The 136889-nt window shown below is 57.4% G+C and overlaps 5 protein-coding genes and 4 long non-coding RNA genes across 19 annotated transcripts in view; 4 read left to right on the forward strand and 5 right to left on the reverse strand.

Annotated features, from left to right (window-relative positions):
• Nucleotides 1-11190: 11190 nt before the first annotated feature.
• On the reverse strand, nt 11191-13019 carry LOC309850153. The gene is made up of 2 exons (XR_014304110.1): nt 11568-13019; nt 11191-11353 (listed from the first exon to the last, which is right to left on the reverse strand). It is a non-coding gene; the product is annotated as an uncharacterized lncRNA (long non-coding RNA).
• A 47-nt stretch (nt 13020-13066) lies between these two features.
• Nucleotides 13067-24966, reverse strand: LOC309850135 (uncharacterized protein; the record flags this gene model as incomplete). 5 transcript variants are annotated; one of them, XR_014304104.1, is made up of 5 exons in its annotated part: nt 13067-16332; nt 17997-18192; nt 20371-20651; nt 21473-21574; nt 23923-23977. XR_014304104.1 is itself a non-coding variant. In XM_082703670.1 (5 exons), one exon carries the CDS (start codon nt 24964-24966, stop codon nt 24127-24129), a length of 840 nt encoding a protein of 279 aa, XP_082559796.1. In that variant the 3' UTR covers nt 13067-16332; nt 16437-16614; nt 17997-18192; nt 20371-20651; nt 21473-24126. The 5 variants fall into 5 exon arrangements, 4 of the variants coding, with proteins under 4 accessions (XP_082559796.1, XP_082559797.1, XP_082559798.1 ...); XM_082703670.1 differs by adding an exon at nt 16437-16614 and having other exon boundaries at nt 21473-24966; XM_082703671.1 differs by adding an exon at nt 20996-21168 and having other exon boundaries at nt 21473-24966.
• On the forward strand, nt 24913-61705 carry ADAR (adenosine deaminase RNA specific). 5 transcript variants are annotated; one of them, XM_082703479.1, is made up of 15 exons: nt 24913-25086; nt 44829-46228; nt 47756-47939; nt 48267-48415; nt 48822-48966; nt 49065-49255; nt 55333-55555; nt 55732-55903; nt 56247-56340; nt 56663-56785; nt 56984-57117; nt 58503-58685; nt 58937-59049; nt 59335-59462; nt 59552-61705. In XM_082703479.1, exons 2-15 carry the CDS (start codon nt 45540-45542, stop codon nt 59787-59789), a joined length of 2766 nt encoding a protein of 921 aa, XP_082559605.1. In that variant the 5' UTR covers nt 24913-25086; nt 44829-45539; the 3' UTR covers nt 59790-61705. The 5 variants fall into 5 exon arrangements, with proteins under 5 accessions (XP_082559605.1, XP_082559606.1, XP_082559604.1 ...); XM_082703480.1 differs by having other exon boundaries at nt 24971-25086; nt 55333-55480; XM_082703478.1 differs by lacking the exon at nt 24913-25086 and adding an exon at nt 25449-25597.
• On the reverse strand, nt 60832-74084 carry CHRNB2 (cholinergic receptor nicotinic beta 2 subunit). Its single transcript, XM_082703616.1, has 6 exons — nt 73776-74084; nt 72276-72421; nt 72066-72110; nt 71551-71660; nt 69870-70770; nt 60832-66211 (listed from the first exon to the last, which is right to left on the reverse strand). The coding sequence occupies exons 1-6, from the start codon at nt 73837-73839 to the stop codon at nt 66041-66043; spliced, it is 1437 nt and encodes a 478-aa protein (XP_082559742.1). The 5' UTR covers nt 73840-74084; the 3' UTR covers nt 60832-66040.
• A 6648-nt stretch (nt 74085-80732) lies between these two features.
• On the forward strand, nt 80733-87946 carry UBE2Q1 (ubiquitin conjugating enzyme E2 Q1). Of its 2 annotated transcripts, XM_082703623.1 has the most exons (13): nt 80739-81225; nt 83373-83477; nt 83797-83901; nt 84293-84343; nt 85601-85741; nt 85844-85928; nt 86141-86201; nt 86296-86386; nt 86495-86553; nt 86636-86684; nt 86772-86867; nt 87011-87077; nt 87464-87946. In XM_082703623.1, exons 1-13 carry the CDS (start codon nt 80899-80901, stop codon nt 87493-87495), a joined length of 1269 nt encoding a protein of 422 aa, XP_082559749.1. In that variant the 5' UTR covers nt 80739-80898; the 3' UTR covers nt 87496-87946. The 2 variants fall into 2 exon arrangements, with proteins under 2 accessions (XP_082559748.1, XP_082559749.1); XM_082703622.1 differs by having other exon boundaries at nt 80733-81225; nt 86636-86867.
• Nucleotides 87947-89115: 1169 nt separating this feature from the next.
• On the reverse strand, nt 89116-91438 carry LOC309850162. Its single transcript, XR_014304121.1, has 2 exons — nt 89750-91438; nt 89116-89635 (listed from the first exon to the last, which is right to left on the reverse strand). It is a non-coding gene; the product is annotated as an uncharacterized lncRNA (long non-coding RNA).
• Nucleotides 91439-95331: 3893 nt separating this feature from the next.
• LOC309850151 lies at nt 95332-106944 on the reverse strand. The gene is made up of 2 exons (XR_014304106.1): nt 106067-106944; nt 95332-96675 (listed from the first exon to the last, which is right to left on the reverse strand). It is a non-coding gene; the product is annotated as an uncharacterized lncRNA (long non-coding RNA).
• A 13591-nt stretch (nt 106945-120535) lies between these two features.
• Nucleotides 120536-135721, forward strand: SHE (Src homology 2 domain containing E). Of its 2 annotated transcripts, XM_082703617.1 has the most exons (6): nt 120548-121291; nt 123746-123872; nt 130634-130918; nt 131785-131941; nt 132606-132725; nt 133939-135721. In XM_082703617.1, the coding sequence occupies exons 1-6, from the start codon at nt 120737-120739 to the stop codon at nt 134123-134125; spliced, it is 1431 nt and encodes a 476-aa protein (XP_082559743.1). In that variant the 5' UTR covers nt 120548-120736; the 3' UTR covers nt 134126-135721. The 2 variants fall into 2 exon arrangements, with proteins under 2 accessions (XP_082559744.1, XP_082559743.1); XM_082703618.1 differs by lacking the exons at nt 131785-131941; nt 133939-135721 and having other exon boundaries at nt 120536-121291.
• Nucleotides 135722-135898: 177 nt separating this feature from the next.
• Nucleotides 135899-136889, forward strand: part of LOC309850157 — a 1111-nt gene continuing 120 nt past the window's right edge. Inside the window, exons 1-2 of the long non-coding RNA XR_014304116.1 lie at nt 135899-136050; nt 136792-136889. The exon at nt 136792-136889 is cut by the window's right edge and continues 120 nt beyond it. This is a non-coding gene — a long non-coding RNA (uncharacterized lncRNA). The remainder of the gene's footprint in view (nt 136051-136791) is intronic.

The following is a 136889-nucleotide window of genomic DNA, read 5'->3' on the forward strand; positions in this document are numbered from 1 at the left end:
GTGACTCAAAAGTAAGGTAAATATCGGTAACCTGAGGATTTGATAATAAAAATTACAGAGTAATAGAAAGTTTATATTGAAATAAAGTTACGGGGTGACTGGCTGGCTCAGTGGGTGCGGCATGAGACTCTTGACTTCCGAGTTGTGAGTTTGAGGCCCACGCCAGGTGTTAAGAGTACTTAAAAATGAAAATCTTAAAAAAAGAGAGACAAAAGAACGTTTATGACTTACAGATTACCAGATGTTGAAAAAATGAGGAAAAATCAATTCAAAAGAAGGAAGAAAAAACACACACCAAAAAAAGTGGAAAAAAGCAACAGGACAAAACAAAATGGAATAAACATAACCAAATATTTCCATCATCATCGTGAAAGTATTGAATTAGGTGCTCCAAGCAAAAGGGGAAGATTATCAGACCAAGCATCGTAAATTAGTAAAATAAATGCCATTTACCAGGGACATATCTAAATCATAAGGAAAAATTTAAAGTGCAAATTTTTTACAGCAAGTATATTTTAACCAAAAGAAAGTGGGTAAAGCTATCTAAATGTCAGGGAGAGATAACATTTAACGTAAAAAGCACAGAGTTCACCATGAAAATGTAACAATTTGAAATTTATAAATTTATATAATACATTTAATCCCTTTGCTTCAAAATACATGAAAAAACATTTATGGAAATACAGCAAAACACAGACAAACATAATAGGAAATTTTAACACATCTCTGAGTAAGTAGTAGATACACAGAAAAATCTGAACGGACATAATTAATAACCTTAAAAGCTAGAGAACACACATTTTCCTAGTACATGGACCATGAATGAAAACTAACCACTCGCAGGACTGGTACCATGCAAACAGCACTCTGACTGCAAGGCGATACACACTAAAAACAGGAAAACAAAACTTCCTTTGGAAATTAAGAATCATAAGTAATTCCTAAATCAACGAATAAATCATAATGGAAAACTTAAAATATGTAAGCTAGAAATTTAATGAAAATACATCTCAAAACAAGTTGAAAGCAATTTTAAGAAAAGCAGAATGGGGGGCGCCTGGGTGGCTCAGTTGCTAAGTGTCTACCTTCGGCTCAGGTCATGATCTCAGGTCCTGGAATCGAGCCCCGCATCGGGCTCTCTGCTCAGCAGGGAGCCTGCTTCCTCCTCTGTCTCTCTGCCTGCCTCTCTGCCTACTTGTGATCTCTGTCTGTCAAATAAATAAATAAAATCTTAAATTTAAAAAAAAAAAAAGACTGCTCTCACAAAGCTCTAGTTATTAAGGTGACATGGTCTTTGAACAATGGGGCACAAGAGAGCCTACAAACAGCCTCATCCATTTATGGAAACTTGACTTACTAGAGGACTGGCCTTGCAAATCAGCGGGGAAACGGAGTTTTCAGTCAGCAGCATTGAAGCAATGATCACCTACATCCACACACAAAAATGAATTCCGGTTGGGTGAACAACATAAAAGTAAAGAAAATCTGTGACACTCGGAAGACAACGGAAACCATCGCTTAAACCCCAAACCCAGACCGTCGGGAGAATGACCGACAAGTCGGAACAAGAGTTCGTCTTACCCTTCACCCTTCCCTTCCATTTCCCTCAAGCGCGAAGACGGGCCGAGCTGGCGAGTCCGCGACCCCCGCGCCCCGAATCCACGGGGCAACCAGCGGAAGCAGGCCCGAGAACAGGAACGGGAATTTCACAAAAGAGGAATCAGGACAGGCCAGAGCCACGGAACGCTGGTCCGCTTAGCGGGTGACCAAGGACACGCAAGTGGGAGTCGCCGCTCGCCAGTCCACGCCCCCGGGGCGGACAGCGGCTGCGACAGGGCGGCTGCGTGGGAAGGGCTGGGCCCGGCTGGGGAAGGCTGACGGCCGAGCACTGTTTGTAAGACGCAGGGATGCCGGGGAGCTGAGCTGAAGGACAGCAGAGGGGCGGACGGAGGACCGTCCAGCGGCAGAAGCGCCCCAGGACGCGAGGGCAGAGCAGCCTTGCGGTGCGGAGTCGAGCACAGCTAACCTCGTGTGGCCACGGACTCGGGCGCTGCCCGGGAGCCCTCGGCCCCTGAACCTCTCCCAGGCTTCCGTCCGGGTAGGTAAGCGCCCGCACGCCCTTCCCCGAGGAGCGAGAGCCCGGCTGGGCCCGAGTCCTGGCCCCACTGGTTGAGGTGACTTGGGGGCTTCCTGGCTCCTACTCTGCGGGAGAAGGAGCTCCGTGCCGCCGTGTCCCCGTCTCTAAAACGGGGGGCGGGGGGTGGCAAGAGTGCTGTGGGGGGCGGCTGGCGGCGAAGACGGGACCCTTGGCAGCTGGGCCACACGGCCGCAGGCACGGGCCTCGCTGTGTCTCCTGCACCCCGGGGAGCCTCCCCCAACCTTCCCGCTGGGCCCAGAAGGCGCGGACTCCTCCCCCGTAGCTTCCCCTCTTCGGAGGGACGAGGGTGCCCTCCCCTCTGTCCCGCGCCTCACTCAGCGGAGTCACCAGCACGAGGTCCAGAGGGCTGGGAACCCCAGCAGGGCGTCCCCACGGCCCCACATGGAGCGCGGGGCTCACACAGCTCACGGGACAGCCGTCCACAAACCACCCCCCGTCCCGAGGTTAACACGGGGGATCCCGGCCTCGAAAGCACAGCCCCGACAGTCATGCCGTCCCCGGGAAGCAGGAGGGATGACAAATTGCCCCCAGCCTGCTCTCACAGCGCTCTGCCTGCCTCCTTCCCACAGGCGGGGATGCCCAGAGCCACGTCCCGGGGCCAGCAGCCCCCGCAGCTCCGGGCTCGTCCCCAGCGGGTGAGTCAGGCTGTCCTCACCGCCCTCTATGGGGTCAAGGCCCGGCCCAGAGACTGGTGTCCCCCGCCCCTGTCACGCCTCCCTGCCCCGCTCGGCGAAAACACCTTCTTCCTCCTGTTCCTTGAAGATGAAGTCAGCGAAATAACACTTCACAGTGCATCCAATTGTCAACATTCTACTCCTGCTCTCACCAGACGCGCTATGATGCTTGTGGCTAAATCAATTTATAAATCGCTATTTCCTTTCCCTGCTATGTTCGTCTCCTTCAACAGGCCAAAGTTCTTGGAATCCAAAAGCCAAGCTTCTAAATAAAGACCATCTACAGATCAAATCATGTCACCTCCCACAAGACAGTTCCCCAGGTGCTGTCCCCTGTCTGTGGGGAGCCCGACCCACGCCCCAGCCCCCCACCCCCCGTAGCTCCCTGGCTCACACTCTCACACACACACACACACACACACACACAACTCGGGCCTGTGAGCTTGAGTTAGTTCCCATGGGTTTGCACGCTCCCTCCCGCTGGAGCGCCCTTACCTACGTTTGGCCAAGAAAACCCCGCCATATCCTTCCAATCCCACTTTTGGAGGCACCCGGGTGGTTCAGTCGTTAAGCATCTGCCTTCAGCTCGGGTCATGATCCCCGAGTCCCCTGAGTCCTGCTCAGCAGGAACCTGCTTCTCCCTCTCCCACTCCCCCTGCTTGTGTTCCCTCTCTCGCTGTGTCTCTCTCTGTCACATAAATAATTAAATATAATCTTAAAAACAAAAACCAAAAACGAGACCCACTTTTGGTCTACACATCCCTCACTCTGATGACAGTGACTCCCTTACGCCCGCCTGCTTCCTAGCCCGGACGTCCGGATCTGCTGAGAGCTCTCCCAGGCTCTCGTCCCCGACCTCCGGAGTCAGAACCTCCCAGGGTTAGCACAAAGGGCCCCTCCTTCCCCCGCCCTGCAGGTGGACGGTTGAGAAGCCACGTGGAGCAGCGAGGGAGACCCCGGCCATGGACCCAGACACTGGATTCGGGGCCGGCTGGGCAGCAGACCGGCTGGCTGGCCTTGGGCAGTCTGCTCAGCGTCTCTGGGCCTCCGGAAACAGGTGGTGGTGCCTGCCTCGTGGGGATGCTGTGAGTTCCCAGTGGGTGAGTGTAGGACACGCGCCCGGGACAGAGTGAGTGCTCAGTAATGCTATGGCCCTGCGTCTCTCCGGCGCGCGCTTCCAGTAGACGTCACACGAGCCCGGAAAGGCCGGTGTTCCTGGTCCCCGCTCGCCGCAGACGAAGCCAGCCGGGGCTCGCGCCCAGGTCCGCCAGACCTCAGAGTCCGTGTCTGCTCCACGAGAGCCACACTGGGCTTTCTTCGGTTTTGCGGCCAGCGGGTTGCGTGGAGACAGCCTTCCCTGGGGGGGGGGGGCGCCTGACTCTGGGTGCCGAGTGACAGAAAGCCGGGTCCGTGTTGGGGCGTGTCTGTATCCCCAACGCCCAGCATGGTAAGCAAATATTGGCTGAAATACGACTTAGGCAAGGAAAGGCGGAGAGCAGGGTGACAGAGAGGCGGCCGGGCCGGGGTGTTAGAGTCCTCGAGCCGCTCCCGAGGCCGGGGTCCTGCGGTGAGCCGCCCCCCGCAAGCAGCACACAGGTGGGACCCCCGCCCGCCTGACCCCTGTGACCAGTGCAGTGGCACCCTGCTTTCACAGAGAAGAACGTGGAGGAGGAGGACCGTTGTGGCTCCCGATCCACCTGGCCTACCTGCATTTTGTATAGTTTATATATTCTGTGTGTATCTCTGACTGGTTTTTATGAAGGTCTCATTGACCTACAGCATCGTACTCGGACGTGCTCAGCCCAGCAATTCCGTATTTGCATACCATGTGACCTAACACAAGGCTGCTGAACAGCTGTCTCCACACAGCTGCGATCTGGTTCCTTGAGATGAGGACTTTCCCGATGGGCTCTCTGGGCAGCTCGGTCGAAGGCAAGGCGCCGGTACCAGCCTGAGCCACGGTGCTGGCCGTCCCACCCCCGGGGCTGCTTTGTTTTCTAACTGGGACTTTGTTTCCTTTGACTCTCCTTACCCGTCTCACTCACCCCAAAACCCCACCTCCGGTACCACCGATCTGTCCTCTGTGTCTCTGAGCTTGGGAGTTTGGGGTCCGGTTTTGTTCCGAGTCCGTGGAGAAGCGAGACCATGTGGTCTGGTCTTTCTCTGACTTGCTTCACTCAGCGTGATGTCCGCAGGGCCTGTCCGTGGGGTCCAAACGGCAGGACTTCCTTCTTTTTAATATCTGAACGATACTCCACTGTGTCCCTCGGGCTTTCCTTACCCAGCCGTCCGTCCGTCAGTGGCCATGTAGGTTGTCTCTGCGCCCGGGCTGTTACCAGCAGAGCCGCAGTGAACATGGGGCCGCTGTCTTGTCTGGGCGACACCACCGTTTCCTCTGGGTGACGCCCCGAAGCGTACAGGATCATAGGGTAATCCTCCGCCCCCCTAGGGTTGATTTATTATTTTAGAGAGCGCGTGAGAGCTCAGGGGAAGGGGCAGAGGGAGAGAATCCCAAGCTGACTCCCCGCGGAGCGCAGAACCCCATGCGGGGCTCGACCCACGACCCACGAATTCCCTGCCTCCACCTGGACCCGGAACCAGCCCCGGAGCCCTGCCTCCCCGAGCAGAGCCGCTGAGCTTGGGCTGCGGCCGACCAGTGGACGGCGGGTGCTCAGTCGACAGGCGAAGAAAACCTGGAGCCAAGACCACTGGCTGCTGTTGCAGCCCCTGAAAGCCATGGCTTCTGACCTCCAGATCAAGGAACATTTTCTCGTGCTGTTTTTGCTTTGTCTAGTAAAGCTTCTCAGTTTACGATCTTGCTTTATGGCATTCTATTCCTCCAAAGCCACCACGTTTCCCGTTTCCCGGCGAGCTCACAGTCCCTGGGAAGCCCAGTGCTTGGCCTGCGGCCCTCCTGGGGAGCTGGAGAGGCAGCGGCAGGCTGGGGGGCGGGGAGGTGATGCTCCTCCAGCGGAGGTGACTCCTCTGCTCTGGGGGCGACCGTGGGCGCAGACAGAGGCACTCATTTCCAAGTACTTAGTGGTGACTCTTTGCAAGGCGGAAGAGGAAACACTCAGAAACTTTCAGATCTGGGGCGGCTCTGGAAGTTCAGAACAAACAGGTTCTAACAACTGAGTTTCTCCCTGGAGAGGGCTCGCCCAGGTAGCTGGTGAGACCCCCCTGCTGGGGGCTGGGCAGCCATGCAGCTCCCTCTCTAGAAGTCCCCAGTGGCCCGCCTCTGCCCTGCCGTGACTATTAACAAGTCCTCTTCGGCTGCGTTCGAAAGCCCGGGTGAGCCTGCTGGGTCTGGACCAGACAGGTGAGGCCTGACTCCAGAGCAGGCACAGGAGCCAAGCCGGAGCCTGGCCACAGGGAGGAGGCCGCGGTCTCCAGCCCCAGCCAAGGTCGCCTGTCTCCACCCTCTTCCTCCACGTCCCCGCCCTTCCCACAAATACTCAGAATAAAATCCATCCCTGCCTCTGAGAAATCAGGTTTCATTTTTTGTATAAAATCGGGGTTGGGGGTGGGTGGAGGCGAGTTGCGCCTGGTAAGAAAGAGAGACCAGGTTCTCTAAGACAGGGGCCGACACACCAGGGCCTCAGCGGCTGGGGCCTGGAGCCGAGGCCTGAATGTGCTGACTCACTCCCGGAGAAAGCCGACCAGCTTCTAGTTTCTCATTTATTTCCATGGACAGACTGTGTCTTCTCTCTAAGGCCAGCTAATGGGTTTATAATTACTTACTTGTGCCTTATTTTCATGTCCCATTCTAGCTTCAAAGTTGGAGTTTGGTGATTAAAATACCTATAACATCGATATTTTGTTTCCAAAGACATTTTAATTTGAAATGAGTAGCGCAGAGCCTCATGTCCCTTCACGCACCAGCGCACCTGCTGTGGGCTCCGGCCGCCCCCTCCCTCCCTCGAGCTCCAGAGACTGGCAGATCGACTGCTAGGGATAAGCTCTTACAAATTAACCCTAACCCTTTTTCCTAGAAATCAGTGCAGTGGACAGAGAGGGGGCTTGCCGTCGGGCGGAGCAGGGTCTGAGCCCAGCCCCCCTTAGCTGGGTGTGGCGTTAGGCGAGTGGTGAACCCTCTGTGCCCGTTTGCAAAACAGACACAGTAACACCGACGGCAAAGGGCCGCTGAGGCCCAAACGTGGCGCACAGACCAGCGTCGGGGGCAGTGGGAACCCACTGAATGGCACATTCTCAGGCCCCATCCCAGACCCACTGAGTCAGAAGTGCTGGGGACGGGTCAGCACCGTGAGACTGAACCAGTGCCCTGGGGACCGTGATGCCGGCTCACCCATGACCAGCCCTGCTTTAAAGCACACGGCTCCGGTCATGATCCCAGGGTCCCGGGATCGAGTCCCGCATCGGGCTCCCTGCTCAGCGGGGGGTCTCCTTCTCCCTCTGCTCCTCCCCCTCTCGTGCTCTCTCTCTCTCTCATTCTCTCTCTTTCAAATAAATAAATAAAATCTTTTTTAAAAATTAAAATAAAAACAAAGCACACAGCATACAGCAAGTGCCCAGTCGCTGGACTCCTCCTTCCTCTCCAGTAACAATTCTGTCATCCAACGACGTGTGCGCGACGTGAGCTTCGGACTCCAGCCCGCTCGCTCAGCTTCAGCCCCTACAAACTCTAGCCCGGAGAGTCGCTCCGGAGTGGGTGCCACAGCCCAACGCCATCATGTCGTTCGCCCGGGAGCGGGGGGACGAGCGCGTGCACAGAGGACGCCGTGTGGCTTTACGGAGGCTCCTTCGCAGGACTACTTCAGTCCTCTCCGTTTCAGGGAGAAACAGGGTATTTCCCGACTCCGAGGCGGCCAGGCCCCTGGTGGGGAGGAAGCCTTGGCCAGATGCTGCCATCCTGTGGGCAGAAGCGAGACCGAGCCGTGACCGCCCGGCCGTGCACCCAGGGCTGCGGGGCCAGTCCCGTGCGTGGCCCGCGCGGGACCCCCGAGGGGCAGGTGCTCACCGCCCGGCACCGGAGAAGCGACTCATGGATAGGACCTACTCCCTAAGGGCGGCAGAGAATTTGCAGAACTACTACTCAAGTTTCGCAAAACAACAAATCACAGATTTTTAAAAATAAACTAAAAAATATTCAAGGCTTTGGTTTCTAATTAGTCTCCTACTGGAGCAGAGGCCGTGTGAGAAGCTGCTCTCGCTGGTGTCTGTTCGGGTTCCGCCGGGATCTTCCATTTTAACACGAAAGACCGTCCTCGGAGCACAGCGGTTCACTTACGCTCTGCACGTGCCTAATTCAGCCCTTGAGATCAGAGAAAGGTACTTCTCTACCCGCCGAAACCATCGCTGGAAAGAATGACGGAGCGTCAAGAGGATCTGGAGGCGCCTTGAACACCCCCGAGGCCAAATCTAGAAAAATGAGTGCATCGAAATAAGCAACAAAGGAGCAAATCACAACCCACTGAAAGACACAGGAAACACGAATCCAGGCTGATGTAAACCGTGCACAAACGGGACAGTTTGAGGAAGGGCCGGCTGCGCCCGTAGCTTCCCGGTACCGTCCCCAGAAGGCCATTCCGCAGACGGGGAAACGCAGACGCACCCCGCGACCCAGCGGTCCCACTCCCGAGTCAGCGTACGAGGGGAGCATCAGCACGTTCAAGAGAAGCGCGCACTCGCGTGGTCGCGGCCGCCTCATCCCCCACAGCCAAGGCGTGTGGCGCCCCAAGCCCCGCGGAGCAGCCGAGCAGAAGGCGGCGCACGTGCCCTGCAGCCGGAAAGCCGCCGGACGCACTGGGGACGCCCGGAGCACACGATGCCAAGTGCAGGGAGGACAGGAGGGCCCCGTGTGGTGCGCCCTCCCCGTCTGTGGGACCTAGGACAGAACCCGTGGGAGCAGAGAGTGCACGGGGGTCGCCAGGGGCGGGCACGGGGAGACGAGATGCTGGTCCGAGGCCACCAAGTCTCGATTCTGCAGGACGAGCCCATCCTGGAGAGTGAAAGCAAATCTCGGGCCACAGCTACTGACACAGCATTACGAACTGGAAATCTCAGAGCGGCTCTGGTTTGTTTCTTTTCTTATTATTTCGCTATAGTTACCGCCATGTCATACTAGTCTCAGGTGCCCAACAGCCTCGACCGTTGCGTGTGGCAAGCATTTCACACCCTAACCCTGCATCAAGTTAGATCACATCAGGCAGCTGAAATACACACAAATTTTATTTGTTAATTATACTTCAGTAAAGCTGCGGTGGGGTAGGAAGAAAGTTAGAACCACAACAATAATCCAAAATAAAATGAAATGCCTCCCCCATAAAATATTACACGGAGGGAAAAAGCCTGGCAGACAGCCCCCAAGTCGGGCGAAGGGACCATACGTCAGCACAACGGGGCCAACCGGAGCCTTGTCCCGTGGGACCCCACCTCTGCCGAGCCTAACACGACAGCAGCGAACCCGCAGGCACACGGCAGCCAGACACTCCGCACCGCGCTGAGGTCACCACAGGCAAGCCAAGTGTGAAGGGAAGTCAGGAGACGGGAGACCTCAGGGCAGGATGTCGCTCTGCAGGTCCTCACAGCCGTGACGCGGGACCAGTGTCTGTGTCGGCGTCAGCGTCCCAGTTTTGACGACGCGGGGCTGATGGGCGGAGCTCGTCCTCGCGCAGAGGACAGATGCCGGAGTTCTGGGGCTTTTGGGGCATCAGGCTGACGACTTAGTCTCCGGTGGTTTGGGAAGGGGGGAGATGGTACTAGGAATGTTTCCCCAAGTTTGTGATCTTAAAATTAAAAAGTAAACTAGTTTTTTAAAAGAAGGAATGCCGGCTCTGGAGCCAGATTCCTGGGGTTGTCGCCCGGCGTCTTACAGTAGTCGCGCGATCCTGGATCTGACTGAACTCTGGTCTTTGTATCTTCCCAAGAGTAGTACGGTAATACCTACTCTGTGGGGTTATTATAAGGATTACAAGAGAACAATAAATGTCGTAGACAACAGAGTAACCAATTCATAACAGGAATCATTCAATTTATCACCCAGACTGGGATTCTTTTCAGAGTCCTTGATTCCTGAAGTCTCTGATGCCGATTCCTCAGAGAGATCATCAAAATGACCTATTTCAGCAACGTTCAGTTGGTTGCTTACTGTGAGAAGTGGGACCACTACGTGGACAAGTCACTTCCTTGGTGTCGCCTTGGGAGGAGGCAGTCGCAGAAGTGTTGGGAGGGTTCGGAGGGCTGATTTCTGGGAGGGTGACTGGGATGACCGAGACGGTGATGTAACACTTCGGGGTGGTGAACAGGAAGCCACGGTTTTGAAGGGGGCTCAAGCAGTAGAGAGGCATCTGTTGAGCCAGATGAGTGATCGGCTGCTGGGAAAAGGGGCTCTGACCCTGATGAGCCGCCGAGCAGTCCAGATTCGGCGAGACGGAGTCTCTAGAAATTCCTCCAACAAACAACAAAGCTATTTGCCCCCTTCATCTTCCTGGGCACGACTTTCCTGGAGTTCAAGTCACGTTAATGCAGTCTTGGTTTTTAATCCTGTTAAACTACGTGGGGCTGTAGCTGGTCTCCATTTGTCTGGCCATTACCCAGTTGTGGGGACAACAGGCATAAACCAGGATATGTGGTAACCCTACCTACCATGAGACAGATACCAAATCCACATAGCAAAGGGGTAATTATCCGCATTTGGCAGATGGAGGGAAGCTTCCTGGAGGGGATCAGAGCCGACGTGGTTGTGAACAGTCAGCAGGAGCTCACCAGATGACAGCGTGAAGGGGCGACAGGAAGTGAGCCCAGTACAAAGAGCCCGGGCCTCCTGGGCAGCTAGACAGCTCTGCGGGGGGCGGTGGAGCAAAACGGGGAGGATCCTGGCCGCCTCCCTGCGCAGTCCGGGCTCTTTCCCAATGACGATCGTGAACCACTGGAGAGTAGGAAGCGGGACGCGTGTCTACACAAGGACTTGGGAAAGAGCTGCATTGCGGGAAGACAGATTGCCAAGAAGCAACAGGGAAGACGTGTTTCATTTGGGATGGACATGGGAGCCGGAACTGGGTTCAGGGAGAGGGGGCGGAAGAGACGTTAGCAGTGAGGGGACGCCCCGCCGAGGGGCCGCAGGGGCCGCGGAGAGGAAGGAGGGGGTGTTGTTGGATTTGCAACTGATGTGCTAGGAGGTGCCCTATCCGGGAACACGGTTCTTCCTTTTTTAAGAAATTATTTGAGGGCGCCTGGGTGGCTCAGTGGGTTAAGCCGCTGCCTTCAGCTCAGGTCATGATCTCAGAGTCCTGGGATCGAGTCCCGCATCGGGCTCTCTGCTCAGCAGAGAGCCTGCCTCTCCATCTACTTGTAATTTCTCTCTGTCAAATAAATAAATAAAATCTTTAAAAAAAAAAAAAGAAATTATTTGATAACATGGTACCATTTTCTTCATAGAGAGCTTACACGTCTTTTGTCTGTTCCTACATGTAACATGTTGCTTTGCTATTACACACGGTACCTTGAAGCCTGAATTCCCTTTCCCAAGCGGATGGGGTGAAGGTGGCTATAACACAACAGCCTGTTTTTTTTTTTCTTTTAAAGATTTTATTTATTAATTTGACAGAGAGAAATCACAAGCAGGCAGAGAGGCAGGCAGAGAGAGAGAGAGAGGGAAGCAGGCTCCCTGCTGAGCAGAGAGCCCGATGCAGGACTCGATCCCAGGACCCTGAGATCATGACCTGAGCCGAAGGCAGTGGCTTAACCCACTGAGCCACCCAGGCGCCCACAACAGCCTGTTTTATCACTGGGCCAAAGACCCGGCCATCTGGGACGCCAGTGTTTCAAGAGAGAACCACACAACCCGCAATGGCAGCCAAGGGGCCGAATAAGAAATGGAGGTTTCCCGACTTCTTTCCTCGGAGACAGCAGGGCCACACGCAACCCCCACGCGCGCCGGTGTCACCAGCTGCTTGGGAGCCCCGGCCAAACCTGCGAGCGGGTGAGGGGACTGCGGCGCCCCAAAAGGAGCAGCCCCTGAAAGGCTTCTCTCTGGGAGGCGGTGCTGCTTGTCAACTACTTACCAGTAGCAGTGGGCGAGGGGGGAAGCTTTGGCCCGCCCCGGGGTCCAGACCCGCGCGGGAAACACACTACCCTTGGAGGCCCGAAAGTGCGCATGTTCACATCCCAGTGCCTGGGTTTTGTGAATGCTGTTGTCGGTGCTCGTGGGGGTGGTGACCCAGGAAGTCACTACCGAATTTGCCGGAAGTGGTTAAGTCGTGGACAAGCGGAATTTTGGTAACTAGGTGCACAAGTTACAATGAAGGACTATTTCAGAAACAGCTCGGATGCTACGTGGTAAGGAGCAACACTTTCATCTAGCACTTTTTCACTCCCAAAGTCCTTTCCTAGCTGTTACACCATGTGAGCCTCCCGACAACTCTCTGAAGTGAGCAAAAAAGATATTATTATCCTGGTTCTAGAGGTGTGGACACTGAGATCCTGGTGATTTCAGGACATGGCCAGGGCAGGTCCCAGAGGAGCACCCAGCAGAGCCGGTCAGAGGCTCTGAGGCCCCGGACGCAGGGCCCTTTCCCCGTGCCTGTCACATAGGAATCTCCCCTCAGCTGAGCACAGTGACTCGCCAGACTGAAGAGTGAGCAGGAAGACTGCTGGGGTGGAAAATAATAGACCGAAGACGGATCGAAGTACAATTGTTCCGCTAACCCAAGGGAGTGTTTTAACCCCATTCCTGAGAGTCGTAGGGGAGCTTACGGTAAGAGACACTCCGGACAGCTGACCCAGCCTGAGAGACAGGAGTGCAAGGGTTTCCTCCCCTGCACCGCTGGGCGACAGCCTGCCCTGAGCAGGGACCTCAGCTCCCCCGCAAAGCCGCTTATACCTGCCCAGCTTGGGGGTGAGGCTTTCTAAGCCAATGGAACCGTAAACAGGCCACACTTCCACTGGGTGGCATCATACATTCTTGGGCTGGGAAGACAGTGATCTAAAGTAAATTTTGCTTTCGTTAAATACGGCCTCAGACGTAGACGGGCTCTTCCGCGTGGTGACGACACTACTCCCGACAGAGCACGGTTCTTCCTGGAACAACATGGACTGGAGGAATTTGGTGCCAACAGCCGAATTAGCTTCAAGCTTCATCCAAAAATACTTAAGACTCTCTAAGAAAAGTTGTGTTTTTTAACCATTGGGACATTACAAGAAATTGGATACAAAGACCACACTGAGAGCTGGTTCCCCTCAGGTTCTCGAAGCTGAAAGCTAGCGTTTCTTCTCCTGTTTCGCATTTTTATTTTTTCTGAAAGTGGGTTTTTTATTTTTTTAACATAAGAGAATATCCTGCTTATAGATCAGTCTCCTCCTTACGAATTTCTCCCCTAGTAACTTGGAGTCGGAGTGACCCTAACTGCAGGCCTAGGGCTTACATTTTAAGATATTTGCTCTACTTTAAAAAGAAAAAAATGTGAGTGGATATGTTTGGTTGGCCGACTGGTTAGACATTGGAGGCAGGTTTTAGTTTTTGAGACGAGTGACTAACTTGTTCTGGAACCGTAGCCTGTTCCCGGACATGCCTCGCAGTCAATACAGAGCGCGCTCACCTCACCCTCGAATCGTTTTCACTATGTGTCTTGTTTGGCTTTAAAGGACCTTCTAGAAACTGTTTCAAGGAAAGCTTTATCTCAAGGTCAGTATTTCCTCCACTTCCAACTTTGCTTTGTTTCTGTCACATTCAATGCAGACCAGGGGAACGCGCGTCCCAGGCAGCGGGTCCCAGGCCGCTTCTCCCTCGCTTGCCCCAGAGAAGGCCCCGGGCCTCCCAGGGCAGGGCTCCCTGCCATCCCTCCCTCCGGGGCTTGCTCCCCCGGGGACTAGCTGGCCTCTGGACAGGCCGAGCTCACCACCATCCTCCTCCACAGCGGCAGCAGGGGAGCCTCCCAAGCCCCTCACAAGATGGGGAAGCCGCCAGCGGCTGCGTGGGGGGCCAGGCCCACCCTGGGGCGGGCAGCAGCACCGGCTGACCTTGGATGCCTCCCGGAAAGGGGGCTCTGCGGGCTCCAAGGCACAGGGGACCCGCCACAGCAGACATTCGATTCCCTGCTTCTAAAGCATTTCTCCGGGTGGTGGGAGAAGTAAATCAAGTTTTTGTTTTTCTGTACAAACTCTCAGGGAAGACCACATGTTGTAAACAAGGAAAGACCAGGACAGGAGTTTCTGCTTCTAAGGCTAGAGCTGCACGGAGAGGAGATGGGGGGCGGGTAGGACGGCAGCCGCAGCGCGGTCCTAGCACCGCCGAGGGAGGCGGCGAGAAACGAGGGTGCCGTTACCCTGGAGGGCAGGCGGGAGCAACCTGACGGTCAGGGTCGTACTGGGGCAGGAACCTCCCGAAGTCAGCGGAACTTCCGGAGAGCTCTGTACCGCGGACACTCAGTCTGCAGCAGGTAATGACGCCTGAGTGTGACAGTTCCGGTCGGGGGTAAAGGGAGGGCAGAGCCCCCCCCCCCCCCCCCCCCGCGAACTGGGCGGAACACAGCACAAGGGAAAGGGGCAGATTTGGACAGATCTGACCTCATTATAATTAAAAACATGCCAACAATGCATGACAGCACAGGCCGGGTTGCAAGGTGAGCGACAGACTGGAGAAAAGGTTTGTGTGCAGGAGGCAGATGGGTGCGCACCAGACCCCCACCTCGGCCGCTCAGGGCACCGGGACGGCGGGGGAGACCGGCAGGGGGGCCGAGGTGAAACCCTGATGGAGAGTCTATTGCAGAATTGGCAAGACCGCCAGAGCTCCCTCTTACCCCAGGGCTGCCTCTCGCTCCCTAGCGGGGGCCTTGGGCTTTGGCCCCTGGTCTAGGGTCACCAGATCCAGCAGAGGCGAGAGCACCCGTTAGGAGGTTGGAAAGATACAGGGAGAGCTTCTGTTCTGAACAGGAAGACGCCTCGGCCCTCTCGCCCTGCTCGACTTCCAGAAAGCTAGCAACCAGGGTTGTGCCTCCAGGCAGGAAACTGGAAGATTCTTCACTGGGGGAATCTGAACAGGCTTAAGAGAGGGGAAAGAATCCAAAGATACCGACCAAGGGTTCTCCAGATCACCCTCTGAGGTTCTCAGTCTCAGGTGCACATTAGGTCTCTAGGGACCTTTTGAAATTTCACAGCTCTGTCCCCTTTTCGGTGCTGGTTTTCCGTGCCTTGCTCCTTTGGGCTTGACATGGGACCAAGGCTTTTCTGCATTTTATCAGTTATTTCAAAGGACCAACTCGCACCCTTCCGGAGTCCCTTGCGAGCCTGTGCTGTCTCGTTGTGCTTGCATGTCGCGCTGCTTCTCCTCTGCCGTTTGTCCGTCTCTAACCTCCTAAGACGGATGCTGACGCCGCGATCTTCAGCCTTTCTGGTCTCCTGTGTAGACGGTGATACATACACGTGGCTCATATTCTGTACCTTCATTGACATGTGACCAATTTTTAAGGTCACAAATTTGCCCTCAAGCAGAGCTTTTCCTGCCTCCTACAAGCTTAGGTATTTTCAACATAGTTAGTTCGAAATACGTGACCCTCTCCGCTGTGACCGGATCACCCCGCCACATGTTCACACACGTGTCAGTGGACTTCTGAACATTTGGGGTATCTTGGTTTGTTGTTTGTTGCTGATGACTAAACTAATTCTTCTGCGGCCAGAGGATATTCTTGGTTTGATGTCAATCACTCAACAGTGGCTGAGCTGCTTTATGGTCTAACATGTAGCCAACTCTGGCGAATGTTCTAGAATGTTCTAGTACTTGAAACACTTACCTGCTGTGCCTGGTCTTCAGTCCTCCGGTGAAGGAGAGGCTGGGGTCTCCCACCTCGATGAGCCACTTCTCTCTTTCTCCTGTTACTATCACTGTCTCTGTCTTCTATACTCTGATGGTTTGTTCTTAGGTATTTACGAATTTATACTGTTACATCTTCTTCATGAACTGACCTCATCATCATTATGAAATATTCCTCTTCAGGGGTGCCTGGGCGGCTCAGTTGGTGAAACATCTTTCCTTGGCTCAGGCTGTAACCTTAGGGTCCTGGGATCCAGCCCCGCGTGGGGCTCTCTGCTCAGCAGGGAGCCTGCTTCTCCCTCTGCCTCCTGCTCCTGTGCACTCTCTCTAGCTCTGTAGAATAAATAAATAAAATCTTCAAAAAAAAGGAATACTCCTCTTCATTTTCTTCTATCTTGCTCTTGACATTAAAATCTCCTTTATGCAATATTAGTGTTACTATATTTATTTCATATATGCTAATCAACAGTTAAACCCATTTATTACTAGTATCCTTCATGGCACTGTTCAGTTCTAGAGTTTCCATTTGGTTCTTTTTTACAGTCTCCTGTTCTCTCCTGAAATTGTCCATCTTATCATTTAATTTCCGGAACACAAGAATTAGTTATCCTAAGTCTGCGTGTGTTGACTCTAGGACCTGCCTCTCCTGTGGGGCTCTCTCTTTATCGGCTTCTCTCCAAGGTTTGGGTAAGGTGCCACTGTTCTCTAGGTCAGTTTTTCATTAAGTGCTGGACCTAATGGACAAAAAAGGTTAGAGATCATTTGAAGCATTGGACTGTGTTCACCCAGAGAAGATTTACGGTTGTTTACAGAAGGGGTTAAGGTAGGGACAAACCACCTGAATAAGCCTAAGATTGAGGCCGCCTGGGTGGCTCAGTCGGTCAAGCGTCTGCCTTCGGCTCAGGTCAGATCCCAGGGTCCTAGGATTGAGCCCCGCATGGGGCTCCCCGCTCCGTGGGGAGCCTGCTTCTCCCTCTGCCGCTCGCCCTGCTCATGTTCTCTCTCTTGCTGTTTCTCTGTCAAATAAATAAATAAATATCTTTAAAGATAAAATAAACCTAAGATTGGGAGACTCAAGCTGGATTTGTCTTTGTGAGGGGAGGCTGTTTTGGCTCACTGTTCCTCCTGGGGTTCAACAGGAACCCTGGGATGCTTACCAGGACCCCTTCTCACCGAGGAGCCCTGGACTCCAGGTATCACCTCCCTGTGAAACTTCCAGAAGCTCTTCTCAGCTTCTCAGCTTCAACGCTGGAATCGGCTCACGTGGGGCCGAGCGCTGGTCTCCCTCCGGGGACTTCCTCTCCTGCAGCATCTTGGCCGCACGGGCTCTGCTGTCTTGGTAGTTTTCCATGCTTTCAGACGGACCTAGAAATCCTTTACCCACCCTTTTAATTGTGCTTGACCTGATACACTCTGGTTTGAAATAGGTTTGCTGGATTTATCTACTCTCATCTACTTCAGTGAGTCTGAGAAAGGAAGCCCTTAAGGGCACCCAGAGGTATTTCTTGAACTTTCTCTCAAATGAAAAATTCTGCCAGTAATACCTCTGAGAACCCTCAGAAAATAAGAGAACACTCTGATCTGGCTCTCTCAGATGTCTTAACATATTTAGTAACGTTCCTGGAGGGCTGCTGAGAAAGGCCGTTTCAAAGGCTTTTCTTTGCCTTCATTTGGTCTCTCCCAAACGACCAGAGCGAGAATGTCCGCGCCCGTGCACACTCCCGCAGCCGGCAGCCGGCTTTCTCGACGCCTACCGACGCCCAACGCTAGGGGTTCGAACTCATGTTTATCCAACCTCAGATGACAGAAAAGAGTCACAAAAGTAAAACCACATTCACAGGAGCGCACATGAAGGGAATCCTCATTCGGCGAGAAATCACCATTTCCGCATCTCTCTCTCTCTCTCTCTTTTATTTGACAGAGAGAGAGAGAGAGATCACAAGCAGGCAGAGAGGCAGGCAGAGAGAGAGGGAAGCAGGCTCCCGCTGAGCAGAGAGCCCGATGCGGGGCTCGATCCCAGGACCCGGGATCATGACTGTGTCCCCGCAGCGCCGCTCCGTCCTCGAGAACAGTCCCCCTCTTCAGCTTTCCTCATGACTCCCCTCAGCCTCTCGGCCTCCACATTCTCCAGAACCCACACCCTGGGCTGCGGCCACCGGTCCCCGGCTGGGACCGTGCCGGCACAGACTCCAACCGCACTCATGCAGGCACACCCGACCTCCTCCTCCTGCCGGCGCCTTTCCTGTCCCCCGCCCTGTGCCACCCCACGGATGCGGAGTCATCAGATGCCAACGGACACACGTGAACATGGACCCACGGACAACACAGGAGGGCGGGGCAGCTGACCCTCACGACAGAAGGAAAACAGGAGTCTGCAGCGAGGTTCTCCGCTTCTTACCCAAGAGAGTTTACTGAGTGATTGAAGGTGTCTTTAAAGTCCTCCCCAGGCAGACTTTCCCGAGACAGACGTCACACGGCTGCTTGGAGGCTGGTCCCGCGACGCTGAGTCATCCCCGCGGCTCTAAGGGGAGCTGGTCTGTGAGCGCACCTCACCGGCTCGACTTCCTTCCCTGTCCGAGAACCCAAACGGACGTCTGAGGATGAGAGATTTGTGGTGTTCAAAACAAAAGACAGAAACGAACAATGGGACCACAGTCCTGTACTCGTCAGAAGGCGGGCACCGGCCCGAGAGCATCAGCCTGCGTCCGGAGCCTTGAGACCTTGTTCAACTAAGATACACGGTAACTTTCAAGTATAGCCCAAAAAAAAGACACGGCATGATTCCAGATCTTAAGAAAGAAAAACACAGAATAGGAAAAAAGTTTCAAAAAGAACTCAGGGGCGCCTGGGGGGCTCAGTCGGCTAAGCACTGTGCTCTTGATTTCCGCTCCGGTCCTGACCTCAGTGTTGTGAGACTGAGTCCCACGTCAGGCTCTACACCCAGCGAGGAACATACTTGAGCTTCTCTCCCTCTGCTCCCCCTCCATGCTCTCTCTCTAAAATAAATAAAGTTTAAAAAAAAGAATTCAGTTAATCCAAAAATACTAATGCAAGAAAGAAAAAAAGCCAAAAACAAAATACATGGCACAAATAGAAATAAAAAAGGAAAATAGAATCAAAGACTAAATACATCAAGAATTACAATAAATATATGTGAACCAAAAGTTGAAAGTTCCAAAACATAGAGTGTCAGGTAAGATTTTTCAAAAATCTGGCAATCTACGTAGGTACATCTAAAGCAAAAGAACCTAGAAAGGTTGAAAATAACAGCACTAAAATGGTATTCCAAGCAAATTTTCACTAGAAGAAAGTTGGTTTGGCCATATTAAGATGAGACAATATAAGACTTAAGATAAAGAGCATTAAAGAATTCAAAAGAGATAACTGTGTAATGACATAAGATTTAATTATCCCAAAATCATAACACAATTCTAAATATATAGGCACCTAATGAAATACGTTTAAAATATAGAGTATAAATTGATAAAAAGTACAAGCAGAGGGGTGCCTGGGTGGCTCAGTGAGTTAAGCCTCTGCCTTCAGCTCGGGTCATGGTCTCAGGGTCCTGGGATCGAGCCCCGCATCGGGCTCTCTGCTCGGCAGGGAGCCTGCTTCCTCCTCTCTCTCTGCCTACTTGGGATCTGTCAAATAAAATCTTAAAAAAAAAAAAAAAAAAAAAAAAAAGAACCACACCGCATGGGACAGACTGCGCTGCCCCACATCTTTAAAAAAAAAAAAAAAAAAGAAAGAAAGAAAAAGAAAAAAAAAAGAAAAAGTACAAGCAGAAACCGACAAATCTACCACCTTTATCTGTGGCTGGTGAGCCAAGCAGACACAACTCAACAAATTTCAAAGAAGAGTATTACAAAAACTACATTCTGACCACAATGCAACTAGATAGAGTTAATTTAAAATTCCTAGAGATTGGGGTGCCTGGGTGGCTGTTTGTCAAGCATCTGCCTTCAGCTCAGGTCATGATCCTAAGAGCCTGGGATGAGCCCCACGTCAGGCTCTCTGCTCAGCAGGGAGTCTGCTTCTCCCTCTGCCTCTGCCCACCCCCCCATTTGCACACGAGTGCTCTCTCTCTGTCAAATAAATAAAATCTTTAAAAATAAGAAAAAATAAAATTTCCATAGATTTTGAAATTAAATAACATGCCTTTTAAATAACTTATGAGTCAAAGAAGAAACTATAATAAAAACTTACATTTTATGATTTAATGATAATGAAAACAGTATCTGTCAAAACTTGTGGGATGGGTGCCTGGTTGGCTTGAGTGGCAGAGTCCATGGTCATGAGCTCAAGCCCCATGCTGGGCACAGAGCATATTTAAACAAAGAAACAAAAACAAGAAAATGAAAAAACCACAAGGGATATGAAAAGTAGTGCTCCAAGGGAATCTTATTGCCTTAAATGCTTTTTATATAAGGGGAAAAGGCTAAAAATTAATCAACTAAGCACAAAAACTAAGCAGAAAACAAACAATAAACTCAAAGAAAGTGGAAGGAAGAGATAATTAATTGTAAGGACAGAAACAGAAATAGAAAATGAAATAGAAAACCAAGATACAATAGAGAAAATCAACAAAGCCAAAAGTTGGTTCTGTGAAAAGGCCAATAAAAATAACCTCCACAATGATTTATCTAAGAAAAGAAATAACAGAAGATATGGATGAATAATTCATCAGTCCGTTTTCACTATAATGCGCTGTGGCAACTGACAAAATCCCAAATCTCATTTATTTTTTGCTACTGCATATTTCAACTACAGACCTATTGTCAGACGTTCCTCCACGCGTCCTCTCCGTCCTGGGACCCCCAGGCACAGACATGCCATCTTTGTGGGAGAGAGAAAGATCCAGAGGGCCAGGGCAATCACACAGGATATCTTTTCAGGTTTCTGCTCGGGTAGACGCCGTCTGGACTCCAGTGACTGCTGGCTGGGCGGGTACATGAGGGGCCCCGCACACGACCATAGGTGGGGATGTCTGGTCCTCTTCCAAGAAGGGGAGCCGGCATTGAGGGAACAGTAACACCGTCTACTACAAGCAATGCTGTAAGTGAAAGAGAAGAAATTAACCGCAAACACAGGAGAGCCCTGAAGACAGCACTCCCAACGACGACATGCCAATAAACGTTCAACTTAGACGAAATGGGAAAATTCCTAGAAATACTACTACTTAAACCACTTCAAGGAGAAATAAGGTACCTAAGCACTCACAGACGTATTAACAGAATTACAGCTTATTGTGACATCTGCCCCCGGGGCGCTCACAGGGCTCAGCCGCCCCCAGGGCAGCTCTTGCGCTTGTGCTGAAGCTCCAGTCTGGGCTCAGAGTTTACTTTAACAATAAAAATAAATACAAAATATTAAAAAAAAAAAAAAAAAAAGGGACGCCTGGGTGGCTCAGTTGGTTGGACAGCTGCCTTCGGCTCAGGTCATGGTCTCAGAGTCCCGGGATCGAGTCCCGCATCGGGCTCCCGGCTCCACGGGGAGTCTGCTTCTTCCTCTGACCTTCTCCTCGCTCATGCTCTCTCACTGTTTTTCTCTCAAATAAGTAAATAAAATATCTAAAAATAAATAAATTAATTAAATAAATAAATACATGTCTTCCCACGAAGATAACGCCCATCCCTTACGGTTGAAGGGATGAATTCTACCGAAAGTTGAAGGGAGAGAACATTCCCATCTTATTCAAATTCTCCCAGAGAACATATAAATAGAACACTCCTTGTATCATTCCTTGAGCCTTAAAACACAGATGAAGGCAAAATGAGAAAGGGAAATCACAAGCCCATGTTGTTCATTAATACAAATGCAAAAATCCTACACAGCATATAAGCTGAGCACAAAGGCATATAAGACTGGTCATACCTTATGGTCGAGTAGTTTATCCTAAGAATGCAAGGACAGGGTGCCCCGGTGGCTCAGTCGGTTAAGCATCTGCCTTTGGCTCAGGTCATGGTCCTAGGAGTCCTGGGATCAAGCTGAGTGTCAGGCTCCCCGCTCCGCAGAGAGCCTGATTCTCCCTCTCCCTCCCCCCGCTCCTGCTTGCTGTCTCGTGCTCTCTCAAACACAAAAAATCCTTAAAAAAAGAAAAATAAAAAAAGAATGCAAGGATAATTTAATAGCAGGAAGTCTATAAATGGCATTTACCATATTAATATATTAAAGGGTGAGAAAAATATGATCATCTCAATAGCCAAAGGAAAAATCTGATTAAATTCAATGTCCATTCAAAATAAAGAATTTTAAAAAAATAAAGAATTTTCAGTAAACTAAAGAAAAGAGGACCCTTCTTTCACAAAGGGGATTTACAAAAAGCCTCTAAAAATACTGCTCTAAATTTATGTACCCAAAAAACCTAAAAAATAATTATAAATTTCCTTTTCAAAATCAGGATGAAATAAAGTGCCCAAGTCAAGAAGGTCAAGAAGACATCAGCATCTCTACGGACGTTACACTAGAGGTCCTAACCAGTGTTATACTTTAAGGAAAATAAAAAGCAAAATGACTGGAACTGACATTATTTCCATACAATAATTGTTTATACAGAAAACCCCAATCAACAAATTATTAGAAAGAACAAATTACTAAAACCAATGGCGAACTGTTCTATCCAGCCACAATTTACAAAACTCCTACTTATTTCTACTTTATCTATAAACTATTACAAAGTGTCAATTTAAAGGATATCACTTACAATGGCAAAAAAAACCCAACTATGAAGTATCTAGGAATAAACCCAACACAAAATGTGTAAGATCTGGAAACAGAAAACAATAAACCTTCACTTGGAAGACATTCATGGAGACCCAATAAAAAGATAGCTATCTCTTGTTTATGAATTTGAAGACTCAGAATCATAAAGACATGAATTCTACCCAAACTGATCTGTATATTCAATGCAATGTCAATTAAAATCCCAACAGGCCCAGTGCGTATGTCTGTGTGACTTGACAAGCTTGCTCTAAAATATGTATGGAAAAACACAGAACCAACAATAGCCCATTTATAAAATGAAGAAGAAACTTAAAGAAGATTCGCCCTACTAAATAATCAAGACCTTTTCTACAGCTGTGGTAACTGAACAGTGTGGTGTGGACACTAAGTAAGCTATCTTACTTGTCCAGAGAACAGACTAAGCAGTTTAGAAACACAGCCGTCCATGAATGGAACGTTACTATATGACCGAGCTGACATGACAATTAGTTGGGAAAAGTGGGACTAGTGAAAAAAATAAACCTGGGTTGGGGGCGGGGAGACATTTGTGTGTAGAAAGTAAAACCATCAATTAAATTCCAGAGAGCATAAGAATTCAAATGTCCAAAACAAAACTAATTATTTTTAGAAGAGTAAGTTAATATATATTAGGATGGGGGAAAAAACCCAGAATATTTATAAACTCAAAATTAATGACATGAATTTATAAGATGAATTTAAGATAGGAGGTGAAAAAACAAGGCACATATGAAAGAAACTTGCAACACATCTAACTAACCAAGATGTAGTATTCAGTACAATCCAGTTTAAAAAAAAAAAAAAAAAAAGAGGAGCAAAAGGCATGAACTGGGTATCATAAAAGGGAGCCAAGGATGGCCTCTGCACATTGGCCCCCAGGTTACTCGTTTCTGTGCAGCACATTGGGGCTGGTAAGTTCAATGCCGGCCAGTAAGTACCAAGCGCAAACTTTTACACACCCGGTGTTTTAAACACGGCCCCAACCTGCAGACATTTAGCCACCTGCGGCCGCTGGTCTGTCCTGCATACTTCTCGAAACTGCCACCAGCACCTGCTGGTCACAGGGTAAACCCCGTGGTTATGAGGCCGCCACACTGAGGCTGCCCTTGGGAGCTTTCTGACCCAGAGACTTCCTGCTGGGCTGCGGCCCAAGGTCACCTAACCATCTGGGGACTTCCTTGCCCTCCTCCTCCTCTGGATGCCGGGGTCTCTGGATGCTCCAGCTCTGGGAGCGACGTCCCACGACAAATCTGTCAAGGCCACCCCGAGAAACCCCGCATGCGTTACTGCCATCTCGGGGCACATCTTCTTCCTTCACGCGCCCTGAAAGCCCCGCAGCCCGGACACGTCAGTTCGGCGAAGAAGATGCAGATGCCCAGAGAACACACCCAATGCGTCACCTCGGGGACGGCCTATCAGGCTGGGTGAGACACCGTCTAACCCCCATCTCACTGCCCCAAAACGAGAAGTCTGGAGCAGCCGGGAGGACACGGACGTGGCAGAAGCGCAAGCCGGCACCGCCACTCGGAATAAAGAAGTGACACGACCACAGCACGCCCGACACGGACACGGCCAAGGCCCACCCGTGGCACCGCCGGGCATCACGCCCCGGGGCAGCGGCTGTGCAGGAGCGCCGAGGCAGCACCGTCGGAACCGCGCAGACGTCCGGCCGCGCGCGAGCCGGTGAGCGACCAGGAAGCAACGCGAGGAACCCTCCCGGGTGTGCGCGTCCGCGCCCCCACGGTCCCCACGAAGCCCAACGACGTAGCGGCAGGAGGTGCTCGCGCTCACGAGCGGGGCTGGGTCCCGGGAAGGCGGCCCCGGCGAGGCCCCGGACGGTGGAGCCCCGGACTCCGGCCGTCGCTCAGGTGGCGACGGCAGGACCTCGGGACGAGCCCCGCGGGGACTCTGCGGCGGGGACTCCGCGTCGAGCCGGGCTCCCCGTCTGTGCCGGCCGCGCCCCGAGGCCGAGCAGTGACCAGCGAGCACACGGAGCGCCGGGAGCAACGAGCCCGCTGTCCCCGCGGCGGGCACTTGCGGAGGCGGCCGGAGCGGAGCCGGACAGCCGCCTGCGACCGTCGGGGCGCGGACAGCAGCGAGCAGCCGCCCCGCCGCCCGGCCGCGGAAGCGGGGAAAGCGGCAGCGACGAGAGAGTCGCGCGAACCCGCGGCCGCGTCCCTGCTCGGAGCCCGGCGGGGCTCGGCGCGCGCGGTCGGACGGGGAGGCCCAGCGGACGGGGTGTCCACCGACGCCTCCTGCCGGGGCAGCCGGGGCGCGGGGCGCAGCTCAGGCGCGGAGAGCGCGGCGGGCCGTCCCCGCCCGAGCCCCCGGCGCCCCGCGTTACGGCGGAACGAGCCGTCCGAGCGCCCCGGCCCGGGGACGAGGCCCCTGCGCCGCGGCTCTCCGGAGCCCACGGGCCTCTCAGCGCGCCAGGCCCCGGGCGAGCGCGTCGGGAGCGACCGCGGACTCCCCGGCCGCCTCCCCAGCCCCGCACCCGCGCCCCGGCGAGCCCCGACGGCAGCAGCAGCGACAGCCGCGCCGCCGCCGGGCGGACAAAAGAGGCGGCGGTCACGTGGGGCCGCCCACGCCCGGCGCGCCGTGACGTCAGCACCCGGCGACCCGGCCATTGATTCCCGGCGGCGGCGGCGGCGGCGGCGGTGGCGGCTACGTGGTGGGGCGGGCGGGGAGGGTCCGCGGCCGTGGCAGCCTCTGGGGTCGGGCCGTGGCCCGGAGGATCCGCGCAGCCGGTAAGGAGCTAGTTCCCTTCTCCGCGCCCGCTTCCCCACCCGAGCCGCTGAGGGAGAGGGGCGCCGGGGGGCGCGCGCCGGGGGGGGGGGTGCGTGCGCGTGCGTCCGGGCGCGTGCCCCGCGTGGGCGCGCCTGTGGGCCCGGGAGCGCGCGCGGGTGCTCGGGCGCGCGTGTCCCCGGAGCCCAGCGGCTGGGCACCCCCGGCGCTGCTGGCCTGGGCGCGGACGGCGGCCGGACGCGGGGCTCCCGGGGCCGGTCCGGGGCCGCGCCGCCCCGCGCCTCCGCGCCTCCGCGCCGGGACCGCCTGCGCCCGCTCCGCAGCCCCGGGGCCGCCCGCGCGCCCTGCGTGCCTCCCGCGGGGGAAGGCGTGGGCGTCCGCCGCGGACCGCCCGCTGCGGGTCGCGGCCACCGCGCGGAGCCCCGGCCGGGCCGTGCTGCAGGAGGCCTGGTTGCGTCACCGCCCGGCCCTGCGCCCTGCGTCGGCTCGGCGGCTCCTGGGCCGCGCCGGAGGGTAAGGCTGCCGCAGGCGCCGCGCGTGATGTCGGACGCGGGGGCTCGCCTTCCCGCCCGGGTGCCGGTCCCTGGGCGCGGGGGAGCCCCCGCGGGCGCTGGGCCGAGGCGGCGGACGCTGGGCTGCCCGGCCCGCGGACCCGCGCGCGCAGGCCTGTGCTGCTGCCGGGGAGGGGGCCGCGGAGGTCACGGGAGCGCCGGGCGCAGGGGCGTCGGGGCGGACGAGCGACGCTGCCGCTTCTCGCCTTGCCAGGGAGGGCGCGTTCCCGTCGCCCCCGAGCCCCCGAGGTGCCTGCCTCGTTGTGGGAACCAGCAGTCGCGCGCTGTCTGGGAGGCGGAGGAGGAGGAGTGGAACCGGGCGTGGACTTGGGGGTCAGGTCTGCGGTCTGCCGTCGGTGTAACGTTCAGTGGGTTATTTAACGCCTCGGCCTTACTGACCAGATGAGGGTCGTTCCATCGACCTGGCAGGGGTATTGTCAGAACTGGAGTGTCCAGCTGTGACTGGTAAGGGCACGGGACCCAGACGCCTGAACTTGCTCTCGCTGAAGGCTGCCCGTGGGTACAGCCGATGCAGACGGGGGAACTTTCTGCTATTTGGGTCTTTGCTATTTTGCCAGATGTGATGAAGCCGACTTGGGGGGATGGTGGGCGGAGGAATCTCAAAATCCGTAATCTCTCCACTGAAGACCGCATAAAATTTTAGAACGGGAAAGAGACGAACGCCTCACTTCATTATAGCTTCTCTATTGAGCACTTGCTACGTGCCTGACTCTGTACAGAACCCTTTACATCAGGCCGCCTGGGGGGCTCAGTTGGTTGAGCGTCTGCCTTCAGCTCAGGTCACGATCCCAGGCTCCCAGGATCGAGTCCCACATCGGGCTTCCTGCTCAGTGGGGTCTGCTGCTCCCTCTGACCCTCCCCCTCTCATGGTTTCTCTCTCTCTCATTCATTCTCAAATAAACAAAAAATAATAATAATTTTAAAAGAACACTTTACATCCACTGATTTAAAACCTTCAGCAACCCCGTGCAATAAATAAGCGTATCCCCACTGTTGAGATGCAGAAGTCTCGGCCAAAATCCCGGCCCTAGTCAGTGGCAGAACTGGAACTGGAATCCAAGCTTCTCAGGCTTGACTAGAGTCCTAGCCACGTGAACCCGGGGTCACAGGACAAGGGAGGCACAGGCAGAGCTCAGAGGGCCAGTATTTGCTCAAAGAATATTTCAAATTGTTCAATGATAAATTATCTTTTACATTGTACCCAGCAGTATCCAGATGTGAACCGAGATTTGGCCTTTTCACCCAGGGAAAAGGAAAGGCTCACGGGCACACAGTGCTGGGGCCGTGGGCACACAGTAGGTGTTTGGTAATTACCTTCGGAAAGAATAAAAAATCTTGAGGTATTGTTACTTCTGCCAGAACAAGACTCATTGCTTAATACACAAAGGCTTCCTTAAGCTGTTCTTATACGATAACGGTGTTATACGAGCATCTTTCTTATTCACGGATTTGAAGATTAGAAGGTATATTTCAGGCCAGACTGCTGTTATTACCTGTGACCAGCTGAGTTTTCAAACGTGCAAGCAGAGGGTCCGAGCCTTGGGCGTCTGTAGCGATTTCTCGAGGTCGCTACAAACCACACAGCAGTGTGTTTTGCTTTAACATCTGTTAGAATTGGACTGTAATGGGTCTAGCTGCCTGAATTAAGTTTTCTGGAGAACACTGGGTGATTGGTGTAGGGTAAAGAGTTCAAAATGTTAAGTTTGTGGCAACATTTATGACTTGGTCGAGACCTGTGGCTGGTGTGCAGCCATGTGGGACGGTGAGCTGGTTTCAAACAGAGGTGTCCTTGGTGTCTGTGATCAGCTGTTCCGTGTTCTCCGAAGATGACTTAGGGCCCCGGAGTGGGTTATAGAAACTCACAGGTTTACATTACTCATCCATGTAGACTGTAACTTACACCCCGCACCCCCCCCCCGACTTGTCATTGCTGCTTCTCTGCCCTCCTGGACGCCTCGGAGTTCCCATCTCACTGTCTTTATCAGACTTAGTGGAACAGCGTCTCCCACAACCTGTTCCTGTGCCCCATCACCCCCACGTACACAGCGAATCTCTTTCCGCAAAAAAAAAAAAAAGGGTCTGTCCGTCCAGTTGCAAATGGCAGAAACCAACCATAAACTGATGACAAAAAAGAGTCCCCCAGCCACCTGTGGTCACGTAACTGCGAGACCCAGAGACGAGCTTCAGGTCTGGCTAGATCTAAGGTTGAAGGAATGTCGGGAAGACCTTGCCCTGCCCTTTCTGTGTCTCGTTTTGGTTATTGCCTCATTTTCTCCTGCTGCTTTCTCTAGACATGCTGAAAAAGCTGAGCCCTGGCAGCCCCAAGCCGGTGACTGTAGGGTCCTCAACCGCATCGTAGACTAATGACAGCGGCATCACTAGAGTCAGGGATCCCGTGGCTGGCCAGGGCTGTGTCACAGGCCCGGTCCTATCCCTCCATCACCGCACGGGGTGACCACTGTGTGTGCGTGTGCACGCACACGCCCTTAGCCCGCCTCTCTGAGGCCCTTCCAAAGCCTTCTGACTGGAGCGAACTGCCCTGATTTTGTGTGTCCGTCGAGTTGTTGCCATTGTCGTGGCTCTGACCCTGAGCCTCCTAACCCTTCCCGTGTGGCAGCTGCAGCCGCCCTTCCCCCCCAGTTTCATCCGACTGACTGCCTCCCAGGAGCCGTCCGGGACCCCCATCAGTGAGTTAGGCCCCTTCTCTCCTGTTCGTGGGTAAACACCCGGACAGAGCCCTGCTGTAAAGCCGAGCACCCCCAGCCCGGGTTGGTGTTATTCCTTCTCTTAAAGTACGTGAACCACCTGAGACCTGTGGTTTGTGGACTGCCCGTCTCTCCTCGTTGGAATATCAGCTTTGTGAAAGTAATGAGGAGAAGAATTTTGTTTCTCTAGGACCTAGGACAGTGCCTGCACATATTTGTGCTTAATAAATGTTTATTAAATGAATGAATGACGATCTGCCCACAGGGAGAAAACACTGATGTCATGTTGGCGAGGACTCCAGTCTGTACGACAGACCACGTTCTCACTGTGAATTCTGTAACCCGGTACCGCGGGCCCCCCTGGAAAGGCAGAGGCACTCCCGAGGTCCCTGCGGACGCCAAGACTCAGGCCCCGCGGAGCAGCCACGTGAAGTGCTTCCCTCCACGCTTAGCCCTTTCTGAACCGTGACGGTTTGTGTGTGGAGGTTCTTCCCATGGTTTGAATCCGTTTCCTGGGGCATTTATTTTTAAAACATTTATTTGAGCACCTACAGTGTACCAGGCACTGGTCTAAGCCTTTTACAAATAACTCATTCTTCAGCTGGAGTTTTGGGAATAAGGGTTGTGAACTTTAAAACTTCTTTTTTCTTCTTAAATACCAAAACACTCAAGAAAGTCTAAAAAAATCCCAATTAGAGGGACTCCTGGCTAGCTGGGTCAGAGGAGCAGGCAACTCTTAATCTCGGGATGCGGGGGGCGGGGGGATTCTAGCCCCATGTTGGGTGTAGAGATTACCTAAAATCTTTGAAAAAAAAATCCCAATTAGAAAATTCCGTGAGCAGTGAGACCCCTCTGTGCAGCCCCTCTCACCCCCCAGAGGTGTGCGCCTCCTTCTTGGGGAGGAGTTAGTGCAGCCATTGAAGAAGTGAAATTAGATCTACGTACCCAGGTGTGTATACACGGTATGGACATAAGATCTTGCCATGTGTCTGGTCGTCTGGTTGTCACCCAAGTGCCTCCCTGCTCTGCGTGCCCAGCCACACGCCTTCTCTCTCCTCCTGTGGCCTGGGTGCCTCCACTGCACCCACCAGTAGTCCTGGGGACACGGAGCCACCCAGCCAGGGGCGTGGGGGCGGCCATCAGGACAGGGTTGCTCGGGTGCTGGTCATCCTCTACAGGGAGGGCCCCGGGCCTCATAGAGCGCATCCGTCCTCCGGGGTTGCTGTGCATTCCCCCAGGAACCTGTCCATGTCACAGCCACTCCTTTTGTTTCTTCTTTTAACACAGACCAGTAGTTCTGGTAGCGGTGGAGATTTGGGGGAGGGGCTAGTGTGTGAGCCCATACTTAACCTCCACCCACCTGCTGTGGGGCACAGAGCAGGCCAGGTCCTGACCCACTTCCAGAAAAGTGAGCCCCACGTCCTCTGCCACGCCCAGGGCTCCTGGTGCCTGTCCCCACCTGCCTACCCCAGGACTGGGCACTTCACCTAAAAAAGGAAAAGCTTCACTACATTTTCTGGCTTTAATTTGCATCTTCTGTTATAATTAAGTTTGAAATCTTTTGCCTGTGCTTACCATTTTTTTTCTATTTTTTAAATTTTCAATTATTTCTCTATTCACCTAATTGCATTTAAGTTATTTTTTTTTAATAAATTACACAAATGCCCTAAAAAACCTGAATATTTGCTCATGATAAAAACAAACAACTTTATTTGCTGTGGATATTTTTCTAATTGGTTGTTTGCCATCTACTTTTGGCTTTTTCATTAAACATACAAAACGCATTTTTCATTATTCTGTAGACAAATATTGTGCTTTTTGATTTCTTGCTTTGCTTGTAAGCTTTAAAATGTTTTTTCTTCATTCTGTATTCTAGTATCTTGTGTTTTGCTTTTTTATTACCTTAAAATGCTAATACTCAGTTTTTCTAATTTTAAAATATTTGATGAAAATATTGTGTAATGTCTTAAATAAAATCAGTTTGAATTAGATGAAGGTCTGTGCTTTATTTTATGTTACACTAGTGTATGTATCATATATTTTTCCATTTTAAAGTAACTTATTAACAAGTCAAAGCCTGTTGTATGCAGCTGAGGTTGAAACACATGTGTGGTTCTCAGAATTGTGTGTTCTTAGCTGCACAGGCAGCGTTTATCTGCGGCCGCCGGTCCGCTGTAAGAAGCTCTCTCGTCCCACCGGCAGCTCCTCGATGGGTAGCCAAGACGATGGGTTTAGCCCCTTCCAGTTCCTCATCCCACTCTTTCCCTAAAGCTCTTTTTCATTATGATATAATTATGTACCGTAGACCATAAATGTTCCAATGAATACTGACAAATACATACCCATTTAATCACCGTCCCGATCAGGAAAATAGAACATTTCCATCGCCCCAGAAAGGTCCTTCCTGCCCCTCCCTGGTCATCCCTGTCCCCAGAACTCTGCCGTCCCCACGGACTGGCTGTGCTGCTCTAAAACCTCACTGCTCTTGCCCTCTGCGTGGACACGCATCAGTGTCCGCGCGCGCCTTGGGACGGACCTTCGGTTTGTTTCCAGCTTACGGCTTTCAGGAGTAAAGCTCTGAATATTTTTTTCTTCATTTTTATTGAGGTATAAAACACATACCATGAAATTTACGGCCTTAGCATTTTCAAGCGTACAGGGCAGTCGCGTTACCCACATTCACACTGTGAAGCATCCAGAACTTCCTCTCTTGCAAATCTGAAACTCTACCCATTAGGCGGCGGCTCCCCCCTCCGGGTCGTACCCCTGGCTCCGTGAGCGTCCTCATGCACGGCTCCTCGTGGCCGTGTCTTTGTGTCTTCCTTGGGAAGCGCCCGGCAGTGCAGGTGCTGGTTGGAGGGTGGTCCTGTGCTTCGCCTCGGGAGGAAGTGGCAGCCTCCGGAACGGTGACTCGGTTTCGTGGTGCCGCCAGCAGCATGTGAGAGTTCCAGTTGCTCCATGTCCTCACCCGGTTGAGAGGCTGGGACTCTGTTCATTTTAGCTCTCCCGGCGGCGGGGGGGTCTGTGGTGTCTGACGGTGCTACCGCATTGATGTTTTTCTTTTTTAAAGATTTTATTTATTTATTTGACAGACAGAGATCACAAGTAGGCAGAGAGTGAGAGAGAGGAGGAAGCAGGCTCCCCGCGGAGCAGAGAGCCCGAAGCGGGGCTCGATCCCAGGACCCTGAGATCATGACCTGAGCCGAAGGCAGAGGCTTTAACCCACTGAGCCACCCAGGCGCCCCCCGCATTGATGTTTTAATCGTGTGTTTCCACGGCTGCTTCCGTGACCAGGCTCTGAGCTTCGTAAGGACAAGTTTCATGCCGTTTGTAGTTATCTTTTCATTCTTACTGACTCCCCCTATTTTGGGGGTGATAGATACTTTCTAACAGAAAAATTGAAAATTGTAGGAGACTAAGAAATGAGTGAAAGTCCTGGTAATCCAACCCGTCCATGCAGGTCGGCGTCTTTCACGCACGCGGTGCCGTGGTGCGCTCACCGTGGGCTCGTGGGTTCCGGCCTTGGTTGACTCGGTCCCTCCGCAGGGTCCCAGCCTGCCCGGCACTCTGTCATCTCAGGGCATTGCCTGGCCATGGCAAGGGACCTTTGCCACAAGAAACCCAGACAGCTTATTGTGTGTTCTTGGCCAAAACTGCCACGTGTCATTGCCAAGAAAAGCTGAATTGCTGAGCGAGGTCGTTGGACTCAGCACAGTCCGCCCTCTGGTCTGGGGAGGAGTCTGGCCTCGGGGAAGCGGGCTGTCTCCGGGAGGAAGGGTAACTGTGGGGCAGGTGGTCAGCAAGCCCTGCTCCTTCTGTATATTGTCTTCCGAAGCGAAAATTGTTCTGTTCACTTACTATGATTTAAACATTTGCCATGGTGTTAACTCTGTAAATACCACTTTTGTGTGTTGTAGAATCCATGGCTCTTCCAGAATCCACATGACCATGTCTCCAGCTGGAGACATTAAAGCTGTTTTCAGTTTTTTCCCTGTTGTAAACCATGCTATAGCCAACATGACTTTTCATACTGGATTTCAAATTCTCTTCCCCAAGGTAGATTTTTAGGATTTTATTATTACGTTTATCAATCATGACTAGTAATAGAGTTATAATTTCTTCAGTAAGCTCCATGCCCAATGTGGAGCCCAACATAGGGCTTGAACTCATGACCCTGAAATCAAAACCTGAGCAGAGACCAAGACTTGGACCTTCAACTGACTGAGCCGCCCAGGTGCCCCTAAATTACATTATTATTAATAATTGTTGTTGACTATTAACTGAGGTTACGAACATTTGAGACATTTGACACACAACGTCCAGCTGCCTTAAAAAACAGTGGACGCCTTCACTGGTCTTAGCACCGGTGTCGCCGAGAGTCTGCTCTCCTCCTCCTCCTTTCCTTCCCCCGCCTCGTTCTTTGATCCGGTCATTGGTGTGTGCTCGCCCCCCAGATGTTTGCGGAGCACCTTCCATTGCCAGAGCACTGAGCTGGGTCACGGGCGTATGAGGCTCGCGTGCTCAGGACAGACAGACATGAGTAATCAAACGAGTGCGCAAACGTGTAGCTTTTTAAGTAGCGATAAAGACTACAAAGAAAACTCTCCTACAGTTATGGGAACTATAAATTTTATATGCCTTCTGCCCTCTGGCGTAGGGACAGGGCTTGAGGAGAAAACAGTGTGTGACTTGGCTTTTTCAAGGCAGCAGGAGTGCTCTGCGGCCGTTGGACAAACAGAATGGAACATGACTTTAGTGAAGTCTGATGAGTGGAGGTTTGGCGGGGAAGTGGGGCGCGCGGCACACCTTGCTAGGACCTTGGGCCTTTATTCAAAGACCAGTGGGTAGCTGTGATGGGTTCAAGGTCGGGAGATGGCGATGACCGGATCATATTTGAGAACATTCTGGGTAGGGCCAGAGCAGATTCCTAGAGTCCAAGGCTAGATTGTGAAGGTTAGCATTGGGTCCCCAGCCAGCACTGAGTAATCTCATTTTGCATTGCCAATTTTGTGAATGGAGACATAGACCGTACTATGTCATTACTTATGGGTGTGGTTGAATGTTTTCCCAAGTGTTTCACAGGCTGTCATACTTGTGTGTGTGCGAGTGTCTTGTTACTGGCCGCGGTTCCAGCGGGGACAGCTCAGTGTCGTGGCCCAGGGCACCTACTTTGGAGCCAGAATGCCTGAGTTGGAATCCTGGCTCTGGGAGCTGCTGGCTGTATTACCTTGAGCAACCTCTGTGGCTTTGGTCTGCCTCAGTTTCCCCTTCTGCAGCATGGGGTCTGCAGTAGTGTCCCTCTCTCCCCAGTGACGGTGGGATGCAAGGCTGGAGCACGGTGCCGGCCCCGTGAGCTCTGCGTCTGTTCACGTGTGTGTTTATGAGCTTGGCCTTGCCTGTGTGTTGTAACAGTGGCTCCCTCCCTGGTTTTTTAAATACATTTTTAAACATATTTTCAAACAATGTCATATTTTTTGAAGTACGAAACTTCTCTACAGTGAACAGATGTCCTTCTCCCTTCTGATGTCTTCCGTTGCTATGAAGTAAGTCATACATACTGACTTTGTTTCTTAGTGTTTTTATTTAAATACAGATAATCCTTTAATCCATTTGTAATTTATTCTGGCTTATTAATATAAGGCAAGGCTCTAAATAGATTTTTTCCCCCCAAAAGCCAACGAATTGGCTGAGCTCCGTGTTTTAACACACCCTCCCCTCACGGCTGCTTTTGGCTTCCTTCCTGCCGCCCTGCCGTACATTGTACCCGCACACACACTAGGTCTGTTTAGGGAATGTGGTTCTGCTCTGTCCGTCTGTAACTCCATTATTGTTCGATACCAGGACGGCCGTGAATTAATTAGTGTAACTGTCTTCTTTCCGGTCACTTGGTCAGATATGCTCCTAACTGCTCTAATCTCTTCAGAAATTGCAATAAACCATTCTGCATTCGGCTCTTGCTGGCGTCCAGAAACTGTCCTGCCGTCGCGTGTGGGGTGGGTGTGCCTTCTGTCTCAGACTTCTTCAGAAATTTATACTTCTCCCCACATAGGCTGCTCACGGCCCTTGAGATTATTCCTGGATGTTCTCTGCCCCTTTTTTAAAAATGTCTTATTTGCTCTTAAAAAATACATTATTTTTGACCTACATATTAGGAAGAAGTTGTGTTTTGTATACTTTTCTTATATCCAGCCATATTCCTTGACTGCCCTTGGTCTCTAAAAGTTTTTCATTCTGCGATCAATTAGAGTTTTGATATTACCTGCGCATAATCTGTTGTGGTTTTTTTACTTTTATCTCATGTTTCTGTTTTCCATTATATGCTAGAATTTCTAAAACAATTTTGATACCATATTTCTTTCATTCCAAGACAGTTGAGCACAGAACACGCTACCGAGTCAATAGTAGTTTTGGGGGGCTACCACATGAAATGTTCCACACGTTGTAATTCACATTATAGTATCAGAAATGTTAGGGGTGCATCTCAGAACTGAAGAAATAAAATAACAGTAGAATGGCAGCCCTCTGTATTTTCTCATTCTAGTGGGAATGTCTAACCAATTTTAGATACGATATTGCCTGTTGGTTTGTTGTTCTATTTTTTTCAGATGAAACAAAGTATGCTAATTCTGCTGGATGGTGACGGGAAAGGTGCGCCGTTGGCTTAGCTAGCCAGTGGAGCTAGGGCTGCGCCCATGTCTGCTCTGACAGCGCACATGTCCTCTCCGACAGCCAGTCCGTGTCTGCATTCTGCCCTGGGTGCCTTGGATCCGCAGATCCCTGGCTACAGGGCAAGGGCTCTGCTTGTTTTGCAGTGGGAGCTCCCAGACCATCCCTGACCATCAAGGACCGGATTCGTTCCCCAGAGCTGTGGGGCAAATCACCGCAGATCCGGCAGAGTCCCAGAGGCCGGAGATCCAAAATTTCTGCCACTGGGCCAAAGTCACGGTGTCCCAGGGCTCGCTCCCACCAGGGGCTCTCGGCGAGAACCCCTTCCAGTTTCTGGGTGCTGCCTATGTTTCTTGCCTTGTGTCTGCATCACTCCTGTCTGCAAGGTCAGCCTCCTCAACTCTCTGTCTACTCACCGGCTCCTACTCTGTGTAGCTGGTATGTTTGTGAACTTGTCAATGCTGAAGAAAATGTTTTTAAAGACCTATGTTAGGAATAGCAAAAGCCTTTTTCATTCCCTTTTTGAATAACACTGTGTGGACACCTGGAAATGCTCTAGTTCAGGGTCCCGACAGTGTGCTGAGTTCTGCGGGGGTCCCACAGCCTCCGTCCCTCCTCCCGTCCCCAGTGTCGTCCTCAGTCTCTATCTAGCTCTACGGCAGCTGGGAGCGGAGACAGGCAGAGCACATTTCCTCTAAGACTGTTACGAAGACAGCATTAAAAACTGCTCAGTTAAGACCAAAGAGCTAAAAGAAAAAAGTAAAGTCAGCATATCATTTATTTAGTAAATTGGTCATTCAAGGAATTGGCCGCCTGGCAAACGGCTGTTCAGCAGTTGGCTATTGGGGACATCAGGCTACTCACCAGGGAACCGTGCAGGGCTGAGGGCAGAGGCTGAGCCTGCCTAGCCCCGGGCCGCACCTGCCCCTCTGCCTCCTGCAGACCATGGAGATGGGGCATTATGCCTGCAGGAAGCTGGGACTAAGCCCATCCACTCGCAGGCCAGGCCCCAGGGATGAAGAGAAGGCGAGAGAGAATGGGAGATCCCCCCTTTGGACCCTGACTCCGAGGAGCCCCAGTCTGGGCCAGTAGCCAGACCAGCAAGCAGTCATGCGCCCTGTGCCTGGCGAGCCTCACATAGGAGAGGCAGATTAAGAGAGTTTGGACTTGATGCATAAAGTCACAAGAAGGTCATCTTTGGGGTTCTAGAAGACTAAATGTGTGTTGATGGCTTGAACTTCCATGTGAAATATTTAGCACTGGCCTGGCAGCCAGTGTTCTTACATGGTTTGGCTATTGCTAACATTGTATCTTTCACGTATGGTAACACTTGCTCTCAGCTAAACAGTTGGTAAATACCACTTTTCTTTCATTACTGGACACTTTTGATTGGGTACAGTGGGTTCCTGCTGTTGCAGGGGCTGTTGGAGACCTCTGTGTCTTAAGTCCTGGAGGCGTCTCTTACCATAGCTTCTGAAGCCAGTCTGGTGACCGAGCCCTGGCGTCAGCACAGACACAGCTGCAGAGCGGCTCAGCGGTCGGGCGAGTCACCAGCCCACGTGCGGGAAGCCTCATGGGCTGTCAGAGCAAGTGGGCTCGTTGCAGGGAGCCCCTGAGAGTGCCGAGACGGTGTTCATGCGGCTGCTGCGGAGCCGTTCCAGTGAAGCAATAAATCTAGTGACGAAGAACTGAGGGGGACTGACAGCAGAGGCGGGCAGTGCAGGCACGCCCCGAAGCTCTGCGATTTGCTTGTCATGGATTAAGTAAGAGTGAAGAACAGGACTTTATTGGGGCGCCCGGCTGGCTCTGTGGGTTTACCGTCTGCCTTCAGCACAGGTCATGATCCCGGGGTCCTGGGATCGAGCGCCGCATCTCGGGCTCTCCGCTCAGCGGGGAACCTGCTTCTCCCTCTCCCTCTGCTGCTCCCCCTGCTTGTGCTCTCTGTCTGTCAAAGAAATAAATAAAACCTTAAAAAAAAAAAAAAAAGAACAGGAGTTTATTTTTGTGTATGCCCTGTTCTGAAATGAGGCCTAGTAGTTAAAAGTAACTTAGTAATTTGTTACTTTTTAAATAAAATATTGCGAGTTAAGTAGCAAACACTTGTAGGCAGGACGTTCTTGAGGCATCGCTGCTCTGAGCAAATATTGAAGGAGTTCGCAGGCGTCTGCTTTCCCGAAGGGACGTACATGGTTCCACTGGGCGTGGCCCGAACCCGTGTAAGGTCTGGCTGTAGGAGACGCTGGGGTCGGAGGACCGCTGTCAGTATGCACGCCGTTCGGTTATACGTGAGTAAATGAATCGGTTCAAAGCCAGACTAACGTTTATATTTAAAAGCAAAGACAACTGAGATTGGAAACTAAATAACACCTGCTTCCCCGTGCTTGGGGGCCCCTAGTGGCCCGGAACCGAGCTCGGCATCGCTGAGTGAGGGTCTGTTGTGCACACACGGTATCCTGGGTGGTAACCCTGGGGTAGGCAGTTGCTGGCCAGGAGCTCTAGGTATACGCACGCAGGGGAACTCAGCAAGTGGACCCTCCTGGGCCCTGGAGGGGGGCGTTGCACGTTCACGGTGCCTTTATGCTCAGAGAGGCACGGGAAAGTTCTGCACTGGCGAATTAACTGCAGAGGATTGCAGGCAGTTCATTCCCATTTTCTGATATTTTCTGCAAATGACATGTTACTTTGGGTTCATTTTTTTTTTAAGTGCTCCACATAGTTTGTTGAGTCCCTACATGAGAACAGGACAGAGAGTGACATCAGCACCTCACCACTGAGTGGGAGGCTGCAGGGTGGCGGTGGGGGGAGCCAGGTGCTGTCAGGGCAGAGGCTGGGAGCCCATGTCCTTACAGGCCCTCACTGACCCTCCGGAGTGCGTGTCCCCTTCTGCTGCAGCACTGCATCCCAAGTTAGGGCCAAAGGGACGCAGGTGGTGGTGGGGGCTGAGACTGAGGCTTTTCTAGACAAGCTTGCAGAGTCTGTGGGATTGTTTAGCCACAAGGCAGGAAAACAGACGTAAGACCTAACACGTTTTACTTACGTGGGAAGTAGAACCCAAGGAACAGGCTGGAAGAACAGTAGGGAGAGCTTACGGCGATTTCTAACCTTTTCAGGTGAAGTGTAGCACATCCTTGCAGAAGTGTGCATAAAGCACAAGTGTGCAACGTAGTGGACCGTGGGAACGGTAGCCAGCACCCACGTTAAGAACTAGAATGTCACCCACACCCGGAACATTCCTTCTGAGTCAGAGACCCTCCTTCTTCCCTAGAGGTAGTCCCGTCCTGGCTTTGACGCAGTGCCTGCAACGGTCCCGCTGGTTTGGGACTTCACGTACTGCGGACCAGAGAGGACGTGTGTGACCTCCTCCCGCGCCCACTGTCATGTTTTGGTAATTACCCAGTAATCATTGCGTGTGGTAAAGCGCTGTCACGCCTGCTGCTGCAGAACATCCTGTCATCCCTTCTACAAGCCACCCTTCATCCGTTTTCCTTTTCACGGACTCTGGGATGCCTCCGGGCTGGGAGCTGTTAGGAATAAGGAACTGAGCTCCACGCACACGCAGCCACGTCCGGAGGTGGAATTGCTAAGAATTGCATGTGTATCGTCACACCGTCCTCCGTAATGGTGAACCGGTTTCCTGTGGTGATCGGGAGTGTTCTGCCGCCGAGCTCCCACCTGGTCTGTCCCCATGGTCAAGGATGGTCAAAGTGCCTGTCTGGGGGATGGGCAGTAAGTCTCTGGGCTTCTGAACATTTCCCCCAGGCAGTGAGAAGTATTGAGTGCTGTTTTGTAGGTTTGTTGATCTTTTCAGTTTCTTCCTTGGACCTTCCTGTTCTTTCCACCCAGGGTCTGTTGGTCAGCTAGCCAACCCTCTGAAGGGCGCTGTCTGTGGGTTACACCTGTTCCTGCCTGGAAGAGAAGACTCTTCGCGGCAGACACATAACCCAGTAATTCACAGCATTGCCACCATTCTCAGCCGCCGGCAGCGGGGGTGGGGGGGTGGGGCATTGTCCCCAGTGCTTTCCACCTTCTGCAGCGCTCACTAGGTGCTTTGGGAAGTTCTCTTTGGTGACGAGTCATTTTTGTAGGATGGGGGTAGGTGCTGAGTCATGGAGAAGCACAAAATGAGGAATGGCCAAGGGCACCCGCCCCCCCAGGCCAGAGTGGACTGAGGCTTCCCTGGAGGTGACATCTTGATCAAGCAGGGTTTGAAAGACTGTCTAATCAGGAGTGGAACAAGTGCGTTCCAGGCCAAGGAATAAATGTGCAAAGGCACAGCGGAGAAAGCGCACTGCACTGGAAACGTGGAATCGGGATGTCACACGCTGGAAAGGGGGGACGGTGTAGAGAAGCCCCTGCGGGAGCTCAGGCCGGGAAGGGCCACCTGGTGAATCTCACAGGCAGTGGGGAGGAAGGTGGGTCAAACACAGATGCGGTTCTCGCTGGGGACGGCTGGGGACGGCCTATCCCTGGGACTGATCTCTGGCACCAAGCAGAGCAACCGTGTAAGCCTCTCAGAAAAGCAGGTGCGTTTCCCTCTCGGAAGTCAAGAAGGAGTGAGCCAGGGGGTGCTGCAGAGTGAGACCTGGATTTAGAGCGCCGTTCAGGCCTCAGGTTCCACATCTGTCGTTTGGGAATCATGTCTACCTGGCGGAGCTGGGGCCATGGGGGAGGTGGTGCTTGGGAAGCGCTTAACCCCTGCCGGGAGGAGCGGCCTGGCCCCCGAGCGGTGTGGACCCTGAACTGAGCCCTGCCGTTGTCCGTTCTGGCTCGCTTCTCACACGCTGGCAATGTGCGTAAATGGTCCACAGTGGGGACTCAACTGCAGAGACCTGCCCCCCGCCCCGCGACCGCCGGAGGCACCAGTGCTGGACCCGGAGGCAGAGGCCTGGGCCTCCGGCTGTTTCCGCGGGGCCGGGGGCGCAGCGGCCGCTCGTGCTCCGGCGCGGGGCTCGGCCTGCACTTACGGCCGCTTTCCTGCGGACGCGCTGTCGGGGCCGCCCTGCGCGCGGGCACCGGAGCCGCCGGCGGCCGCTGCCAGCCCCGCCCCGCGCCCCGCCGAGGGAAGTCCTTCCGCAGAAACGAAAGCGAAATTGAAGCGGGGCCGTTTCCCCGCGGCCGCGCGCCTGTTTACCGCTCGGGGCGCCCGGCGTCTGCGCGGCGGGGGCGGGGCGGCCCGGGGAGGTCGCGCCTGGGGGCGGGGGCGGGGGCGGGGGCGGGGGCGGCCGGCACCGCCCAGGACACGCGTCGCGGACGCCATGGACCCCAGGCAGGTAAGCCGGCCGGGCCGCGCGCCCCTGACCCCGCGTGCGCTGGGGCTTCGGTCGGAGACTCGGTGCGCGGGGCGGTTCCCGGAGGTCGCGTCCTGCCCGTTGACTCCGCGGAGCCGAGCCGCGCGGGGCCCGCGGCGCCGCGGGGGCAGGGGGTGCGCCGGGGGGAGGGTCGGGGCGGCCCCTCGGTCTCTGCCGGGGCCCAGCGCTAGCGCCCCCCGGGAAGCAGGCTTCACTTCCCCGTCCCCTCTCTGCTGCCTTCCCACTTCCTTAAGGCTTCTGGGAAGCGAAAATTAGCCTCTCTTACCTGTAGGAGCAGGTTTGCGTGCGGCACAGCTGTCCCCATTGTTGCCAGGACCTGGCAAAGCCCAGACGCCCTTCGGCGGACCGCCCCAGGCCAGAAACGGGAAGGGGCTCCTGATGCCCCCGCGGAACTCCCCAGTCACTAGGCCAGGCCGGGAGGCTGCGCTCAAAAGACTGCGTACTCCTGGGTCCCTTCCTCGATACCATGGGAAGAGCAGTTCTGGGGGCCGGGAAGCAGATGGTGGCTGCCCCAGCCTGGGTGTGGGGGAAGGAGCTGACTGCAGAGCGCGGGAGAACTTGTCCGGGAGGTGGAAATGTTGTGTGTCCTCGTGGGTGGTAGTAACAGGGCTGTACGTCGTGCTTTGAGTCCTTACAGTCAAAACTCACAGAGTGCGGGGCGCCTGGGCTGCTCAGTTGGTTAAGCAACTGCCTTCGGCTCAGGGCATGATCCCGGCGGTCTGGGTCGAGTCCCACGTTGGGCTCCCTGCTCAGCGGGGATCTGCTTCTCCCTCTGCCTCTCCCCCTTCTCATGCGCTCTCTCTCTCTCGCAAATAAATAAATAAAATCTTTTAAAAAGACAACCTCACAGAGTACACAAAAAGGATAAACTTTATGTATGTAAGTTATACTTCCCTTCTCAAAAGTTACATATTTTTTTTTATTCTCCTCTTCCAAAGGATTGGGGGGCCCCTGGCCTGAAGAAAAAGCCTCACTTCACACATACCAATATATCACTCAGTGGAACCCATATGGTACTGGGGGGGGGCGACTCAGCTCTGGATCCCAAGCGTAGGAGATTGGGTGAAAGTGAACAGGATGGGGCGTGGCCCTGAAGTGGCTTGGGATGTTGAGGGACTAGGAAGGGTCCCCACAGGCTGCTTCCCACGGGCTGCTTCCCACGGGCTCCCTCTCACTCCCTTAAGTGGCTCTCCCTGGGGCTGTTCGCAAACCATGCTCTGGCTTCACTATTAGGAGACTTGTGGGTGAAGATAAAATTAATAATCTCCCTGCAGAGTTCCTTAACTATTCGAACAAATACACACCCATTCTTTCCTTCACACATGACTTTCCTTCCTTCCTGTCTCTGGGTTCGCACAGGTGCACGTAAGGGTGAGGCTTTTCCTTCTGTTTCCAGGACGAGCTTGGAGCCGACCTGTTCTTCAGCTTGCTTTTTTGTGGTTGTTAATTCAGCCTTGTGTCATTGCTAGATTTTCTCCAGGTGGATATGAATAGATCGTAACACATTGTTTAAAAAAAAAAAAAACACACTGCTGTTCTGTGGCATGAGTGTGTCATAATCTGTGGAGTTCCTCTTCTGTAGACAGACACGTGTTTTGCAGGTTTTAGGCAAGTAGCAGCAGTATACGTTTAGCTGGAAGCTGACTTTACCACTTTGCAAAGTAATTGTTCCACCAAGGTCCCTCCAACAGCTAGTGGGAAAATCCCTGAAGTCCCCATAATTCAGCGGGGAGCTGGGCACTCCCCTCTGTGCCCACATACACTTTGGTCCCTACCAGTGTAGTGGGGGCGGGGTAGAGGGTCTCAGGAGGAACCACGAAGAGACAGAGACTGCTTGTTGCCGCGGTCACTGATTCAGCAAATGTTGGTTCAGGATCAGCTTGAGGGCAGGTGCTGTCTTCGGTGCTGGGAGCACAGAGATAACTGAGACACTGTCCTCGCCTCCTGGGGTTCACTGTGAAGTAGACTCTGTCCCCCCCATTAGCACTTGATGGAGAATATCAGGAGTGAGTCCGTGAGCACCCTTTCTGGGACACTCCATCTTGGTAATCGCCTCGTGATACACCATGTGTAGGTGCCGGTCCAACAAACACACACACACGACGGTGTGACCAGAGGTAAAGGAACGATATTGTAGGAGGTGAGAGGGAGGGGCTCGAGGAGAGGAAACACCCGCGGGCTGAGTCCGATGTCCCCAGAAGAAGGTGGCCTCTAAGGAGATCTCGAAGGAAAGGGTCAGACTTGTAATGGGGCCGTAGAGAAGCTGTCAGGCCCACTGGACTGGAATGTACGGGTACAAAGATCAAGGCTTTGTGGTGGCCTGGTGAGAAGTAATTAGAGGCCAGAGCTGGAAAAAGACAACGTGTATGAGAAACTCTGGGGTGGGGGTGGACAAGGTAGAGCTTAGCCACTGCCTAGACGACACAGGAGGTGAGGGAGGAAGACAGGCGGCCGAGCTGGCTTGGGTCTCTGCCCTGCTTGACGGGGAGAACAGCGCCGTCAGCAGTCACGGGAGCAGCAGAACGGGCGGGGTTGAGGGAAGGGGTTCGTTTGGTTCAGAATATGCGCTCTTCGAGGTGGGGCAGGGTATCCACGTGGACAGATGTCTAGGCATTTGGAAGTTCAAGTCTTAGCTTTGCAAGGCAGTGGCGGGGGGAAATAGAGGAAGAGGTCGGAGCACTGTTTCTTAGGGCGCTGATTTATGTTGGGGGGGGGATGGAGTCGACCTGGGGGAGGAGGGTGAGGCCCTCCACACATGTCCCTTTCCTCCACACACAAGGGACATGGGGGCACAGAAGAAGAGAAGGCGGCGTGAGGGGCGTTTGTAAGGAAGAGCCTCTGTCCAGGGCGTGTTTGGGAACCTGAGTGAACCACCAAGCCGGGGGAAACGGAATCCGAGTTCAGAGAGGACGCGTCCCGTGTCCTTCTGCAGCACCTTGGGGAAGCCTCCGTGCGGGAGTGGGGGCAGGGCCCGCGGGCAGAGGAGGGAGCTGGCCGTGAGACCCGGGCTGAGCGGAGGCGTGTGTAGGGTCAGAATGAGGACGGCTTGGGGGCTGCTGACCCACAGCCACAGCGGCCACTCGCGTAGGGGCTCCCCGGGAGTCCCAAGCGGAAGCAGGAGACGCACAGGGAAGTTGCCATCGGGAAAGAGCAGGACTCAGCAAACTCAGCCCGCGGACCCCAGGGCTCACGTGTCGTCCCTGCTCTGGGCCACAGCTGCAGCCCCAGCCGGTCCTTTCCTGGGAGAGTTTCAGGCTTTGAGGAGTGGGTGTCGCCCGAGCTAGCGGAACAGGGAGAATGAGCGAGGAGTGGACCCGCCACTCAGGCGGCCAGAGGAGGGAGGTGGTGGTGAGCGCTCGGGTCCCCAGGTCATGCCCGGGTGTGGGGGTGACGGCCACAGTTACTGAAGGTGGGCACAGCTGCCTGTGGTTGCTGGAGCTTTCAGGACCTTCAGTTGGAGGGCGGGGGGTGGACAAGCATGAGATGTTGTTGCTAGAGGTCGCCCCCCCAGGTCCCTTAAATACCTCCTGCCCCTCTCCCCGCTCCAGTGAGCAGCTCCAGGGACAGGATGAGCTCTGCCCTGGGTGGGGGCAGGGGTCACAGGTGCACAGTGTTCTGGGAGGTGACAGGTCAGGGTCAGGGCAGCCCGTGTCCTGGGGACAGGATCCTGAAGGACGGAGCTGGAAACAGCTCTGGAGAGGGCAGTGCAGGGACTTGGGGGGTGACTCAGACACCTGTGGGAGGCTGGGCGTTGTGAGCAGAAGTGCCCCGTGTCTCTTCCAAACTGGCCACCACACTGGAACGTGAAGACGGTGTGTCCTTCCTTCCCTAAGGAAATCACCCCCCGCCACCCGCCCAAAACCAAATTCCGGGCTTCCCGAGGAGGCAGTGGCGAGCAGTAAACCTGTGAGGTTTGCACATGGGAAGGTGCGCCCCTCGTGGCCTTGGGGGGCTGAGCGTCAGGTCGCCCCATGCGTGGGGGTTTGTTGTCCTGCCCGGGGCACGTCCTGGTCCAGGGCTCCCTGGGCATTTTGACGTCATCATTGTGTTTTTGTTTTTAAAACAAAATAACATTTATTTCTTTGTTTTTATCTTAAAAGGGTACTTACTTTGCAAAGTGGAAGGATTTGTTTCAGCCCCCAGAATCCTGCCGAGGCAGGAGAGTGTGCAAGGCTCACGGGAGAGGCCCAGCTGCCACGGCCACCTCGGGTGCCCCGACGGCTCCCCGTTCGGCCTCCCGCTCGCTTTGCTCTTTTGGGTGGCGGTCCCTAGGCAGTGCCGGCTGGGTCACACGCCTACCTGTCCCCGGCCTCTCCACCCCTCGGGAGGCAGGTGCGGCCCCCCAGGCAGAGAGAAGGGACAGGCTCGGGGCCAGGGCCTAGTTCACATTGTCTTCCCTCTTCTTACTCTGCAGGGGTGTTCACTGACCAGATCCTGCCCCCAGAGCCTGCAGGGGTGTTCACTGACCAGATCCTGCCCCCAGAGCCTGCAGGGGTGTTCATTGACCAGATCCTGCCCCCAGAGCCTGCGAGGCCATGAGCACAGCAGGCCCCGACAGCGGCAGCCAGGGCCTGGCTCGTCCCCGGATCTCTTCCGGCTCCAGCAAGTAGAGTTCCTCAAGGGGCTGCTCCCTGCAGCCCCCCTAACTGGAAAGCAGACGCCATCACTGCCACCGCTGGTCTCCGAACTCGGGCCGAGGTTTCCAGGACTGCCTGCCAGGAGCAGGGAGCTGGGGGCCTGGGCTGTCCCCGCAGGTGTGCCTCCCAGACATCAGGTGCTCCCGAGGGCGTGCCCGCGCCCCCCCCAGCGCGGCCGCGCTCTGCCGTGGCGGGGTGTGGACAGGCTGTCCTCGCGCCTCCAGGAGCTTGGTATCCGCCAGGGCCAGGACGAGAGAGTCTCGGAGCTCGTCCTGCAGCAGCTTGGGGAAGGGACGGCCGCCACGGCCCATGATCTGGCTGGGAGGCTTGGAGTCCCGAAGAAGGAAGTCAATCGAGTTCTGTATTCTCTGGAGAAGAAGGGTCAGCTGTGTCGGGAGGCGGGAACGCCCCCTCTGTGGAGAGTCGCCGCTCAGGCCGGGAGCCGGCACAGCCCGGTAGCCAGCACCCACGGCCGCAGCTGGGACGTGTCCACCTTGAACCCCGGTTTGGAAGCTGAAGCCGGAAGCTCCGAGCCTGGCTTGGAAGGTCCTCCCGAGCCTCTGGACATGGCCGAGATCAGGGAGAAGGTCTGTGACTTCCTGTTCAACGTGTGTGGCGCCTCTGCCCTGAATGTGGCAAAGAACATCGGCCTCAGCAGGGCGCGGGACGTCAACGCCGTGCTGGTCGACCTGGAGCGGCAGGGCGACGTGTACCGGCTGGGCGCCACGCCCCCCGTGTGGCACCTGACCGACAAGAAGCGGGAGCGCGTCCAGATGAAGAGAAACGCGGCCGCCGTCCCCGATACCACAGGCGACGCGACACCCCCCTCCCATCCCCCGGCCGCACCGGACGCCTCCGAGAGTGTCGCGGCCGCCGCGGTGCGGAACGGGCAGGAGCCGGTCCTGAAGCTGGAGAGCAGGCAGGAGGCGGCGCCGGAGCCGGTGAGGCCGAAGCCGCCGGCGCACGACAACGGCCCCACGAGGACAGGCTACGTGGACTTCGAGAACGGCCAGTGGGCCACGGACGACATCCCGGACGACCTGAACAGCATCCGCGCCGCGCCGGGCGAGTTCCGCGCCATCATGGAGATGCCCTCCTTCTACAGCCACAGCTGGCCGCGGTGCTCCCCCTACAAGAAGCTGACCGAGTGTCAGCTGAAGAACCCCATCAGCGGGCTGCTCGAGTACGCCCAGTTCGCCAGCCAGACCTGCGAGTTCAACCTGCTGGAGCAGAGCGGGCCACCACACGAGCCTCGGTGAGAGACCACCGCCGGCCGCACCCGCACCCCTGCCAGGCAGCCTCGCCCCTCCCGGGACCCCTGCCTCTTCCCTCGGTCTCTCTGTTTTGCGGGGAGTCAGGGGGTGGCTGACCTCGGGCTGGAAGCAGCTTCCTCGAACCGGCTTCCGTGCCTCAGTGTCCTGCCTCCGAGGGCTGGAGGTGGTGGAGCCTGGGCCCCACATCCATGCCGGGGTCCCTCCCTCCCTTCCCTAAGCTGAGTTCCCAGGACAGGCACAGAACAGGTGGGGTGGCCCGGGGCGCGCACACGGGAAGCAGGAGCAGGTCCCCGTGTGGCTCAGCTCCCCTGGGGACCAGGTCGTGTGAGCATCCACAGCTGCCCGCCTGTCCAAGGTGGGAGTTACGGCCTCCTGGCCTGTGCTGTCAGAAGGTTCCTTGCGCCACCAGCCAGCCAGGCCGCACACCGTAGGCCCCTGCAGGCTGCTGGACAGACTGGGGGAGACGGGGGGCGGGGGGGCTGCCCAGATGGGGCTGCTGAAGGCCAGAGGACGCATGCTGCCCCTGAGCGGGCCACTGGGGGCAGGAGAGAGTCCCCTTGCCCTCTAGGTTAGTGGGCTGGTGTCCAAGCGCGTGGCTTCTCCGCAGTGACCCTTGCTCCTTCTGTCCATCATCTTCACTTCATGACAGAGACAGCCGGCAGGAGCGCAGTCTAGATGGGGGGTGTGTGTCCGAAAGCCGGCAGGGCCAAGACTGCTCTGTGTCTGGGACAGAGGCCAGGAGGGCGTCATGCCTTGTTTTCCCTCCACTCCCCACCCCTAGAACTGGGGGAGAGCAGTAGGTTTTGTGGTTAACCTTTTTTTGGATTCCAGCTATAAGAAACGTTGGTGCAACGTACAAATATTTCAGAATACCTAAGAAGTAAGAAGTTTGACCCATTTTTTTCAATGAAATTGCAGGTTGAGCAAATACTCGAATAGATTTGAAAACTTGAGCACAGGAGGTCCAGGTTAAGTCCAGAGGCCCAGAACCAAGGCTTTTTGGTCTTCTCTGTGACCAGGGGCTCTGGACAGATGGGCCCTAGGTGATTCAGACCCAACCGTAGGGCTCAGTCTCCAGGGAGTGGGGGCAGGGGCAGACCGGGGCCAGCAGGTGCCGTGAGTATGACGCCGGGCAGGCTCGGAGCTCTGTGCATGTGAGGCCGTGCAGAAGGAGCTTTGCTGTCTGCAGGAGCCGCCCCGGCGGCAGCCAGTGGACCCGCCGCTCTAGAACAAAGGCTGCTGGTCGCTGCAGTGGTGGCTTTGGCTCACGTTTTGTGCGTGCTCTCTCTTAACTCGTTGCTGAGAGATGGCGGGTCTCCCCGGAGCTGTGTTTGCTCTGATGAGCTCTGAGAGGAGTCCCTGGCTGCCGTGTTTCCAGAAGGTCGGGGCTGAGGCTCCAAAGGGACAGGAGCCCCCGTGCGTAGCAGGAGGGCCCCAGGGTGCAGGGCCCCGCGGGGAGGGCGGCAGGGACAACCAGGCCCGCACTCACTCATCTCCTCACGTTCAAGATTTAAATTCCAAGTCATCATTGGTGGCCGAGAATTCCCCCCGGCGGAAGCCGGCAGCAAGAAGGTGGCCAAGCAGGATGCGGCCCTCAAAGCCATGACCATCCTGCTCGAGGAAGCAAAAGCCAAGGACGGGGGTCGACCAGAAGAGCCCTACGACGGCTCCACAGAGAAGGGGTCAGAGAAGGTAGGCATCTTGCCTTCTGGGGGCCCCGTGCTCTGCCCCTGCCTTGGCCCCACACCCCTGCCCCACGCCCAGCGCCCCTGCTTGCCCGCCTCCCAGTCACAGACCGCCAGACTGGAGAGCAGCCTCAGAGACGGCCGAGTCCAGGCTCCGTCGCTGGCAGATGAGACGTGGGATGCAGGACGGCTTAGTGACGCGACCTTGGCTGCCACCTCCCTCAGCCTCTCCCTCTGAGCCGTCAGCCCCTCGTGTGGGGTTGACCCCCTCGCCGGTCTCCCCGCCGGGACGCAGCGGCCATGGTTTCTCAGCCGTTTCTCTCGTTTTCTCCAGTCGGCAGAGTCCCAGCCCAGCACCCCTTCCGCCACAGCCTTGTTTTCGGGGAAGAACCCGGTCACCACCTTGCTGGAGTGTGTGCACAAGCTGGGGACCTCCTGCGAGTTCCGCCTCCTGTCCAGAGAAGGCCCCGCCCACGACCCCAAGTACATGTCTCGCGTCGGGCATCTCTGCCGGGCTTTCCCGGAGAGCGGTAACGCCGCCTCGCCTTCCGAGGGGCAGCCGGTCGTCCCGCTGAGCCGTCGCGTCTTCCCCAAGGGAAGCGGGGGAGCCGCGCAGTGTGCTCACCGCCATGCCGCGGACAGCCTGGGATTAGGAACTCAGGGTGACGTGGGAACCGAGCGCTAGGGAGCCGCTTGGCCTGGCGGTAGCTGGTGGTGGGTCTGCAGACCTGGGTGTCCCCGGGGCTCTGCACACTCTGCATCCCGGAGGAGGCTCCCGGAGGAGGCCCCAGGGCCCTGACACGTAGGGCCGCGTGGGCCGAGGTGCGGAGAGGCCCGTCCGCAGAGGCGAGGGGCGCCGCTCTGACGCAGCTCCTCTGTGTCCTGCCAGGTTCCAGTACTGCGTGGCCATGGGAGCCCACACCTTCCCCACCGTGAGTGCCCCCAGCAAGAAGGTGGCCAAGCAGATGGCAGCCGAGGAAGCCATGAAGGCTCTGCACGGAGAGGCCACCAGCTCAATACCTCTGGACACCCAGGTGGGCCATCGTGGCGACCCCGGGACCCCACACTGCCCCGGCACCCCCTAGCCGCCCCCATGCTCACAGTTCCTCCTTGTGCACTGACCCCCCTTCAGCCCGGGGACACGAGCACAGAGCCCTTCGATAACCTGCAGTCCGGGCTGCCCAGCAAGGTCCGGAGGATCGGCGAGCTCGTCCGGTACCTGAACACCAACCCCGTGGGTGGCCTGCTGGAGTACGCCCGCTCCCACGGCTTCGCAGCCGAGTTCAAGCTGGTCGACCAGTCCGGCCCTCCGCACGAGCCCAAGTGAGTGTCTCGGCCCCGCATGGCCGCGCGCCCAGAGGGGAGAGGACAGGCTGCCCCCAGGGCCACAGGGGCAGGCCGGCCTGAAGACCCCCGTGGCTGACTAGAGAGGACAGTCACTCCTACAGCAGGTGTGCTCCGTTTTGATTATTTTTGATTAATATTTTTAAAGGTTTTATTTATTTGACAGAAAGAGATCACAAGTAGGCAGAGAGACAGACTGAGTGGGAAGCAGGCTCCCTGCCGAGCAGAGATCCCGATGCGGGGCTCGATCCCAGGACCCTGGGATCATGACCAGAGCTGAAGGCTCAGCATTTAATTCCATTTTTAAAGGAATACATACGGGTGTAGAAAATCATTCGGGCTCCTTGAGACCGTATGCAGGGAAAGTCTCCTCAGGCTGGTAGCTTCCGTCCCCACAGTTATACATGACCAGCTTCTTTAGGACTTCTAGAAATTTACACGCATATATTACTTTTTCATTTTGTTTTTTAATCAAAAGTAAGTATAAATCCTATCCTTGTGCATCCGACTCCCCTACTGACCAGCGTGTCTTACACGTTGTCCTATGTCTCGGACACACACACCCATCACAGTCCTTCCGTAGCTGCATATTTCTGGACGTTTTCTAGATCTTTTTTTTTTTTTTTTTTTTTAAATATAAGCTCAGCACCAGGGGGCTTGTCACAAGCCCAAGACCGAGCGTCGCCGTGGCCCCGGCCGGCCGGGCAGCCCCGCAGCTGCGTATCCCGCAGCACAGGTGCTTCCGGGCTTCCGGCTGTTTCATCGAGCAGGAGACACAAAGGTCTCTCCTGAAGCAGACGCCCGCACCCGTCGCCTGGGCTGGGAAAGAGGATGTTGCTGTTGCCGGCGCAGGCCTCACTTTGTGCGGGTGCGGAGCGGTCCTGCTGCCGGAGGCGGTCTTCGTGCTCTGCCTGCTCGCGAGGGTGGTTCTGGGCCTGAACAGTTTTCGAGGGGTTCGCTCTTTGTGTAGGTCATACGTGCCTTAAAATGCAGCGCAAGAATCTTGTCCCCCCGACCTCGCGCCCGGACACACCCCCCGTGTCCTTCCAGACCGTCCTCCCCTAAACGCGAGCCGGGCCGGCGGGGAGCCCCTTCGTCGCAGACACACGTGTGCCCTGAGCGCTGTGGGCTGTTCATGCGTAACGGGCGACCTCGGTGAGGTGTCTGGGTCCTGCTCTGTTCTCTGTGTGAAGGTGCCCGTGGCTCCCCAGTGCACTGACCTGGGCTGTCCACCAGCCCCTTGTGACCGGTGTGTGGGTCACTTCCACACGCTCTGACACCCATGAATGACATCTCCATGGGCGTCTAAAATTTCGGTAGACGTTGCCAAACTTCCCCGCAGCGAGACTAGAGCGGTGGACGCTTCCATCGGCTGGGAAATGGCTCGCCCGCCATGCCCAGTGCAGAGGCAGGTACCCCCTGCAGTCCAGAAGGACACAGCTCGTTTGGGGTTCCCTGCCCGGCCGGCGCTGGGTGCAGTCTTCACTTCTTGCCTTTCTTCGTAAAGGTAAAAATCCTCTTCAGATGTTTGCTTGGTGGAAGTGGGTACTCACGTAGGTCTTCAGTAATGGGGGAGTGGCGTAACGTGAACTTTGGAAACGGGACATCTGAACCAAATTTTTACCTTTGCTGTTCTAAAACGTGAGAAATGGGGTCTTGGTGCCGTGCAAAGATTAGTCTGTGTCAAGATGTTATTATTTACCAAATCATAATAAGGGCAAAGCTCAGAGTCCTCTCCAGAGATTCCAGAAAGGTTTTTAATAAAATCCAACGTCCGTTCAGATTAAAAAGCCAAGCCGTTAATAAGTAGGCATGACCGCGTACCTCCTTAAGAGCGGGGTCACAACGTAGCTCTGAAGTCAGCGGCTAGGCGTCCACTCCGCGTTGAACAGGGAGCTGTTTGCGGCAAGGTCAGGACACGGGGGTGCCCGGGTCCCCGTGCTTCTTGGTACGCCGGTTCCGCCAGCCCGTTGAGGACAGAGAAGGCGGGGAGAGGACGCTGCCGTCCGGCGCAGACCGGGCTCGTGCCCCTGAGCGCCCGCGAGTGGCGGGCGGGCACACCCGGGCAGGGGAGGCGGGAGAGCAGGGACTTGGGAAACCAGGGCAGACGCGTGCGGAGGAAGCGATTCGCGGACGCGGGAGAGGAGAGGAGCCTGTCGGCAGCAGCGGCTGAGCAGGTAGAAGATGCGCACACTCCGGGCAGGAAACGCCGGCTCCGGGCCCTGTGATGAGGTAGAAAACCCGGGTTCATGACTGCGGCTGGGCCCAGACGAGTGGTTACGTTTCACGTGATCCTACTGGGGACGGGGTGGAACTGACTTCTTGGAGACCCGCAAGGCCTGAATCCCGGGTTCATACGAGAGTCTGTGTGGGGCACTTGGGTGGCCCAGTGGGTGAAGCGTCTGCCTTCAGCTCAGGTTCAGGATCCGAGGGTCCCAGGTCCCCTGCTCAGCGGAGTCTGCTTCTCCGTCTCCCTCTGCTGCTCCCCCTGCCTGTACACGCTCTTTCTGACGAATAACTGAAGTGTTCGAAAAGGGAAAAGAAAAAAGAAAAAGAAAAATCTAGAATAGCCAGAAAGTTCTGAAGGGCCTGCACGGCCTGTGGCCCAGCTCTCACGGCAGACACGGGGGGAGGGGGCTGCCCACCGCGTCTCAGCAGGACATCGCTGCTTTGGTGTTCTGGGTTTGAGCCCCGTGTTGGGTGTAGAGATTGCTTTAAAATAAAATCTTAAAAATATATACATAAATCATAACATCACAGGTAAAAGTGGGGATTTTCACTTGAGAACGTTGGAATGGCAAAGCCTCTCCATGAAAGAAAGTCCGGAAGACAGAGGTGTGGGTGTCAGGAGAATCGGGGTCTTAAAGGCCGTCTGAGAGTGAAACACGGGGGGCTGATTTCTTCACAAGGAAGGGCTCTTCCGCGGAGAGGCGCGGGAGCGAAGTGCACACATGCTCAGTGTGCTCATGCGTCCGTGAGGGGTCCTCCGAGCGTCGCAGCGGGGAGTGGAGAGCAGCGCTTTCAGGGCGGGGGGCGCCCCCGGGAACCCTCCCGCACCCTGCACGGCAGCTCTGCTGTTTCAACGGACACCCCGAGCTGGTCTGCGGACTGGTGAATCGTGGGGCACGCCCATCCCGGCACCGCGCACGGTGTGTGCCCACGGGCCGTGGAACTCCCGTGGGCACAGCGGGGGCTCAGGGAGGGCTGGGAGGCAGGCACGGGGCCCGCTCTGCGAGAATGGAAAACTGGGCCAGTGTTTGCTTCTGGAGATGAGGGACGCTTCCTCCCCTTCCATACTTAACGCCGGGAACGATTACTTCTGCAGTAAGCCAGTGCTCAGTTTCTTGGTTTTTTTGTAAATATTTACTTGACAGACAGAGATCACAAGTAGGCAGAGAGGCAGGCAGAGAGAGAGGAGGAAGCAGGCTCCCCACTGAGCAGAGAACCCGATGCTGGGCTCGATCCCAGGACCCTGAGACCATGACCTGAGCCGAAGGCAGAGGGTTTAACCCACTGAGCCCCCCAGGTGCCCCCAGGTGGTTACAGGAGAGCTGGCAACACAGTGTCTTACTTTGGATTTGTCTCCGTAGTAAGTGATGTTGACTCATTTCTTCACGTTCCTGTTATCTGTGTTTCTTGGATATGAACCACCTGTTCGTGTCCTTGTCTGTCTTTTGGCTCTGACTTCCTCCCAGGAGAGCGTGAGCCCGGTAAGAAGGACTCGAGGACACTGGCCCAGGGCACCCGGAGGGCCTCCTGGCCTGTGACGGGCACGCAGGCTTGCAGGGCCTGCCGTTGGTGCCTAGTGACCGTCCCGTGTCCCCAGCCTCGCCCTCACCCCTTCCTTCTGTCTGGCTCTCCCACTTGCGTGAAACTCTCCCTCGGACTTCCGGGACTCACGCAGGATTTAAGAACTTAACAGGAGTGAGGGGCGGGCGTGAAGACCCCCGGGGCTGCGGGCAGGGTCCGCCGTAATGGCTCTGCGACGGGAGAGTACTGCTTCCCTCCGTCTGCCCTTCTCGGTGACCATATGTCGGCATCTCACTGCCGGAAGGCCCCAGCCGTGGGGGCCGAGACCCCCGCAGGACCCCGGGCTCCCCTCCAGCTTCCTGTCGCTCCGACTGGGCCGGACTCCGACCCTCCTGAAGGAGAGCTCTTGGGTTTCATCTCTTACGCTCTTTTCCTCTGATCCTTCCCGTTCCCGTGGGCGACCTCCCTGTCCCCCCCAGTAGCTCACACTAGTGGCCAGCGGTGGGTCCTCACGCCCGGCCCCTGCACCCCCCTCGAGGAGACCAGTCTCGGGCTCTGAGGCGTCCTGCTCTCCAGCCTGCAGCGGCCTCCCCTCTCCACTACACTCCCTCCTTTGTTCGTTCGTCCAGAGAATGTTTTTGGTCTCCGTTCTGTTTGGAGAGGGGCCAGATGGAACCAGTGATCCCTAGAGACACGTAGGGTCTCCCGTCTCGTGTGTGTTCGAAGGAGCTCGAGGTGCACAGTGGGTTGCAAGTCTGCTTGGCGTGGCCTGACGTCCTACGGACGGGTGCCGCGCCGTGGCCTGGGGACAGTTCAGAGAAAGCCGGAGTCTGGGCAGGGCCTGGTTCAGCGCAGGCAGGCCTGCGGTGGGAGAGGAGTGAACCTGCCAGGGCAGGAGGCCTGGCCCGTCCACACTGGCCACAGAAGGCCCCTAGGGACGGTCTCTTGCTCCCTGCCGCCCTCGGCCGCCCCCCTTCCCCGCATTTTTCCTGCTGGTTTGTCCTGACTTGTCTGTCCGCTCTTCAGACCCCTTCCTTCTTATTCAGGCGAGACCCTCTTCTTACTCCCAGCCGACGCCTGTCTGCGGCGCTTCGTTGAGGAAGGGGCGGCGGCGCCAGGAGAGACGCTTTCTCTTCCCGTTGCCTCACGGGCCTGCCTGCCCCTGCTCTGCTGCGCAGGTGTCCCCACCCCCCGCCCCGTGCCCCTCACCTCGGCACCTCCTCTCGTTTTCGGGGTCTTGGCTTCCTTAACTCGGTGTCCTCAGCGCGCCGGGAAAAGGCAAACCACAGGCCTACGGTTACTAGGCATAGGGAGCGCAGCTGGTGGGGGGCCCGGCGTCCAACCCCCAGCCTGATCCCAGCCCGCGCCATGTTGGGTCCCCACGGACAGTGGCCAGCCGTTTGCTGTGTCCACAGCAGTTTGCTCACGGGATTGTGGAAGCCAGTGTTGGGCCGCCTCTCCAGCGGCATCTGCTCACGGCATGTCTTTGGGCTCATTTCGGTGATTCTCACAATATCTAAAATTCTCCGTATTTAGCCATCTGTGATCTGTGGTTACGAGTCACTGGAAGCTCCGATGGTGGTTAGCATCTTTTGAGCCGTGAAGTGCTTTTTAATTAGGGGACGCGTGTTGTTTAGATCTAAGGCCGTTGCGTACCTGAGAGGCTCCGTAGAGTGTAACCCTAACTTCTGTTGCTCTGGAAAACCAGGAAGTCGGTTTTATCTCACTCGACTGCAATCCTGGCTTTACTGTGCTGGGCCGGGACCAGCCCACAACGGCCCCGCGGGGAGCCCGTGTGTGTGCGTGGTGTGTGTGTGTACAGAACTCATGTTCTTTTCAAACGCGTGGAACAGACGTGAGATGCTCCTGAGTCTCGGGCAGGACCCCACCGCCTTCCGGCATCTCTCACGCCACGTCCCCTCCCCCTGGGCCTTCCATCACCCCGCCCCCCGCCCGCGCCCAGCTACTGGCTGGCATGAGGGACATCGTAGCTCAGGAGCCCGGCCCCGAGCCTCTGTGGACCGGGGCACCTCGTCGGGGCTCAGTGGCCCGGTGTGTCCCTCGGTTCTGGGGCCCCTCCGATCTCCGGCAAGGGGCTCAGGACGCCCGCACGAAGCATCGTGTCTCAGCACGTCTCCCGCTGAGCAGAGTCAGGTTAGAGGTGAGCGTGCGGCGGGAGCAGACAGGTGGCATCTGTCTCTGCAGAGGCCCCGCGCGAGTCCCAGGGCCCAGGTCGGGGAAGGGCTACCTGGCGGACGGCCGTCCGGTCGGGCGCTCGTCTTCATCCCCTGCTTCTCCTCCCAAAGGTTCGTTTACCAGGCGAAAGTTGGGGGTCGCTGGTTCCCAGCCGTCTGCGCGCACAGCAAGAAGCAGGGCAAGCAGGAAGCGGCAGATGCGGCCCTGCGCGTCCTGATTGGGGAGAGCGAGAAGGCCGAGCGCATGGGTTTCACAGAGGTAACCCCAGTGACAGGGGCCGGTCTCAGAAGAACTATGCTCCTCTCCAGGGCCCCAGAAGCACAGCCAAAGACAGTTAAGACGTCGACTCTTGGTGCTCTCTCTTTGTGGGGTCCTGCTGACTCCTCTCTGGGCGGACTTGGCGCTTAACTCGCCGTCCTGGGCCGTAGTCGGGGGCTGTGGCGGGGGCCCCGGCGGCACGCGGAGCCAGGCCCGCGCGCGAGAGCCCTGACGCAGCCTTGTGCCCGCAGCTCCCGCTCAGCGGCAGCACCTTCCACGACCAGATCGCCATGCTGAGCCACCGCTGCTTCAACGCGCTCACCAACAGCTTCCAGCCCTCGCTGCTCGGCCGCAAGATCCTGGCCGCCGTCATCATGAAGAAGGCCTCCGACGACCTGGGGGTGGTGGTCAGCCTGGGCACAGGTCAGGGAGGCTCGTGGCCTAGGCCCGGTGGGGGGGCGGGGGCGGGCTTGAGGCTCCATCCGTAGCCCCCCACAGACCGCCTCTGCACCCCCCACCCCGGGGCATCTAGGCCCCGGCCGTGATCTCAGGTCCCAGTCTCTGGGCGGTGGGATCCAGCCCCTGAGAGGTGGGCTTGGGCTCCACGTCAGCGGGAAGTCCCTTGTCCCTCCCCTGCCCCACCCCTGCCCAGACCCTACTTGCGCGCTCTCTCTCTCAAATAAGAAAAAAAAGGAAAAGCCAAACAGCCTCTAGCCTGTTTGTCTTCATTTCCCGGGGAAGGATCACGCTTGTCCCCGCCTTGCAGGGAACCGCTGCGTGAAGGGGGACTCGCTCAGCCTGAAGGGGGAGACGGTGAACGACTGCCACGCGGAGATCATCTCCCGGCGAGGCTTCATCAGGTGGGTGGGCGGGGGCCGCCCAGGAGCCCATCTCACGCCTGACCCCTCGGGGCCGGGGCCGCGCCACTGCAGAGCCCGCTGCCCGCACCAGGCCCTCTTGGTCCTGTCAGGGCGCGGACGCCTTCCACCTGCGTCTGGGACCCGGGGACCCCCTTGCCGGCCTGCCCTCCAGCTCACGTGTTCAGCAGGTCAGGGGCAGGAGCGAGACCGACCCGAGAGGACGGCTGGCTGTCCGAGGTGTCCGGGCCTCGGGCAGAGGCCTCCCCCGACGGGGTCCGGGCCCCAGAGGCCACCACGGTCCTAGCCACGGCTCCCCTTGTAGGTTCCTCTATAGCGAGCTGATGAAGTACAACCCCCAGACAGCAAAGGAGAGCATATTCGAGCCTGCGAGGGGCGGAGAGAAGCTGCAGATAAAGAAGAGCGTGTCGTTCCATCTGTACATCAGGTCCGTGTGGTCTCTGCTGCCCCAGAGCCAGCCTGCCAGGCCCCCGGGTCGGGCATCCGAGTGCCGTCCCGGCCCATCAGGCGGAGCCGTTCCCTGGGCCGCCCTTGACTGAGCGGCCTGCGGGAGGCTGCGGGAAAGGCCCCGGGGACTGGGGAGGCCCCGCACGGCTGGGCTTTCACGGACGCCCCTGTCCTGCAGCACGGCCCCGTGTGGGGACGGCGCCCTCTTCGACAAGTCCTGCAGCGACCGCGCCGTGGAGAGCTCTGACTCCCGTCACTACCCCGTCTTCGAGAACCCCAAACAGGGCAAGCTGCGCACCAAGGTGGAGAACGGTGAGTGGCGCGCCCGCGGGGAGGCTCCTGCTGGGAGGGGTGATCTGGGGACGGGGGTGCGGCGTAGAAGGCCAAAATTCCACTTGGCATCTGCAGTCAGAGAGCTGGGCAAGTCAGGTAGGAGGCTGAGTGCCCCCCTGGCTAGAGACAGAGGCGTGGGAGTCCCCTTCCCATCCCTGATCTTCCCGGCCGGGGGGCGGGGGGAGAAGGGACGTGGGACCGAGTCCGAGGAGTGACGGAGGTGGGCGCCAGGTGTGCAGCTGCGCAACTGCCTTCCCTCTGCCGGCCCCTCCTCCGGGGCCCTCGGTCGGGGGTGTCTCCTCATCCCCGCCCCTGCCCACTCGGGCCAGGTCACCTCCCTGCTCAAAACCCACAGAGCTGCCCAGGACCCAGCAGCTCGCTCTAGGGTGCGTCCCCGGGAGAACAGGCGAGTGCTTGCTGGTTCCGAACAGCGAGGGGTGAAAGCCACCCCAGTCTGACCGCTGGCGAGTGACCCAAACAGGACCTGTCTGCATGGTGCGGTCGGCTCGGCCATGAGACGGGTGTGGCACTGGCTCCTGTTACAACACAGACGAGCCCTGAGAAAGCAGCCAGTCCCCAGAAGTCCTGTGTCTCGTGCCTCTGTTTGTGCAAAATGTCGGGAATACAGAGCAGGGCTCCCTGTGGAGACAAGAAGTGGATGTGTGGCTACCTGGGGCCTGGGCTGGGAGGGCTTGGTGCACGTGGGGATGCTGCTTTTGAGGGCAACGAAAGGTTCTAAACTGGACTATGGGAAGGGCTGCACCCCTGTGAACATATGAAAAACCACCGTGGCTTTAAATGGGTGAATTCAGTCTCAGTAGAGCTGTCACTGAAAACAGCCACACGGTTTCCCACCGCCCTTCACGCAGAAGCCAGGCCTGCGCATACACAGGTGCCTCAAGCCCACTGGCTCTTCGTCAGTAACGCGGACAGCCCAGCCTCTTGCTGCCACAGGGCCTTTGCTTGTGCTGTTCTCAGTGTCTGAAACTGTCAAACTCAGCTGTTGCTTCTCTCTGATGTCTTTGCTACCCTGGCAGTTGCGACCCTGGAGGCCCCCGCACTGTCCGCTGCCGGCCCTCCCGGCTCCGAGCACTGTTCGGTTCAGAGTTCTGTCTGTACTGCTCTGCTTGCTTGCTGTGGGTCTGACCCTTCCAGCCCCACCCCCATGAACGTTCCAGGAGCACAAGGATTTGCTTCTGGTTCTGCTTCCGTTGTTCCCGCACGGAGTAGCCCAGCACTAGCCGGTGCAGTCCATGAAGACTGACCGCGCACAGCCTTGGCTCACGTGGGAGGCATGCGAAGGCCACGCCGGGAAGGGGCCTGGCCCAGGGGCCCGCTTAGCTCTGACCTCCGTCCCTCTGCAGGGGAAGGCACGATCCCAGTGGAGTCCAGCGACATCGTGCCCACGTGGGACGGCATCCGGCTGGGGGAGCGCCTGCGCACCATGTCCTGCAGCGACAAGATCCTGCGCTGGAACGTGCTCGGCCTGCAGGGGGCACTGCTGACCCACTTCCTGCAGCCCGTGTACCTCAAGTCCGTGACGCTGGGTGAGGGGCTGCTGCTGCCCGCCGCCCCCTCCCCACTGCTGCTCCCGCCCGTGGTCCCCGTCCCGTCCCCGCTGCTGCCCCTCCCCCGCCAAGAGCCCGTCCCGGCACACCTGAAGCCCGGAATGTGCCTGCGGCTCTGGGGCCGTGTGCCCCCGCGCAGCCACCGCCAGCCAGGCCTGCCACCGTGGTCCCCCCCACCCGCTCGCACTTCCGCGCCACTGCAAGCTCCGGCACCCGCCTTTCCCACGCAGGTTACCTCTTCAGCCAAGGGCATCTGACCCGTGCCATCTGCTGCCGTGTGACGAGAGACGGGAGTGCCTTCGAGGACGGACTGCGGCCCCCCTTCATTGTCAACCACCCCAAGGTGCTGTAGCTCCTCCACTTTCTCGGTTTGCTGTGGCCAGTGAGGGGGGGGTCCTCCCTGGTGTCCCAGGAGCTGGTCCTGTCGCCCTGTCGGACGCCGGGGGCTTTCTGTTTGGTCTGGGACCCGTCGGATTGAGCTGGGCTTAGTAGGACCGGAGTCTGTGCCAAACAAGTCCTAGCCGAGAGGAAAGATCCCGAGTCATGCCCCCTCTTGGGGGCCCCGAGTCCCTGCGGCAGGACCTTCCGGAAGGTCTCCATCTGCCCCTGTCGCTCCCGGGACCTCTAGGTCGGCCGAGTCAGCGTGTACGACTCCAAACGGCAGTCGGGGAAGACCAAGGAGACGAGCGTCAACTGGTGCCTGGCGGACGGCTACGACCTGGAGATTCTGGACGGAACCCGGGGCACAGTGGACGGGTAAGACGCGGCGTCTGCGGCGCGGCCCCGCCCGCACACCGCGCCTTCTCGGCTCCCGGGGGAGTAATGAGCGGCTTCTGTTCCTCCAGGCCACGGAACGAATTGTCCCGGGTCTCCAAAAAGAACATTTTCCTCCTGTTTAAGAAGCTCTGCTCCTTCCGGTACCGCAGGGATCTGCTCAGACTGTCCTACGGTGAGGCCAAGAAAGCCGCCCGAGACTACGAGATCGCCAAGAACTACTTCAAGAAAAGCCTGAAGGACATGGGTTACGGGAACTGGATCAGCAAGCCTCAGGAGGAGAAGAACTTCTACCTCTGCCCCGTGTGAGGGGCCAGGGACGGGGGACGCCGGCGGGCTGGAGCTCTCCTCGGCGCGTCTGTCTGGAGTCGTTCCGTTTCCTCCTTCTTTTCCTGGTGGAAGCGCTCCCGAGACACCGGGAACTGTGGTGTCCCCGTGCCCTGCTTCTGCCAGGAGCCAGGCCCGCCCGCCCACCTGCCCCCTGCCGTCTCCACCGGGAGGGAGGCGCGTCGTCCCCTCTCGCCCACCACGTGAGCCCCCCCCCCCCCGCTCAGGCCCGCTTTGGTTTCTGCTTCCACCCCGTGTGTTTGCCGCACCCACGTCTCGGCCTCTGGGTCAGGCCGGGCCGCGTCGCGTCCAGTCAGGGCTGGAGGCCTCTGTGTCCCTCTGCCCTTTGGGATTCCCTCCTTATGATTGTTCCGTTTCTCCTTTCCTCCGCAAGAGCGAGCGGGGACTGTCATTCGGTGAACAGGTGTGAGAACAGGAGCTGACGAGCGCGCTCGGTTCATCGCCAGGCGGGGCCCTCGGGACCCGCAGGGGGCCCTCAGCGACCTTCGGGTCTTGCACTTTAGCCAGCGGGGGGGCTGGGCGGCAGGGAGGGCTGGCCTCGGGCGCGAGCCCACAGGAGCCCCGCAGGGTCACACCAGCCGCCCCGCCACGCACCCCGGCCTCGTGGGACCACCACCCCCGCCGTCCTCTGGAAGCATTCCTGGGGCTGTCCTGCGGGCGGGGACACAGACCCCAATCCCCGGCAGGGAGAGGTCCTGCACCGCGAGTCCCCTCTGCCCCGATAATCAGGCCTGAGGATGGGCGGAACAGTCGCGCCGGGCCAGGTCCCCGCGCCTCCAACCTCCCTCATGACTGTGACACCAGGGGGAATTGGCCGAATCATGGGCATGTTAGTTTTTAAAAACTTCATAAATGTTGATTCTTAACTGCTACAGAAAGCCTAGAAGTCCACAGATTTTAAAATCAGATTTAGTTTTTCATTTACCCAAGACTTCTGTCTGCCGGAGAGCTCCAGCAGGGCAGGCCTCGGGCTGTCGGGGGTGGGCGGTTTTTGCAGAGTTGACGCCCGACCCCAGTTGAAACCACATGAGGTGGAAGGTTGTCTACACCCCCGGCCAGCTCCCTGGAGCGCGGCTCGCCCACACCAACCAGACCTGAGCCCGCCTCTAGTGACCCCTTGGTCTCTGCCACCGTCCAGGCCCGGCCCTCTGGTGACCGCCCCCCACCTCGCGCCCCACTCACTGCTAACGAGGCAGCCCGTCCGGACCTGTGTCCCGCAGTACGTACCAACACACTCACACTCCGTTCCTGTGGCCACTATTCCCTCTGTGCTTCTGACCAAAAATTGACCAAAATTTAAACAAAAAAACAAGTTTTTTAGAAGGCTACTAAATAAGTCTGAGGAACAGCCAAGTGTCCCAAGGAGCTGGGCCGGACCCGGGGCCTGTGTTCGGGGGGCAGGGCTCGGCCCCCGGCGCGCCCCACCTCGAGGCAGCTGGAGGGTCTCGGACCGGGAGCCCCAGGGTCGGCCTCTGCTGCAGGAAGGGGGCCCGCCGTGCCCCCAGGACTGGAGGGGCAGAGCCCCCCCCCCCCCAGTGCTCTGCTTTCTTGTCTGCTCTTTGTTTTTAGCAACCAGGACGCCCTTCTTCCTTTTTTTAAATGGTCTTTGTAGTTGATTTGTCAGAACTGTGGCTATTGTGCATCCTCTGAATAATCACTTGTGAAACCGTCGCTGCTCGAAGCTACTTCCTTGACTCACACGAGTGACTGTGCAGGTCTGGGTCCTGGTGCGGCTCCAGGAGCGGGTCGGAGGGGCCCAGGCATGGACTCGGCGCGGGGGGGCTGCCCTGGGGTCCTCAATTCGGCTTTGATGTGTCCCTTGACAACCGTGACTAACCATATACATTCCTCGGAAATAAAGAGAATCTGAATTGTTAGGCCGTCTCCAGTCGTGGCTTCCCAGGGGAGGGAACGGGGCAGAGGCACTGCGGCCCTGCGGTTTCTGGGGATGGAGCCCTAGCCTGACACCTGGTCCTCGGGGCGGGAAAGCCAGCACCTCCCACGGCACGCGCAGCCCTCGTGCTCTGCGGGGGCATCCGGCCCGGCGCCTGCCCCGAGCAGCAGGAGGTGCGTGTGCAGCCGGGGCTCAGGGGGCCCAGGCGCAGCGGGGCCGTGGTCCTGGGCAGGCGCTGGCGTGTTCCCCGCGGGACTTCCACAGAGAATGCGCCCCCCCCACACACACACTGCCCTTCCTGCCACAGTCTCTACCACATCCGTCCGACCTTTTTCGAAGCGCTGTCCTCCCCGAGGACACACAGTCCCTGTGAAGCCTCCTTCCCCATCCGTGACAGATGGGACAGCTGAGGCCAGGAGGACCAGTGACGAGTTTGGGGGCACATTAAGGACCACAGCTGTGTGTGGGTGTCATTCGTGGTCCTCCGAGACCCAGGGCTGAGTCGGCTGGACGACTTCTGGAGACGGGGAAGGAGATGTCCCCCCTGCAGGGACGTATGGGGACCCCTCCGGCTGCTCCTGCCCCCCACCCCCGCCGGAGGGAAATTGTACCCGTCTTCAGGACACAGCCCACTTCACACCGACCGCGAACGCCAGCCCCCGTGTGGAGGAACGAGCCGTCCCCGTCGCCCACTCGGAGGGGCTGGGACACGGGTCTGCCCGTGGGGGTGTCGTCAGCTGGCACCGTCTGTCCCCATCACCCTGCCTTCCTTCAGAGGCCACAGCTGAGCGCCACCGCCGGGTTTGGGACCAGAGCAAACCAGGCTTCTGGGGACAGGTGCGGCCTTCACACAGACCACAACCTTGACCGCCCCATGCCCGCGCTGAGGAGACCCCGGCCAACCCTGCCTCTGGGGCACTTATTTAAGAGCCCCCTGCGCCCCAGGAGCTATCTCTGGGCCTTTAGGCCATTTCTTTCCCATCCGCTGAGTGCCCTTGTTCGGGACTGACCACAGTCACGGTCCCTGCTCTCTTCCCGTCCTTGTGCTTCGTGCCTCGGAGCCTTGTTTCGCCAGCCCTGCACCTGCCCGCGGTTCCCAGAGTGTGCGGAGACTGACCACCAGACAGAACAGAGAGACAAGACAGCTTGGGAAACAATTTTCTTTACGAGAATCTTGAGTGCCTAAGGGGTCCGGCCTGAGGCGGGTTAGACCAGTGCAAATAGTCCGGAAGCACAGGGAAGGGAGGCCAAGGCTAGTGTGGGGGGTCGGGGGCTCTGAGCGCGTGGGTGAGGCGAGGCGTCCTAGCGACGGCTCCTAGACCTATAGTCCCTCAGGAGCCGTGTGACACTCACGCTCGGAAACATGCGGCCAATTCTCACTCCAGCCTGGCAAGTGACCGGCCGGCACCTGCTGGGCTGAGGGATGACCTGGCCAAGGCTCCTAGAGGCAGAGGCTGAGAGGGAGCGGAGTGCGCTCTGGCCGGGGACCGACTCAGAGATGCCCCTTGCTTTCCCACAGCCTGCGTCATGGCCCAGCAGTGTAGACGGCTCAGCTGAGCGAGTCTCCTGTCGCCAGGGGCCCTTCCCTGCAGGCTGTCCCCGGGGCTGGGAGGAGACGGAAGTCGGGCCCAGATGCTGCCCAGAGCACCCCCTGCCTCTCCCCTTCCCAGGCACGGCCTTCCTCTGCAGGGCAGGGTGGCTGGGAGACCGCCTTGGGTGCAGCTGTGGCCAACGACACGCCGGCCACCAGGACACTGCTCTCCTGCTGCGGCAGCCCCTAGCATCAGGGACGGGCGGCATGCGCTGCCCCGCTACTCGGGCAAGGTGGTTTGCAGATGGAGACGATGCCTGCCGCTTCCCCAGCCGCCCCTCCCAGGCCCACCTCGCTCAGGCTCCCACTCCAGGGTCTGCACCGCCCTCTCCAGACGGGGCACAGATTCTCTGCAGAGCCGGCCCCCCACAGAAGGGCAGGGAGCTTCCCCAACAGCACCAAGGGAAGAGAAGGGACGACCCTTGTCCCAAGATTCCCGGCGTCCCCAGGGCTTGAACTGTCCCCACGCGGGGCATCACCTCGTCTGAGCGGTGCGCCTCCTCCCTCCGCCCCTGCCCTCTCCCTCCTGCTGCTGGCACGGTCCCCTGGGAGTGGAAGGCACCACCCCGAAGGCCCTGCCCAGCTAACCTGGTCCCGCGCGACCTTCGGTCCCTGGGTGACCTTCTGTCGCCGTGGCCTCAGCAGGCTCTGCCGCCCCCAGGTCACCAGCGGGAAGGAGCAAGGCCAGAGCAAGGGGCTTTCCTGAGTCGCAGCAACCCCCCTCCCCGCCTCCCTGGGGTCTCCTTGCACGTCAGAGGCTCCGGGGGAGTGGGGAAGCCACCAGCGGGACTCCAGCACCCCCGGTGACAGCAGGCTCGAGTGCTGGGCAGGAAGCCCTCCCAGCGGCCAGGCCACGGCCAGGCGCCCAGACAGCCAGGCGCCGGGCCTCGGGCTGCACCCGACCCGCCAGACGGACAGTTCCTTTCCGGTCGCTCTTCAGGCTCTGGGACGCTCCCCACCCCGGGACTCTGACCCAGCAGCGGCTCCAGCTTAATACAGGAAATTTTGTTTGCTGCCCAGGAAGAGGGGGTCTCCGCAGGCCAAGACACCCACTCAGCCGGCCGGGGACGCGCGCTGAGGCACACCCTGCCCAGCGGCCGGCGGGACGGCCACACCAGGACGGGACAGGACCGGCCCCGAGGCCCTGCGGGCGCACCGGCGCGGGGAAGAGCTCGCCCCGGGAACAGGACGCCGCTTCCCTGAAGGTGCTTGAGGGAACCACGGCCATCAGGCCTGACGAGTGGCCCCCGGAGAGCCCCCCGGGCCGCGCTCCTCCAGTGCCAGGTCCCCAGACCCGCAACGCTGCTGCTGGGGCTGGTTCTGCTCCAGGGAGAGGAAGAGGAGGGCTGTGCGAGGCTCTAAGGATGGTCAGGCGTGCCCCGCTCTGGCCACTCCCACACCGCACACCCAGCTAAGGTCTGCCGAGAACAGACTAGGCTGCTTCCTCCTCGCTCCTGTCCCCACTCGGGAGACGAGGCCGCCGACGCCCAGAAAAGCAATGGACTTGCTCGCGGCTGCTGAGCAAGCAGGTGTGAGCTGGGACTGGCATCCAGACTGAGACCGTCTGGTCCCGGGGCGGATGCGGTGCGTCCCCCCGAGCCCTTGGCACTGTCCCCAGCTCTGCCGTGCCCGCACAAGCAGGGCTCCAGCCGGGTTCCAGAGGACAGCGTGGTCTGTGTCAGCCGGCCCTCTGGCTACGCTGGACAGACGGCCCCCTCGGGGACCGGCCACCTGTAGGCGCTGAGGACAGGCCGGGACCACAGAGCAGAGCTAGTCACATGCTCGGTGACTACAGGACGCCCTTCAGAGGTCTGTCTCCTCGGCCAAGAGCCCAGAGTCCCCCGGCCGGACCCTGGGAGCAGCGTCAGGACACGGCCTCCACAAGCCCACGGGACAGAAGCAAAGGCTGTGTTCCTAGGGAGCCGGTGATGGTAGGGGGGTTTGGCCTGGGCCCAGCTCAGGTCTCGGGGGACAGCCAGGCAGTGCTGACTCCCTCCCGCTCGGCGCCCTCTGCTGTGGGCAGAGCCTGGAGCTGCGGAAAGCGAACACCTTCTCTTCTCTGACTCCAAAGCCCTGCTCCAGTCAAGTGGGGAACGGCCACCGGAGACCTTGCGTTTGTGCTGGAGGACTTGGCCCTTGGGCTCCAAACAGGGCACCGGAAGGCTCCAAACTCAGGGGTCCAATGCCCAGCCCGGCTGCCCCACCCGCCCCGAACAAGAAAGAAAGTGGGGGGACGTCCAGGGATGCAGGGACCTGGGGCTGGGCTCTGGAGCCCATAGAAGCAGGGGGCTGCAGGGCTGGGCTGGAGGGCCCCCAGGGGTCTGGCCACACCAGGTAAGCCCTGGACAGACCCGCCAGCCCACGGGCCACGTACGTAGGGAGGGTAGGCCCGAGTTGGGTCTGGAGCTGCTGCGTCAGGCCAGCACGCCACGTCAGGGGCCCTGGGACTCTGCCCCGCCCCAGCCCCTCACGCTTCCCTCAGTGTGCGCGGCCCAACATCTCCACAGCCCTGCCCGTAGCCCACATGCCCGCCCAGCCCCACACCAACCTGGCTGGGGCCCTCCAGGGTTGGCTGTCTGCCACGGGGCTAGGAGGGGCTGCGGTAGGGGCGGGAGAGGCGCGTCTAAACCAGCAGCCCCCCACCTGCAGCCCACCCGTCCCTCCTCCGCCTAAAAGGACCAGACCAACCGAGCACGGAGGGCGAGGTGGAGCGTGGAGCCGGCGGCCTCACTTGGAGCTGGGGGCCGAGCGGTCGGCCTGCAGGAAGCGGGCAGGGGAGTAGTTCTGGAAGAGGGGCTGCAGGAACATGCCGACTGTGCCGAAAACACAGACGAAGACGAAGATCCAGAGGAACAGGCGGTCGATCACCATGGCGACATACTTCCAGTCCTCACTCACCTGCACGGGACACAAAGGCCGGTGTTAGTCACGTGGTGCTGGACAAGGGCGGGATGGGGACAAGCAGGTTTCACAACACACATGTACACACACACGCACACGTGTGTACACACGCACCTCACTCCTCTCCCTCCATGACCCCACAACTTTTCCAAAGCATGGCTCCAAACTTGCCTGCTTAGAAGCCTCTGGTGGCCCCACGGCCTTCAGGGCCCCTGCAGAGTCCAAGTTTGGATCCAAGACCTGCCTGTGACAAACACGCGCCCTCCCACTCACTGTCCTTTCCACCTTCTAACCCACACTTCTCTGCTTTCAAGTCTCTACGCCTTTGAGTTTCCTTTGTGTCTAGAATTCTGGTCTGCCCTTTCTCTGCCTGGTGAACTCCTACACATCCTCTAAAGCCCAAATCAAGTGTTACCTCTTCTCTGGAGTGATCTTTCCTGTTACTCCTGCTCAGAATAAACCACTGTCCTCTCTGGGCCCCTCAGCAGGTGGCCACATCTCCATCACCGTGCTCTGACCGCACTGCATCGCCATGTCCATTTGCACACCTGCCACCCACCCCTCCTCCAGCCAGCCGCGAGTTCCTATCGACAGGGACCTTACCGATTCACTTTGCAACCCCAACCTTTGCAACACAGTCAGTGCCAGTAAATGGGGGTCGGATGACTGAACCAGCAGGCCCCCTCCCTCCGGGACCACCTGGGGAATCCAGCCCGACAGCACTACCTCCAGCGCACAGGCCCCACAGGGGAGGACCGGCTCCCAGGTGGGACCAATCTGTCGGAAAGAGGATATGGTGTGGGTCTGACAGCTCTCACGGGGTCTGCCCCGCTCAGGCTGGAGTCCAGGCCTTTGCACACGTTCATCCGGGGGCCGGGAAGGAGGCCGTTTGCACCTACATTGGGTCAGTCACTGAGGAAAGGACTTGTTCACACCTGTACCTACCGTGGGCCTAGCACCGGGCCAGGCACGGAGGTGTGAGCGGGAACTGACGCAGGCTGTGGTTTACCATCCAGAAGCAAGAATAAGATAATTACCCTGCTAGATGCGGATAAGGAAACAAACACCTGAGACAGAGACCCCAGGGGGAAGACACCCTTTAGGGTGGGTCTGGGATGGCCTCTTTTTGTCATTGTTGTTTTTTTTTTTAAGATTTTGTCTATTTATTTGAAAGAGACAGAGATCACAAGCAGGCAGAGAGGCAGGCAGAGAGAGAGGAGGAAGCAGGCTCCCTGCTGAGCAGAGAGCCGGATGCGGGGCTCGATCCCAGGACCCTGAGATCATGACCCGAGCCGAAGGCAGAGGCTTTAACCCACTGAGCCACCCAGGTGCCACTGGAATGGCCTCTTGAGGAAGGGACACGGAAGGTCACATTGGACCATAAGAAGGCGCCAGCTGTGGCAGGAACAAAGTGAAGAAAGAAACAATCACACAAACCCACAGCAAGGTCCTCCCGCCAGTCGGCGCCCAGCCAAATGCTGATGCTGTGAAACGCAAAGCGAAAACCTGTTCCAGACTGGAAAGAAAAGGACAACTGGATCCAACCTGGGACCCTGGACGGGGCAGAGACGCTGCAATGGGCACCAAAGCTCGAGAAGTTTTTGGTTTTTTGCTTTTTAAGATTTCCTTATTTGAGAAAGACAGAGCGGGTGCACGGCAGGGGCGGGGGACAGAGGGAAGAATCTCACGCCGACCCCAAGCTGCCACAGAGCCACATGTGGGGCTCCAACTCATGACCCTGACATCACGACCTGAGCCAAAACCAAGATCTGAATGCTTAACCGACTGCACCACCCAAGTGCCCCAAAACCTGGAAAACCTTTTTTAAGATTTTACTTACTCATTTGAGAGAGAAGGAGCATGAGTAGGGGGTTAAGGGAGAGGGAGAAGCAGGCTCCCCACTGAGCCTGGGAGACCAACATGGGAACTCGATCCCAGGACCCTGAGATCATGACCTGAGCCAAAGGCAGACGCTTCACCATCTGAGACACCCCGGTGCCCCTGGAAAACTTGTAATATGGATTTTATATCAGTTAAAGATGTTATATGGATGTTGAATTTCCTGGATTTGATCACTGATCATGGATATGCCAGACAACATCCCTATTCTGGGGACAGACACACTGAAACATTCAGGATAAAGGGTCACGACCTCTGCACCCTGTGCCCACACCCGGGAGCAAATATTAACAGTAACAATATTTGAAAAAAAATATCTATTTGAGAGCGAGCAGGGGGGAGGGAAGGGGGGGAAGGGGAGGGAAAGCATCTCAAGCAGATGGCCCGCTGAGCAGAGACCAGGGCGGGGTCCACCCCACAACCCTGACATCGTGACCCGAGCCGACATCAAGAGTCGGACACTTAACCGACAGAGCCCCCAGGAGCCCCAGCAATAACAGCTTTTGAAAAGGGAAATGAGACTGATGTGCGCACATCCTGAGGCACACAAGGCTTTGCTTGCTTAGACCAGACGGCGGGGGACCCAGTGACCTGACTGAGCCAGGCAGGGCAGGCACAAGGTGAGGACACAGCGTGGGTTTGGTTGGACGACAGAGCTGGCTCAGGAGACTGTGCCTGGGGCCAGGAAGAGCTGGGGAGGGGCGTGCCCACGCCCAGGGGAGCAGCCTGGAGAGCCGGGGAGAAAAGAGAATCTCCCGAAGAGCGGGAGGTGGGCGGTGGTGGAGGGGAGAGGGACAAGCGTCCAGAAGCACTCCAGCTGTTTGGTCTGAACCCCTGGGTGGACCGTGATGCCATTTACCTTAAGTCGGGGGGACCGCAGGGGAAGCCAGCCGGCGGGGGGCTGCAGATGGAGCACTGCGGCGTGGACGTGCGAAGCCGGAGCTGCCAGTGCAGCGTCCACGTTTGCCACTGCACGGACCCCCGAGCACTGAGCACAGAGCAGGGACTACCGAAGCCCGGAGCCCCAAGAGGGCTGCGGCAGGGGGGGCGGGGGCGTCTCCCCGGGCCTGGTCCTAACCTCCGCGCACCGACCTGTCGCTGGCGGAGCCCTGGCTCCGGACGCCCCCAGCTCTGCCGTCCCTGGAACGGACGCGCCAGGCTCTGAAGCCCCCAGCCCCACCGCCGGCGACAGCGCTGGAGCCGCCCTCCCTCACCCCCGGAAGGGAACAGGGCTGCATCCCCGTGGAAACCTGGCCTGTCGCCATGGCGACCACGGCCTCACCTCAGCCTGGGGCGGCTGGTACGCTGGCCCGGGGCTCCCACGTCCCCCGCTCCGCGGCACCGCGGCGGAAAGAGCGCGAGGAGGGGGTGCTCTGGGAACCCCCCTCCGCCTCCACCTGTCCCTCTTCCAAAACGATCTCACCTGGCCGTCCCAAAGGCGCAGAAAGGGGGTGTGGACGTGCGCCTCTGCCCCCACCCACCTTCGACCGCCCCCAAATCCGGCCCTCGTGGGGCGCGAGGGACCCCCCGCCCCAGAGCCCTTTGTGCCGGGAACTGGGACCACCAGCCACCAGCGCAGACTCGGGGGGAGGGGAGGGGGCCGCGGGGGTCGGGCCTCTCGGGGTCGTGGCCACTCCCAAAGCCGCCTCCGCGTCCCGCCGCCCCAGCCCCCGCGGCTCCGCCTCCTGGAAGCCCGCGGAGGCCACAGCGGCCGCGCCCCGCACTCGCGACAGCCTCGCGCGCCACGCGCACTCACGCTCTGGTCGTCGTCCTCGCTGCGCACGTGGTCCGCGATGAAGCGCACGCCGTCCACCGCCGCGCGGAGGCCGCAGCCGCCCGCCCCCGGCCCGCCGCGCGCGGGCCCGGAATACGACTCCCCGGGGGCTTCCCGGAAGAGGAGGGCGCCCGCCTCGCGCTCGCGCTGGCGCCGCCGCAGACGCAGGCGCTGGCGGGCGCAGCGGTGGCGCGGCTGCTGCATGAAGAGCAGCGCGGGCAGCTTCTCCAGGAAGACGACCTTGACCCAGGGCGCCATGGTGTGCGTGCTGGGCGAGCGGTGGTGCACGTTGAGCACGCACACGCTGGTGACGATGGAGAAGGTGACGAGCACCATGGTGAACATGAGGTACTTGCCGACGAGCGGCACGTCCAGGGAGGTGGGCGGCACGATCTTGGAGATGAGCAGCAGGAAGACGGTGAGCGCCAGCAGCACGGAGATGCACAGCGTCATCTTCTCGCCGCAGTCGGACGGCAGGTAGAAGACCAGGACGGCCAGCGAGGTGATGAGCACGCACGGGATGATGAGGTTGATGGTGTAGAAGAGCGGCTTGCGGCGGATGACGAAGTCGTACGTGATGTCCACGTACGTGGAGTCGTCCGGGTTCTCGTTGCGCCGGCCGGGCAGCGCCACGATGTCCCACTCGCCGCTGGGGGTGAAGTCGTCCAGGCTGGCCACGTCACTCTTGAGCACCAGGTCGATCTCCGTGCGGTCGTAGGTCCACGAGCGGAACTTCATGGTGCAGTTCTGCTGGTCGAACGGGAAGTGCTTCACCTCGATCTTGCAGGCGCTCTTGTAGATGGCGGGCGGCAGCCAGAAGATGCTGCCGTCGTAGGAGACCACGGCGTTGGAATAGAAGGACACCTCGTACATGCCGTCGGCACTGCCGAGGGACGAGCAGGGTCAGCGCTGGTGACGCTGTTCCTGCGCCCCACCCGTCCACCCAGCGCTGAGCGGGAGGAGAGGAGAGCCAGGTCTGAGGGTAAGCGTCCAGGAGCATGGAGAGGTGGGGCAGGAATTGCGCAAGAGGGGAAACTGGGTGAGTTGGTGGTCAGGAGGTCCCCGAGGCCTTTTGGAAAAGCAGAGGAGGGTGGGTGATGGGCACACCTGCTGCTTGTCATGCACTGTGCAAGCTGGTTGCTCCCCGAGGCTGGCGGAGAAGTTGGGAGAGCCAGGGAGAGCCAGAGTAAGGAGCCCCAAGCAATGAGGGGGACAGGTGCAGCCGGAGCAGGAAAGGCACCCACTAGTGGTAGGGGATCTTGAAGGAGATGGGATTTTTGCAGGAAAGGGGATGGAACCCAAAGGAGACACTGGGGCCTCCAAGTTTTGATCCTGAACAATCCTCCAGGAAAGCCTATTCCTGAATCAACAGGGCCCTGGGGCTGTCAATCCTTGTCTATATCCCACTGCTGCTCCCAACAGTGGGACTCGGATTTGGAGGGGAGGGGACTGGCCATGGCCCAAATCACCCTGGAGTCCTTTGGGTTCTCCACATTACACCTCACTAATCTGGGTCTGTCTCCTGCATAGTGATTGTGTCTGTGCCAGCAAGAAGTCCCTTCTGCCCCACTGCATGAGCTAATTTACTTTCCCTAAGACCTCATCCCTCCCAGAGCACTCCTGTGGTCTCCTCCGGCCTTCCCACTGCTCCAAGGCCACCTACTTGTTGTACAGAACCACATCTGGGAGCCAGATGTGTTTGGACGGGAGCCGAACTTTCTTCATGTTGTCAAACTCCTCGGGCTTCCAGGTGAGCCGATAGTCCTCCCACTCCTGGGAACGGGAGAGAGGGAACCTTACAAAGCTGAGGCTCAGGGTCAAGGATGGGGGGGTGGTTCTGGCTTGAGGAGACTTTGAACATCCATCCCCTCCCCACAGTGACTTCTCTGCCCAGCAGATGTGGCTGGCAAGATACTTTCTCATTTAATTTGCACATCTAAACCAAGGTATTAGAATCTACATTTTACCAATAAGAAAGCGAATCTCGTAGAGATTAACATGGTCCGAGTCACAGCCAGTGAGTGGAAGCACCACGCTTCCGGGCCAGTTGTTCAGCTCTCCAGAGTCTGTACCTTTCTGCCTTTTTTGAGGAGATTGAAAGACGGGAAAGCACATGCAAAAAACCCAAGGAGGGAAGAGCAGACCAGGGGTGCGGACTGGGGCAGGACGAGCACTAACCTGGGTCAGCCAGACATTTGTGGTCATGATCTGCTCCCGCTCGTGCTACAGGAAGAAGAAAAGCTGTTGAGAAGGCCGCCCGGCTTGCAGGCCCGCCCCAGCCACCCACCCACGATCCTTCCCATACCTCCCTGAACCGGGGGGCTCCAGAGAGGTAATTCTGGCTTTTCTGACCTCAGCAGCTGGGCAGAGTTTGGGACCTGCACTCACCACACTAATGAGCTGGGCCAGAGACACCATGAGCTGCACAGTCACTAGCTCAGAGCCATTGACGGCCGGGCGGATGAGCTTGTTGTACCGGGAGGGGTCCAGGAGGTGTTCCACCAGGCGCTCCTCTGTATCTGTACCCCAGACTCCTGGGCAGGGGGGCGGGAGGCAGGATGAAGGAAGTAGGCAAGGAAGACCCACCTAGCATCCCGTTCTCCTTAGGCAAGTGGGGCAACCAGGCCAAAACAGGAGCTTCCCACCACTCCATCCCTAAAGATACAGCAAAATGCTTCAGTTATCCCATGAGGGCCCCGCAGAGAGAAATTCTTCTCTGAGATCATCAGCCAGGGAGACCAGAGAGCCTCACACAGATGTGTCCAGACCAGAAGTCCACTCTATAAGGATTAGTGGAGACCCACTCTTCCTGCAAGCTCTCAGGCTGTGGTTTCAAAAGACTTGAGTTTTTTGTTTGTTTGTTTGTTTGTTTGTTTTTAAGATTTTGACAGAGACATAGCAAGAGAGGGAACACAAGCACCGGGAGTGGGAGAGGGAGAAGCAGGCTCCCCGCCAAGCAGGGAGCCTGATGTGGGGCTTGATCCCAGGACCCTGGGATCATGACCCTAGCTGAAGGCAGACACTTAAACAACTGAGCACCCAGGTGCCCCTAGACTTGAGATTTCTTGTTTTCGTGGCTTCTCCTAAAAAGTCCCTGTAGTTCAAGGAGGGTTTGGGATGGTGGGGAAGGTGCCCCACCTCAGCTAGGTCCATCTCTGTACACAAGTAACGTTATGCACTTCCACTTGTGATATGGGCTGTGACCCCACTCCACACCCACCTTCACAGGCACTGGGTTGGAGTGGATGGCTGGGCTGCCTGTGCTGTGGATCTGAACATGTATCCAGCCCCAAATTCCACACATGGGGAGCCCACCTCCTGTGAGATGGCGTGCGGGTGTGGGAAGCTCGTTTAGCTGCACAAGCCCGTTGTACCCGCCCCTGCACAGACTCTCTCTCCTACGGCTCTGCACAGATGTACCCCCAGCCCTCAGAGCTCCTTCCTGGTGGTCCTCAGCCTGGCAGAGCACCTTCCCTTCCAAGCCTTCCCTCCCACCCTACAAGAGAGCTGAGAAGCCACTTTTCTCCCCTTCCTGTCTTGCCCCTGTAGAGTGGCCAGAATCGGGAGGCTACAATGTAGGACACAGGAAATGATGCCGAGGAAGGGTGCCCATCCAGGTAGAGTTCTGGAGATCATGTTTCACGGAAGTCAGATGGCATCCGGTCGCAGAGTGAGCCCTCCTGCCACCCCAGAAAGCCTGCGGAGACCCCCTCTCCCTTCCCTCCCCAAGCCCACGCCCTCCCAACGCCATTGCCCGGATCGCGCTTGCTTCCTTGCATCGCCTACTCCTTCCGGGATGTCCTCATCCCAGCGCGGTCGCCCTGGCGTCCCCCTGCAGGCTCGTCCACCTCTGGGGGTCCCCCTTGAGGCCTGGAGCGGGGTCCTTACCCGCGCGCAGCCCGAGGAGGCCGAAGCCCAGCAGCAGCGCCGCGGGGCCGGAGCGCGGGGCCATGCCGCGGGCGGGGCGCTGTCCGCGGTGCTGAAGCCGCGCCCGCGCCGCCGGAGGGTCCTGCGCTCGCGGGGTGCGGCGCGGCGGGGCGGGGCGGCGGGCGGCGGCGGGAGGGGGCCGGCTTCTCGCTCGCCCCGGCCGGAGCCGGCGGACGCGTTCCCGGCTGCCCTTCCAGGGAACACAACGCGGACGGGGAGAGGGAGGAGTCTCCGCCCCGGAGGCGGAAGCGCTGAAGCCCAGGAAAAAAGGGGGTCCCTGGGTGGGACGTTCGTTGCTCAGCGGGTCACCGGACGGGGGCGTCCTGGAGCCCCGAAGTTGGGGCAGGACCTGAAGGACTCTGAGAAGGGCGGGAAGAAGCCGAGCCAGTAAGACAAATAGGTCACGACCCGCTCAGCGCAGGGGGGCCGAGGGCCCGAATGTGGGGCGGGCGTCAGGAGCAGTTTCTGGGGCTCCCGCCTCCTTGCTCGCTCCTACCAGTCCGCATGCTCCCGCTTCCTTGGAAGGCTAGGACGCCGCTGGAGAAGGCCTTTTAGGCTTTTCTGGAAAGAGAGAGGGGCTGTGGGTTTGCTGTTTCTCAAAAGCAAACAGCTCTGGAGTCTGGAAACGGAATCCTTCACCTGTCCCCTTCTCTACCTCCACGGACTCCCCCGAAGGCCAACCTTCCTTCCTGGGGGGGAGGGGTGCTGAAGAGAGGGCAGCCTTCGAGGCTGGAAGGGTAAGTGGCTCTGCCCCCCTCCCTTCCACTCCAGTCTCTGGCTTCTGTGCAACGAAGGGAGCAGAGGACCATTTCTCAGAGGCCCCAGAACGAAGCTAACCCAGAGGAGAGCTCACATGAGCCAGAGGGTTCACGACTCAATGACATCTTTCACCATGAAAGCCAATTAAGTCCTCCCTTCTCTCTTGGGTGGATTTTTGTCACTTATAGCCAAGACTCTTGACTCAAGCAGCCTTATCACTCCGCCCATCCACGCTCCAGCTTCCACTGAGGCCTTCCAGACCATAGACACTACCTGCCCCATCCCTGCCCCACCCCTGCCCCATCCCCCACAGTCCGGGGAGTTTTAACATGCTGTTCCCTCGACTCTCTTGTCACCTGTTTCCCCTCAACTAGTCAACTTTGAACATTTGACAGAAATGTCATTTCCTCAAGGAAGCTGTATCTGTCCAAGGACTAAGACAAGTGCTCTGCTGTTTGCAAACAGTGTCCAATGGCTGAAGGAACCACGCTAAAGCAGTGGTTGCCTCTGTGGCCAGGTCCTGAACCAGAACGGCGCCAGGCTTGTCCTGAAGGCTCCACAAAGAAGGAAAGGGGCTAGTGTAGGCCTGACGTCTTCTACTCTGTATGGAAAAATTCCTTTTAAAGTTCTGCTAAACCTTCTTCAATACCCAGTATCATCACACTCATTTGGACATGAATTATACTGTGGTTTAATTTAAGATTTAAGGAAATCAGGATATTTATTTTTCTTTAAAGTAAAATGTTACCGAGGTCATGGTTTCCAAGAAAAAGCCCCTCCACCAGCCCACTGCCTTGACACAACAAATGACTACTTTCTCTCTACCAAGTATTAGCTGCTGTGTCCATAATGGCCCGTGTCCTTTATAACCCTTTCTTCTTATCAGCTAATACTTGATGTTTTAATCAGCTGTTGCCTTTTACTCTCAGGCTTTACACTGCATGGTCTTTTATAAATTTTTGATTTTGAGTTTATTTTCGTTACAAATATGCTCTGTGTTTATTGTAAAAAAAATTAAATACATAAGTAATCCAAAATAAATAAATAAATCCAAGAAACTGCTATTTAAAAAAAAATTTAAAACTCAGCTAAAAGAAACATTTAACACGTCCTCAGTTCCTGATATTGAAGGGTGAAAACAAGACAAGTACCAGAAAAGAAGTGGGTGGCCAGCGGCCCGTGATGCACAGGGCAGTGGGCACAGACCTGCACCACAGGCTCCAGGACCAATGCCTATGTGTAACGATCTCCTGAGAATTAAATCTTGGAAGCGAGGAAAGGCATGGAGAATAAAGCCTTAAAGAAAAGAGAAGAGGGAGCCTGGGTGGCTCAGTTGGTTGGACAACTGCCTTCAGCTCAGGTCATGATCCTGGAGTCCCGGGATGGAGTCCCACATCGGGCTCCCGGCTCCGCAGGGAGTCTGCTTCTCTCTCTGACCTTCTCCTCGCTCATGCTCTCTCTCACTGTCTCTCTCTCTCTCTCAAATAAGTAAATAAAACATTTAGGGGAGAGAAGAAAAGAGAAGAAATGTGTGCAAGCATTCCATTAAGACCCAGCTTCAACAGCCCGGATCGACATTGGCTGAGTATCTGCTGCTTTTCAAGGATGTACACGTGTTGAGGATACAGTGATCAAAGCACCCGGGCGATAAAGAGGGCACAGTTTGTCGGCAAAGGCTCACTGCTCAGTGTGATGGGGATGTGGACAAGGTGCTACAAGGGGGGGGGGGGGAGAGTCGGAGCGCCCAAGCTTCTGTGGGAAATGCAGCTGAAACCGAGATTTCCGAGAGGACGAAGTCGGCAAGACAAGGTGGCTTAAAGGTCTTTCAAAGTCCTCAGCAAGAGGGCCAGGGAGCTGTGCACAAAGATGTACTTAGGACTCGGATTTTTCTCTTGGTGGATGCGGGGTGACTGAGGCAGGCTGTGAGTGTCCTCTTAAAATCTCTCCAAAGTAGCTTATTTCTGGGCTGACGGACCAGCACCGAGGGTCCTGTGCTTGCTTGAAGCCCTGCGCTGCTTCCCTTGGTCTCTGTCTTTTCTCAGATTCCCCAGCTTTTGCTCCCAGTTTTTCATTTTATTTTTAAGTAAAATGTGAAATGCTTCATGAATTCACAGGTGAGCCTTGCACAGGGGCCATGCGCATCGATCCAAATTCAGTCTATGTGCTGAGAAGCGAGCTCCCCTTCAAGCTTAATTCCGGCTCGGCAGAGGTCCTCTGTGTACAACCACTGGTGCCCAGGAGAGTGGGACCTCTCTCCCTCATGTCTCCCACACACAGTCCTCCCACCGCCACCAGAAAGAAAGGCAGTCAGGGAGAGAGAACGGGGCCAAAACCATGCAGGGTGATGGACAGATCTAGAAGGGTCAGCCCTGAGGCAAAAAGGTGAGCAGTTCTGCGGGTGCACTCATTGTCTCTGATGGTAAGGAACTTTTTCTCTTGGGAGAGACTATAATTAATGCTGCTTTCCTTTATTTACTTTTTTTTTTTTTTTAAGATTTTATTCATTTATTTGCCAGAGAAAGAGCACAAGCAGGAGGAGCAGGAGGCAGGGGGAGCAGCAGGCTCCCTGCTCAGCAAGAAGCCCAACACGGGGCTCGATCCCAGGACCTCAGGGTCATGACCTGAGCCTAAGGCAGATGCTTTACTGACTGAAACAACCAGGCATCTCAAATTACTTTAAATTTTAAAACGACGTAACTGTTAAAAACTATTACCAGAGTAATACATACTCATGAAAACCACCTGGAAAACACAAATTATCAAAACAAAGTAAAAAAGATTCATGGTCCTACCTCCTAGAGGAAAAGACTGTTAACACACTTACCATATAAATATCTAATTTATACATTAAAAAGATATTTTTATTAAAAAATAAAATGATTTGCTTATTAAGCACAAAACGACATCTACAGAGGATAGATACGTATCTCTATAGCAGACGCCTACATAGACCGGTGGGTCTCGCGTATCTGCAAACTTGTGTGCACTCAGATATGGCACACAAAACACACATAAATTACAAGTGTACGACCGAATTTTCACAACATGAACACACCCGGCCTCTGCTGAGCGCCGGACCGTCCTGCCTACCCCAGCCCTCTCCTTGCCTGCCCCTCCCCCGAGCCCTTCTTCCCGTCTCCTGCTTTGGGGCCCCGCAAACCCATCAGCCCCGCATCGGTTCTTTCAAACTGTCCTCCGTCTCCACCGAAGTAACTTCTTCACCTTCCTTTCTGGGAGTTAACCCTGACGGGTATCGCCCTTCAAGGCCCTGACCGCTGTGAGCCCGAGACCTGTGTTCGTCAGCTATTACAGTTGACCACATCTATCTGCCCTTCGCCCATGACCCCGCGCTCCTGAGGGTGGGACCCAGCAAGTAGCAGCGGTGGTGGCAGGAGCCTGTCCTGTGTGCCAGGAGTCACCGGCTCCCCAGGGCCTCTCCGGCTCCCGTGAGCAAGTGCAGGGAGAGGGCCGCTCCCTGCCGCCCGGACAGGGCATCTGCTCACTCTGAGAACACAAGCCCGTTTGCAGAAAACAGAAATCTCGACAATTCGTCCTCCATAGAGCAGCCAGAATGACTCTTCCCAACCCCCCGTGTCCTGCCCTCTCCTTGCCCTGGACTCCAGGGACGCTGACTGCCGGTCCTCACCACGAGCGCCGCTCTCAGCGCTGCTCTCCTGTTTCCTCGCCCGATGCCCCCCCCCACTCCCCCCCCCCCCCCCCCCCCCCGCCACACCCCTGCTGCAGGAGCAGAAGCCCAAGCACACAGGCTGCACGTAACCCGCCAGGGCCGCTCTTCCTCGGTCCTCAAGGAACGCCCACGTCCGCGGACCGGCTTCCAGTGTCCGCCAGGCCGGAGGCGCTGCCCGCCTCAGCGGCGTCGCTCCTTCTGGCCCTTCCTTCCCCCACCTCAGCGGGCAGGGAGAGGTGAGGACGGGCGGCTCTCCCCGACCTCCCAATCCGCGCTCAGCCTGGGGAGTCCGCGGGCCTCCAGGACCACCTGTGCCCCCACCCAAGTGCACGGCCTTGTTTCCCTCACTCCTGCTTCCCTGGCGCCCGAAAGTCCACTCAGGGCCTGTACCCATCACCTCCGTCCACGTCTAACGCCTCTGCCGCCCACGTTTCAGCAGAGCCCGGACAGGACTAGGCCCTCGGCTTCCACCCCAGGGCTCTCCAGCCTGAGAGCCACGACGCGCAGCACCGCGGCGGGGGAAGACGGCGCTCCCCGCTCCCTGATGACTTTGTTTCCTCCCTGGGGAACCCGGAGTCTGGGCAACACGGTGCGAGTGTCTCGTTGGGCTGTTTTTTCCTATTAAAACCCTTTATATGATACGGAATTCAGGGGCACCTGGGTGGCTCAGTGGGTTAAAGCCTCTGCCTTCAGCTCAGGTCATGATCTCAGGGTCCTGGGATCGAGTCCCGCATCGGGCTCTCTGCTCAGCAGGGAGCCTGCTTCCCCCTCTCTCTGCCTGCTGCTCTGCTTATCTGTGATCTCTCTCTCTGTCAAATAAATAAATAAATAAATAGTCTTAAAATATATGCAATTCAGCGGTGACCGGGTGCCTCAGCCGCTTACGGGTCTGACTCTTGGTTTCGGTTCAGGTCATGACCTCACTGCTGGATCCAGTTCTGCGCTGGGCTGAGCGTGGAGCTTGTTTAAAGGATTTTCTCTTCTCTCCCTCTGCCTCTCTCCCCTTGTCCACTCTCTCTAAAAATTAAAAAAAAAAAAAAAAATTTTTTTTTAACCATAAACAAATAAATATGGAATTCAGGATTTTCCAAATGGCTGCATCTGTGCAGCTTTCTTGGTTAAGGCCTGGCGTCCAGCTAGGTGAGACCCTCCTGAGAAAGCATCAGAGGGAGCCTGACCGAGGCCGAGCTGGGCAGAGGGTCACGGACCGGAGACAGGCCCGGCACGCCGCTTACCGGCCGCGCCCCTGGGCAGCCACTCCTTCCCCAGCTGTAAATCGGGGTCCCGGCGCCTACCTAGCCAGGCTGTTGGGGGACCGGAAAGACCCTGGCCCGGGAAGAGCTCGGGAAGGTCGCTACCGACCTGCACCCCCGGACTCAAAGGGGACATGGAGCCCCCCTGGGCGCGCCCCCACGGAGACAAGCGGCCCGGATGGGCAGGACGCGTCTCCAGACGCCCCGAGCTGCACGTGCCCGCCGCCGCCGCCGACCAGGGGAACGAGGAGCCCGGGCCGGGGGTCCGCAGCCCGCCCCCGGCAGAGCGCAGCTCCTCTCAGCGCGGGGGGCAGGGGGTGGCCACCCGGCCGGCCGGCGCGCTGCGTGGCGGGCAGAGCTCTCCGGGCCCCGCCGCAGGCCAAGCCGGGGCCCCGGGGCGCAGGAGGCCGGCCGGGCCTCGTGACAGCGCCCCCAGCGAGGGCCAGGGCCACTGCGAGGGGCCGCGGCCGCCGCCCAGGCCCCGCAGCGGTCGCTCAGGCCGGCGGAAGCGCCCAGGCCCCGAGGGAAGCCCACGCGGCCCCCAGGCTCGTCCCCGCCCGCGGGGCTCACGCGGCGGAGGGTCAGCGGCCGAGCACGCCGCGGTCGGCACGGACCGGACCCCGCCCCGGCGTCTCCGCTCAGCCGCCCGCAGTCGCTCGGGGCGGGCGCAGCGCGCACCGCGGCCCAGAGCCTCCGTGCAGGCGGGGAAACTGAGGCTCAGAGGGCGCGGGACGAGCCCAAGGTCACGCGGCCGGCGGCCAGCGGGGCGGTGGCCAGCCTGCAGGCGCCCCCGTGGCCGCCCCCGAGCGGTCGCCCCGCCGGCCGCCGCAGCCGCCACGCGGTCCCCACGGGCGCCGGGAGGCCCCCACGCGCGCGCAGGCTCGGGCGGGACACGCACGCCGGGGCAGGAGGCGGGGTCCGCGCGGGGACGGGGAGGGGCGCCTGGGCGCACGCGGCGCCCGGACACGTGACAGGGGAGCGACGCAGGGCCGACGGGAGCGCGCGCGCACGACGTGCGTAAGCACGCGCCCAGGCCGCGAGAGCGCCGGGCCCGAAGCCCCTAGGTCACGTGCGGAGGGCGGCGGGCGAGCGCCAGGGGGCGGGCGAGAGGGAGAGGTCACGTGAGGGAGGCCGGCGCCGCGCGGTCACGTGAGGGGCGGGGCGGGCCGCCGAAGCGGAGGGGGAGGGGCGCGCGGCTTCCGGCGGCTGGGGGCCGGCGAGCGGGGGGGCCCCGTCCCGGAGGCGGCGGCGGCGCCATCTTGGCGAAGGGGGGATCAGGAAGTGCGGACCGCGGCGGCGGCGGCGGCGGCGGCGGCGGCGGCGGAGCCCGAGCGGAGGCCGGAGGCTCCCGGCCCGCCGGCCCCGGAGCGGAGCGGAGCGGAGGATGCAGCAGCCGCAGCCGCAGGGGCAGCAGCAGCCGGGGCCGGGGCAGCAGCTGGGGGGCCAGGGGGCGGCGCCGGGGGCCGGGGGCGGCCCGGGGGGGGGCCCGGGGCCGGGGCCCTGCCTGAGGCGGGAGCTGAAGCTGCTCGAGTCCATCTTCCACCGCGGCCACGAGCGCTTCCGCATTGCCAGCGCCTGCCTGGACGAGCTGAGCTGCGAGTTCCTGCTGGCCGGGGCTGGAGGGGCCGGGGCGGGGGCCGCGCCCGGACCGCATCTGCCCCCGCGGGGGCCGGTGCCCGGGGATCCCGTCCGCATCCACTGCAACATCACGGTGAGGACCCCTCGGCGCGCCCGTGCGGGGCCCCTTGTCCGGGACTCGGGACCGCCCCGCACAGCTTCGTGCTCTCCGAGGACCCGGGAGGCCCAGGGCCCCCCCCCACCCCGTCTCGGGGCTCGGCCCGGTCCCCGCGGGCTCCACTTGCTGCCGCCGCTGGAGCTTGGGTCGTGCGCCCGGAGTCGGCCACGGACCCTTGGTGGCGAGGGGCGCCCGACATATGGCGCCTCGACTGGCCCCTTCCGCTCACCCGCATCCGAGGGTCGTGATCTGGGCCCTCGCGACTTTGCCTTGCCGCCTGCGAAGGCCCCTTTCTTCCCCCGCTGTCATCGCGGGGCTCCAGGCCTCTGCCCTGAGCTCAGCCGCAGGGACCTCCCTGGCCTGGAGGCCCGCACGATTCAGGGATGCCCCCTGGTCGCTCCTACCTTTGACTTAGGCCGTTGCCACCTGTGGGATCCCTGCCCGGGCACCTCTCAGGAGACCCCCTTTGCCCCCCAAATATGACCAAGTGGAGATCCGCAGGTCATGGACTCTTTTTTTTTTTTTTTTTTCTCCCTTGGTTCCCCTTCTGTTCCAGCGTAACCTCCAACTCTCCTCCTCTTGCCTCAGCTGGTGGCAGATCTGCCACTCCGCTCCTGGGCCCTGGGGGATCTCCATTTGCCCTGGGTGGTTGCCTTTCCTGGTGATGAGGTGGGAAGACCATCCCCTTGGTTCTGAGCGGTAATGGCCCCTTTTCTCCCCAGTGAACATCAAGCCGTCCTAGGCTTGCTCATCTAGGAGACACCCTACGTGTCCCCTGCCTGTGCACGCTCAGATGCCTCTGGAGGAGGGTCAGCAAGTGATAACCTGGGGAGGTTTTTCACTGCTCCACATGGGTTGATACTGGTTGATCTTATCTGCCGTGGTAGTGTCCTTCCTGCCAGGGGTGCTAGGGAGCCAGGGGGCAGGTGGGCTGACTGCAGCCTGGAGTGGTCTGGGTACCAGGGGGTGTGATTGCAGTTTACGTGGTTCTTCTTTTCTGTCTCTCTCCCTCCATCAAACCAGGTCAAGGTGTATGGCAAGCCTGGGCCTGGGTTGGACGGTGCCCCACCAAAACGCGTGTCCCATTTCTTCCTTCCTCCACTTTTTTTGCACTGAAAAGTTGAGATTGAAGGACTGGTTGAAGACTTGATCATCTTTTTTGTAATCGGTTTTTCTAGCATCAAGAGTTAGCGCCGCGACGGGGCTAAGTCCCCCAGTGGAAAGTGGCTAGGTTTCCCTGATGTGGGTGGAAGCCCCAGGAGCTGACTTCTCTTCCTATATTGGACTTCAGCTTCTGGAGAGTAGGTTTGCCCCCTTCTAGCGGCCAGAGGCCATCCCCTGGCTTTGTGCTTGGAAGGAAGTTCCGTGAGGAGGTTCTCCAGCAGACTCCCCGCGGCCCCTGCAAGGGAGACTCAGCCTGACCTGGGCCTCTGGGTCTGGGCAGCGGGGGAGTCTGGTCAGGCTGCATCTGGCACCGTGGCTCAGGAATGCCGGGAATGCTCGCAGCGTAGGCTTCTTCCCGCCCGCCGTGCGGAGCCCTGCAGCCTGCGCTGGGCGGAGAGGGTGGCACGCTCCCAGGGGAGTATGGGGAGCACCGGCCTTCCAGGGCGGCTGCTGGGGGTGACCCGGCTGGGGAAGAGTCTTCCTGCTGCTTTCTTCTAGGTTCAGGAGACGCGATCTAGTTTGCGTGTCTCCTTCCCCAGCTAAAGTGAAAGTGATCTGGAACCTTCGCTTTTTTCCACATTAGTGTGGCTGTGATGAGGGGACCCCTTCCTGAACGGACCCTGGGATTTGAGGAGCGGCGGGGCTGGAGGGCTCTGTGTGGGGAGTGGGAGAGCCCGCCTCGGCAGCAGCGCTGTGCACAGGAGACCCCCCTCACTGTGGGCAGCGTGGCTGCGCGGTCTCCGAGAAGAGAGAAAAGCCTTCAGGCTTTTTGGAAAGGGCCCCCTGGGGGATGACCTCTGGTCTGGGGTTGGTTGGGAGGGTGTTTCAGTTGGATACCGAACTTCTGTTGGGGGCAGGAGGGGCAGAGGGACGAGGAATGTTCTGGGGAGGAGGCAGGCAAACCGTAGCCCTTCCCAGGGTCTCCCGGCTCGACCACTGTCGCTGCTCTCTCCCCTCAGGAGTCCTACCCTGCTGTGCCCCCCATCTGGTCAGTGGAGTCCGATGACCCGAACTTGGCCGCCGTCTTGGAGAGGCTGGTGGACATCAAGAAAGGGAATACTCTGGTGAGATGCCAGGGTGCCAGGCGGGGGGCTCTTTCTTGCTGGGAGGCCCCTGTTACGGAGACGCCCTGTGACAGGGAGATGGACCTGGAAAGGGCACCCCTGGGGGCAGACTCCTCAGGAAGTGCTCTCTGAAGCTGGAGGGAGAGCCTTGCGCCCAACCCGGCACGGGTCCCATGAAGGCCCCCCACAGGCACCTGCTCCCCAGGATTCAGAGAACTCGGTACCGCGGGGGTGGGGGGACAGTTAGGAGCTCACACGCGCCCTGTGCGGAGCGGGCGGGGACGGGCGTTTGACCCCATCCGCACGGTCGCGACCCCAGCTGCTGCAGCACCTGAAGAGGATCATCTCCGACCTGTGTAAGCTCTACAATCTCCCTCAGCACCCGGACGTGGAGATGCTGGACCAGCCCCTGCCGGCGGAGCAGGTGAGCGGCCCCGCGGACAGCGCCCCCTGAGCACCCGCGCACGGACGCACACTTGCCCTGGGGCTCTCCCGGCCCTGCCAGACACGTACCGGGTCGTGGCTCTCGGTGCTCTGTCTCCCGGTGAGGCACTAGTGGCCTTGCCCGTCACGCCTACCCACGGGCAGTGTCTTCAGGTTGAGAGGAAGGGGCAGCAGTGGGTAGCCACTGGGGACCCAGGCCCCTCGCTGAGAACCAACAGCATGGCCTCAGTGTAGAGGCGAAAGGAGGGGTTCTTAGCCCCCTGGGCTGTGGCTTCTTTTCTGACCTGGCTGGTGGAGCGGTCGGGGTGTGCGGGCAGGCACCCCAACGCCAGACCCGGGGCTCTGACCGCTGCTCCCCCCCGCCCCCACAGTGCACGCAGGAGGACTTGTCTTCTGAAGATGAAGATGAGGAGATGCCTGAGGTAGGGGCGCCCCTCCCGGGCGGCGGCGGTAAGCAGCCCTTGCGGCTGGCCGTCCTGGCCCCCACTGTTGACGCGCTGCGGTCTAGACTGGGGAGGACTAAGCACAGACTTGGGACCCGGAGGAGCAGCCAGTGTTGGAGGAAACAGGCCTGCCCCCATCCCCCGCGCCTTTGAGCCACGGGGTCAGCAGGACGGCTTCGGGGCTTTGCCGTGGGGCCCACACGCACCTGTGTCCTGCTGGGGAGCTTCGCCGTGTCTCCCTGGGCTGAGGCTCTCTCGCCTATGGGCCGGGACCGCAGCAGCTCCTGCGCGGGCCCCGCTGCTGTGTGTTGGGTGCGCCGCGCAGTGGGCGGCAAGTGCAGAACCCCCTGACCCGGTCTCCGCAGTCACGGGCCGTTGCACAGTGGTCAGCAGCTGAGCTTCGGGGCCTGTGGAGCATCGGGTCGTAGCTCCGCTGTCGCCATGGGCGCCGGGGAGCCTCCCTGGCCGCCGCCCTCTGGTCTGGGCAGGGGGGGCTGACGACCGTGCAGCGGTGTGGGGACGGGGAGAAGTGGGCGAGGACAGCACCCGGCACGCGGTGGGCATTCTGGGGAGGGCGGCCGCTGGGGCGACAACGGGCTGGTGGTCACCATGTCCTGCTGGGTGAGCTGCTCGCTCCGTGGCCTTGGGGTCACAGCTTCTGCACAGGGCGGGCAGGCAGCCTGTGTGTCTCCCCACCCGGAGCGGGGCGAGGGGCTCGTTCCATTGTTGACCTCACCCCTCCCTCGTTACCGTGTCAGCAGCCTGGCCCAGCCCTCTCACCGGCAGGGCGGGCGGGAGACTTCTGACCCGATCTTGGCTGGAGGTGCAGCCCTGAGAACTCCCGGGAGCCCTAGGGACCCAGTGAGATGTGAGCTTCGAGTCACAGTGCCAGGCAGAGTCATTCTAGGACTCATGGAGAAACTGTCGCTGCCAAGGGAGGGTTTGAGGGACAGCTGCAGCAGGGTCCTTCTAGGGAACGAGACAGCTGCGTCTCTGCCTGCCTCCCCGGGTCCTTAGTGGTTCTGCCGCCCGAGACCTTCAGATCGAGGAGGGAGTAGGGCTGGGACCCGCTCCAGCCATGGAGGGTGCGGTGGTCCCCAGCCAGATGGACCCGCTGCTGTTCCGTCTCCCATGGCTCAGGACGCGATGGGACGGGACGGGACAGGGAGAAGGGTGGCCCCTGCACAACTTGTGCCGGTTCTTTCCTTTCTACCGCCCTGCCCCACGCCGCTCCAGGACACAGAGGACCTGGATCACTATGAGATGAAGGAGGAGGAGCCAGCCGAGGGCAAGAAATCCGAAGATGACGGCATCGGGAAGGAAAACTTGGCCATCCTGGAGAAGATTAAGAAGAACCAGAGGCAAGATTACTTAAACGTACGTGCCTTCCCCGGGAGAGGGGGCTGGGGGGCTGCAGGGTCTGCGCCGGCCCCGTGCGGGCCGTGCGGACGCGTCTCCAGCACGTGCTCTCCCGTGCAGGGCGCGGTGTCCGGCTCGGTGCAGGCCACGGACCGGCTCATGAAGGAGCTCAGGGACATTTACCGCTCACAGAGTTTCAAAGGCGGTGAGTGTGTGTCCCAGGGCCCCCGAGAAGTGCTGGGGTACGCGGGGGCTACGGGAGCTTTTCGGCCCACAAATCTGGCACCTCCGGTCCACGGCTCAGGTCATGTGCGTGTCCGCCTGGGGTGGACCTGGAGCCTCGGACCTCCATTCTGTCGGCCTGGGAGGGGCTGCGTCCAGCCTTCCTGACGACGCGGTGGTCTTCCCTCTTCCCAGGAAACTATGCAGTCGAACTCGTGAATGACAGTCTGTACGACTGGAACGTGAAACTCCTCAAGTGAGTGCGGGCGGGCAGCGGCCCGGGGGGACAGAGCCGTGTCTGGGCTCCCGGGCGGGGCCCAGCGTCTGAGCGCGCACTCCTTGCTTCCCAGAGTCGACCAGGACAGCGCTTTGCACAACGATCTCCAGATCCTCAAAGAGAAGGAAGGAGCGGACTTCATTCTCCTCAACTTTTCCTTCAAAGTAAGACTTCCCTTGGCAGCCCCTGCATCGGCCGGGCACCATCCTCGTCTGGGGCGGGCAGGCCTGGGGGCGCGCCGCTCCCTGACAGCGTCTCCCTCTCGCTCGCAGGATAACTTCCCCTTCGACCCGCCGTTTGTCAGGGTTGTGTCTCCCGTTCTTTCCGGAGGGTGAGTGGCTCGGCGGGGGTGCGGGGGCACGAGGTGCAGGGCTGCGGCCGGCTGCAGCCGCCTGACGGACCCTCGTCTGCAGGTACGTTCTGGGCGGAGGTGCCATCTGCATGGAGCTCCTCACCAAACAGGTGAGCCGGGGCCCTGGCCGGGCCGGGCCTGCACCCGCTGGTGCCTCTGAAAAGCCTCCTGACCCGTCCTCTTCCCCCCGTCCCCAGGGCTGGAGCAGCGCCTACTCCATCGAGTCCGTGATCATGCAGATCTGCGCCACGCTGGTGAAGGGAAAGGCACGCGTGCAGTTCGGAGCCAACAAGGTGAGGATCCGGGCCGCCGGGTGAGGCCTCTGGCTGGCGCCCTGCTGAGCGGGCCTGGGAGCCGGGGACGCCGGGGTCCACGGAGCGCCAGGCCGGGGCAGGGGTCTCTGGCCCGCTGCGTTGATGGTGGCCTCCTGTCCTAGTCCCAGTACAGCCTGACGAGAGCACAGCAGTCCTACAAGTCCCTGGTGCAGATCCACGAGAAGAACGGTGAGCCGCGGCCAGGGCCCTGGGTCATCTCCTCTTGCCAAAGAGCAAGAACCCCATCTTTGGCTCCTGTGCCTTCACTCCCTGCGAGCACCGCGCCCGCCCTGTCCTCCCGAGAGGGGCTGGCGGTGCTGCCTTCCACTCCCTCCGTTCCCAGAGGAGCAGCGCCTGCCCGTCCTTGGCAGGGCTCGGTGCTGCCCTCCGCCCGACCACCTTTCCAGAAAGCTCGTGTCACGGTGTCCTCTCACGGCGGGCAGGTTCCCAGTCCCCACGCTGGGAACCCTTGCTGGGATCTTCTCACCCATGACCCTGGAGGTGCCCTCGGGGACAGGGCTGGGAGGGCAGGCTCGGGTCTACGCCGGGTCACTGTCCCTGGCTTTTCTCTGCAGGCTGGTACACACCCCCCAAGGAAGATGGCTAAAGCCGGAGAGCGCCCCTCCCTCCTCCCCAGGCGCCACTGGACCAGTTCCCTTTGAATGCTGTATTCGGACCTCGCGCCGCCTCTGTGGTCCCCTCCCTCGTTTTTCCTGGACGTGATAGCTCTGCCCTAACGCAGGACAGCGATGGCTATTCTAAGCGCTAAGGAAAACAGCAGACACAGACCCGTTTCAAGTACTCCAGACTGACTGACAGACCAACGACCACCTGGCTGGAACCCCTGCTCGCAGGCATTCTTCTGAAAGAGACTTTCGAGCCTCCTTCTATTGCTGGAAACTCAGCCGTGCTCCAGACTAGAGCCTCCTTACCTATGCTATGGATTTTTAATTTATTTTCTCTTATTTCATGTACACTGCTTTTTTTGGTTACAGTGTATGACGGATGTGTATGAAAAATGTATCTTTGGGAAAACAATTACAGTTTGTTAATTTGAAGATGCTGGTCTTGACTCCTCTTTCTCTCTCTTCCACCTCCCGCCCCCCCTCCCCCGCTGTCTGGGCGGTGGGGGAGGGGCAGGGCCCGGCGGCCGGAGGAGAGGCTGCAGTTTGCTGCGGAGGCTGCGGCTCGCCCCCAGGTTCCTCCCGGAGGCCCCCCTGGAGCGACCAGCACTTGTCCCCTCGGAACGCAGAGCCTGCCCGCCGAGCCACGACAGGGCAGGCTGCACGGACGCTTCACGCTCACGGCGACTGTTCCTACTAGTCACAGATGTTTCCAAATTTCTAAGAGAGTGAGGATGGAGTCTGGAGAGGCCGCTTCCGAGAGTTGCTTCAAAGTGAATGGAGGGGTGGGGGGTGCTGCCCGGCTCCCCGGCTCCCCTGCCTCGGACAGGCCTGCCCTGGCCCAGACTGACGGCTCGGACCTCTCCATCAGGCTCACACAGGAAGATGGGCAGAACTCCGAAGCAGGTTGTCTGGCCCGGAGAATTGGGGGTTCTTTGAAGCTGCTGGCCTGAGGTGGGTCCTGCTGGGAAGGTTCGCTCCAGGGGCTCATTCCGGGCCCCCGGGGCCTCACCCTGGTTCTGGGAACTGCTGGTCAGGGGAAGGGGGGGTGGGGAGGCTGTGCGGTGCTGTGTGGACCTGTGGGGGACACTGCCTGCCACCCAGCCCGTGAGCCTGCCCCTGGGCTGTCCGCCTGGGGGCTGGGGGCTGGGCCGAGCGAGGCCGGTGTAGGCTGGCGTGGGGGAGCCCGGGCTGAGGACCACGGGCCTGTGGGACACCAACACTGTCCTGCTTTGTCGGAGACCCTGGCCATTCCCCTCCCACTCCTGTTCCCTTGGGGACTGTAAGTGTCGCTGCTTCGGGTGCAGGGAGAGGCTGCCAGCTCTGCCCCGTGCTGCTCCTGCTCTGCCCACACCACCTGCCACAGGTGCTAATGCCCATGGAGGCCGAGATCAAGAGGGGCCCCGGGGAAACACTCCTTAGAGCTGGAATCTGGGTCTTGAGGCCTCTGTGGCTTTGTTCTGAACTTTCACCAGCCCTGGCTGGGATGTAGTTGGTGTTTTTAGTAATGTGTACTGTGAGCTGTTCTCTGTACAATGTATTTTGTAATGTATTTTCTCATCTACCAAAGGATGAAACAAATAAAATTATTTAAATAGTTTGGCTCTGATACAATTTTTTTTTTACATTTATTTACTTGACTTATCACACCCAATGAGGGGCTCGAGCTCACGACCCCAAGACCCGGAGTCACACCCTCCACGGACAGAGCCAGCCGGCCGCCCCCGACAACAACTGAAGGACCGGGGGGTCCGCGTCCACTGGCGTGAAGGGAGGCGCCCGCTCGCGGGAGCAGAGCACCGAGCGGGAGAGAACCCTCCACCTTTCCCATCAGACATGACGACCCGCACGAGGGATTGTAACGATGCTCCTAAGCACAAGAAGCTTCGAAACACCCTGAATCAATGTTCTCTGCACGTGCCCCGGGTCGCCGTGTGACCCCTCAAGGTGGGGTTCGCAGCAGGCGGGGCGGGGTTCGCAGCAGGCAGCAGCCTCTGACCCACCACAGCGGGTCCGCAGGAGGAGCTGCGAGGGCGGCTACACAGGAGCGACACCCCAACCCCTGAAACCTGCCATTGTTCATTCCGTAAGGTGACAGCTTGGTGCAAGGCTCCGGATTCTCGCCTGGAACGCCAGGAAAACCAAACGTGGGCCCCTCCGTTTTCCGGAATCTCAGGGCAACTTCTCGTCGTGCTCCAGGGGCGCCCAGAAGAGACGTGGGGAGGACCCACAAGCTACCTCTGGCTCCGACCTCATGGAAGCTTCCTGGGTGTGGCACAGGCGCTCAGGCTGAGCCGGGAACCTGAGACGCTGGGAGACCAGCCCTGAGAGGTGAGCTGGGGGTCAAGGCCAAATGGGAGTCAAAGCAATCCCGGCACTGGTGGCCTTCTCACCTCAAGGCCTCAAGAGCACACTGTGCTTAAGGACAAGGGACACAGAATGGGATGGAGAAGGGGCGTGCTGACCATCAAGACGTGTGACTTGAAGAGAGAGTCTCCGTGGGAAGGAAGCCCCGCCCCCTCACCCCCCATGACCTCAGCTTGTCTCTCGGGGGACCTCCAGGTCAAGGTGTGCCCTTGGGCCCAGGTGACCTGCCCCAGAGCGCCCAGGGCCGGAGGGACCGACAACCTTAGATACAGGCAGTTACCTCCAAGGTCCAAATACCAGGATGTGTGGGGTGACCCAGCGGGAACTCCAAGTGTCTGCCCGGCACAGCAGGAAGGCTGGGTGGCTCCAGGTGAGGCCGCGGGGGAGAGGGGGGCAGCGGCGAACCCCGCAAGTCTGTGCCTGTCGCGGCGGGCTCCCGGGGGCGGGGGGGGGCTGACCCCAGATGTGGGCGTGGGAGGGGAGGGCAGGAAGAGCCGATCAAAGGAGGCCTCACTCTTGCGCCTGCCCTCCTGGCAGGGATCTGGGACTGCACACCGCCTGTGGGGCCTTCTGGGGCCCCGGCCTGTGCTCACTTACTCGGTGCTGAGCGCCCCTGCTGGAGGGCCCGAGGCTGGAAAGCAGAGAAGCCGGGAGCGAGCTGCTCCTCTGTGCGGGGAACGGGGCCAGGTGCCCTGCTCCGAGGCCTTCCCTTGCTCGGGCCCCCAACATGGGGCCGCTTGAATGCACGGAACCGGCCCCACAGAGTCGGCCCTCAGGCCCGTCCCTAGCTGTAAGCTCCTGTCACTTTTCTGAACCTCGATGTCCTCCTCCCTGAGGGGGGAAATTGTCAGTCTGCCTGACCTCTCAGAGCCCCCTCAACCTCCACACCAGAGTTGAGAGCCCCTGGCCTGCGGCAAGCACCCCGGCCCCTCGGCCTGTCTGGGAGCTGCTGTTCAGGACCTGGGGCTCCTCCATGCGCCCCCCGCCCCAAGCAGTCAGGTGCCTGGCCAGAGCTCCTGGGCCCTGGCCGCAGCCGGGCACTCCCCATGCTAGGCCGCGGGGCCCTCTGCATGCAGTGACCCAAGATGACCTCGGGGGGGCACCCTGCTGCCGAGGCCCTGGCCCTCCCCGTGGTGCTTTGGGGAGGGGCCTTTCCCTGTTCCTGCGTGCCCTCCCCCTGCCCTCCTAGCTCCCCGCACTCTCTCAACCCTTCCCACCCCACCGAACCCCAGACAAAAGGCGGAGCAGAGGAGAGGCCGCGCCCTCTCAAGGACGTGAAAACGCCCCGTGGTTTCCAGATCCTAGTTTTCTTCCATAACGGATTCCTTTCCCAGGGAAACTGAGCAAAACTGAACGTACGTGACAGGAAAGTGGCGGAGCTCTGGCCGAAGGCGGGGCGGGGGGGTGCTGTGCTCCCCGCTCTGTACCACAGACCGCAGACTTCGGGCAGCACCTGAGGCCCCGGGGCACAAAGCAAATGTGCAAGGGGCAGCTCCAAAAACTGGGAGAAGAGGAGACACTGAGAGGCACCCTGAGGCCTCTGCTGCCCCCTGCTGTCCCCTGCTGCCCCTCGGCTGTCCTCTGCTGCCCCCTGCTGTCCACTCTGCTGTCCCCTGCTGCCCCTCGCTGTCCACTCTGCTGTCCCCTGCTGTCCACTCTGCTGTCCCCTGGCTGTCCTGCCAGGCTGAAGCCCATCAAGTCTCAGAAGGGTGGAGGTTCACTCCCTTTCTCCAGCACAATAGGTTGAGTCGGGGGCGGGGGGGGGGGTGTTGGCTCAGAAGTCGTCCATCCAGCCTGCACAGGAACCGCGCAGGGAGGGGAGCCCACCGACCAAAGTCGCTGAGAATGACCACAGGCACCCACCCGGTCCAGTACCCAGCACCGGAGGGAGGAGAGGACGGTGCCGCCCCCGGGGTGGGCAGAGCACCCTCTACTGGACAGCCGGAAGGCAGTGCCTGGCGGAGCAGCTTCTCCCTTCTGGAGCACTAAGCAGCGGGATCTTGAGAGCGTTTGCTGCCGAGAACGCAGAGTTGGAAGGAGGGAGCAGAGAGGAGCGGCTCTGAGTCCAGGCTGCATGCCCAGGCCTGCCAGGCCTGCCCCTGTCCCAGGCCGGCCATCATCCCCCAGACAGCACCCTGCCGCAGGCTCGCCCAGGTAGGGCTACACGGTGCTCCTGGGGCCCCGTGCAGAGTCTGCGGGGGCCACAAAGGCCACGGGCCTCACCTCTGCACCACATCCCATGTCCATCCGTCTCTGGAGGCCGCCCAGAGCTGGTGCTGCAGATCTGCCGCAGGGAACCGAGCCAAGGCCACAGCCGGGGACTGGCCTCTGTTGTCACCAGGCTCACCCAGGAAGGCCCCATGAGAAGACCCCGAGCCCATGCTTCGGTGGTCTGATAGCCCAGAAGAAGGGGGTCTGGAGGACAATGCTGGACACAAGCAGCCCCACCTCCCCGCCAACACCGCAGGTGGTGACCAGCTCAGGGTTCGGAAGCATCAGGAGCAGCACAAGGAAGGAGCCTCTGGGGGAGAGCAGGCAACGGAGAGGGGGTCGAGCGCGGCAGGACAGTCCCTGGGAGCAGGAGGGCCAGGCCCCAGCCCCAGCAGATAGAGGGACAAGGGCCCTTGGTGACTGCCATGCTGGGGGCACAGGGCCAGGAGGGTGGGAAGGGGCGCGCCGGGCAGAAACGAGACACAGGGGGACTCTGAGCCAGCCACCGTGACCTGTGGGCTTCCGAAGGACGCGGGTGTGCATGTTGCGTGACCCAGGACACAGGTCTCAGCCCCAGTCACTGCCCCCAGGGCTAAGCACCAGCCAAACCTCCCCTGGGGCTCTGCTGCACGGGCGTCCCAGACCGGCCCTGGGCAGAACAGGGAACAGACGGGTTAAGTCTCCGTGAGTCCCAGCCTCACAGCCAGGGTCTGACCAAGGACTTCCGGAACACTCCCTGCCCCGCTTGCCAAGGACTGAGCCACCTGTGCTGTGGCCTTTGTCCCGCTGTCCTGGCTGCACCTCTTGAGAACCTCATCCACAAGAACCAGCAGAAGGCTGTCCTCCACATCACAGGCTCCCCGAAGTCACGGGAGTGTTAGGAGTGAGCCGTGTGCAAGCTGGAGAGCAGACGCTGGAGTCCAGGAGGCTCCTGGGCCACCGCGTGACCGCCGCACCCCTGCCCCCGCCAGGCCCCAGCCCCACCCTCAGCGGTAGGAGAGCGCAGGTGGTGAAACTGGTCCTTCCGTCCGGCAGCCTACAACCCCCACTGCGTTCAGACGCTCGGCCGGGTGGGTTTTCTGTAATGGAGAAGGCCTCCTGGAGCACAGACCCGTCCTACCGGAGGGGTCAACGTGGCACCAGCTGGACGCGTGCTGGGCCAGGGAGAGCAGGAGCTGGAAAGACGTGTCCTGGGAACAAGGGGCGGCTCAGAATCTCACCTGTGGTCTGGGGAGTCCTTGACCCAAAGCTTTCTCCAAAACCTAGAGCAAGAAAACGCATTGCTCGCCACCATGGTGTTTCGTTGGTTTGTACGGGGACTCACTCCGAGGAGCTCTGGAGATGGCACCGGCAGCCCCACCGCGGGACTAGGGCTGAGCTCCCTCCAGCCTCCCTCTGGGGGCTCCCACTCCCACGTCCCCTTTCTTGTCAGTGTCCTGAGCCAACCCAAGAAAGGCCATCCAGAAATGGGCAGGTGGGGAGGGCAGCCACTGCCAGGGGGCCCCCCAGGACTGGCAGCCACCTTAGTCCAGGAATGCTTGGCCTGGGAGGCCCGCCAGCCCCTCAGAGGGAGGACTAGGGCCGATGGTCATGCTGGAGGCCAGGCTGGAGCCCTGCCACTCACGACGACACCCCTGGCCTCCCCCGAGCCGTGTGGCTTCTCCACTGCTCTCGACCGAAAACCCCCCAGCCCTGGCTAAACCCGAAATCCATCTGCCACACTGCCGCCACAATCCCGCCACGAAGCCCTAGACACTTACTTTCCTTCTCCCCCAGTGGACACTCCCCACCTGGTCCTCTCTCCTTGAACCCACCACATGCCGGACCTCCTGTGCAGTCAGAACCCGCAGGCTCACGTTGCAGGAACCCGGCCCCAGCCGTCTCCGGGACGGCACTGGAGCGTGGAGGGGCCCCCGCACGCACGCAGCGTGTCCGCCATGGGGCAGCTTCCTCCAGCTGCACAAACAGCGTCGCGACCTGCCTGCTGGCTGAGGCCACCGTCCTCTCCCCCAGCTCCGTACTTCGCGGCCGCCAACCTGGGGCTCGCGGGCGTCTCTCTGCCCAGCACATCCTCCAGTACCAGCTGGCGCCCTCCCCGGCCCGGGCCGGGCAACAGCATCCGGACACTTCCCTGCTGCCCCAGAACCTGCACGGGCCCCCACCGCGGCCCCCCACAGACACACCAAACTCAGATCCCGCTACTCCCCGGACGGACGGCCTCCGACCATCCCCACCGTGCTTACACATAAAACCCAAGGTCTCTGCTGGGACTCACCAAGGCCCCCGTGGTCTGATCCTCCTTCCACAGACGTCCTCTGTGCCCGCCCTCCCCTGCCCCTGCTGTGCCCGCCCTCCCCTGCCCCTGCTGTGCCCCACACTGGGGCCTCTGCAGGTGCTCCACCTGTCTGGAATGTTCTGGAATGTTCTTCCCCTGCTCTCCACAGAACTGACTCTGACCTATTGTCCAGACCTCCACAGATGCCACTTCTCACATATGCTGTCCTACGAGTCGTCTAAAGAAGTGACCGCTTCCCCATCACATCACCTCCTCTTAATTCTGGCTAATACCTGCTATCCGACATTTCCTTATTTATTTACTGGTTTACCGCGCTGCTCTTCCCACGAGATCACAAGCATCTCGAGTCTAGGAGTCCTGTCCTCTGACAATTATTTTGATCGCTGAGGGCACCCCACGGCCCCGGACACTGTGTGGGGCGTGCTGGGCTCCGTGGACACAGAGCGCGGGGAGGATGAGACATGACCTGGGGCAAATTCTCCGTCCTCTGAGCCGGGTTGCCTCTGCGATAGCAGAAAGCCCACCTGAGCTGATGTGCGGATTTAGCTGGCTAGCGTCTGTGTGGGGCAGGACAGTCGTGGACGCCGGCTGGGGGTCAGTCCCGGCACGAGATCCGACGGGCTCCCTCAGGCTGGGGGCAGGCCGGGGCACTTGCCGATGGACACCCGCTGCTGTCCCCAAACACGTCCAGGCAGCAGAGCCGGCGGGGCGGGACTGGCAGGGGGAGGCCTCCACGCCCGCCAAGCGCCGCTGCCCGCCGGCGAGCCCCAGAGCCAGTCCCGCGCCCGCCCACTCGCCCTCGACGGCAGCCCAGCGGGGACGGCAGCCCAAGCCGGCCGCCTCCAGCCAAGAACATTAATCTCCTAGACCCCTCCAGATACCAGCCTCGGAACCCATTCGCAGCCGTGACTCCGAGCTAGAAATTATTAATTCAGAAACACTTAAATCCAGTTTGGGTCTAATTATTATTCCCTAATGGCTTAAGAGATAAATATAACAATCCCATTTTGACAGTTTGTCAGCACAGCACATGGACCCGAGCAAGACCCCAAACTCAGGGGCTCTCCTCACACGAGGTGGCCCTGGGAGCTTCCGACACCAGGTCACCCCCCACCAGCTGCTGCCCTGGCCTGCTTGGATTCCATTCTGCCGCCGTGGACGCCCAGTGACGCTCGGGCCCCGGGCTCCCGACAGCCGCCCACAGCCTCTTGACCGGTCGAGTGTTCGGAGGGACAGCCCTGCCCCAGAGACGCTGGGGAGTCTGAACCGTGCAGGAGAAGACGCAGGACAGCAAGGTCAGCGGCCAGAAGGCTCTAGGGCGGCAGGGGCCCATCCCATCCTGACACAGCCCAGGAACAGACCCTCCTGTCAGCCTGGGCAGGGGCACAGCCGAAGGCGACACCAAGCACGGCGGCAGCCCCCTGCAGCCTCCAAGTCCCCGGACCACCAGGCCCAGGACAGCGCTGCCCACTCTACAGGCCTGTCTGCCCTCGCGGACAGCACAGGAGGCCGCCTGCCCAGCACATCCCTGGGGAAGTTTCCTATTTCCAGTGGTGACCCTCAACCTTTCTCTCCCTGTCAGCCAGGGAAGGGCCCCGCATGCGCGAGATGCCAGACACAGGCCTCGCTTGTCCCCGGGGAGCACACACTTAGTCACTCTGCACGTGTGCGGCCCAGACATGGCGAGGCACACGCTGTCACAGGCGCAGCACGATGTCAGGGGACCACAGGGTGATGGAGAAACTCAAGGCAGAGAGAAGGAACCGGGGGCACCCCGGGGGGCAGGGGGGTGACAGCAGAACACAGACCTGAATGAAGGGAGGAGGCGAACCCCGCAGACACGGGGAAGGGCCCCGGGGCCGACACGGCAGGTGCAGGCCCCCCCGCAGGGTCACGGGTCTTCCTGCTTCCACGCCGGCCCAACTCCATTCTTCGGGGCAGCTTTGAATCTGGTGGATGTGTCCTGAGTACGCGGTGGCACACCCCCAGGCAGAACATCCCCCAGAATCTGCCCGGGGCCACAGAGGGGGACGGCCAGACAGGCGGCGGACACAGCCCTCTGTGCGCGGCCGAAACCGTCTGCGCGTGGCTGGTGACCACGTCCCTGCGGCGATGGTTCTGTGTCCTCCACGCAGAGCAGACTTCAGGCGACGCACTGGCCTCACGTGTGGGTGCTGCCGCAGCGCGGGGGTCATCGCGGATGGGCCGGATCCAGCGGCCTGCCCCTGCCAGACCTTCCAGCCCCCCATTGTGACGGGACTGCGGAAAAGCCTGCTGAGGCCGTCACCGCCTGTCATGAAAATAAGAAAGTTGTAATATTTATAAAGTTGTCCTTATGGTTATTTTTTTTAAGATTTTATTTATTTGAGAGAGAGCAGGAGCAGGTGGGCAGGGCGGAGGGGGAAGCAGGCTCCCCGCTGAGCAGGGATCCCAACACCGGGCTCCATCCCAGGACCCGGGGACCACCACCTGAGCCGACGGCGGACGCCCAGCCCACGGAGGCACCCAGGCAGCCTGACCATTTTTGTTCTTGTGCAGACTTCTCCAGAACTGCTTTTTTCCTTCCTCCGCCTGCTTGGGTTTCCCACGCTCTCGGGCAGCGCATCCCGACGCGTCCACTTTGCTCTGGGCAGACGCCACCCCGGCGTCGCACCCCAGCCCGCTCCGTCCGGCGCCGGGGGCCCCCTGAGCGCTCCGCACTTTGCTGGCCCCTCCGGCTCCCTGACCCCTCACTTCGGGGCTTCCTGGTTCTTGTTATTGGACACGACCGTCGACCACTTTTTGAGAACAAGTGTGTGGGTCACACATTCTTTGAGACCCTACCTTTCTGATCAAGTCCTAATTTTACCTTTATTTAATTTTAGTAATTTAAGAACAGATTTGGGTTTGGACATTCGGTTGGGCAAAATTCAGTGATACAACCCAATCCCGTACCCATTCGTGTGGATTCTCTGCAGCTGTCGCCAACATTGTACGGTATTTCCATACTATGCCTTGGCGTAGCTTTTCATTTTACCATTTATTATCTTGGGTATTTGCCGCTGCTTTCAGTCTGGAAACCACCCTTCCCTTGGAGACTCAGGTCCTCGTCTGGTACTTCCTCCCCCATGCTGACCTGCACGCCCCCCGATGTGCACGCTGCCCACGGAAGCTGACCCTTTCAGTTCACTTTTCTCTTCTCTACAATTCTATTACAAAAATATTTCAATTGATAACAAAAATCAGTAATAATAAAACTTCACAAAACTATCAAAAAACCACCATCTTAGGATTCTGGAGGTCGACCGGAAGCATACAGCACATTGCAACCCCTCGGTGAGAAGCATTAGGTCCGAATGTTTCATCCTCGAACCCTTCGGCTGACAGCCCCACCAGGTGGGCAAAGCCCTGCAAACCAGCAGCTTTGGGGAAGAGGGTGGAGAAACTTCACGAGTTTCACGAGGGGTCAGAACTAGCCTGTCCCTCGGAGGCCAGCGGAGAGGAGGGACGGCTTGGCCGCCTGCGGACGTGCCCGCACCTCTCACACGTCCTGCTCTAAGAAATGCCCATTCCCAGCTCCTCCGCACCTTCCATCAGCTTGTTTCCTCTTCTCATCGATTTTCAGGAGCTTTCATGTTGCTTTGTTTTTCTTTTTCCTTGTTTTTAAAACACAATCTAGATCTTAATCCAGAGGCCGAAATAAGTTTTGGTAAAGAATGAGAATGAAGGGGCGCCTGGGTGGCTCAGTGGGTTAAGCCGCTGCCTTCGGCTCAGGTCATGATCTCAGGGTCCTGGGATCGAGTCCCGCATCGGGCTCTCTGCTCAGCAGGGAGCCTGCTTCCTCCTCTCTCTCTGCCTGCCTCTCTGCCTGCTTGTGATCTTTGTCTGTCAAATAAATAAAATCATTAATAAATAAATAAATATAAATCAAACATAAGACAACTGTGACCTTGCAATCAAGGGACAACATGATGATGAATTTTGCTGGTTTTCTTCTCACCTCCTATATCCTAGACTTAGAATTGAAAAACCCACAAGCACCAACAGGCACAGGCCAAAAAAAGCCCCAACAAAAGTCTGTTCTCTCCAGCTAAAGGACTGGAAATGGGGAAACCTCACATGGCAGAAAACTTTTCACTTATTTATTTATTTATTTATTTATTTATTATGGGGGGGAGGGGCAGAGGAGGAAGGGGAAAACCCAAGCTGACTCCTCACTGGGAGTGGAATCCAACATGGGCTCGATCCCATGACCCTGAGGTCATCACTGAGACAAAATCAAGAGTCAGATGCTTAACCCACTTGAGTCACCCAGATGCCCCCGACAACATTTCAAAGCAGCCATGATAATAAAATAATTCAACAATTACAAATACTCTTAAAACAAATGAAAAAATAAAAACCATCAGGAAAGAAACAGAAAGCCTCAGCAAAACAAAGCTATAAAAAAGTGGGGAAATTAGAATTTAAAAATACAATAACTGATATTTTTAAAAAGTACATAAACTCAACAATAGATTTGAGGGGGCAGGAAAATTATTTGAATGACAGTGGATTTCTCATCAGAAACCATGGAGGCCAAAAGAAGTGGCACACTATTTCTCAAGTGCTAAAAGAAAAGATTTGTATACCTAGTAAAAATATCTTCAGGAATGAAGGGGAAATTAAGGCATTCTCAAATGAAAGGAAACTAAGAATTTGTCACCAGCAGACCTACCCTAAAGAAAAAGGACAAAAGGGGGTGCCTGGGTGGCTCAGCGGGTGAAGCCGCTGCCTTCGGCTCAGGTCATGAATTCGGAGTCCTGGGATCGAGCCCCGCATCGGGCTCTCTGCTCAGCAGGGAGCCTGCTTCCTCCTCTCTCTCTGCCTGCCTGTGATCTCTCTCAATAAATCTCTCTCAAATAAATAAATAAAATCTTTAAAAAAAAAAAAAAGAAAAAGGACAAAGGAACTTCTCTAAACAAAGAGGAAACGATAAAAGAAGGAACCTTGAAACATCAAAATAAGAAAGAACATGGTAGGGAAAAATATGGGTAAATACAATATACTTTCCTTACTTCAAGTTTTCTGAATTATATTTGACAGTTGAAACAAAAGCTATAACACTGTCTGATATGGTTCAAAATAAACACAGAAATTTTTTTTAAGATTTTATATTTTTTTATTTGACAGACAGATCACAAGTAGGCAGAGAGGCAGGCAGAGAGGGAGGGGGAAGCAGGCTCCCGGCTGAGCAGAGAGCCCGATGTGGGACTCGATCCCAGGACCCTGGGACCACGACCTGAGCCGAAGGCAGAGGCTTTAACCCACTGAGCCACCTAGGTACCCCAACACAGAAAATTTTTAAGACAATTACATTACAAGCAAGGAGAGTAAAGGGAAGTAAGGTTTCTATACTTCACTCAAATGAAGAAAGCCAACAGGAATAGACCATGCTAAGTTAAGTATTAATAATGTAACATATTCAATTTCAAGATTTGAAAACACTACAGATAAATCAAAATTGAATTATAAAAAATGTCCAAGTAAACTGCAGGAAAGCAGAGAAATAAAAAAACAGGAAACAAAAAATAAAATGCAAACTTGTACCTTACCCTATCAATAATGACATTAAATATAAATGGTCAAAAAAAAAGTTTAAAGACACAGATTGTTAGTGTGGATTAAAAGTATGACCCAGGGGCACCTGGGTGGCTCAGTGGGTTAAGCCACTGCCTTTGGCTCAGGTCGTGATCCCAGGGTCCTGGGATCGAGCCCCGCATCGGGCTCTCTGCTCAGCGGGGAGCCTGCTTCTTCCTCTCTCTCTGCCTGCTTCTCTGCCTACTTGTGATCTCTGTCTGTCAAATAAATAAATAAAATCTTAAAAAAAAAAAGTATGACCCAATGATATGTCTACCAAAACTCACTTCAGATACAACATATTTTAAAGTAAAAAGATAGGAAAATAAAATAAAATGATAGCAAAAGATATGTCATGCAAACATTAATCAAGGGAAAGAAAACATAGCTATGTTAGTATCAGATAAAACATACTTCACAGTAAAATCACTAAAATCACAGAGAGAGGATACTATATAACTATAATAGATCACCCCACCAAGAACACACGGGCAACCCTAAATGTGTATGCTGCACATTTAGGAGAGCTACAAAGTATATGATGCAAAAAGTAATTGAACTGAAAGAAGAAATACACAGATCCACAATTACAATCGAAGACTTCAACATCCCTCTCTCAACAACGCAGAACAGCTGCATAGAAAAGGATACAGCAGGGGCCCCTGGGGGCTCAGCGGGTTAAAGCCACTGCCTTCGGCTCAGGTCGTGATGCCAGGGTCCTGGGCTCTCCGCACTGGGCTCTCTGCTCAGCAGGGAGCCTGTCTCTCCTCTCTCTCTCTCACTCTGCCTACTTGTGATCTCTGTTGTCAAATAAATAAATAAATAAATAACTTTTTTTTAAAAATTAGAAAAGGATACAGAAGAACTCAATGATGCTATTAACCAGTGTGATCCAATCAAGGACACTCCACGCAACAGCAGAACTTGAACCTCTTCAAGCACCCACAGAACATGAACCAAGAAAGCTCTATCCTGGGCCGTGAAATGAGTTACAATAAAAGAATCCAAGGCATATGTAGTATGCTGTCTAGCCACAGTAGAATTAAACCAGAAATCAACAGCAGAAAATATGTGGCAATTTCCAAATATCTGGAAACGAAGTAACACACTTCAAAACAACCCACAGAAGGAAGAAATTACAAGGAAAACTAGAAAATATTTTGAACTGAATGAAAATGAAAACACAACACAAAATGAGAAATAATATTAAGATTTACGGGATACAGGTAAAGCATCACCTAAAGAGAAATTCATAGCATCAAAAGCCTCTATTACAGGGACGCCTGGGTGGCTCAGTGGGTGAAGCCGCTGCCTTCTGCTCGGGTCATGATCTCAGGGTCCTGGGATCGAGTCCCGCATCAGGCTCTCTGCTCAGTGGGGAGCCTGCTTACCTCTCTCTCTCTCTCTGCCTGCCTCTCTGTCTACTTGTGATCTCTGTCCAATAAATAAATAAAATCTTAAAAAAAAAAGCATCTATTACAAAATAAGGAGGTTTAGAAATTAATGACCTCAGCTCTGACCCTGAAGAAGAAACAAAGGAGGAGAAGCAAACAAAACCCAAGGAAAACAGAACAAAGGAAGCAAGTAACTAAGAAAAGCAGAAACCAATGAGATTGAAAACAGAAAAACAATAAAGAAAAATCAGTGAAACAAAGAACTGGCTGTTTGTAGAGTCAACAACATGAACAACACCCGGCTAGACTGGCTGAAAGAAGAAGAGAAAACACAAATCACCAACAGCAGGGACAGAACCGGACCGATGTCCCCGCAGACCCCACAGACACCAAAGACCTCTACACACGCAACTACACGTACCAATGTCAGACGCAAAGTTAGACAGCTTCGCAAGATGTAGCCCTTCCTTAAGGATTCACAACTCTCACAACTCACCCAATCTGAAATCGGTCACTGGAATAGCCCCTTAACTGTTGAAGAAATTGAACTCATAATTAAAAGCCTTCCAAAAAAGAAATATCCAAGCCCGGGCAGTTTTACTAGAGAGTTCTACTAAACAATCTAAGAAAAATTAATATCAGTTCTACACAGTTCTTCTCAGGGGAGGAAACATTTCCCAATCCATTTTAGATAGGTAGTACCACCATAATACTAAAACCAAAAACAGTACAAAACCAAAAAAACTATAGATCAATACCCTTCATGAAAAAAAAAAAAGCAAAAATCCTTAACAAAGTATTGGAATTAAAAATTATTAACCAAGAGAATTTAGCAATATATAAAAATAATTATACATCATGACCAAGTGGGGTTTATTTCAGGAATACAAAGCAGTTTCCATATTTGAAAAAGCAATCACTGTAGTCCACCATATTAACCAGCTGAAGAAGAGAAATCACATGATCGTATCACCCAATTCACAAAAAGCATTTGACAAAATTCAGCATCCGTTATAGGTTGCATTATGTCCTCCCAAAAGGATACGTTGCAGCCCTAACCCGCAGGCACCTTGGAATGTGACCTTCACTGGAAAGAGTGTTTTGACAGACGTGATCAAGTTAAAACAAAGTCACTAGGGCAGGTCCTGACCCGGTATGACTGTGCCCTTCCGAAAAGAGGAAATGTGGACAGACACAGAGAGGGAAGACGACGTGACGACTGGACTAGAATGACGCCCCATAAACGAGGGTCCCTGGAGACCGCTCCCAGGTGGCCTGGTGGCCGGCAGCCGGGGAGTGGGAAGGAATGACTCCCCCAGGGCTTCAGAGGGAACGCAGACTTGCTGACACCTTGATTTTGGACGTAGAACCATGAGAATAAATTTCTGTTTTAAGCCACCCAGTTGGTGGGTTTTGTTTTGGTTTTTTTTAAGATTTATTTATTTGAGTGAGAGAGAGAGATTCACACAAGAGAGAGCACATGTAGTGGAAGGGGCACAGGCAGAGGGAGAAGCCAACTTCCCACCAAGCAGGGAGCCTCATGCGGGGCTCGATCCCAGGACCCTGGGATCATGACCTGAGCCAAAGGCAGACGCTCAATCGGCTGAGCCACCCAGGCGTCCCTCTCAGTAATTTTTTAATAGCAGTCCTAAGAAACTTATAAAACCCCCATTCATGACTTAAAAACAAAACAAAACAAAACCTCTGAAAAACAAGAATAGAGAATTTCTGCAACTTGATAAAGCACATCAACCGAAACTACAGCCGAGGCTCTCTTCCGTGGTGAGGGACGGACGAGCCGCACCCAGATCGGGGTGCCCGCGCTCACCACTCCCGTCCAACACAGAGCCCCGCGAGTGAGTCCACAGCAGAAGGCAGACAGATCAGAAAGGAAAACCTAACTCTGGCCCTATTTACCAGCGATGTGATTGTCAGCATAGAGGAGCCGCCACACAGCGCCGGGGGCTAAGTCGGCTGAGGACCAACTCCTGATTTCTGCTCAAGTCATGGTCCTGAGATCAAGCCCCACATTGGGCTCTGTGCTCGGTGGGGAGTCTGCTTCTCTCCTTCACCCTCTGCCCCTCACGCCCCAGCCCTAGAATAACCAAACCTAGATAGAAAGGAAGGAAGGGAAACTGACACGCAGCTTTAACACAATTCCTATCAAAATTCCAGCCACATTTCTGTAGGCAGAGGACAAGGTCATTCTAAAAATTTATAGGCATAGACAAAGGAACTAGAACAGCCAAGGCAATTTTGAAAAAAAAAAAGAGTGGGAGGAATCAGTCTCCCCAATTCCAACACTTTTCAAACAATCACAGCAACTGAACGTCGGTGGTTTTGCCGAAGGCGCAGCTCCGCAGGTCAGTGAGACGGGCAGACGCCCTCCCAGCTGTGCCGCTGGATTCGTGACGAAGCTGGAAAACTTCACGGAGGAAATAGAATCAATAACAGCGCTGGAGGGCGCCTGGGTGGCTCAGTGGGTTAAGCCGCTGCCTTCGGCTCAGGTCATGATCTCAGGGTCCTGGGATCGAGTCCCGCATCGGGCTCTCTGCTCAGCGGGGAGCCTGCTTCCTCCTCTCTCTCTGCCTGCCTCTCTGCCTGCTTGTGATCTCTGTCTGTGAAAAAAATAAAAATAAAAAAATCTTGAAAAAAAAGAATCCAGAATATATAAATAAATATAAACACATTTATAAATATGTATGTTTATAAATATATATATTTATAAAAATAAATATAAATCCAGAATATATAACAAACTCTCAAAACTCAGCAACAGAACAGTCCGATCAGCAAGTGTCAGAAGAAACAACCCCCCGCGGCACCAGGGCAGCGCCGAGGAAGAGCGCAGGAGGGTATCACCGCACACCGTCCGAACGGCCGAAATAAAACCCAGGGACAACAGCGACGGCGACACAGCCCTCATCCCAGCAGGGACGGAGAACGCTGCAGCCACCCTGAGCAGTTTGGCTGTTTCTTAAAAAAGTAAACACGCCACGACCATCAGCAAATACACTTCGGGGCATTTGCAGCAGAGAAACACACAAACTCGTCGCGAACGTTCACGGCAGCTTGTTTTGTAATAGCCCGAAGCTGGAGACCATCTGGACGCCCCTCAGTGGGGGGCATGGCCGGGAACTGGGGTCCGCCTGCACCGTGGACTGTGACCCTGCATTCAGCCGGAGTCATCGTTGCTTTTGCAACAACTGGGACGACTCTAAAAAAATGATGCGGAGTGAAAAGAGCCCATCCCGAAAGGCCACATACTGTGTGCAGTCATCCGTATGCCACTCCTGACGTGACGGCATTGGACAGACGGAGAGCAGATTAGTGCTGCCTGGGGTCCAGGTGGGGAAGGGGGCAGGAGAGAGGAGGGGGTGTGTGTTTAGACGGGCAGCAGGGGGCAGCCCCGGCTCGGGCCTGGTAAACTTCACTGTATCCACTCAGCGTCCTGCGGCTGATACTGTTGCACAGGATGTTCCCGCTGGAAGGAACCGGTAAACGCTTTCTCTTTCCCTCTGTACTATTTCTTACAACTGCGTGTGAATCTACAGTGATCTAAAAAAAAGAAGAAGAAGAAAGAATGAAAGAAAGAAAGAAAGAAAGAAAGAAAGAAAGAAAGAAAGAAAGAAAGAGGGGTGCCTGGGTGGCTCAGTGGGTTAAGCTGCTGCCTTCGGCTTGGATCATGATCTCGGGGTGCTGGGATCGAGCCCAGCATTGGGCTCTCTGCTCAGCGGGGAGCCTGCTTCCTCCTCTCTCTCTGCCTGCCTCTCTGCCTACTTGTGATCTCTCTGTCAAATAAATAAATAAAATCTTTAAAAAAAAAAAAAAAAGAAAGAAAGAGAGAGAGAGAGAAAGTGAAAAACTAAAAGGTTTACCCAAAAGAAAGAAAAGTCTTCCTAGCTTGCCACCATGTAAGGACTCGAACCGGCAGCGATGTCGGCAGACTTCCTCCCCTCCTCCACGGGTCATGCTTTCGCGAATATGTGCTCCCAGCTTTTGGCTTGAATTTATCTTCCTCTATGTCACCCGTCAGAGGACCAGCTCCTCATTCTCATTCCCGAACCTTCTCTTCTTCAGCAACTCTTCACGCTTTAACAAATCTTACTCTACTCTGCGGCCACAGTCTTCTACGTTATTTTCTGAGAGTTTGAGAGTTTTGCCTTTCATATTAAGTCTCTAGTCAATCTAGCTTATTTTCATGCGCAAGTCAAGTAGGATATAATCTCTTGTTTTCTACTTGCCAACTCAGGTGTCCCCGCTCACCGCGCCTGCGACTCCGCGACAGTGAGAAGCGTCTGCACTCGTGTGCGCGCCGGCCAGGCTCTCTGTTCTCTTTTACGGGTCCAACTCTCTATTCTAGGCTGATACCACATCTTCCTGTACGGCACGGCCTCCCATCTTCCTTTTCAGAAAGAAGCGTCTTTTTTTTTTTAAGATTTCATTTGAGAGAGAGCAAGAGAGCATGAGCAGGGTGAGGGGCAGAGGGGCAGGCCCTGCACTGAGCGGGGAGCCCGACTCGGCATTCGATCCCAGGATCCTGAGATCATGACCTGAGCTGAGAAGGCGGACGCTCAGCCAACAGAGCCACCCAGAAGCCCCTCATATTAGTTTTGAAAATGATACACTTCAAGAAGTATGCATATTTCTTCTCAGTTTTCAAACTTATTACAAGATCTTACATTTTACCTGCTGGATCTGTAGTGAGGATCTCCTTTTTTTGTCCTTTTCTTCTCGGTTAGTCGTGCGCAAGTTTTTTCAATTTCCTTCATCTCTTCAAAGAATGAGCTTGTGGCTTCCGCGATCTCCATCCCACACCCGGCCTCGTGGGGTCTGATGCACATAGCTACAGTTCAGCATAGAAAATTGTAAATTTTAGAAAAACTTTGCTTTTAAAATTTGTGTCTGTTGTCCATTTGGGTTTATTTTTACTTTTTATCTCCCTCTCTAATCCGCTCTCAGCTTCTGCCCTGCCGTCCCTCTCGGACAGACCCATCCCCCGGACGCCGAGGGCTCCCCTCTGCCGCTCAGTTTGCCGGATTCCGGCCGCGCTTTCTTCTGTGAGCCATGCGTTGTTGACTCCGGGTGTGTTTTCCCAAATGTGTGGCGTGGACTATAGAGGTAGACACGGATGAGAGTTCAGGCGCCAGGAATCTGTGGGATGGGGTGCCAGACAGGAAGGAGCCACAGAAAAGTCCCTGAAGTCTAGCAGCTCACCTCAGGTGAGGCTCTCGGGTCCTTAGCCAAACCCCAAGCAGCCCCTATCCAGGGCAGGTCCTGCGAGGTCCCGCGGGATAGGGCTGCTGTCGTGCTGGAGACACAATGCACTTCCAACCCAGCCCGAGTTGGGAGACCTTGGCTAGTGCCCTGAGATCCGCCCCTACAGGTCAGCCAGGTCAGCGGGGATGAGTGGGGAAGCTGCAGCCCGGCAGAGGTCAAGACCACGTGGCAAGGCAGTGTGCATGTCTTCAGGCGCTCCGAGGGCCACTTTGGACCGGGCAGAGGGCTGGGGTTCACCCGGCCCTAGGGAGTTACAGGTGTTTGGACTAAGGTGGTTACGACGGCACCTGAGCTAACAAGGCACTGAGCAGGTCGAGGGGGTTGAGTAGGGATGAAAGGGCAGGGGTGGCGGACTTGGACCCAGTGTGTGTCGCCGCTGGCTTGGGGGCTCCAGAGCTGCTGCCCTAAGGGCCCAAGTCCTGCAAGTTCTCAGGCCATACCCCGCTCTCCACATCTGCGGGGAACACCCAGGAGCTGACAGGCTGCTCTGCTGCTGCTCCAGTCTGGGGGGAGGGGGAGCGCAGGGACACTGCACGGACGGTCCGCAGAGCCGCCAGCAGGCCCTGAGACACAGCCAGGGGCATGGGACGCTGGCCGAAGGGAGGGCAGGGGGCTGAAAGGGACAGTGGTCTACAAGATAAGGGCAGGTTGTCCACGGGGCCACTGAATGTGAGCGGCCGCAGATGAGAGTGAGAACCTGCTCGAAGGGAAGAGCTGAGCCATGGGGAAGGCGGCTGCTACGACCAGACAGGCCAGCGAGGCCAACCTGACAGCCACCGTCCCTAAGCGCCAGACTTTAAAGAGAAAGGGAGAAACAGGTTTGGAAGAAGCCAGGGCCACAGCTAACCACCGTCCTAGGTGGTGGCCCATGGCCCCGTGGTGCCCCTCTGCAGCCTCACGGCCCGCACACCCTCTCCCGCCTGGCCAGGGCCCCAGCTGGCAGCCGGAGCCCGTGATGCCGCCCTCTCAAGCCTCCTTGTGTTCAAGACCCTGGGCGGCCGGTCTCTCCAACGGCTCAGAAGCCGATCGCGGTCCCAGCTTCTGAGAGCATCTTGCGTGAGCACCGAGGCCCTTCCTCTGCCTCGGCCTCTGCCGTCCTCCCCGCCGGACCCTGAGACCATCCCGGAGTCCCCACCCAGCCCTGGACTCCTTACCTTGTCACCCCCAACTCTGCCAACGCAGACCGCCAGTTAGTTGAGGTCACCCTGTGACTTCCTCGCAGACAAAGCCCTGCTGGGCCCTGACAGTCCCGGCCCCTGTGACTTCCTCGCAGACAAAGCCCTGCTGGGCCCTGACAGTCCCGGCTCTCGTGTGGGGTCCTCCGGGGTCAGGTCACCTCCACCTGCTACAGACAGGCCCGCTTCACCTGAGGGGAGCTGCCGGGGCTCGGTGGGCGGGGGGGGCTCCCGGCTCTGTCCACAGAGGCAGCCCCCCAGCCCCACCCCATGCAGTTCTGGCGCTGCTGGTCGTCCTGCCAGCAAAGACCTGATGGGCCTCACACCAGCAGCCAGAACGAGGCCGCGCCGACTACAGACAGTCAGTGCTTGCTACACGGAACAGCAAGGCCCTTCATTTCCATCACCCACGACCAACTGCCCGATGGCACCTCTGGTCCTTGCCGAAAAGACAGGCTTCCATTTAGGGAAAAATCCCGAGTTTTCGGTACCTGACCTGGCTCCTGTGAAAGGTCGCCCAGGTTCCCTCATTCCGCCGAGGCCCTGCCTTCTCCATGCGGGCCCAGACAACAGAGGACAGGAGCGAACGCAGAGTCCCCGGCCATAGCACAGAGAGGGCCTCCTGGCCAGGTCAGCTCTTGGGGGAACTTTCCTTCGGCTTCCGTCCGGGGAAGGGCTTCCCGTCCATGAAGGAGCGGAATGGTGAGCGCCACTTCCCGAGGGAGCCCGGACCTCCGAACGCGAAGCTGCGAAGGAAGGAGAAGCAGGCAGGGGTGGGCGGCACCAGCCTGGCCGGTGGCCCAGGGTTCGCGCCTCAGGGGGGCCGGGGGGGGGCGGCGGCGGCAGAGGGGCCACTCCAGGGCCTTGAGCCAGCCACAGGGACATCCAGACCCGGGGCCGCCGGGCGTCGGGGCAGCAGCAGACAAGCCCTGACCGGCTGCCTATTCCCTGCGGCCGCAGCTCTGGCTTCCTTCACACCGCGCTCCCCGAAAGGTCAAAGCACCTTTACTGCTCTGAAAACGGGAAAGGGGAAGAGCGAATGGGTCCTTTTCTGGGGCCACCAAAGCAGGGGGAGGTCCTGGAAGAACACGGGGCGAGGACTTCCCCCAAAACCAACCCAGGTCTCCGGACCCCTGAGGCCAGGCTGTGCGGACCAGATGGCGCGAGCTGCCGAGGAAGGCTCCTCGAGGTCCCCTGCCAAGCTGCGGTGGGGGCAGCTGAGGGCGGGCCAAGGGGCCCTCAGGGCGTCGGCAAACCGACAAAGAGGGAGGTGAGGAGGTGCGTCCCGAGGAAAGAAGGCACGGGCGGCCACGGCTCTGGCCGCAGCTCTAGAGGCTGTGGACCCCGAGGGGCCCAAGTGCCTCAGGAGCTCCCGCCGCCTCCCACAAGGACTCACGGCCGGCTGGTTGCTGAGCCCTCGGGTCCTCGGCCGGCCGCTGTGTAAGCACCTGAACTGGTGCTTACTGGGAATTCCCGCCTGCAATGTGGCCAGCAGAGACCCTAGCCCGGCCCTCCCCGGAGCACAGCCGGCCAGCGGCCACACCGGCCACCCAGGCCACCCAGGGCTGACGGGCGGAGGGGGCAGTGCGCGAGGCTGACCCAGATGTGGAGGGAGAGGAGGTAGTCAGGACAGGCTCCTGGAGGAGGCAGCTTGGAAAGCAGGAGGAATGTGGGCTGAGTCCCTTTCAGCTCCAGGTGGGCGGGAGGCTGGTTTTAACGCGATTCGCTGTGGCCCCCCACCTTGGTTGCCCCCCTTGGCCGCCCCGGCACACGCACAGGCCGCCCGCGGAGTGTCACCGAACAGCCGGGCCCAACCTGCACACAGGCCTGGCTCCCGGGAGCTGGCGGCTCGGCTCAGTGGGGACACAGCGCCGGTCTCCTGTGCTCTGGCGGGAAGGGGTGACGGGAGGGGAGGGAGGGAAGCAGAGGCCGCCTCTGGCCAGGCTGCCCTCCCCACATCCCTACTGCGCCCCTCCTGCCTCAACTGCCCAGGGCGTTGGCCGCCTGCCCGCTGGACTCTGCCCGGCCGCCCCTAGGCTGCGCGCGTCCCAGGTCCCCGGTCCCACCACTTCCCACTCCGCACGCACCGCCCTCCCTGCTTTGACATAATGTCTACACGGCCCTGATGCCCTTTGAGGCTACACCCTATTTTTTCCTCTTTTGTGCCAAACTTGTAGAAAGGGCTGTCTCCGCCTAGTGGCCCGTTTCCGCTCAGCCCACTCCCTCCTGAGTCCAGCTTCTGTCCCCGCCCCCCGAAAAGACTTCCCCGGAGGCTTTTCCCGGACCTCCTCTGGCTCCGCCCTGCACCCACCTTCCGACCGGCACGTTACCGTTGTAGATTTCCCCGTCATGATGAAAACCAATTTTCCCTAGAAAATTCCATTTTGGAAAAATATATATTTACGCCATCTTCTTTTAAAAGCAGCCTTTACCAATCTAAAATCACTTTGGTGGCTTAAGAAAATAGAAATGCGTGATGGAGAACTCATTTCCCTCAGTCTTCATGTTTATGTCACGTTCACATTCGAATTTTCTAATTTGCTTTCCTTTTAAATATTTAATGTTTGTTACACACAAATTTATAAGCTGCTGCGCAATAAGCCGTTTGAGAGCAGGCGGTAGGGGTCCGACACCCACAACTTACATCGCCCACACACATGCCTTATTCCAGCTTTAAAACCGGCCTGTGTGGCTCCCATCACGAACTTCCTTTCCCAGAAGCATACGGATCAGAGAGGTTAAGCGACCTCCCTCAGATTCCACAGCAAATGTAGAGCAGGATCTGAATTCAGAGCTTCTAACTTCAAATCCTGCGTGCTCTGCGTTCCATGACCACAGCGCCTCTCGTGAGGCTGCGCCATTATTAAATAAAACAGGAAACCAGCGTTTTTATTTCTTCTGTAGCCGGCGTCAGGAAACCACAGCCTTGGGCCAAGCCCAGCCCAGCAGCTTTCCGCGACACAGTCTCACAGGCGCAGTCACAGGCCGTCGTCTCCTCACTGCGGCCGCGGAAGGGGCTCAGGCCCGCGGGTCTGCAAGAGCCCTGCGGCCGGCCACGCGCGAAATGCTCGCCTCAGAGCCGTCACGGAAAGCGCTGGGCAGGCCTGGCTCCGAGGCCGTGGCTCTCGCTGCTGGCTGCAAAGGAGACTCCGCGGAAAAGTTACCTCTTCACTCCTCTTTAAACTACGGAGCCTGGCCCGGCCCGGATGGACAGAGCAGAGCTCTGGGGCTGGCCTTGAAGCACTGGTGTTTTTCAAAAGCTCCCCAGACGGTTTTCATGTGCAGCCAAGGTCAAAACTGCTGTTCCGTGGTGTCACGTAGATTCGGGAAACTCTCGTTTCCAGGAGCTGTGCTGGAGGGAGGCAGGAGGGAAGAACCGCCATCGGCACTCCTCACCCCCCAAAAGAAAGCGCAACGACACCTTTCCACCTGTGGAAACTAATGTCACCAGCGAGGTCAGCCCGGCAGCTGACGCTGGTCACACCGACAGGACCACTAGGAGCTCCTCAAATCGGAAGGCAGGTCCCAACCGTAACATTTTTTCCAGCCCTGCAGTTTATTTTAAAAAAATTTCGGGGCGCCTGAGGGGCTCCGTCGGTTGGACGCCTGCCTTCGGCTCAGGCCGTGATCCCAGGGTCCTGGGATCGAGTCCCCACCTGGCTCCCTGCTCAGCGGGGAGTCTGCTTCTCGCCCTGCTTGTGCTCTCTCTCTCAAATAAATAAATAGATAATCTCAATTTTTAAAAATTAAATCTTGATCTCAGCTCAGGTCATGATCTCAGGGTCACAAGATCGAGCCCTGAATCGGGCTCCGCGCTCAGCAGCAGGGAGCCGGCTGGGGATTCTCTCCCGCTGCCCCTGCCCTCCCTGCTCGAATGTTCTCTCTCTAAAAAAAAAATACTTTTTCCTGGTTTTGTCCAAAAGTCGACTCACTGTATTTGGCTGTCATTTCTCTTCGTCTCTGAATCTACATCAGGTTTCTCCATGACAGTGACTCTGCTTCGAGACTGGGTCGCCATCCCATACAGAGCGCCGCAGCCCACTGGCGACATTTACCCCGATGTCCAGGGCCCCTCTTCCCGTGAGACTGGACAGTAACCACACAGCTCTGGACACGGGTGATCTTTTGACTGCAAGACTGTACGGACGGTGTGATCTCAGCAACACGGCACCATTCCGCGGGGGGCTTGCACCTGGTCTCGCTTTGAGCAACACTAAGTTCATCAGCAGGTTTGGAGGTGACAGGCTGGCCCCTCCTTGTGAAGCTGCCATCAGTATTTTACCCGGGTTCACCGTGCTCTGGCAGCCGCTCTCTGAAACACACATTCTGTTACGGCTCACAAGATGAGGGTTTTCTAACCCTTTGGTTTCTGCATTTATGAGCTAGAGTTTGGCTTAAAATAGCATTTGTGTTGGAAAAACAGGATCCTTATTTTTCCCTTATAATTACCAAGTTTCATATTAATACACTATTGTCTTCCCACTTCCAGTCACGTCCAGTGAACTTCATCTCCTTCCCTTTCTTCAGGTGTCATCACAAAGTACCGCTTTGTTACCGTCCCGAGTTTTTGTTTTGTTTTGTTTTTTAATATTTATTTATTTGACAAACAAAGATCACAAGCAGGCAGAGAGGCAGGCAGAGAGAGAGAGAGAGGAGGAAGCAGGCTCCCTGCTGAGCAGAGACCCCCGATGTGGGGCTCGATCCCAGGACCCTGAGATCACGACCTGAGCCGAAGGCAGAGGCTTAACCCACTGAGCCACCCAGGCGCCCCCCAGCCGTGAGTTTTAACCAGACACGGTCATTTGTATTTTCAGAGCTCAAGTGTCCTGTCTTCAGCTCATGTGGCCTCCTCTGGGCTAATTCTTGAGTCTTTATTTTATCTGGAAACTTCCGAACATGTACAGGAAATAGTAAGACAAACCCTACATGCTCATCCTCAATGTGGCAATTCTCGTGGGCATCCCACGTCTGTCTACACTCCCCCACCCCCAGGCCTTCCTGAAACAAAGCCCCGGGCCCCACACCACTTCCTGTGCCAATGTTTCGGTACCCAGCTCCGGGGAACAAGCATCCTGCCTCCCGTCCTTCCGGTGAAGCCCAGAGCTTTCTAGCTGTTGTAACAGCTCCAGGCCCCAAGTCAGCCATTTCTGTGAGAAGGCCCGTCTCCTCGCGGGGGACACGGTGTTTCAGAGGGCACCAGCTGCGAGACAGAGACATCCGGAGGTTTTTAACCCATTTTGTATCATGTGTGCCCCCTGTATTCTCAGCCAGGAGAGACTCAGAAAACCAGGGAGGATAGGAAGCACACTCGTGGTTACCCGAGCAAGTGGTGATGGGTTCCAAAGCTCAGTAAGAAGGCACAGTTTCCAGAAGCTGACTGGAGGACAGATGTCCACATCAACGGAAGAGCCCAGAAATAAGCTGCTGCGATGGTGCTCAATTTTGACCACAGTGCCAAGACAGTTCCATGAAAAAGGCGGAGGCAGCAGGATGTCCCTGTGTAGAAGAAAGCGGGTGGCCCCACCTCACACCACACACAGGAGCAAATTCAGGAAAAAGTCATAGGCCTAAATGTAAGTGCTAGGTCTATCAGAACGCTTGGGGAGCCTGGGGGCTGGGTCGGTTGAGCATTAACTCCTGCTTTCAGCTCAGGTCATGGTCTCAGGGTCATGAGATCGAGCCCCGCATGGGGCTCCCCGGGGAGGACGTTCTCCCCCTCTCCCCTCCCCCTGCTTGTGCTCACCGGCGCTCTCTCGCTCTAAAGTAAATGAAGTCTTTTCAAAAATACAACTATCGGGGCGCCTTTTTAAAACAAAGTCTAAGAAAAATGTTCTCATTCAGAAGACAGTTCTATGAAGTTTCTTTCTTTCTACAAATGTATTTTGTGGTGTTCACTTTTACCACATTTCATCCAAAAAGATGATGCAGCTTTAACACGAATGTTACATTTTATTTTCAAGGAATTATCTATGTTCCCTTTGTAAAGGAAAGGTAATATTGTAAAACTTTTTATTAAATAATGTAGAGATGTATATCTGTATTTTTGGATCATGTTCTAGATTATGGATATATTGTTTAATAAATGAAGTATTTTTGGGAACAACAACAACAAAAAAAAAAACTGGGTGGCTCAGTGGGTTAAAGCCTGCGGCTCAGGTCATGATCTCAGGGTCTTGGGACGGAGCCCCACATCGGGCTCTCTGCTCGGCGGGGAGCCTGCTTCCCTCTCTCTCTGCCTATCTGCCTGCTTGTGATCTCTGTCTGTCAAATAAATAAGTAAGTAAAATCTTAAAAAAAAATTCCTCCATCTCTAAAAAAAAAGAAAAAAGAAGAAGAACCTCGGTGATCTTGGGTTGGGCAATAGACTGTGGATCGGACGCCTGAACGCACGAGCCCCTGAGGAAGACGCAGAAATGCCGGAATTCGTCCGAACTAAACAGTCTTGCGCCGCAGAGAGCCATGAAGGCTGTGAACACACAACCGGCGGCCGCGGGTCTGGTGAGAAACTTGCATCCTGAAGTCCACGAACTCTCCCTAGTCGGTGATGAACAGACAAACCAGTGAGGCCCGAGCAAAGGACTGAAGAGGCAATTGTCTCGGGTCAGCAAGCAGAGAGGACGCTCTGTTGTTAAGAAAATGCAATTCCTTGGGGCGCCTGGGTGGCTCAGTGGGTTGGGCCTCTACCTTCAGCTCAGGTCATGATCTCAGGGTCCTGGGATCGAGTCCCGCATCGGGCTCTCTGCTCAGCAGGGAGCCTGCTTCTCCTCATCTCTCTCTCTGTCTGTCTCTCTATTTGTGATCTCTCTCTCTGTCAAATAAATAAATAAAATCTTTAAAAAAAAAAAAAAAAGAAAGAAAGAAAATGCAATTCCCAAGCTCCTGCAGGGCTCGGTCAAGCGTCTGCCTTCAGAGTCCTGGGATGGAGCATGTGTAGGGCATCCCTGCTCGGCAGGGAGCCTGCTTCTCCCTCTCCCTCTCCCTCTGCTGCTCCCTGCTTGTGCGCACTCTCTCTCTCTGTTAAATAAACAAATAAAATCTTTAAAAATAAATAAATAATTAAAATCCTACTGCTTTGGGGGCGCCTGGCTGGCTCAGATGGTGGAGTGTGAGACTCTTGATCTCAGGGTTGTGAGTTCGAGCCCTGCATGGGCTGCAGAGATGACTAAGATGAATAAGTAAAAGTAAAATAGTGCGGCTGCTCTGTGTCCATCAATCAGCAGCAAGCTCTGCAGGGAAGGCCGCTCCCTTCCTGTGAGGCAACAAAGACCACAGGTCCCCTAGGCCACCACGTGGAACTGCAAGGCCAAGCAAGGCCCGGGAGCCAGGTCTTGAACCAGGACGCCTGGAGGGGCCCCCACCCGGACACAGATGCCACAGGGGCTCCGTCCACTCTCACCGTCAGGTTACAGGTGGTCCCAGCCTGAGCAGAAGGGAGGAGGAAGCAGCCCAGCACTCAATCAGGTGCTAAGAGTCCCCCAACCCACACCTTTGATTATGATGTCACTAATTAAAATGAATCACTTCGTGCTCTGTGCGTGTCCCTCTTTGTCAGACGAAGACACGACAGGTCCATCTCCTCCTTGCCAGCCCACTGGTCATGTGGTTTGGGACTGGACAGGCATCAACCCTCGGCTGAGGATTCAAGCTCCAGCCGCCTCATCCCACGACAGAGACACCCGTCGCCCCAGGGCCGTCCCAGGACTTCAGGAACGGCAGTGCAGCGATGGCCCGTCTCCGGGAGCGGGCAGGACAGCCGCAGGAGCGGCACCGGAGGAGCCGAGTATAGCCCAGCGGAGCGCTTGGCCACCAGGTGCCGAGACCAGCAAATTCTTGACACAGGTTTGGCCAGCAGCCGAGGCCCCCCGAAAGCTCCTCTCATCCTACCTCCCAGACTGAACTTGGGACTTGGGGGCGAGCATCAGGTTATTTGTCATAAGCAGGCTGAGCCCCTATAAAAGTAAAAATGCTCAAAAAGACGGCCACGGGCAGGCTAACTCGGGAGGTGACGCCGGTTTTCCCTCCTTCCGCACCTCGGACGCACTTACTACAAACCCCGGGCACTCGCGCTGCTCTGCGGTCGTTTCGGGTTCCGGGGCCTGGTCTCCCGCACAGACGTACGACCTGGGGGTCGAAGACCACAGCTGTGCTGTTCTCCGAGGCACAGCCGACCCTTGGAACTGGGAACTGGTTCGCTCCAACACAAAACGGGGGCGTGTTCTGGCTGAAGTGCACCTCCCCAGACCTGAGGCCGGGCCGTTGCACCCCACAAGGCCCCTCCGCCCAGAGCAACAGAGAGGGCGACCCCCACCCAGCTTTATGCGGGCCCGGGCGGGACACGGGACCTTCGGCTCCAAACCCGGCGGAGTCCAGGGCAGACGGTGTGTGTGTGGGGGGATTTGTCAGCCTTGTCGCCAACCAGCGACGGCAGGTGCGTTGTCTCAAACAGCTTTTCAGTCTGGTGACATCAAGTTACTGGCCAGTTACTAATGAGCTGTATGGGGGCGACCAGCGAGGGCAGCGGCCTACCACTGAGCCCCACAGCCGAGCCCCACACCCGTTCAGCCACCCACATGCACTTCGCTCCTCTTTCCCTGGGGCCTAAGAAGGGAAACAGCGTCTAGAGGCGTCAGGCCAGCGGCTTTTGGAGGGTCAGAGTGTGCAGTAAGTGACACGCTTCAGTGGGAACACCCCCCAACAGTCCTCTCCTGGGAACAGTACCGCTATGCCGTGCTTGACCCCTTGGCAGACGCCTAGCCAAGTCGTGGGAGCAGCCGGGGGTCTGCTCTGGGGCCGCGGCAGAGGCCTGGTGCCACGGGAAATCAGCTGCTGATGGGGGCAGAAGCTGAAGATCCCACGTTTCAGGCCCAAACAGACAGAGTCCCAGTCCAGGATGTGAACCGAGGCTTCCATACCCCGAGCTCAGACCCTCCATGAGCCTCTATGCCCCTTCCTCCTGCCAGACCAGATTCCGAGCCAGGAAGCCCCCACTGAACGTTTCTGCGCCCATAGTTACAGCACATTTAGGGAAAGGCTGGGTGACCCCGGAGCTCCAGCCCAGTGAGGCAGGTGTGGGAAAGCCAAGGTGTGGGTGGAGAAAGGGTTGCTTATCAACAAAGGAGGCACCGCCGGGGCCGGGGCTTCTTCCAGCAGGCTCTCCCCCAAAGCCGGTGGGACAAGCCAGGGCAATCCACCGTCTCATCACTACTGCAGGGGTCCTGGCACTGGCAGAAGAGCCCCCTACAAAATGGCCCATGTCCTAACCTTTGGGAGATGCCACAGATGTCGCGTTCAGTCCCACAGGACCGCCTCCCCACCTTCAGACAGCAGCTGCAAGCCCAGCTGGTCCCCCGCGCCTCTGGCGGACCGGGTGCAGACCGGAGGGTCCCACCACCCCCTCCGTGGGTGCAGGGGATTGGCTACAGCGACTCTCGGATGGCAGAGAAGCATTTTCCTTACTAGATGCTGGTTTATTGGGAAAGGACAGAACTCAGGAGGAGCAGGTGGAGAGACGCAGAGGGTGGGTACGTGTGGGGAGGAGCGGAGAGCATCCGGCCCTCCGGGCGCCCCGGTCCCCCCGATTCCCCATGCGCTGACCAACAGGAAGCTCTCAGAGCCCCGTCTTTTGGGGTTTTACGGAGGGTTCCTTACACAGGCATGACTGATAAAGTCATCGGCCACTGGTGAGGTGTTTGACCTCCAGCCCCTCTCCCCTCCCTGGAGCTGGGGGGGGCTCTGATCACAGGGCTGGGGCCCCAGCCACCAGCCTCCATCCTTAGGGGACCTACTGGCCTTCGCGCCACCTCATTAGCATAACAAAAGACAGATTTAGGGCTCTTATTACAGGAAATTCCATAGATTTTAGGAGCTCTGTGCCTGCAGGAGGATGATGACCAAATATATATTTCTTACTATAAACCACAATATCACATCATGGATACGTTTGGTCAAATGACAAGCGGGAGTCGAGTCACTTACCAGCTGATCTGATCCGGTGGGCCTAGCGCGGTCACTGGGGCTAGAGGCTGACAGGTGCGCACGGTCCTGCCCCTCTGGAAGCCGGAAAGGCAAGGCTGTCGCGACCATCGATTTTCCCCGAGACCCACGTCAGAGCTCAGAACAACAGATGGGACACTTGAGCTGCTGAAACTACTAAAAAGAGGTTATTTGCTACGGCAGCAAGTGGAAACCGGTGAGCAGCTCTGATACCACAGTCCGCTGGGCACGGCGGCCAGGCGGCCCACGGAACCACCGAACCGCAGAACCATGGAACTGTGGAACTGCAGACCCGGGCCTTTGAGCTTAGCTGCAGCTCGGGGCCCAGCCCCCATGCCCGGCCTCGGGAATCCGACCTCCCACGCCAGAAGTCCCGAGGGCCTGAGAGACGGTGCGGGAAGCACCTGCCGCAGGTCAGAGCAGTTGCTGGGAGTCTGTGGACTTCGCGGGCACGCTCCTGTGGCCTTGGGGCGGACGGTTTCCCCATCTGACAGCTGGAAATGGCAAACCTCAAGGACAGCACACAATCTGCTCATGACTATAAGAGCCTGAGGTAACAGGGTCTGTGACTGTAGAGACTACGTCCTTTTCCTAGAGAACAAGGTTTTTAAGGTTTTATTTTTAATTACGAGAAACATGAATTAAAACATTAAATTTTGAAAGAAAACAGTAATTCCTGTAAATCGCTCCCAGCCATGGGAGAAAGTGCAGGCTTGGCGGCAACCGCATGGAAACGGAGCCCTGGGTCCTTAAGGTGAGCAGGAGATGCGGGTACAGGTGGACAGAGAGGTTCACGGCAGAACCGGGGCTGTGGCTTGAGGACCAGCTTCCGAGTCATCCCCGGACAAGCCTGTGGACGGCAAGAGGGCTAGCATCCACCCCGCCCAAGCAAAGGCACCCTAAACCTTTCAGAGAGGCCTTTAAAGGTCTGCAGGGGCTTCTTTAAGCTGTGAACCCAGGTGGTCTCATACAATCCTCATGGAAACTCAGAGCTAAGCGACACTGCTCCCGGGGCCGGTGAGGCCTTGGAGTTCGGAGATGATGGCCTGGCAACGGGCCCAAGATCAGGCCGTCTCTGCTCAGTCTCGGAGAAGCCCGTGTTTGAATCTAGGTCTTAGAACCTCAAAGTTGTGAGTTTCCGTTCCATTGCTTGGTCGGGAGCAGCACCCTATTTGTGTTTCCAGAAAGACAAAGAATTTACAAAGAACTTATGCAACGCAATAAAAAGACAATGAACTATTTAAAAAGTGGGTAAACGGGGCGCCCAGGTGGTATAGTCAGTTGAGCAGTCGACTCTTGGTTGGTCTGGACTCAGGTCATGATCTCAGTCCTGGGAGCCCTGGCGGGGAGCCCAGCTCTGTGCCCAGTCTGCTTGACTGTGTCCCTCTGGGGCGCCTGCGGGGGCTCAGGGGGTTAAGCGTCTGCCTTGGGCTCAGATCCTGATCCCGAGTCCTGAGCCCGAGTCCGGCTCTCTGCTCAGCGGAGACTGCTTCTCCCTCTCCCCCTGCCTCTCCCCTCCACTCTATGCTGTTATTCTCTCTGTGTCTCTCAAATGAATAAAATCTTAAAAAACAAACAAAATCCATGATGCTAAGGAAAAGAAGCCAGACACAAAAGGCCATGAACTCTGCGGTTCCCCTTACACAAAGAGTCCAGAACAGACAAAGTTGTAGAGACAGAAAGTAGATTAGCGGCTGCGGACGACTCGGATGATTGTTAATGAGCACAAGGTTTCGTTCTGGGGTGGCGGGAATGTTCCAAAATTAGAATGTGCCGGCTGAGCCTCATATACTAAATACCTCTGAGCTCTACGCTCAGAGCAGGTGAGTTTTATGGTGCGTCAATTATATCTAAGTAAAGCTTTAAAAAATAGTCAAGATTGTTTCCAAGAAGGGCTGTAAGCAAGCGTTCCTTCCGCCACCGCCTGTCACAGGGCCCGGCCGGCGCACACGGAGAAGCGGGACCACCAGCGCCCGCGGCTCGGACGGAGCGCGTCAAGCCCCGCAGAGCGTTTAGATTTTTTAAGCTACAAAAATCCGTAATGGCTTCGCCACGGGAGGGCGGTTGCAGAGGCCTCTTCAAGGTCAAGTGCCCCCAGCTCCCCAGAGGGCCGGTCTCTGGGGTCCGCTCCCACCCACCGTCCCCACCCGGACTTTCGCAGACGCACCAGACCTCGAGCTAGCGGCTGCCCCGGGGGCAACCGCGCGCCCCGCCGCCCCGGGGTGGAAATGGGGGTGCGGCTTCCCTAGCGGCCTCCCAGCGCCCGGGTCCCTCCGCCCTGGCCCGCAGCCTGCGGCCTGGAACCGCCGCGCCCTACCTGCCCGGGCAGCGCGCATCCACCTGCCGCAGCCTCGCCGAGCCCCGCGCCCGGGCTGCGCGCTCCGCCTCCTGGCGGCCGGCGGGGGCGGGGGGCGCCGGAAGGGAGGGGGGTCGGCACCCGCGCGGGGAGCGCCCCTCTCCGTAGCCCGCACCCCCGGGCCGGCCGGCCGCCGCGAGCGCGGGAGAGGACGCGGCGCGCCGGGCTCGCGGCGAAGCTGGAGACCGCTCGGCGAGGGCGCGGGGCGCTGCGCGACCGCGGGGGCCCCGGGCCGGCCGGTGCGGCTGCCGCTGGTCTCCGCCCCCCCCGCCCCCCCCCCCCCCCGCGCCCAGGGCGGAGGCGCCGACCCCGGCGGATCTGGGCGGGAGGCGCCAGCCGCCGAGGGAGGGGCGCGCCGAGGGTGGGCGGCTCGCCGTCGGTCCGGGTCCGTCGCGGCGCCGTCCCGTGTCTCCCCGGCGAGGGTGGGCAGGGCTGTCCCGCTTCGGGGGAAAGAGCAGGGACGCCCCGCGCCCGCCGCCCCGCAGAGCCCGGCCCCGAGCCCCACCCCGCCGAGCTGCGCGCGGGCCGGCCGGGGACGCGGAGCAGCCCCGGGGAATGAGGCGGCCGCAGCCCCTGGCGCCCCTCCGCGTGTGCGCCGCGTCCCTCGCCCGCCTGCCCCGCGGGCCCCCCCCCATGGCGGCCCGGTGGTTCAAGGAGTTCCCGCTGAACCTGAAGACGGCGTCTGAGCGCGCCCGGCCCGGTGGCGGCGGCGGCCGACTGCGCAAGAACTCGGAGGCGGGCGGCGCCGGGCCGGCCCCGGCCAAGGGCCGCAAGAACTCGGCGGCCGAGCTGGGGAGCGGCAGGGCCGGCGTCGGCGCCCCCAGGGACAGCCGGCCGCCCCGGGACAGCCTGCAGGGCCTGATCCAGGCCGCGGCGGGCAAGAGCCGCAAGAACTCGCGGGCCGCGGAGGACGAGCCGCCCCGGGGCGCGGCCAGGAGCGCGGGCTGCGGCACCTACATCAGCAGGCTCATCAAGGTGGACACTCAGGAGAAGAACGGCAGGGGCACCAGCAGCAGCAGCAGCAGCAGCAGCTCTTCCTCCGCGTCCTCCTCCCCCGCCTCGCTGGGCCCCGAACTGGACAAGGGCAGGACCGGGAAGCAGCCGGACACGGTGAGCATGCAGCCGCCTGGGGCCGCCGGTCGGAGGGGTCCGGCCAGGAGCGAGCCGGGCGCACCTGCTCAGCCCTGGGCTTCTCTGCGCGGCGGGGAAGGGGAGGGTGGGCCTCCCTCCGACACGTGGCGACAGTTAAGGGACCATTTCACGTCGTTACATTTGATGTTTTTTTGTTGTTGTTTTTCATCTTGGAAAATCTTTACTCTGAGTGTGTAAAGTGGGGACTTTTGGGAAATGTACCATGCATTTAATTTTGTTAGCCCTTTAGAAGAGTGAGTGAGTGAGACGTTCCTGCTTTGTGAAACTTGACCTCCTTATGAATTCGGTTTATTTTCATTTGAAATCCAGGGGGATTGCAAAGCCAGATCTGTGTATACGTTTATGCTTCTTGAGCAGAAGGGAAGCATGGATTTCAGAGCCCTGGGGACTAGGTGGAGGGCACACACCCGGCCCCTCCCTGCTAGGGTGGGAGTCCAGGCATGGTTGCCCCGGCCCCAGCCCCCTCGCCAAGGCACCAGCAGCTCACATCCCATCCGTGAACGTCTGCTGGGCAGCAGCACGAGGAGAAGCCGTGCCGGGCTCCATGGGCTGCAGTGGGTACGGTGGGTACGGAATGGGACACACAAGTGCCCTGAAGGAAATCACAGAGCAGGAGAGAAGGTGATCTCTGCCTCTCATGGCCCAGAGGTCTTCTGGGCACCCTCTAGTGTGAGGCACTTGAGAAAAGCCGCGGGACTCTGGGAGGAGGCCCACTCCACCCTTAGAGAGATGAGCTGGGTTTTGTTTGCTTGGTTTCTTTTTTCTAAGATTTTATTTACTCATTTGAAAGAGGCGTCACGAGTCGGGTGGAGGGGCCGGAGGCAGGGAGAAGCAGGGAGCCCGATGCAGCATCCTGGGACTGGGACCGGGACCGGGACCTGACCCGAAAGCAGACGCTCAGTGACCGAGCCCCCAGGCGTCCATGAGTGCTTGTTTTTTAAATTCACTCTTCTGGGTGAACAATGGGAGAGCAGAGCTCAGACGGAGCTCCCAGGCCCCGGCCGAGGCCGTCCCTGCCTGTCGTGGGAATTCCAACTTTCTGTCGCTCAGGCCCCCCCACGCCGTCTCCGTGTGTGCCGTGGGGAGCCCGCGGCACCCGCCGTGTGTGTCTGCACCCGGTCCTTCTGCTCGTCCCCCTCGTCCTTCGCACCCGGACTGACGGCACACCTGTGCCATGCTGGCCCCCAGCCGCGGGGCGGGGGACGAGCCATGGCCCAGCTCGCCCAGATACTAGCCGTGGTCGCCCTGACGGACTCCGTCGACAGGGATCAGGCTGAGTGCCGCGCCTGGCGTTCCTGTCTGTCCTGGGAGTGCGGCTCCTGGGGGGGGGACCGGACCGGCGGCCTGAGAACAGAGCTGGGGGCGCTCTGCGGAGGCTGCTGGGGCATCCCTTGTGGAGGTCCGCCCTTCCTCAGGCTGTCTCCTCCCGGGCAGGCTGCCATCCCCCTGTGTCTCTCTGTTCATTTTTTTTCCTGCCGGCGCTGCTGATGCTTCTCTGCTTCTCCGGAAACTCTCTGGAGACCCGAGCCGGACCGGGCGCTTCCTCCCTTGAGTCTGGTTCCCCTTTCTTTGCTCGTTGGCTCTTACCCCGTCTCCCTCTTCATCTGGAGTAAAGAGTGTATATTATGGGGGCACACTGCTGTCCGGCAAGTGTGTGCTTTCTGTCCCCATACAGTTCCCACAAAACTGTCGCCCCGAGAAGAGCCTGTCGGGCTCAGCCGTGGGGCCTCCGTTGTCGCCCAGCAGCCGCCGAGCAGAACTGACCAGACACACCACCGCTCGGGCCCCTTTCTCTTCTGGAAGACTCGATGCTTTCTGCCGCGGATACTGACCAGAACTCTGACTGTAGCTGCGGAGTTCCGGAACCCAGAACCCCCCAGTCCTGTCTGGGGCTATCCCTTACACTTCTGAAGCCCTTCCCTCCGAGGGGGTTGCAGATCCCCGGAGGACCAGAGGCAGCCGGTGTCTTCCGGTGACCCCTGATGGTGTCTCAGCAGTGCCAGTGGACGCCCAGTGTCACAGGGGCACGGACCGACTTAGGCCCGTGTGGCCCACCAGGTTGGCCTTAGAAAGATCAACCTCCCAGGGAAGGGGCTGGAGTGTTGATTTCGTTCTGCTCTGCAGTGATCGCCACCCTCCACGCCCACCACCCGTCCTGCCACAGGGACCCCCACACCCCGAACGCACTGCCAGGCAGTGCTGGGGAATGGGCAAGAGTGTGGTGAACCGTTGCCAGTCGGTGACGCCGCCGAGACAGAGGAGAAGTTTGTCCCCTGGTAACGTGGATGGTAACGTGAGGCCGAGCGAACCGGGGGGACCACGGCTTCGAGTCAGAGATGATTCGTAGCCATTCTGACACCGTGGCCGTCCGGGTGCGCTAACCCTGCCCGCTCCCTCTCCCGTTCTTTCAAGGTCATCATTTTGGAAGACTATGCTGACCCTTATGACGCCAAACGGACGAGAGGCCAAAGGGACGCAGAGAGGGCAGGAGAGAATGACGGCTACATGGAACCCTACGATGCGCAGCAAATGATAACAGGTGAGTGCGAGGGGCACGGGGGGAGGGGCGCGAGGGGGCGGAGCTTCAGGAGCATGTCCTGACCGCACATGTGTGGGGAAGACATGACGGCCTGAAGCAGGCCATGCTGACTGGAAGAAACAAATCAGTCCCAAAGCAGGATCAGAATACCCAGTGAACTTCCTTTCTGGTTCTGTATCCTTCGGGGTGAGAATCTGCAGGATCTTCAATGTTTTCCTAATTCTGTGTGAAATGACGCTTGTGAGTTTGCGGACATGACCTTCAGGGTGGAGACTGGTCATGTGCATTTCTCCGCTGCTTGAAAGCTTTGACATTGGTAAGGGGGAGTCGTGAATCTCTAGCTGGGGGCTTCACGTGGTCGGCAGGTGTGCCCACGACGAGATCCTCTGTTACCATGCAAGGAGCTCTATGGTACCACAGCAAAAGCAGGAGCGGCTGCCCTGGTCCGAGCCAGCCTGGGCCCCGCACGCCGCCTAAAACCAAAGTCCGCAGATGCTGGGACCTTTCAAGTTGGAACAGTTCTAAGGCGAGCAAAGCACTCGCTCTATGGTTTTTAGTGTCCAGATTTCCCCTTTTATTCATAATTCTCTTAAGTTTGTATAAACGATACTTAAAAATATCATGAACTAAGTTACTTAGATTTATTTGGGAAACTTAGAGTAATTTACTCACCCAATTTTTTTTAACGTTCTTTAATCCATAATGAAAAAATGTGTTTCTGAGCACTGACCCACGGCACCCCTGTCCGTGCCTGGGGAGGGACTCGGCCACACGTTCCAGACTCTCCCCTGTTTGGAAACAGATTGAAAAGCCGTCAGGCACAGGCCCCGCGGGCTTGGTCTCAGAGGAGGCGAGCACAGGGGACTCAGCATCCTGGAAGGGTCAGGACAGGCTTCAGAATGAACATGAGCTACAGCAGGAAAGGGGCGCCGCGTCCTGCTTCCCTGCGCACAGAGATAAGGCTGGCGAGGGTGTACCCTGGCCAGGCTGTGACCCTGAAGGTCACTAGACTGTGACCTCTAACGAAATCTGTGAATGAAAGGAAGTGAAAATGAACTTAGTCAAAAAATATCAGAGGCTTGTAAGGAGCAGGGGAAAGTTTTACTTTTACCTAAAGTTGAAGAAAAAGATATTCTTTAAAAAAAAAAAAAAAGATAATTTTGACTTATCTTTATCTTTCTTTTGTCCTTCAATTTTTATTCTTCTCTTTCTTACTAACCGGAATAAGTAATTTATCTACACTGTCCCAGCTGTTTATTCGTGGGGCCTCACTGATAATAGGGGGGAAATGCTCTGCTTTCCCCCGTAAACTCCTCACAAGACTGTGGGCTCATGGACTTCAGTCCTCTCCTCTTGGTACAAAATCACAGAGACCCGGACTTGTCTGTGCTCATAGACGTTTTAAGAAACAGCAGAAAGTAGACCCAGGAACCCCCCCTGCAGATTGGACGGACCCCTTTGAACCGATGGGTAAAAAGGCACTTTACTGAGTAAGGCGTCTTTCCACGCAGACCCGCAAAGAGGGTTGTATTGAAAAATCAGAATTGTGCAACATGAAGTAAACACGATGATAATAGTGTTTGATATTTGAGGGTTTATTAAGTGTGAGCCTCTGTTTGCAGTTTACGTGAATGCATCTGTTTAGGAATATAAGATTAATTCAATTGGAGATTAAATTCAAATTTATTAAACTTTTAAAAACTTGATAGCTTATTTTGTCTTAAGAAAATCCACGAATTTTAAAGTCTCTTAAAAGCTCTGTCAAAAAGCACCTTCTTGACCCGTGCGGAGAGTACACCCCTAATTCTCTCCGTAGCCCGCAGCTGGACAGAATAACAGGAAGTGAGTTGATCGGAAGCTGGAAATAAAAGATTTGCTGCTGGGGCTTTGTTTTGTTTTTGTTTTGTTTTAAGCCTTCTACATTTTCGTCCAGTTGCTCCTCGTATGCTCATGTCCCACTTCGGAAATGCTTGTTTCTTGAAAATATTAGGGATTTTTCTTTAGTTTCTGCATTTTTCAGGAGATGGTGAGGCGCTAGGGAACCCCAGGCCCTGTCCGGCCTTGCTGGTCCCCGCAGGACGGGGTGGCCCGGCTGCCTCAATGCCGCTGGCGATGTGGCTTTCCACCGTCCAGCAGACGCTCCTCGGGCGTTCATGCACGGGGCGCCAGGCCCTGCCCTGGGCTCTGGCAGTCGGGAAACCAGTCCCACCTGACCCGTGTCCTCCTGGACCGGCATGAGGACCGACATGCCTCTTACAGCCCAAGGGGCCAACAGACCTAACACCAAGAGACCAGAAAATAGGTCCTTGGAAGGTGCAGTGAGTGCTGTGAAGTCAGGATCAGAACAGAGGAAGGAACGGAAGGCACTACTTCCTCTTCCTCTTCCTCTTCCTCTCCAGTCACTGGAGGAATCCCTCCGAAACTTTACTCTTAACCTCGAACGCTAGGAATTGCTAAGTTTATAAATAAGATAAATAAATATAAATTAGATTTACCCACAGAATCGTTCACAGGAGGATAGGGTTATGGATACAGGCAGTAAACTACTCTGTTCTGCTAAACTAACAGGAACATTTTAGCAGAATCATTAGCAGAAAGTACCTAGCGGAGCGTCCGGAGCTCCACGGGAAGGGTCTTAGGCAGCTCCAAGAACACATCACTCGGTGGGAGACCCGTTTCCAAGGCAGGCACCCTGTTAAGTCGGCGCCAGGCTCACCTGCCCCTGCCTGAGCCCTGTGGCCCCGTGCGGGGGTGTTAGAAGCGCCCAGCCTGCAGCGAGGGTGCCCAAGTCCAGAACCGCTCCAGGCCGTGTCCACGCGGACAGCAGAGACGCTGGGTCCTTCCGCGTCTGCTTTTACTGGTCCATGTCCTGCCTCGGGGGGGTTTCAGTTTTAGTTTTGCTTGCAGATGGTTTTGTTGGCTTGCTCAAACAGATCCGAAGGAGAACCTCAGTGTTGGGATGCCCATTTTAAAAAAACATTATGGAAAAAAATACAGAAGATTTCTGACTTCTGTAATTAGTCTTTACTTTGTGGTAAAACTTAAATTTCAGGGCTCCTGAGTTACATCTGCTTTTGTTCAGATATTTAGATTTATTCAATAAGAAAATACTCAAGTCATTTCACTTATTTTTTAGAGGGCAGGGGAGGTGGCAGAGGGAGAGAATCTCAAGCAGACTCCCCCCAAGCTTGGAGCCCAACACAGGGCTCGATCTCACGACCCTGAGATCACCTGAGCCAAGACCACGACCAGAGCTGAGAATCAGGAGCTGATGCTTAGCCACCCAGGCACCCCATTTGTCATTTTATTTTTTTTTTTTTAATTTTAAAGATTTTATTTATTTATTTGACAGAGATCACAAGCAGGCAGAGAGGCAGGCAGAGAGAGAGGAAGGGAAGCAGGCTCCCCGCTGAGCAGAGAGCCCGATGCGGGACTTGATCCCAGGACCCTGGGATCATGACCTGAGCCAAAGGCAGCGGCTTAACCCACTGAGCCACCCAGGCGCCCCCATTCGTCATTTTAAATCAAAAGCGAGAGTAGGAATAAAAGATGTGACCAGGAACAGCCCTTTTCTGATTCTGATGGAGAACAGCCTCCAAGAGAGCCGATGGCTTTGCCAGCATTGTGACCGACGCTCTGCGTGAACCGCGGGCATCAGGGCCTGCAACGGCCCCCACCGCGCCCGGCCTCGGTTTAGTCACCTGTGAAAGTGGGACCACGCGTGTCCCATGCTGGACACTGGTGTAACACGCCTCGTACACACGTGTCCCGTGCATTTAGCCATTGCTCGGACGCTGCAGGGAGCCTTGTGTCTTCCAAGAGAATTCCGGACGAGCGCAGAGGACCCGTATCTGCCGACGACAGCCGGCTTAGTGAGGGCCCAGCTCCGTCCTGCACGGGCTCCGGCGGCGGGCGGTGGCGTTAGTCTGCACTCTGTTGTCCCCGCAGTAAATGGCCTCTGTCGGCAGGGCCGGGGTGTAGCTTCCTCTCCGCTTGCTCCTCCTCAGCCGTTTCCTCCCGGGGCCGGCCCTGCACATCCCGGGCGGCTCTCCCCCAGCGAGGCCGGCTCCCAGCTCCCGATTGTTCCTGCGTCCACAGCGCCCCAGGTGGGGAACAGGTGGGGGCTAGCGGGGTGCGGAGGGCCGTGCAAGCCCTGGTTTCCCCCGACGACACATTGTTGAGAGGGGCCTACCCGAGCCGGCTGCCCGCCCGCTCCCCGGGCCTCCCCCGCCAAGTCTCGGGGGCGCAGGCCCTCGCCGCACGCAAACACGCGTGGTAAGGACTCCGGACCCTCATTATCGTACTTATTACAACACAAACCTGGAACTTTCCCTGTGAGCAGGACTTCTGTGTCTTAAAGTTGGAACCGACCCTCGGTTTCAGTCCGCTGGGACAGAGTTGAGGGCAGGACCCTGGGAAAACGGACCTGGCCTGCGCCAGGCCGTCCAAACTGAGGGCATACTGAGGTCTTGATCAGAAACTTACAGCTTCTAAGTTCACCCTCTGAAGTCTGTGTCCTGTCTTTCCTTCTCTTAGCTCTACAGAGACGCTCTTGTTGAGTGCCAGCCCTGTCTTCCCGGACCAGGAGCAGCTTGTGCTTCTGGTTCCCCGTAACTCCGTAACTCCGTCTAGAATAATGTCGAGGAGGGGTGTGGGCGGACGAGTCTCACATGGCCCCAGGCACCAGCCTGGCCCCGGGGCAGGACCTCCCACCCTTCCATGTGGGGGTGCAGACCCAGGGAGAACCCCTCTCCTTGCCGGGGAGCTAGCAATGACAGGAAGGCTGTGGGGGCAGGAGGAGCTCGGATGGGCGCCCTAGGGACTAGGGGGTGTGCAAGGGCTCCTCAGGCTTCACGTCCCATGAGAATCCCGTGCCCCAGACCGGCTAGCTCGGTGCCTGGCGCCGGGACCGGGCAGTGGGTGCCTCCGACACCACTGACGCAGGGTGCAGGGCTGGAGCGGACTACAGTCGGAGCCCCGTGCAGTCTCACTCTTTTGAAGTTAGTGTCCTGATTTTCCCACTTTCCCTTGAGTGTTTTGCCCGCTGCCCCTCCTGGAGACAGAAGTCAGCTGCTCTGCACCCGAGAGTCACCTTGCATTGTACGTTACTGGCGCTGCGCCCCCCCCCCCCGCTCCCCTGGCCCCCATCTGCCCGCCCAGAGCTCACACAGCACCACTCTGCCTTTGGCCCTCTGCTTTTCTCTTGGTCTCTTTTATTTCACACCCTAACCCTTCACGGATTTGTGAGTGGCTCCGTGGTGCCCCTGCGACCCTCGTCTCTCTGAGCCGCATCCCCGCTGCTGGGGGTCTCCTCCCCCCACTCCCCCTCAGCGCGATGGCGCGTCCTCCCCAGGTAAGACATGCCAGTCCCACGGTGCTGGAAGGGCAGACACAGCAGCGGTCCGCGTGTGCGCCCAGAGCCGCGGGCACGTGTGCCATGGAAGGGGTTGGCCAGAGAGCCGAGGAGCCCGGGACGAGACTTCCACGGGCGTCCCCGGGACACAGGGCCGGACAGCGTGAACGGAGACCGTGCACAGCCCCACCTGCCTAGAGTCAGGAAGTGGATTTTGAGGGGGTGGGACAGGCTCGTGTGAAGAGAAGAAACTGGAGGAGAGTGGTGGTCTGGGCGCCCCAGGCCGTGTGGAGACCGTGGGGGGCTCGCGGGCCTGGGTGGTGCCCTGAGATGCTTGTGCTCGAAGGGTTCTTGACTGTGTCCGGGGGCTTGAGGGCTTCCAGGAGGGCCTCTAGAAGGGCCACAGGGAGGGCAGATGCCCCGCCCCCCCGCCAAGGCCTCTGGTGGGTCCCAGGCTGCCGGCTCCTTCCCGCTGTGGCTGCCTAGCTGCTCGGTGCCTGCTGGTCCCACAGCAGGACTGTGGTCGGTGGGACCCGTTAGCCCAGCTGCATCGCACGCCCACGAGTGTGGCCTGTGCCCCTGCCTTGGAGGCCAGTGTGCCCACGCTCCAGCCCCCACCCCTGCCCCTCCTGGCCTCTGACCTTTGAACTCACCTCTCACTTCCCCATATGGGAACAAGCCCTCCGTGGTCCCCAGTGCACTCTAAGTCACACAGCTTCCTACCCTGGAAGGGACCTTCCGTATCGGGGGGACCCCATCTCCCACTGCTCTTCTACTTGGAGTCTGGCCAGGGCAGCCGTAGGGAGCCCGGCCTGGGCAGCCCGGCTCCCTGCCCCTGCGTCCAGTCCCTGCCCCGTCCGGGTGCCGACAGCGTCCTTCACCCTCTGCCTCAGCCTTCCCTTCTGTAAATTAAGGAAGGAACGGCACAGCCTTGCCGGAGGGCTCGGGGACCACAGCCGGTGCCGCTGGGGGTGCTGGCTGCTGGCGTCTGTGCCGCTGTCGCTGGCCAGCATGGTTAGCTGTGACCGTGTCTGGCCTCCTCTCTCTGGAAATGCCTGGAAGTCCTGCACTCTGTCCGGCGGACGTAGATTCCCTCCATGCGTGCGGCCGGTGCTGGGAACAGAGCGAGCACTGTCGGCGGCCGTGAGCGTCCTGGGGTCTGAGCCTTCCACCAACGTGTAGAAACGGGGCAGGTGGAAATCACGCCGCCTGGTGGGGGGAGCAGGTGCCTGTGGCCTCGTAGCTTTCCACAGACTGTGGAACGGGTCTTCAGGGACTCCCCACTTGTCGGGCTTGCGGGACAAGTAGCTTCCCTGCGGCGCCCGTGCAGCCCACCGGAGGCCCAGCCGGTCCGGGAGGGGCGTCCGGGGCCCGCCGCACTCCGGCTCTGTCCACGCGTGTCTTCCAGAAATCCGGCGCCGAGGTTCCAAGGACCCCGTGGTGAAGGCCCTTCAGCTGCTCGACGGTCCCTGCGAGTCGGGAGAGAACAGCGTGAAAGCGGAGACTGCAGCCAAGAGACGGGGCTCCAAGGAGCTGGTGGGGAAGCCCCCCCAGCTGTACGACACGCCCTACGAGCCCCCCGACGGGGCCCCTGAGCGGAGGGCGCGGCTGCCCGCGGAGGACGAGCGGCCGGCCGCCGAGTACGAGCAGCCGTGGGAGTGGAAGAAGGAGCAGCTCGCGCGGGCGCTGTCAGGTGAGAGCCCGGCCGGGGCTCCCGTGGACCCCTGTGCGCGGGGTCCCCAGCTGAGGCCCCGACACGGTGCCGCTGAAGAATCCCGGTCCGGCCGCGGCCTCGGTGCGCAGCCACTCGGGCCGCCAGGCCAGGCCGCGGGACCAAGTCCGCTCCCGCCTGTGGAGGGCCCTGTGAGTCCGCCGGCGGCTCCGGCCGGGCGCCTGGCAGACGGGGTGCCCGGGAGGCCTGGGGAGAGCCGGCGGGCGGTTCTGCCGGTCACCCTCCCCCAGAAATCCACCCTTTTAATGCGCGGAGGGCGTCCAGCACCTAGTTTGTTGCTTGCTGGGCCAGAACCTCCTCTTCCTCCTCTTCCTTCGGGTTAAAGACGTCGGGGGCCTCTCCCCACCAGTAAGACCAGGTCGGCGAGGGGCGGTGCCGGCCACGTCAGGGCTGGGTGGACAGGGTGAGGTGCGTGACCGCAAACCCCCGGGGCCATTCTGGGGCCGGCTCCGGAGCGTCTGTGTTTGTCCGGCCCAGAGGCCGCTGAGAGCCCAGGAGTTTCTGTCTCCAAGCGCGTTTCTCTGTTTTACCATTTCCTGGTGGAAATGACTTATTTGGTTTCATAGAATGACACGGTCTTGCATCGTTTATTCTAAATACACTGAAACTCCCGGTTTTTAGAAGCCATGGTAAACGGGCCCGTTCCGACACGACTGGGCACAGAGAAGCGTCTCCCAGGAGGGCGGCCGTTGGGGACCCTTGCGGTAACGCCCGCCGCCCGGAGTCAGGCAGGCACCCTAACTGTCGTGAAGCCAGCGGGGCGGGGGGTGTCTGAGACCTGCACAGTGGGCCCCGTGGACTCTGTGCCCGACGAGCCTTCTTTCCAGTTCAGTTTGAGGGCTCGGACTGGCCGTCCGTCAAGGAGGACCCGGCGAAGCAGCAGCAGCGGCAGAAGAGCTGGACCCAGAAGGTTCTGAAGCCGATCGGCCCGGACCACGGCGAGGGCGAGAAGGTGGCCCCGGGCCTGCCGCTGGGGAAGCAGCCGTGAGTCCCGTCCGCGTCCTCACACAACAGACAGTGACCAGGAGCCTGTTGATGGGGCGGGGGGGGGGGCGCTCACCCATTTTACATGATGATCTTCGTTCGTGAATTCTCGTCTGGGTGGGGCTTATTAATGAGAACCCATGTTCGAAGCCCACTGCGCGACGGCAGAACAGCACGCTGCCCCCACGAGCCCAATTTTACGTTCTCCTGCACCGACTGAAAACTTTCCAAGGACCCTAGTCCTCTTAACGACCGCATTAAGATTCGGTAATCCAGATTACCCCTGTCTGTCCCGTCTCTCCTGAGTGTGAGGCAGGGTCTGGATCAGGCCACTGACCTTCTGAGAGAAGTGCATTGAAAAGAACCATCCAGGGACGCCTCGGTGGCTCAGTGGGTTAAAGCCTCTGCCTTCGGCTCAGGTCATGATCTCAGGGTCCTGGGATCGAGCCCCGCATCAGGCTCTCTGCTCAGCAGGGAGCCTGCTTCCTCCTCTCTCTCTGCTCCTCTCTCTCTGCCTACTTGTGATCTCCGTCTCTCTAGTAAATAAATAAAATCTTAAAAAAAAAAAAAAAAAAAGAACTGTCCACGGTGTGAGGTCCCACCTGGGTTTGTGTTCTGACGTGGGCGTCCCCCTCACAGTTGGTATCACCCCCTCCCCCTACAGTTGGTATCACGGCGCCATCACCCGCGCAGAGGCCGAGAGCCGACTCCAGCCCTGCAGAGAAGCTGCTTATCTGGTCCGAAATAGCGAGTCAGGGAACAGCAAATACTCCATCGCCCTGAAGTGAGTACCAGAGCGCGTGGGGGTGGAGGACGGGTCCGAAAAGAGCTGATCTCAGGGTGGCCTGCGGGGTACGTACTGCCGGAAAGTAGGGTGCTTTCGCTCGGACCACAGGATGTGAGAGGCTCGGATCCAAATGTAGGGCCGGTCCTAGTAGATGCCCCCGGTCTCCTGTGACGAGGAGGCCTCTCTGCTCCGCGTGACTCAGTGCCGCTCGTGACCGGACCTAGCCCAGGCCCTCCGCGAGGCCCAGCACAAACGTAATCCCAGAGAAAAGGGAGAATTTCCAGCAGGACAATTTGGCAACTCTCTTGTTCCCTAGTGTTTGGGACTTTAGCAAGTCTGATCCCTTGATGTCAAAATGCCCCTGCACCTTGGACACAGCTTCTCCTGGGTACGGAGACGCTGACTTGCTGTTCCTCCCCCTCCTGATTCTGCCAGAACATTCGTTTTGCCTGGTGGGCCTGGTGGGGCTTGTATCATGGAAATTCTCTGCTCCGCTGTGGGCTCGGGGGAGCCGTGATGGAGGGTCATTGTCAGGCCCAGGCAGCGTTTCCTTCCTGAGGAAGCCGGGCCCCAGCAGCTGAAACAATCAGACTGGAGGGAGGAGAAGCCGGGGGTGTCTGAGCAGCGCGGCTCGGAAGGCCGGGCCGGCCACCGGACGCACGGCGCCCGGAACAGCCGGGCCACTGGGATCCCGGGCCCCTGTGGCCGCTGCCGTTACCCACAGCGGGGCAGGCTTCACGGCTTGGGGGGTGGGGCAGGAGGGAGGAGGAAACCAGGGGTATTATTACTATTATTGATATATTCTTTGGGGAGGAAAGAAAGAGGAAACCTTACATACGTCCTTGTCCCGTGATGAGGGGAAGTTTAAACCACACCCTAGTGCTCTCATTCACCGGGTAAGCGCTAGTTGGTGATCTAGAAGACAGGAGATGGGAAGCTGGGCTTTTTTCTTTTCTTTTCTTTCTTTCTTTTTTTTTTGTTCTTTCTCGTCCAGGACCTGATGACTTGTGTGTTTTAGGGACAAACACCCCAAGGATGACCCACAGTGAACCAAAGGCCTCGGGGCCTCTGGGAGCCCCTGGAGAGCAGAGTTTGGAGCAGTTCTGGGGCAGGCAGGAACTTGCCTGCCCGTCACTCTGGCTGGGAGTGCTGTCGGGGGCAGGGACCCCTGCTGGCTCACCCCTGTGTCCTCCATCCTGTTCTGTTTCAGGACTAGTCAAGGGTGCGTCCACATCATAGTGGCCCAGACCAAAGACAGCAAGTACACGCTGGATCAGACGAGCGCCGTCTTCGACAGCATCCCTGAGGTGGTGCACTATTATTCCAACGAGAAGCTGCCCTTCAAGGGAGCAGAACACATGACCTTGCTCTACCCCGTGCACAGCAAGGGCCACTAAGGTCCAGCCAGCAAGAGCCCTGGCCAGGCCCCTCCCCCTGAGCAGGGCATCAGCCCCAACCAGCACCGGGGGACAGAACTGGACTTCCCCACAGGGATCGGTGGGAAGTGGGAGTCTCTACCTAGAAGGCAAAAATCTTTGGCCTGATAGCCGTTCCGTGACACTTGGCTACTGACCTGTTGCTTTTCTACAAAAAGAAATCATAATTCACCAGCTGCCTCTGCTCTCTGGAGTAGGTGTTCTGTTTGTGGGGGTACTTTCAGGAAAGGTAAGTCAAGAGTCCAGGAATATTAACACTAGGTGTTCCCTGGAACACGTAGGCGCTAAGCAAATCCACAAAAAATGCAGCTGGCTTTATGCAGGGCAATAAAACTTGATCACGTGGACCAGAAGAGCGTGTGCCACGGACCCCTTCCCGGGGACAAGGACGAATAGTGGAAAACACGTGGATATGGAGGACTCGGGGAAGGCGTCCTGGTTCAGCTCCGGAGTCCACGCAAATTCACAGACCCAATGAGAGTATGTGGGTGGTCAGCCTTCAAAGAAAGTTTTGTTTTCTCAGTCTCTAGGGACTTTTCCATCATCTTTACTATGTATGTAAACAGGAAGGACGGTGCCCCCAGATTAAGAATCAGCAACAGAAATTAAACATCAGCATCATTATAATTCTGAGTTATAGAATAAAATAATGATTTCATTTCTGATTTTTTAAAAAATCTGAAAAATGTGCAAAACTCAGCAGCCGTTTCCTTACAGAATACTCATTCGGAACTTTGGATGTCTTCGGGGTTCACCTTCCGGCATTCCTGTGGTTAGGGAACAAGTTTTAACTTGTGCCCCCGGTTAGATTTGCTTTGCATTTTTGGAGTAAATTTTTAGTACATACATCCCTGCCCCTCGGAGCTGAGTGCCTGTCCTGTGCAAATCAGACCCGTTCTCACCGCACAAAACCGTCTTAAAGAGACAGCTCCTGCTTCACATATTATATTAATAGTCATAGTAGTGTTCTCTTTATGGTTGTGAGCTTTGGTTGCCAGTTCACTTACTGTGAAAAAAAGTAAGTAAGAACCCCTGAGAATGGCATTCCGGGAAGGGCCCCTGCCCAGTGAGCGGCTGACAGTCCCCAAGCAGTGGCGTCCGTGGTCTGGCCTTGCTGGTGGCCCCAGGCCTGGACCACAACATCCCTGAAGAATTCACTGTTGTTGCCTCTGTTACAGACACACAAAAGGTTGATTTGGTTCAATTTTAGGAAAGCCTGTCCTTCGAGCTCCTAGTCACCGTTCTGCTGTTATGATTTACACATTAGTAGACATTTGCTTTTCTGTTAAGGTTGTAGCCAGATGGTCATGTGATCTTTGATTTAAAAAATGGGAGGGGAACCTTTTCTTACTGAATCTCAATGATTTTATTAATAGAGTGTCTGTTTTTTAAAATACTGATAGAATTTTTTAAATGTGTATTGGTTCATGTGACATCTTATTATAAGATTTTTTTAAAAAGCATTTTTAGCACCTGTAGTTCCAATTCCATTCAACAAATATTTATTATCTTCCATATACAAATAATTCATTTATTAAACTTATTTTTAGTTCAGCATTCTAGAAGTGAAACCTGATTTTTGACTTAAACCTATCCTACGAAATACAGCAGTTACCCTAATCTTGATGCCAAGCTCTGCAGCCTTTCTCTGTGCACTCCTGATGGTTTTTGGCGGACACCCAGCAGCCGTGATGAACGTATAATGAGACTTGACGGCAGACCTGATGCGTTACCTGTTCTTTGTGGAGATGTGGAGTCTGCATGTGGTCCAGCCCCTTCTCACCACGTGGGGGGTGGAGGAAGAAGAAAGGTCTAGAAGGAGCTGAGCTGCCGTTTTCTCCCTGAGGCCGAGTCGCCAGCAGCCGCAGAGGCCTCACCAGCAGCAGGTACCTGTGCTCTGAAAACAGGCCGGGCAGGTGTCCCTCGTCCCTGATGCTTCCTCATGGGGCCTCCAGGGCCACTTATCCAAACCCCTGTGACGCCTTTCCTCTCTGAGCTCTGAATGCTTGGGCTTTCTGTCATTTTGCCCTGGTCCACGTGTTTTCCCATAGTCTCCGTACTTCTGTCTCCCACAATCTTCTCCGATTCCTGCTGAAGAGTATACTGCCCTTTAGCAACCCCTTGCCTGGAACATGGCTCCCCAGACCCCGCTCCTGGGCTCCTTCTCCAGCACACCCCTTCTTAACAAATGCTCTGCCCGGCTCAGGAGACAACTTTATTTCGTTGCTTCTTCTCAGGCCTATGGGACATTTCCGTCTACTTTGCTGCTGTAGTGGTTTCCACCAGGATGGACTCCAGCCAGTGGAGTGTCTATTTAAACAAGGAATAGAATAGTGGAGCGGTGTTATTATGTATAATAGAGGAAAATGTCGGGGCGCCTCGGCGGCTCAGTCATTGAGCATCCGCTTTCGGCTCTGGTTATGTTCCCAGGGTCCTGGGACTGAGTCCCGCATCGGGCTCCCTGCTCAGCGGGGAGCTGGCTTCTCCCTCTGCTATTCCCCCTACTTGGGCTCTCTCTCTTCCTGCAAATACATAAATCTTTTTTAAAAAGAAAAGAAAAGAAAAAGGGAAATAAGAGGCACGAGAGTGGCTCAGTTGGTTACGTCCGACTCTTAATTCGTGCTCAGGTGCTGATCTCAGGGTCATGAGACTGAGCGCAGCGTGGAGTCCGCCAGAGTTCCTCTCTCTCCCCTTGGCCCTCCTGCTACTCGTCTCTTTCTCACTC

This window comes from Mustela nivalis (genome assembly GCF_964662115.1).
Source record: "Mustela nivalis genome assembly, chromosome: 16".
Lineage (NCBI taxonomy): Eukaryota > Metazoa > Chordata > Mammalia > Carnivora > Mustelidae > Mustela > Mustela nivalis.

Bases quoted from the DNA above. Each gene is read 5' to 3' on its own strand.
- CHRNB2 (XM_082703616.1), bottom strand. From the start codon at position 73,839: ATGGCCCCGCGCTCCGGCCCCGCGGCGCTGCTGCTGGGCTTCGGCCTC. The intron at 72,422-73,775 runs GTAAGGACCCCG...CCCCCTGCCCAG, and splicing joins CCTCCTCGGGCTGCGCGCGG to GAGTCTGGGGTACAGATACA. The intron at 66,212-69,869 runs GTGAGTGCGCGT...TGTCCCGTGCAG, and splicing joins GCGAGGACGACGACCAGAGC to GTGAGTGAGGACTGGAAGTA.
- ADAR (XM_082703476.1), top strand. The intron at 48,967-49,064 runs GTGGGCCATCGT...ACCCCCCTTCAG, and splicing joins CAATACCTCTGGACACCCAG to CCCGGGGACACGAGCACAGA. The intron at 57,118-58,502 runs GTGAGTGGCGCG...GTCCCTCTGCAG, and splicing joins GCGCACCAAGGTGGAGAACG to GGGAAGGCACGATCCCAGTG.
- UBE2Q1 (XM_082703622.1), top strand. From the start codon at position 80,899: ATGCAGCAGCCGCAGCCGCAGGGGCAGCAGCAGCCGGGGCCGGGGCAG. The intron at 85,742-85,843 runs GTACGTGCCTTC...TCTCCCGTGCAG, and splicing joins AGAGGCAAGATTACTTAAAC to GGCGCGGTGTCCGGCTCGGT. The intron at 86,202-86,295 runs GTGAGTGCGGGC...CTTGCTTCCCAG, and splicing joins TGGAACGTGAAACTCCTCAA to AGTCGACCAGGACAGCGCTT.
- SHE (XM_082703617.1), top strand. From the start codon at position 120,737: ATGAGGCGGCCGCAGCCCCTGGCGCCCCTCCGCGTGTGCGCCGCGTCC. The intron at 121,292-123,745 runs GTGAGCATGCAG...CGTTCTTTCAAG, and splicing joins CCGGGAAGCAGCCGGACACG to GTCATCATTTTGGAAGACTA. The intron at 132,726-133,938 runs GTGAGTACCAGA...GTTCTGTTTCAG, and splicing joins AAATACTCCATCGCCCTGAA to GACTAGTCAAGGGTGCGTCC.